The 107,347-nt window shown below is 36.7% G+C and overlaps 2 protein-coding genes and 1 non-coding gene across 7 annotated transcripts; 1 reads left to right on the top strand and 2 right to left on the bottom strand.

Annotated features, from left to right (window-relative positions):
- Positions 1 to 261: 261 nt before the first annotated feature.
- TOGARAM1 (TOG array regulator of axonemal microtubules 1) lies at positions 262 to 76,113 on the bottom strand. 4 transcript variants are annotated; one of them, XM_047767241.1, is made up of 21 exons: positions 73,877 to 76,113; positions 62,272 to 62,428; positions 59,099 to 59,233; positions 53,032 to 53,325; positions 51,369 to 51,631; positions 48,440 to 48,672; positions 45,063 to 45,163; positions 40,479 to 40,631; positions 30,870 to 30,968; positions 29,335 to 29,507; positions 28,436 to 28,589; positions 22,631 to 22,784; positions 16,986 to 17,091; positions 16,459 to 16,694; positions 15,899 to 16,057; positions 12,559 to 12,685; positions 9,951 to 10,069; positions 6,912 to 7,101; positions 4,737 to 4,956; positions 2,002 to 2,088; positions 262 to 1,374 (listed from the first exon to the last, which is right to left on the bottom strand). In XM_047767241.1, exons 1-21 carry the CDS (start codon positions 75,917 to 75,919, stop codon positions 1,121 to 1,123), a joined length of 5,457 nt encoding a protein of 1,818 aa, XP_047623197.1. In that variant the 5' UTR covers positions 75,920 to 76,113; the 3' UTR covers positions 262 to 1,120. The 4 variants fall into 4 exon arrangements, 3 of the variants coding, with proteins under 3 accessions (XP_047623197.1, XP_047623198.1, XP_047623199.1); XM_047767242.1 differs by lacking the exon at positions 40,479 to 40,631 and having other exon boundaries at positions 73,877 to 76,107; XR_007133168.1 differs by lacking the exons at positions 262 to 1,374; positions 2,002 to 2,088; positions 4,737 to 4,956; positions 12,559 to 12,685 and having other exon boundaries at positions 6,975 to 7,101; positions 73,877 to 76,107.
- A 176-nt stretch (positions 76,114 to 76,289) lies between these two features.
- Positions 76,290 to 106,154, top strand: KLHL28 (kelch like family member 28). Of its 2 annotated transcripts, XM_047767244.1 has the most exons (6): positions 76,290 to 76,515; positions 93,342 to 93,456; positions 95,130 to 96,028; positions 101,180 to 101,623; positions 103,353 to 103,561; positions 105,622 to 106,154. In XM_047767244.1, exons 2-6 carry the CDS (start codon positions 93,451 to 93,453, stop codon positions 105,783 to 105,785), a joined length of 1,722 nt encoding a protein of 573 aa, XP_047623200.1. In that variant the 5' UTR covers positions 76,290 to 76,515; positions 93,342 to 93,450; the 3' UTR covers positions 105,786 to 106,154. The 2 variants fall into 2 exon arrangements, with proteins under 2 accessions (XP_047623200.1, XP_047623201.1); XM_047767245.1 differs by lacking the exon at positions 93,342 to 93,456 and having other exon boundaries at positions 76,293 to 76,515.
- LOC125121788 (small nucleolar RNA U13) lies at positions 88,344 to 88,447 on the bottom strand. Its single transcript, XR_007133650.1, has one exon. It is a non-coding gene; the product is annotated as a small nucleolar RNA U13 (small nucleolar RNA).
- Positions 106,155 to 107,347: the final 1,193 nt, after the last annotated feature.

Here is a 107,347-nt window from a genome sequence, read left to right as displayed (position 1 = left end):
CCTCACATTTTAGAGATGACAAAACTGAAGCTTCAACCTGGTAAGTGACTTGCCCAAGATCACAGAGCTAATTTCCTATAAAGCTAGAATTATAATGTGGTTCTATTGTTAGATCAATAGAGATAGGTTAATATTGTATCAAGTAAAAAGTGAAAGTGATAGGTCAATATTATAATACATATTTTCCCAATTTTAACATATATAGAAGTTGGAAAAATAGGACACCTCTCACACATCTACAGAAATAAATCCTTTTATTTTATAACATTTCTTTTCTTTTTTAAGATGCATACAGTACTTATAGCCCAAGAATTCTGAGAAAAGCTATAGAATACCTGGCACTATATTTGAGAATTACACAACTGGGCAGCAAAATAACACCTTTATAATGTCAGGACATACAGAAATAAAATTTAGTGTTTTGCACACAAAAATAGGGAATTACATTAGACACGTTTCCTTAAACGTGCATTTAAAATGTCTAAATGTTTTCTAAAACTTTGGTCATCATGCTTTATTATAGCCTGTTAAATTTCACAATTATGTAGATGATTAAACCCAAATGGTGAGCAAATATATCACATTAACACAGCAGCAAAAGCAAGCTAATACTGCAGAATCATATTAGCAGACTGATTTCAGAAATACATGTTTTTCACAAACAGCACACAAAACTTAGTTTGTGATAACATAGTTCAATGACTCTTCTTCCACTTCATAAAATAAGGCTGAGGAATGAGACATAGCAGAACATGATTACATAATAAAAGGTATATTTTTAATTAAAAGGTCTAATTGTACATATAGGGCAACAAAATTGCAGTTACTATATAGAATAGTGCAAATGAGCAGGACTTTTCTCAAAAATATTAAAATTGGATTCACCCCATGTGCGTCAGATTTCATGAATATTAGATATCATTTTAGATTTTTGTGTGATGGGTGCAAGTGACAGGGTTGATAGTATACTTACAGGCTACAAACAAAAATAGCTATTGACTTAGTTTACTGAATGAGAAGTGCAGGCACTGAAAATCTAATTTTAAAAAAACTTGCATTTGTCATCATGTAAATGGTTTTGTTCGTTAAACCATATTTCATCAAAGACCCATAATTCATTTCAAATTGTCATATCGAGCAATTCCTCTAAACTCTTTTTTATGTGTGATGGTTGAGATGCAGCCTGATTTAACAGATTCTGACCCATCTGTGTAAAAAGCACTTTTGATAATTTAGCTGTGGCTGCTCGTATATTTCCTCCAGCTCCAGGCAGAGAGCCACTATTTGTCATGTTCCCTAAGAGATGCCATAAAACAACCAACACTTTTTGTTCTGTGGCATGGGGCTTCCTTTGATAAAGTTCTGTAACAATATCTGAAACATAAAAATATGGTAAACAGTGAGGTTTTTAAAATAATCAAGTTCTGACAATTAAAAAGCATGTAAAATAAACTAAGCTTCTTCCCTATGCTATTTGCCCTAAAATGTTAGGTATCTTCAAAAAAAGTAAGGTCAGAAACTTAGCTCCCAAAGACTTGGATCTCTGAATATTAGAATTCTACATATTACAATTAGTTCAGGAAAAAGTAATAAAGACAGAAATGAAACCAAAAATTCACCTCAGTGTTTTCCAAATGCAATTAAGTCAAAACATACATATTTTAAACTCATACAGATTTTCATTAAACACTTAATTTGAAATAGCAGTTTTCTATGAGTACCAACATTTGATTTTAATGTCTTTTTTATTTATCTTGTTTATTTCTACTAACAGGAAGACTAAACACTCACTGGGTAAAAAAGAAATAAAATTCTTTTGAAGAAAATTTTTGGGATACAGGTCTTAAAAGGTCCTTTTGTGGATTATTATACAATTTATTTCTACTTCATGGATAATGATATTGAGTTTGATAGCTATCCTAAAATTGAATTGAAATACCCATCAGTGTATCGTTGGCTAATAAAATACTTCTTTAGAAATAACAATTAAAAAATATTTACCAGCAAGCTTTTCAGTCATATCTTGTTTGGCCTTTCCATTTAAAAACTGAGCTTTTGTGCAAAATGGTTGCAGAAGTAAGTAATTATCTAAACAAAAAGAATAACATAGAGATACATGTTTAAAGAATTATAAGATCTGGAGTTCCCGTTGTGGCTCAGTAGTAACAAACCCGAACAGTATCCACGAGAATGCAGGTTTGATCCCTGGCGTCACTCAGTGTGGGTTAAAGATCTGGTGTTGCTGTTTCTCTGCAAACTTGTTAGCATTTGGTGTTGTCACTATTTTTTTTTTCCTTTGGCCACACCCACAGCATATGAAGTTCCTGGGCCAGGGATCTAATCAGAGCCACAGCTGAGGTGAACGTGGTCCTTAAGCCACTGAGGGAGGCCAGGGATCAAACCCACAACCTCATGGATACTAGTTGGGCTCATTATTGCTGAACTACAATGGGAACTTGTGTTGTCCCTATTTTTAATTTTAGCTGTTCCAATACTTGCTACAGACTGAATGTTTGTGTCCCCCACCCAAATTCATAAGCTGAAACTCAATTCCCAGTGTGATGATGTTTGAAGGTGGAGCTTTTGAGGGGTAATCAACACATGAAGGTGGACCCCTCATGAATGGGATCAGTGCTTTTGTAAAAGAGGTCTCAAAGATCTCTCTTGCCCCTTCTACCATCTGAGGACATAGTAAGAAGATGGACATTTATAAACCAGGAGGAGGGTCCTCATCTAACACTTAATCTGCTGGTGTCTTGATCTTGGACTTCCCAGGCTCCAGAACGGTGAAAAATAAATGTTCGCTGTTTCTAAGCCATCCAATCTGTGGTAGTTTGTTACAACAACCTGGACAGACTAACACACTCATGTAATGAAAATGGTCTTAAATTGTATTTGCATTTTCCTAATGACTGGTGATGTTAAACATCTTTTTATGTGTTTATTTGCCATCCCTATAAATGTTTCTTCATGTTTTTGCCCATTTTCTAGTTAGATTGTTTGCTTTTTAAAAAAACATTGAATTTTAAGAGGCCTTTGTATATTCTAGATATGAATTCTTTGTCAGCTATTTCCTCCAAGTCTGTAGTTTGTTTTGTAGATAAATTGGGATGACAACATAGAGGATGACTTCTCTAGTTAATTATAAGCTAAACTACAGAAACATGGTTATGAAAGATGGAGACCTCAGCATCCAGAACTATTGACGCAACCTAAACTTGAACTGTTTACTAAAACCCAGGACAGAGATCCCAGGATAAGCTACTTTAAAAATATGCTTATTTTATTACTCACTTATATTTATTTTTACTTTTGTAACACAAAAAAAAATATATATATATATATTTTTTGTCTTTTGTCTTTCTAGGGCCGCACCCGCAACACATGGAGGTTCCCAGGCTAGGGGTCTAATCGGAGCCAAAGCTGCCGGCCTACACCACAGCCTCAGCAACACCAGATCTGAGCCTTGTCTGGAACCTTCACCACAGCTCACGGCAACGCTGGATCCTTAGCCAATGAACAAGCCCAAGGATCAAACCTGCAACCACATGGTTCCTAGTCAGATTCGTTTCTGATGAGCCATGACCGGAACTCAGACAAAAATAAATATTTTTATCTAGAAAAAAATTAGGGTTGGACTTCCCTTATGGCACAGCAGCTTAAGGATTCAGCATTGTCACTGTAGTGGTGTGGGTAGCTGCTGTGGTGCAGGTTTGACTCCTGGCCCAGGAACTTCCACATGCAGTGGGTGTGGCCAAAACAACAACAAAAAAAAGAGTTTTGAAGAACAAATGTTTTAAATTTTGGTGAAATCCAATTTATGGACTTTTTATGGATCATAGTTTTAGCGTTATGCTAATAACTCTTCACAAGTATAGGTCCTAAGGATTTTCTTATTATAGTCTAAAAGTTTTAGTTAGCAGTTCCCATTGTGGCTCAGCAATAGCCAACCCAACTAGTACCCCTGAGGACATTGGTTTGTAATCCCTAGCTTCACTCAGTGGGTTAAGGATCTGGTGTTGCTGTGAGTTGTGGTGTATGTCGCAGATGCGGCTCAGATTTGGCATTGCTGTGGCTGTGGTGTAGGCTGGCAGCTGTAGCTCTAATTGGACCCCTAGCCAGAGAACCTCCATATGCCACAGGTATGGCCCTAAACAGCAACAACAACAACAACAAAAAAGTTATGCAGTTAAATTTTACATTTAAATATATGATCTATTTTGAGATAATTGTGTCATATGTGAAGTTGATGTAGAAAACAAGAATTAAAAAGTCAAAAAGTAAGGAGGGAGTTCCTGTTATGGCACAGCGGAAAAGAATCTGATTAGGAATGATGACTTTACAGGTTCGATACCTGGCCTCGCTCAGTGGGTTAAGGATCCGGCATTGCTGTAAGCTGTGGTGTAGGTTGCAGACGTGGCTCAGATCTGGCATTGCTGTGGTTCTGGTGTACGCTGGAAGCTATAGCTCTGATTAGACCCCTAGCCTGGGAACCTCCATATGCCCTAAAAAGACAGAAGAAAAAAAAAAAAAGGACAAAAAAATTAAGGAGAGAAAGTTAATCTAATGGGATGGTATTTAACTAAAAATAACTAAAATTACTACTGAGAAAATAAAAAAATTTTATCACAACATTAAATGACAAAAATTGAACAGCTAGGTTTTTGGCATTACAAAAAATGTGTAGAACCAGAAACTACAGCCAAAATAATGAGTGACAAAGTAAGATTTCTTACCTACATGCTGAATCAGTGCCTGAATAACATTTGTGGCAGCAGCATAGATTCCTGGATTCTTGGAATTCAGATTGTTATCTACTATTGCTGGAATTAGCATGTTGATTATAGGAGATAAGTTGTCTCTAATCAAAGGAATCATTTTATGCATTGTTTCTAGAGCCACCAGATTTACTTTACTATTGGAATCATGAAGTCGAGATTTAAAAGCATCAAAGATCTGAAAGCAAATTGGTAAATTATTTAAAGTGAAATAATATTGATATCTATTATATTTAAGCTCCTTATGACATTTCACAGTATTTATCCTTCTAAAGGAGAAATGTACTATTTTAAAACACACACACACACACACACACACACACACACACAGCTCCTGTCATGGCTCAGTGGTTAACAAATCCGACTAGGAACCATGAGGTTGCGGGTTCGATCCCTGGTCTTGCTCAGTGGGTTAAGGATCCAGCGTTGCCGTGAGCCATGGTGTAGGTCACAGATGTGGCTCGGATCCTGCGTTGCTGTGGCTCTGGTGTAGGCCGGCGGCTATAGCTCCGATTAGACCCTAGCCTAGGAATCTCCATGTGCTGTGGGAGCAGCCCTAGAAAAGGCAAAAAGACAAAAAACAAAAACAAAAAACCAACCACACACACATCTTATTTAACATGAACTTGAGATAACAGGAACCTTATAACAATTTGGATGCTAAATCTAAAGGTTAAATTTTCTTTCAGCAAAAAGAGAAGGCTTCATAAATCACCTAAAAAGACTCAATTAAGGTTGAGAAATTCTGTTCAGTACACAGATGACTAAGACTTACTGTAAATATGATAAAAATGTTCTTTTCTAAAATGTGCAGGTTAGTTTAGCTAACTTTAGGAACTTAAAAAAAATTCTATTTTTATCTCTATTTGTAACAGAAGTAAATATGCAAGTTTTACTGTAGAGATTTAACCTAGTTTCAGTTTAGAGGTTTCTCACAAGATTTGTGAAGCAATTTTTTTTTTTAGGGCCGCACCCATGGCATAGAGGCTCACAGGCTAGGGGTCTAATAGGAGCTACAGCTGCTGGCCTATGCCACAGCAATGCCAGATCCGAGCTGTGTCAGTGACCTACACCACAGCTCAAGGCAATGCCGGATCCTTAACCCACTGAGTGAGGCCAGGGATCGAACCCATAGTCACATGGTTCATAGTCGAATTTGTTTCTGCTGCATCAGGACGGGAACTCCCTGCGAAGCAATTTTAGAGTTAAGTTTGTATTATTACCTCTTAAGTACTTAAACAATTGTTCCTTGCTCTTCTAATTCTGAGCTTTCCTAAATTCAAGATATAATAAAGTGAAAGCTAAGCAATTCTTTAGTATGTCAGGTAAGGAAAGAGCTATTCTGTGAGACTGACTATTAACTAATAATTCGTGATACATACATCAGGATATAAAAATTACTCAACAGATATCAGAAAATGTAACTTTCTAGTTCCCAAGAATGACATGGTAACATGTTACTTTTCTTCTGAAAATTAAGAGATACCACCACTGGAATTAAGAGCTGTTACAGTATGTTTGCCAAATTTAATGAACCCAATACAAATTTAAAATGGAATTTAATGAATAAATTACTCTTGGAATTAACTGACCTAAACTCTGATGAAGCATAAACAATCCACTAACATTTATTATATCTCTCTTTTCACTGCTTTTTATCTTCTTATATACATTATAAAGTACAAATATATTTATAAATACAGTAGCATAATATATAAATTAGCTTTATGCAAATTTCTAGCCTACATATGAAAAATTTTATTATCTAATTCTAAGTCATATCAGGTCTCTTAAGTGCCTGATTTTTAAAATATATATAGATTCACTCAAGATATACTTATTGAATGCTAGGTTCTGAGAGCTCTGAACATATGGAGCTTTCAAGGAGTTGTCATCTAGTGGGGGGAAGTCAAACAGGTAAGATGCTATTTTCTTACTCTTTTCCTCAATTACTTTCAATTGTTCTAGAATGCTTTTAACAGAGCGGAACCTAAGCAATCTGTTATTTTCACTAAATCTATTTTAAGACATTAAAGTAATATATATTTCAAGTATTAAGATAAAGGCAATTTTTATACTACTGAACTTTGTTACCAACAATTAAAAATGAAAATTAATTTTTACAGTCCTTACCTTCACAATATTTCCAACAACAAGCTCTTGATTGTTTTCTGTATCTGATAAAAGCTGCTTAATCCCATTAATACGATCCCGAAAGTCTTTTGCATTTAATAAACCTGTTATGACTTTAATGTACTCAGCACTTTCTGAGGAATTGCGGGGAACTGATTTTCTGGTAAATTCACGAATTTCAGTTACCTCTCTAAAGTGAAAAAAAGGTAAAACACAATAAATCATTCTTATAGTGTATTTTTTTTTTCCATCTTTTTAGGGCTGTACCCATGGCATACGGAAGTTCCCAGGCTAGGGGTCGAAATAGAGCTGCAGCTGCTGGCCTACCCATAGCCACAGCAATGCCTGATCCTTAACCCACTGAGTGAGACCAGGGATTGAACTTGCGTCCTCATGGATACTAGGTGGATTCGTTACCACTGAGCTACGACAGGAACTCCATCATGTGTTCATTTTTAAAAAATTTACAAAATGACTTAACCTAGAGCCACAATAACTGTGTTTTAGGTACCTAATATTTTCCCTGGGTTTGGTGGCTTGCTAGGAGGCCTCGTAGGATTCAGCATGTAGTTTTAGTCATGGTTAAATTTTATTATAGCAAAAGGATACAAAGCAAAATCAGCCAAGAGAAAAGACACATGGGGTCAACATCTAGAGGAAACTAGACTCAAGTTTCCAAGGGTCCTTTCCTAGTGGAGTCACACAGTATAAACTTAATTCCTCCAGCAACAAACTGGGACAATGCATGTGAAATGTCGTCTACCAATGAAACTTATTTTTATGGGGAGTTAGTCATGACTGGTTTTCTGCCTTGGTCATACCAAAATTCTTAGACTTGCAGAAGGAAAGCAGGTCTTCAGCACTAACCAAATTGTTAACCCAAATAATACAGGCACAGTAAATTACTCCTATCAGTTAAAGAATGGTGGGAATCCTCCAGAAATCCTAGTCTCCAGTTGGTAGCCAAAGGCTAACCTCACAAGCTGGCCTTTACAAGGACAGCGGTCTCAGTCCTGAGATATTAACCTTTTTCTGCAAAATATTCACATAAACATGCCTGGGAAAATTATAATCTTGAGACCAGCAGGATTTACTATTTCAACGACTTAGTATTGGTAGCATAATGCTTTCCATTGCTATAAAGCAGTCACTCAATGTGACAGATATCTCTGTCAACTTTCATATATGATATACAGCAGCATTCATTACATCTCTCTGTGAACTGTACTTTAAACAGCAAGGTTCCAAAGCATATATTTTCACATGGATTTTTATTTTTTTAAATAAAATTTATTATTCAAAGGTACACAAATACAGATAATATGAAAGACACTGTGTATCTCCTCATATAACTTTTAAAATAATGTTTATTTTTATTTTTTTATTTTTTTTTTTTTTGGTCTTTTTGCTATTTCTTGGTCTTGGGCCGCTCCCGCGGCATATGGAGATTCCCAGGCTAGGGGTCCAATCGGAGCTGTAGCCACCGGCCTACACCAGAGCCACAGCAACGCGGGATCCGAGCCGTGTCTGCAACCTACACCACAGCTCACGGCAACGCCGGATTGTTAACCCACTGAGCAAGGGCAGGGACCGAACCCGCAACCTCATGGTTCCTAGTCGGATTCGTTAACCACTGCGCCACGATGGGAACTCCTAAAATAATGTTTAAATACATATGTATTTGCTTTTAGCTCCACAACTGAGACACATGGAGGTTCCCAGGCTAGGGGGCGAATCAGAGCTATAGCTGCCAGCCCACGACACAGCCACAGCAATGCCAGATCTGACCCATGTCTGTGACCTATACCAAAACTCATGGCAATGCCAGATCCCCAACCCACTGAGCAAGGCCAGGGATGGAACCCGCATGCTCATGGATACTAGTTGGATTTGTTTCCACTGAGCCACAATGGGAACTACTAAAATATATTTTAAAATATGCCAAAGAGATCCAAATACTTTTGAAAGATTTTTTTTAATTATCTAATCAATTAAAATTTGCTAAATAGTTTAAACAGGTTACACAATTGCATATATAATTATATATATATATATATATATTTTTTGTCTTTTTGCCATTTCTTGGGCCGCTCCCGCAGCATATGGAGAGTCCCAGACTAGGGATCTAATTGGAGCTGTAGCCACAGGCCTACACCAGAGCCACAACAACATGGGATCCAAGCCACGTCTGCAACCCACACCACAGCTCATGGCAACACCGGATCGTTAACCCACTGAGCAAGGCCAGGGATCAAACCCGCAACCTCATGGTTCTTAGTTGGATTCGTTAACTACTGCGCCACGACAGGAACTCCACATATATAATTATATTTATAAAATTTTTAAGAGCAGTTTTTTTTCTGGTTGGTGATATTATAGGTAATTGGTTAAATTCCTTTAATGTGTGTATATTTCGAAGTTTTTTTTCCCTCCCTAACCCTAATTATGTATAAGTAATAATCAAGGGGGAAAAGTAAAGGCTATAAAATAAAAAAAAATTGATCAGAGTTGTCCAACACAGGCCTAATATTGACAAGTTCAATAACACTAAATTTTTATTAATGTTTAGACCATGTAAAAGCAAGTTGCTGTGAATATATAATTGCCTTATTAAATGTAATCACTAGGGTTCCTGCTGCAGCTCATAGGCTGATGAACCCAACTAGTATCCAAAAGGATGCAAGTTTGATCCCCGGCCTTGCTCAAGGGGTTAAGGATCCGGCGTTACTGTGAGCTGTGGTTTAGGTTGCAGATGAAGCTCGGATCTGGTGTTGCTATGGCTGTGGAGTAGGCAGACGGCTACAGCTCCGTTACGACCCCTAGCCTGGGAACCTCCATATGATGTGGGTATGGCCCTAAAAAAAAAAAAAAAAAAAAAAAAAACTAATCACCACACATTTTCAAAGTCCTTACCAACTTCCAAAACTCCATTAAATTTCAACAAATACCCCCATGATGCTTCATGAAAACATTCAAATGAGACTCCCATCACTAGGGAGTAATTTCTCTAATAATATGGACTCTCAAAAAAGATTCTACCTTTCCGCTGAACTGAAAGCATCTCTATAAACAGTTGATGACCTGGTATTTCCAACACTGCCAGTATGAGATCTTCTTCCTTTCGCTGAAGGAGGATCTAGTGGTATCTCTCCCAAACCCTACAGGTAAATATAAAGACAGACAATGCAATTAAAAGACTTAGAGCTGATAAAGGGAAATAACTTATACATTGTAATTTCCATAGCAGTCATTGTTGATCTCTTTTATGATTGAAAGTGTATATTAATAACATGCTATACTTGTGCTTTAAAGGGTATCAGGATTTCCCACTGTGGCACAGTGGGATAAGAATCCGAATTCAGCAGCTTGGGTCACTGAGGAGGTAGAGATTCGATCCGAGGCCAGGTGCAGTGGATTAAAGGATCTAGCACTGTCACAGCTGTGGATCAGATTCAGTCCCTGGCCCGGGCATTTCCATATGCTGTGGGTGCAGCCATAAAATAAATACATACATACATAAATAAATAGTATCAAATATATAAGCTATCTTGTAACTAAAAGCAAATTGACAAAATATGTGACTAACTAATAAGAAATGATATTGGCTTGGTAAAACTGTTTAAAATTTTAAAAATTGGGAGTTCCTGTTGTGGCGCAGCAGAAACAAATCTGACTAGTATCCATGAAGATGTGGGTTTGATCCCTGGCCTCACTCAGTGGGTCGGGGATCTGGTATTACTGTGAGCTATGGTGTAGATCGCAGATGTGGCTCAGATCCCAAATTGCTGTGACTGTGGTATAGGCAGGCAGCTGCAGCTCTGATTTGACCCCTGGACTGGAAACTTCCATATGCCACAGGTGCAGACCTAAAAAAAAAAAATTACTATCTATATTTTATAACTACTCTTTCTAAATCTTAAAATCTATATAGAAAATATGAATATATATATAAATATGAACACATTACATAAACAATGAATTCTATGCAACACCAGTATAAGAATAAACACTTTGATAAGAATTATTTTAAACGTATTTCTTCCTGATACTTGTAATTGAAATGACTCACTGATATAATCCCCCTCATTATAGTAAAGATAATTTTTTGCATGGTTATTTTAATTCTCTATGAATTAAGACAACACCAATAGGCAGAAAAAAATGCTCTAAGATGTTTACTGCAATACATATTTAAAATATCCCATCATAAATGAATCCTTTGCCCGAGGTTAATAATATATAAATAGATTACTTTTTTACAAGACACTTTTCACTTTTCATTTTGCTTGTTATTCTCTCAGATACTCATTTTACAAAGATTTTTCTTTCCTTTTGCTTCTTCTTTTTTTTTTTTTTTTTGGTTGTGCTCCTTCATGTGGAAGTTAAGGCCAGGGATTGACTCTGTGCCACAGCAGTGACAATGCTAGATCCTTAAACTGCTGAGGACTCCTACAGACTTTTTTGAATCCTCATTATCTACCAAGATAAATAAGATATGAGGCTAGTTCTCAAAGATCTCTTATCAATCAATACATCACAGTGTGTCAGTAGCTGTAACAGGGGAACATACATGGTAAATAAAGCAGAGAACAAGTGTGATAAACATCACTATATTTTTATTTATTTATAAAAACTAAAAAAAATTCTGGTTTAAGAAATAAAGTAGGAGGAGTTCCTGCTATGCCACAATGGTAATGAACCTGACTATCCATGAGGAAGAGGGTTCAATCTCTGGCTCCACTCAGTGGGTTAAGGATCTGGTGTTGCCATTAGCTGTAGTGTAGGCCAGCAGTTGCAGCACCAATTTGATCTCTAGGCTGGGAACTTTCATATGCTGTGGGTGTGGCCCTAAAAAGAAAAAAAAAAAAAGCAAGCAAGCAAGCATGTGGAGAACTCCCATTGTGGCTCAGCAGGTTATGAACCTGACTAGTATCCATGAGGATCCAGGTTCAATCCCTGGCCCCGCTCAGTGGGTTAAGGATCCCATGTTGCTGTGGCTATGGTGTAGGCTGGCAGCTACAGCTCCGATTGGACCCCTAGCCTGGGAACTTCCATATGCTGCAGGTGTGGTCCTAAAAAGAAAAAAAAAAAGTGACAGGCCTAAAATTATATAGTTACTAATTCTCTAAGTTGTAATTCAAACCCAAGTATTGTAATTCCAATAAACCACACTGCAATCTACCCAACATCAAACTTCTGTTCAATAAATATTCGCTGATACTATGAATCTCTATTTAGCATTGGGATTGCTGAAATGATACTGTGGATATATTCTGAAGGGTTAACACAAGTAACCAAAGAATTATTTCTAACTTTTACCTTCCTGGGCAAATGAATGTTGCTTTTAAAGTTGTTTATGAAACAAACTTCTTGGAGTTCCTATTGTGGCTTAGTGGGATAAGAACCCAACATAGTGTCTGTGAGGATACAGGTTTGATCCCTGGCCTTGCTCAGTGGGTTAAGGATCTGGTGCTGCAACAAGCTGCAGCGTACGTCACAGATGCGGCTCAGATCTGGCGTTGCTATGGTTGTGGTGTAGATCAGCAGCTGCAGCTCTGATTCAATTCCTAGCCTGGAAACTTCCATATGCTGCAGGTGTAGCCATAAAAAGAAAAAAAAAAAAAAAGAAATAAACTCTTCTACATACCTTTTGCCGTAAACTTTTAATAGACTCCTTAATATATGGCAAATCTTTAGATGGGACATATTTTTCAAGCATTTTATCAAAGTTAGGATGACACATCATGAGGAAAAGCATCTTTCGACCATAATACCTATGGATATTTGAGAAATATGTAAATAATTCTATAAATCTTAATAAGCTCAATTGTGTCCTCAGATCCAATTTTTTTTCCAATGGAAAAAAACTACATTAAGATTGCAATCTCTATTCTAAGTAAAATAATGAGGTAGCTACACTAACTGGACTAGACAGTATAGCATTCTCTTGCCACCTACCTTGAAAAGCAACAGAGCTTCAAACCTTTTAGCTATGTGTCAGATGGAGAGCAAAAAGATTTGACTCTATTTTTCAGGTACCCTAGGGTCCGTATCAAGGATAGCATTGGGTAGAACTGTAAACTAAGAGAAGTGTGTCTTTGTCCTGGGTTCCTGGCCTGATAACCGTGTGTTACTCAGCTGATGGCCAGATGTTCTGCCTGAGTTAAACTTTCCAAAGTTCTATATTTAAGACCCTCTCTTTCTTCTTTTTTCCTGCCAAAACTTACCTGAGTTTCAATTCTTCAAAACCGTATTCTTTGCTACCTAAAATATACCCAAAGTTACTTGGTAAATCGTGGCCAACATATCAATGAATGTCTAATGTTCTCTTTTATGCTATATGAATTTTAAAATAATTCTTTTAGGATAATACCTTAAGCCAAGATAGCATTCTAGTGGTACATGATATGGTGGAAGTACATATTGGAGTTATTTTTGGTTAAGGGGGTCTTGTAGTACCTCATAATAATGCTATATTGGTATTCTTCAAGGAGGCTTGGACTTTAAATAATTAGAGTTATACTTTTACTTACAACTTGGAATATATGAAGCTAGAAGAACCAGAGGAGGCAAGGCTTTTGTGAGGGAAATATATAGGATGATCTCAGGATCATCTATATCAACCAGACTCCTTCAAATGTAATAAATTATTGAAAGGGAGGTAAATATCATTGAACAAAAATTACTTTTCTTGCTTCACAAACAGAATAAGGTCAACATCTAGATAAGTAGCTCCTAATTAGTTATAGTTTCAAAGATGACTCTTTTATCCCAGAATATTAATAACTGTAGGTCTACTACAGGCCATAATAAAATGAATGGCTAAAACAAATAAGTAAACAAACAAAAGGGACACAAAATGTAAAAAATATATAAAACTTGAAAGTTGTAATCAATTCATAAATTTAAAACATCAAATAAGAATCTAAGAAATGACAAAGTGGATTAGAAGAATTACCATGCCATTAAGGAAAGGTTAAAATGTACACAAAACATTTATTATAAATCTAAATCTTATTTTGTACCTAACTAGTCAATTGAGATCTGATCCTCCTAAACTATTTTGAACTTTACTGTGGTATGCAGAACCTCTAAAATGGTAAGCTATGAAATAATGTCATTTGCAGCAACATGGAGGGACCTAGAGCTTATCATACTAAGTGAAGTCAAAAAGAGAAAAACAAATACAAATATCATATCACTTACATGTGGAATCTAAAATATGACACAAATGAACTTTTATGAAACAGAAACAGACTCACATAGAAAACAAAGTTATGGTTACCAAAGGGGAAAAGCGATAGGAGAGGGAGAAATCAGGAGTTTGGGATTATCAGATACAAACTACTACATACAAAATAGATAAACAATAATAAGGACCTATTGTATAGCACAGGATAATATTCATTATCCTGTAATAATCCATAATGGAAAAGAATATGAAAAAGAATATGTATATATATGTATAACTGAATCACTTTGTTGTATACCAGAAACTAACATTGTAAATCAACTATACTTCATTAAAAAAAAAAAAAGAAATGGTAAGCAAAATCTGTGTTGCCTTAAATCACTATGTTTGTGGTAATGTATCACGTAGCAATAGAAAATGAATACATTTACATTCTATATTAGCTTTTCACAGAATGACTTCCGCAAGATTAATACTCTAGTTACCTAAAGTAGTGGACATCTTTGTTTTAAAATGTTAAAAATGTGATATTCTTCTTTAATCTCTATTCATATATAGCTGCCATGATTTTTAGATTTTTGTATGGGATATTATAAATCATCTAGTCCTAGTACAACCTTACTAATTTTTTTTTAAGGCCGCACCTGTGGCATATGGAGGTTCCCAGGCTAGGGGTCAAATTGGAGCTATAACCGTCGGCCTATGCCACAGCCACAGCAACGCCAGATCTGAGCCACATCTGCGACCTACACCATAGCTCACGGCAATGCTGGATCCTTAACTCTTTGAGTGAGGCCAGGGAAGGAACTTGCATCCTCATGAATATTAGCTGGGTTCACTACCACTGAGCCATGACAGGAACTCCCCAACCTTACTAATTATATAGATGAGGAAACACAGGCTTTCAGAGGCTAAATAACTTGCTAAGGGCAGACAGTGATTGGAGCTAGGAAATGAACCTAGGCTTCTGAGTATCCAAAACTGTCAGCACTACAACTGTAGTACCATCCACATCTTAAATTATTTTGTCATCTTTCTGTTTCTTAACCTTCATAAAACTGTTCTTCAAGCATAGACAGCAATCAGAAATTCATGGAATTTTCTTTTTTCTTTTTTTCAGGGCCCCACCTGTGGTATATGGAAGTTCTCAGGCTAGGGGCAGAATTAGAGCTTCAGCTGCCAGCCTACATCACAGCCATGGTAACGCCAGATCTGAGCCACATCTGCAACCTACGCCATGGCTCACAGCAATGCCAGAACCTTAACACACTGAGACAGGCCAGGGATTAAACCCGCATCCTCATGGATATTAGTCGGGTTCTTAACCTGCTGAGCCACAGTGGGAATTCCCACAGAATTTTCTAGGTACACATATCTCATGTCATCCATTTTGCTTCCTGTATTTTTCATGTGCAATTATTTCCTTGATTTTACCTGACTGCTTGGAAAATTTATCATTTCCACCTAAATGCATTACCTTACATTTGCCCACAATGAAGTTCTTCTGCCACTTTTCTGCCCACTCACACAGTCTTGTGCCGTTTTCATGAAGATCATCCCTGTGACATGGCATCTCACTACCCAGAAGTATGGAGTATCATCTGTAAATTTGGAGAATTCACTGTGCACTCCCTCAAGATCATTTACAAATTGATTAAATAAGACCATCCCCCAGCACCAATCCCTGGGGATCCCACTTTTCCATTTAGAAAAATGCTCATTCTTTTTTAACCTTCGTTACTGCATTTAAGCCCTTTAATAAGAGATTCAGCAAATAGTATTAGCAGCTATTCACCTGGTTTCTGGTGAGCTGTCCTGAGCAAATTTAGCAGCAGCTGGTAATATACGTTCAGCCATATCTTTTGTTCCAGATAAAATACGCTCCGGTTCCATAAATTCCACTACATCTGATAAGTGCTGAGCTGCACATCTTCTTACCGCAATGTGTAAATGGCTACAGGGAGACACGGCCAATTAAAATAGAGAGGATGTATAAACTATTTTCCAAAGATATACCTTAAAAGTTAAATGATTACTCCTAAGCCTCAGCATCACCTTTACAGGCTAAAATGCCAAATTATTTGCATTAGCTATCGCTCCTAAGAAATTAAAAACAAAATTCAGTCACTGACATTAATTTACCTCCAGATCTATGAATGTAAGTGACATTATTAAAATAATAATATTATTATCCCCTATATATTTAGCATCTAATACATTTATCACATAGGAATTATTTAATACTTGTTTTCTGACTGAAATAACAGTGAAATCTGCTTGTTTTTTTCTTACACCCTGGATTACAAACAACTGCATTGTTAGTTAAAGGACAGGCCAGATTATTTCGAACTTTACCTTTGTCCTCCATTGATAAGAGAAACAACTGCACGTGCAGGAGTCACACTAGTGATCATAGCTCTCAATGCTTTGTCAACATCTTCTCTTATAAATGTATTTGATTCTCCCGACTTATGCAACAAAACTTTTACTGTATTATCTAGTTCTTGATCCATGCCCTTTTTCAGGTAAGTGAAAAGATCACTTAAGCACATCACAGCAGCACGAGAAACTCCAGAGCGTAAATTTTTCACCTAAAAAAAATTTCTAAAATGTATATTTTGCTGAAATTCTGAAAGAAAATCAGTAATAATGACTTTGAAACCAAATTTACTATCAAAGTAGCATGTTTTAATATGATTTATATTATGTCCTAAAAAATCAACATTTAATAAATATTTTAAATGTTGCAAAGTAAAGCTTGAGTTACATTACATACAAGCCTGATTTCACTGAGTACAGTTTTTTTAAAGGTCAAATAAATGTGGCATATTTATACTTTGTTATTCAAACAATCTTTAACTCAGCTGAAAAAATAAGCTTACCTCTTGAACTACTGCAAAATTTGTTTCATGCAACTTTGTGTTCAATATTTCAGAATGAAAAACAGCTAAGCATCTAATAAAGTTCAATCCTTCAATTTTCTTCTCCCTATGGGAAAAACAAAGAAACAACAAAGTCACTTATTAAACAGGGGTCCACTGGAACAGAATCTCAGATGTCTTCTTTTGGGTGTATGGAATACTGCCAGTGAGGAGATTGGCTATTTTCCCTTATCAAGTAGGAAACTAAAATAAAAAATATGGAAAGTTTTGCAAGAAAACACAAAAAGACCAAAAAAAATATGGAAAGTTTTGTTCATTCCAATAGTTCTCTTTCATAATTTAAAAGATCTTTTAAGAGCCAAAACTACTACTGATAGTCAAAATAAGTTAATGCTTTGTAAATAAAAAGCAACATTTGTCCCCTAGTAAGAATTCCATATTCTAGAGAACAGAAGGGAGAGGAATGGCAAATCAAATGTGAGCGAATCAGTAAAAAAAAAAAAAAAAAAAAACCACAAGGACATTAAGCAACTTCCCATTACCTTGTTAGTAAAAATATAATCCAAGAGCAGAAAACTACTGATAGATGGTTCTGTAATTTGTACTTTTCATTATCTTATCTAATGAGATACATGAAGGGTAGGTGAATAGTAACAACGAGAGGGTGGATTCAAGTAGTATTCAGATGTAACATTTCAAACTTGATTGATGGTTTCCATCTTGTACGTTTGAAAAATGTAAGCCGAGTTTCCTTAGTTGGTAATATTGATGGTGATTTTTTTTTTTTTAAGCATTTAAATTCCCTGACCAAGTTATGGAAAATAGGGAGAAAAGTCCTAAAATTCCAAGGTGGCAAGAGTAAACCTATTTAAGATCTGTCTGGTTCAAAATTTTCATTTTTTTGGATAAGCATAAAACAGTTACTGTTACCATTAGAGGCAGAAACAACCCAACTCTACAGACAAAATAAATAATAGAAAGTAGAGTCAAAATAGAGGAAAGCAGAAAAAAATTATTGCTTAATTTCATTTATTTCTTAAATAATTCTTAATGGCTGTAATTTTTCCAAATTTGATCAAAACTATAAACTCTCAGATTCAAGAACAAATCCTAAACAGGATAATCACCATACATACACAAATCCCCACAAAATAGAACTGTGGGGATGGAAAATCATAATCAAATTGTATTAAAAGGAATATTTTTAAAAGCAGCCACAGAAAAAAGAGCTAATTATATATAGGAAAACAAAAATAACAACTACAAAAGATTTTAGGTCAGAAATATGCAAGTGAGAAACCAATTGAACAAAATTTAAGTATTAAAAGGAAACCAACAACAAAAAATAAACTTGAGGAATATGAAAATCTTATAGTTGGGGATTTCAAAAGCCTAATAATTAATAGAACAAATGTAGAGAATATCAGTAAGGATACAGAAAATTTAACACTATCAACCACTACCAACCAACCTGATCTTAACATGTAAAGAAAACTACCATCAGGAGTTCCCGTCATGGCTCAGTGGTAATGAACCTGAATAGTATCCTTGAGGATGTGGGTTTGATCCCTGGCCTCGATCAGGTGGTTAAGTAACTGGTATTGCCATGAGCTGTGGTGTAGGTCGTAGACAAGGCTTGGATCTGGCGTTGCTGTGGCTGTGGTATAGGCTAGCAGCTGTAGCTCCAATTTGACCCCTAACCTGGGAACTTCCATATGCTGCACCTGCAGCCCTAAAAAGAAAAAAATTAAAAAACAAAACAAAAAACACTACAATCAACAACAGAACACTACAATCAACAACAGAATGAACTTTTCAAGTTCATGTGAAACATTCACCTGTACAGTTTTGCTATCAGGATAATTTTGGCTTCAAAGAATGAGATGGGAAATACAGCAACCTCTTTAATGTTCTAGAAGTTTAGGTAGAAGTGACTTCTTCCTTAAATATTTGGTATAATGAACTAGCAAAACCATCCAAGCATGAAGCTTTCTTTGTGGGAAAGACTCAAATTTCCTCAATAGATATCCGGGTTATACAATTATCTAATTCTTTTTGAGTGAGTTTTGGTAGACTGTGCATTCAAGGAATCTGTCCACTTCACTAAGTTGTCCAATTTATGGGCATAAAGCTGTTTATCATATTCCTTTATTATTTAATAGCTGTATGATCAGTAGTGATGTTCCTTCTCTCATTTTTGATATGATGTTTCTTCTCTTTTTTCTTTACCAGTCTGACTAGAAGTTTACCAGTTTTGTTTATCTTCTCCAAGAGCCTGCTTTTGCTTTCATTTATATCCTCTATTGTTTGTTTTCTATTTCATTGATTTCCATTCCAATCTTTATTATTTCCTTTCTTAGCTAATTTTGGGCTTCATTTGATCTTCTGATTTAGTTTAAGGTGAAAGCTGTGGTCGCTGATACAAAACTTTTCTTCTTTTCTAATATTTAGGTGTTACAGTGCTATAAACTCCCCTCTAATTTAGCTGTATCCTACCAATTTTATGTTTCATTCTTAATTTCATTTAATTCTAAATACTTTCTAATTTCCTTTATGATTTCTTCTTAGAACCAGTGATGACTTTTAAGTATGTTATTTAGTTTCCAAATACTTAGAAATGTTCTAGGTATGTGTTTCCAATTTCTAATTTAATTCCACTTTGGTCAGAGAACAAAATATGTATAATCTTAAACTTTTTAAATTACTTGTTTCACTTTTCAGAACACAGTCTTTCTTTGTAAATGCTCCTTGTGAACTAGAAAAGGGTATGCATTCTGTTGTTTAGGTGGAATGTTCTGTAAACATCAAGCTGGACAATAATATCATTCATTAATAATTCAATTTTTCTATATCCTTACTGATTTTCTTTCTATTAGTTCTATCAATTAAGGAGAGAAGGTTGTTGGAGTCCCAATTATAATTGCAGATTTGTTTATTCCTCCTTGCAGTTCTACTGGTTTTTGCTTAATGTATTTTGAAGATCCTCTATATGGTAAATAAATGTTCAGGCCATGTCTTCTTTATTAATTAACCCTCTCATCAATATAAAATGGCCCTTTTTATTCCTGATGTGACAGAGAGAATTCTAAAATGGTAGCTTGATTCCTGCTCCCTGGTAATACATGCCCTCTTGAGGGTGAATATGGTATGATATCACTTCCTCAATCATGTTAAATTATATTGCAAAATGACTTTGCAAGTTCTACATCTCATGATTCTCTGTTCGTGTCTTTCCTCTAGCTTCTTTAACACATGGATTAAAATGATAACTATAGTTATCATGTCTTTGTCCACTAATTATGGGTTGTATTTTTCTGCTTCTTTGTATGCCTGATTTTTTTTTTTTTAATGTCTACACCCTTGGCATATGGAAGTTCCCAGGCCAGGGATTGAATCCGAGCCCCACCTGTGGAAAACAATGGATCCTTAACCCACTGAGCAGGACCAGGAATCAAACCCAACACCTCCGCTGCGTCCTGAGATGCTGCAGTTGGATTCTTAGCCCACTGCACCACAGCGGGAACCACCTGGTAATTTTTTATTGGATGCCAGGCATTGTGAATTTTTAACTTAGTTTTGTATTCCTATGAATATTTTTGAGACTTGTTATGAGATAACAATTATTTGGAAAGTCTGATCCTGTCAGACTTGTTTTTAAGCTTTGTTTGGAGGAACCAAAACTGTCTTTAGCCTAAGGCTTATTCATTCCATAGATGAAGCGAAACTCTTCTGAGTATTCTACCTAATGCTAGGTGAATTATAAGATTTTCCACTCTCCTGGTGGGAAGAGAAGGTATTCTTGGCCTTGTATGTGCTCCAGGGATTATTCTTTGTAACTTCAATGAGTGGTCCTTGCTCTGGCTTTACACGCATGCCCTGACCTGTACTCAGCTAAACATTTGAAAATAAATCCTCTCAAGGTTCCTAGAGTTAAGAAGCCACATCCTCCTCCGGCATTCTGCTCTGCAAATTCTAGCTATCTTGGCCTCCAGACTTCCAGCTCTACCTCCATCTCTGCTGCTATCTACGTGGTTTTCCCCTCCCTGAGCTGTGACTCAGAGACTTTGTAGGTATAAAGCAGGGGCAGCTGTAGGGCTCACCTTGCTTGTTTCTCAGGGATCACTGTCTTTCATTGCCTGATGAACAATATTCTGAAAACCACTGTTTCATATATTTTGTATGATTTCTTCAGTTCTTTCAGATGTGATAGCAGATCTAATGCCTGATACCCACTTTGGCAAGAAGTAGGAGTTCAAGAGTTCTATTTTAGACATGTTAAATTTAAGATGTCTATTGGCATCCAAGTGGAAGTATCGAGTACACAGTTAGATTATAGGTCTAGAGCTCAAGAAGATACCAGAGATTCAGATACACATTTATGAGAATATGGATGAAATTTAAAGCTACAGAACTGAATGATCATTTAAGAAAGGAGTTTACAATCCATGGCTCATAGACCATATCTGGCCCTACCAGAGTTTTCATTTGTAAGTAAAATTTTTATAAGTAAAGTTTATTGAAACATAGCCATGCTCATTTGTTTTCATACTAAGGCTGTTTTGTACTACAACAGCACAGTTGAGTAGCTGCAACAGAGACATGTGGATTGCAAAGCCTAAAATTTTTACTATCTGGCTCTTTTCAGGAAAGACTGCCAGCCCAGATCTATGGAATGAATGCAGATAGAGAATACCAGTGATTAAAGTCTGGAACACTCAATTTTGAAATCAAACAGAAAAGAAGGAACCATTAAGTAATGAAGCAGGAACAGAACCAAGAGTCTCTGATTTGTCTAAGGTGAAATGAAAAAAAAGGGTATCAGAGTGTCAATTGTGTCAAATGATGTCGGGAGGCTAAGTACAAGGAAGACACATAACTGACCAGTGTAGATTTAGCAAAATCTGCTAAAAGATACCCAAACTGCAAAAATGACTAGTGCAGTTTTAGTAAAGTGGCAGTCATGGTGGGGAGGATTGAAAGCCAATTAAAGAAGGCTAAGCAGAGATGTGAGGTGAAAAAGTAGACACAAAGAATTAGGCTTTTTGAGGTCTTTTGCTAAAAAGGGGAAAGAAAAGAAATGTAAAGATTGGCGGTTTAGGAAAGTTTTTAAAAAATAGGAAATACTATAGGACATTTTTATGTTGATGAATATAACCTAGTAAAGATGCAAAACTGATGGGGATGGAGAGAGAGACTGAGGAATAGGGGAGGAAATGGGACAAGGGCAGCCAATAGATGTTCCAGTTGAAGCAAGTGGAATGGCACTGTCTTTGTTTCCCTTGAGTTATTGGCTGCGCTGACAGTGTGGCTGCTGCAGCTGTGGTACCAATAGGTAAACATTTTCAGGATTGTTTTAGGATATGTTTCAGAGAAACTCTTAAGGAAACAATGAGATTTATATTTAATACCAATAGATTTGCATAATACAAAATAAAGCTAACATATATCCTTGTGGTATATAACTGGTAATATTAAGACCAGAGTTCAGCTACATTAATAAGATGAAAAGAACTCAGATTGCCTCAGAACTAAAAGAATAATTTCTAAGACTATTTTCAGAGGAAATGTTTCAAGGTTTCTAAAAATTTTTTTTCATAAAACTTTTGGAACTCAGCTTAGTTTTAAGTTAAGGATGGTGAACTCACCAATCCTCATCAGCTAAAAGCCTCAGAGCTTCTATCAGTGCTACTTCTGGTTTGGAAAACGGCCGTAGTTCTGATGAATCCATTATTTCTGGACTATGTGTGACGGATGGCATCCTTTCTTTATACTGTGGAATGGCACCAGGAGATGCTTCATCTAAAACCAAGAAACATACTAAATAAAGAATGATATAACTCTGATATGAAGGGATACAAATAATATCCGGATCACAGATTCTATGAATATTTCTCACAGAAACCATCATCTATGAGTTTAGTCTTCAAGAAAATTGTAATACCTGGATACCAAAGCTATTTAAAACTTTTTTCATATACAAAATTATTAAGTTACATTTAACATAAATAAATATATGTGGTTTTTCAGTCCATGTGTCATGGAACAAAGCCTAGCTTTTTTTTTTTTTTTTTTTTTTTTTTTTGCTTTTTAGGACTGCACCCACGGCATATGAAGGTTCCCAGGCTAGAGGTTGAATTGGAGCTATAGCTGCCGGCCTATACCACAGCCACAGCAATGCAGGATCCAAGCCACGTCTGCGACCTATACCACAGCTCATGGCAACGCTGGCTCCTTAACCCACTGAGCAAGGCCAGGAATTGAACCTCATGGATACTAGTTGGGTTCCATTACTGCTGAGCCACAATGGGAACTCCCAAGAGGTATTTTAAAAGGTAATATTAAGCAGAAGAAAATAACTATAATAAATGTATCAACTATGCTATTTGCAAGAAAACATTAGAAGAAACACAAGATACAAATATAAGAAATTTTTCACTTGATGTTGTATACTGATTACATATTTGGATGCAATTCAAATCCAAAGGCAAGAAAAGTATTAATGATATTAGTTAACATTTACTAAATATTTTGTGTCATGTGCTGTGATAATGCTTTACAAACTTCACATTTAATTCTCTCAACAAAGCTGAGATAGATAGTCTCCCTATCTTTATTTCACAGATGAGTAAATAATTGAATTTTACAAAGGCTAAGAAATGTGTTCAAGGTCTCAATGTTAATAAGCAGTAAAGGCTGGATTTACATCTAGGTCCACTATCACCCTCAATTTTATATAAAAAAATCTAAGTCAGAATTCCTGCTTTAAAGAAACTTACCATATATAATATAAGAAGAGACATGTAAAAAGAGAAATATAGTATTTTAGATTACTGTAGTGATAAATTAGAACCAGTTTTTGTTAGAGCAAATCATATTTGAAGAAAATCTCTGTGACAAAGAATATTATAGACTTCATTATTTTTCTTTTTTTGGTAATTCAGATGCATCCTCACTAGGTATCCTATGTAAGACTGATGTGTATTAAAAAAAATCCTTCAGAGTACCCATCGTGGTGCAGTGGAAACAAATCTGAACAGGAACCATGAGGTTGAGGGGCTCGGTCCCTGGCCTCGCTCAGTGGGTTACGGATCCGGTGTTGCTGTGAGCTGTGGTATAGCCAGCAGCTGTAGCTTGGACTGGACCCCTAGCCTGGGAACCTCCATATGCCTTGGGTGCAGCCCTAAAAAGCAAAAAACCAAACAAAAACAACAACAAAAAACCCTTCAGCCTTGAAATTTCACAAGCCAGAAACAACAGCAAATACAAAATAGCACTATTAACCATCATTCAATAATACTATGTGATGGTTATTATTTTCCTACATTAGAGGTGAAGAAACTGATGCTAAAGTTTTAAGGATTCCCTCTCTACATCAACTCCACCCTCATTCTCATGGGAGAATAACTCACTAGGAAGGGACACTGATAAATTTCAAATTATCAACCTTGGGATTATACCAATATTTCTACTGTTTTCACCTTAAAAAGTGTGAGAACCCCCCCCCCCAAATATTACTCTGGAGAAGGAAGTGTACAGAATATCAATTTAAAGCAGTGCTGCACGAACTAAGGTTTTTACATTAAAAAAAATTTTTTTTTTTTTTAGGACCGCACCTATGGCATGTGGGAGTTCCCAGGCTAGGGGTCAAATTGGAGCTACAGCTGCCGGCCTACACCATAGCCACAGCAACTCAGGATCCAAGCCTCGGCTTCAACCTACACCACAGTTCATGGCAATGCCAGATCCTTATTTTGAGGGAGCAGGGATCAAACCAGCATCCTAATGGTTCCTAGTTAGGTTCGTTAACCACTGAGCCACAAAGGGAACTTCTAAGGTTTTTACACTTTAAAAACATTTTTATTTTATTTTGGCCACACCTGGAGCTTGTGGAAGCTCCCCAGCCAGGGATCGAACCCAAGCCACAGCAGTGACAATGCCAGATCCTTCATATGCTGAGCCACCAGGGAACTCCATTCTTTTTTAAACTTCCACTTTTGTAGACTGATACTTTTCTAAAATACAATAAAAGTGTTGTGACAACATCAAATTGTTAAAATAGTTTCTAAAAGCTTCCTCTCACTTTTTGTATTTATCTTGCAAGCATATTTTTCTGTTTCAATAATGTAAGGGTGACTTCAAGGAAGCATTCTCCTTATATTTTGTAGAAATAAAATTTGTAAAGCCTATATTATAGGCAAAAATCACAAAATTAGTTGATGTCTAGCAAAAATGAATATAGAAAAATTTATGACTTGTTACTATTTGTATTATTTGCTACTATTTATATTGTTATTCCTACTGTTAATTACTGACTTTTGTAGGTTTTCCTCCTCCTAGATTTTATAACATTTATAACATTTTATAACATTAATAACATAATTGTTAAAATTATTTAAAAATGCTAAAAACAAGCTTAAACATCATATATATCAAAACTTAACTGATACTTAGGGATATACCAGTAATTTTACAGGCCAACATCTCTTATCAGGTAAACTCTCAACAATTATTAATAATTTTCAGGAAACAGCATTTCTTTCTTTTTTTTTAGGTCCACACCTACAGCATATGGAAATTCCCAGACTAGGGGTCCAATGAGAGCTGCAGCTGCCGGCCTGCGCCACAGCCACAGCAACGCAGAATCCAAGCCACGTCTGTGATCTACACCACAGCTCACAGCAATACCGGATCCTTAACCACTGAGCAGGGCCAGGGATTGAACGTGCATTCTCATGGATACGAGTGGGGTTTGTAACCCGCTGAGCCACAACAGGATCTCCTGAGGATTTTTAAAAAGTTTCCTATATTTCTTGCACTATAAAAGAAATACAAGCTAGGGATAACTGTCACTATTCATCTAGTTCAATTCTCTTTTATATTCATTTTTGGGAGAGGTTAAGTATGCCACCCAAGGTCACATTTACATATTTATTTTTTTTCTATACTTCATGGGTTTTTAGTCAACACCCAAACTTCAGACCGAACATAAATTTAAGAATGCTTATTATACTTCACACAGTTTAATCCTCAGAAACAATAAGTAAACAAAAGTAAGCAGGTTTCTTTTGGCCATGCCTGCAGCATATGGAAGTTTCTGGGTCAGGGATCAAACCATGGCATAGCAGTGACCTGACCCACAGCAGTGACAATGCCAGATCCTTAACCCATTGTATCACAAGGGAACTCCAGCAGTAATTTTTAATATTTATCATAGTTCACATAATTTTCTCATTTCAACCTCTGATTTTTTTCCTTGTTGCCACTATACCTAAAACCTAAGTTACTATTCTTTTTTTTTTTTGTCTTTTGTCTTTTTTGTTGTTGTTGTTGCTATTTCTTGGGCCGCTCCCGCGGCATATGGAGGTTCCCAGGCTAGGGGTTGAATCGGAGCTGTAGCCACCGGCCTACGCCAGAGCCACAGCAACGCGGGATCCGAGCCGCGTCTGCAACCTACACCACAGCTCACGGCAACGCCGGATCATTAACCCACTGAGCAAGGGCAGGGTCCGAACCCACAACCTCATGGTTCCTAGTCGGATTCGTTAACCACTGCGCCACGACGGGAACTCCCTATTCTTAACCATGGTGCAATGGGTTAAGAATCTGACTGCAGTGGCTCAGGTCACTGCAGAGGTATGCATTCAATCCGTGGCCCAGTGCAGTGGGTTATAAATGATCCAGCACTGCCACAGCGCTCAGAAGGTTGCAGCTGTGGTTCAGATTAAACTCTTGGCCTGCAAACTGTCATATGCCACTAGTATGGCCATAAAATTAAAAAAACAAACAAAAAACACAAAAAAGCCCCCTCCTAGTCAATATTTTTAAAAACAGCACAGGAGGAGTTCCCATAGTGGCTCAATGGTTAACGAATCCGACTAGGAACCATGAGGTTGTGGGTTCGATTCCTGGTCTCAATCAGTGGGTTAAGGATCTGGCGTTGCCATGAGCTGTGGTGTAGGTCACAGACGAGGCTTGGATCCAGTGTTGCTGTGGCTCTGGCACAGGCCTCAGCTACACTCTGATTAGACCCCTAGCCTGGGAACCTCCATATGCCGAAGGTATGGCCCTAGAAAAAAACAAAAAAAATCACCAAAAAAACCCAGCACAGGAGGAGTTCCTGCTGTGGCTCAGTGGTTAATGAACCTGACTAATATCCATGAGGACGCAGGTCCGATCCCTGGCCTTGCTCAGTGGGTTAAGGATCTGGCGTTGCTGTGAGCTGTGGTATAGGTCTCAGAAGAGGCTCACATCCCACATTGCTGTGGCTGTGGTGTAGGCTGGCAGCTGCAGCTCCAATTCGACCCCTAGCCTGGGAACCTCCACAAGCTGCGAGGTTCCCCTCCTCAAAATAAATAAGTAAATAAGCTAAAAAATAAAAACAGTGCAGGAAACATGGAGCTTTTTTTTTTTCTTTCTTTTTTTTCTCTTTTTTGTTTTTGGCCACCCTGCAGCATATGGAGTCCCTGGGTCAGGGATCAGATCCAAGCCACAGTAGCAACCTAGTTGCAGCTATGGCAATGCCAGGTTCTTAACCCACTATGTTGGGCTGGGGACTGAACCCACGTCCCAAGCTTCCAAGATGCCACCGATCTGGTTGTGCCTCAGTAGGAACTCCATGGAGCTTACTCTTGACCAGGTATAGAAACTATTAAGTACTCAATGACAGGCTGCCCAAATGATAATAAATGCAGTGACTTTTTAAATCTTGATCTAATAAACCACCTTCACATTTCACGCTTCAGTGAAACAGGAATATTTCCAGGAAGCAAGGATGAGATCTTTGAGCTATCTGAGCCTTTGAGAAAATTTAGATATTTATATGGCCAGAAAATAGAAAGCTGTTTTCAGGTCACAAAGCTAATTAGAAGGCAGAACTAATACTAAAGAAGCTAGGTCTGTTTACTGACTCCTGCTGGGTTAACGTTCTTTCTATCACAGATGCATTGAACCACATGTGGTCTCTTCAGCTTTAATAAGCATTTGTAACATTACTCTTTATTTTCCCACCTCATTCCCTCAAATATTTAAGTCCAGAAAGGAGAAAAACAATCAACTTCCTTTTTATGAGAAAAAATATTTGTTATAATAGATGTGGAGGGGTTCCCATCACAGCTCAGCAGTTAATGAACGTGACTAGCAACCTTGAGGATGCAGGTTCGATCCCTGACCTTCTCAGTGGGTTAAGGATGCGGCATTGCTGTGAGCTATGGTATAGGCTGGCAGCTGTAGCTCCGATTTGACCCCTAGCCTTGGAACCTCCATATGTGGCAGATGCAGCCCTAAAAAAGACACACACACACACACAAAAAAAATAGTTGCTACTGGATCTTGCAAATTCGTGTTTCAGTTCAACATATTAGTCATGTCACCCTCACTTAAACCATAGTACACTAGTTTTAAAATATCACTAGTTAAAAAAGAAAACACACTAAACATTCAATTCCACTTACTTTCAGACACTATTTTCTCAGTTCCTGTATGCTTCATTTGTTCCCAGTGATTCTGTTCCTTCTTTTCACAATCTTTAATGTCAAAAAGTTCTTTTTCCTCTTTTCTCTTTTGTCTCATCTTGTCATAAGTAGATTTTGAAATAGAAACTTTAATCTGCATGAAAAAGTTGAAATACCTGAAACTTTTCAGGGATTCTGACATTTAAAAAATACTTCATTTCAGACAACTGTAAACCATACAAAATAAACTATACACTTCTTAGTCCTTATTGCAAAAATTCTAAAACTGAGTATAATTACATAGTGCTAATCTCCAACTAAATTTGTACCTGAAGATTAACTAGTTTGTTAATCCTTGAGTATTTCCTAGAAAATTGTTGCACACACATACACACATACACACGGAGTACATGTAGAGTATAAAGTATGCTAGGAGTTCCTGTTGTGGCGCAGCGGAAACAAATCTGACTAGTAACCATGAGGTTGAGGGTTCGATCCCTGGCTTCACTCAGTGGGTTAAGGATCTGGCGTTGCTGTGAGCTGTGATGTAGGTTGCAGATGTGGCTCAGATCTGATGTTGCTGTGGCTGGCAGCTACAGCTCTGATTCGATTCCTAGCCTGGGAACCTCCATATGCCACGGGTACGGCCCTAAAAGGACGAAAGACAGATAAATAAATAAATAAATAAAGTATGCTAAATACTTTACACCAGAATAAAAACATATTTGGAGGAAAAGGTTTATAATTTATCATTTAAATGATTAAAAAATCACAAATTTCAATTACACTGAGATTTAAAAAATTTTAATCAAAACATTTTCACACCCCAAATCTGATATACACAAACAATGATGTATGATAGGCTTAAATTTAGCCTAATAATTAGCAAATAACCTTACATCTTTTTCATTCTCAACATCAACATATGATGGAATGCTCTGCTGGACTGCTCTTCCATAAATCCCTGATGGTGGTTCAATACTTTTAATTGAAAACGTATCTCTATTTTCCACAGAAGATATCACTGATTGGCTGCAGGCTGCTGGTGCTGAATTTGGACTTCCAAACACCCCTGAAAGGAACCAACCATCAAAAGAGTCATTAAGTATTTATGTGATGTCATTCAAGACAACAAAGTTTTAAGACAACTGTATTGTTTACTTCTTGACCTCAAGAAGTAAACAATACAGTTAATAAGAAAAGCATGTTAAATAATCATACAATATAAACACCCTAACAGGGTAAGAGGTATCACAAGCCATTTTATGATAATATAAAGTGAGAACCACATTAAGTTCTTTAAGGGCTGAGTTTGTAAGGTTGGTGTGATCTAGGTGTTTAAGATGGTTTCAAGGAGCAAGGATTTGAACTGGAATTGAAAGATAATGACTAGGATAGATAAATGAGGAAGGAGGGGAGGACATCCTATGAGATGGGAATGCTCATAAGCAGAGCTGAACAATTAGAAAGCATATATGTGAGTGAATAAATTAGTCTGGTTGGGCACAAGGCAAATAGAGGAATAACAAAGTAGGTGTAGGTTGGAGCCATTCTGAGTAGGGCCTGAATTAACTTAATGAAACTCTCAAGCAAAGAAGTAAGGAAAGGTTTCTAAGCATCTTATTCCATTTACCAGAAATAAGATGTATACCCTCAATGTTTAACCTCACATTCCAGTTTTTAATTAAAAAAGAAGCTGGCTGGAATGCATAATGAACTTAATAGGGGAGTCCTTTCACAATATATATGGATATCAAATCACCATGTTGTACACTTTAAATATCTTACAGATTTATTCATCAATTTACCTCAACAAAGCTGGGGAAAAAAAAACACTAGTGTTAAAGGATTTGTGCAAATAAGTTGTTCAAAGGTCTCCCAACCATCCTAAAGTATGCAAGAGATGTTAATTAAGTGTCTAGACATTGTGTGGAAGATAATACAATTACATCAATTTATATGGACTACTAAGCCATGAATAAGGACCACTATTGGAATTTAAACAATGATGAAACAGTCCATACTATCCTAAAAGTGTCTTAGAAATACCTAAACTGCAGCTGTCATACAACATCACTCTGAAAATTACTGATGTAAATTTACCTTAGTTTTGTTAGAGGATAGAAATAAGATATTAAGTATTCATTTTTAATTCTTTCTATTATACATTTTTTTTTTTTTCGGCCATGTCCATGGCATGTCAAAGTTGCCAGACCAGGAATCAAACCTGAGCCACAGCAACAACGTAAGCCACTGCAGTGAAAATGCCAAATCCTTAACCCACCGCACCACAAGGGAACTCCTCAATTTAAAAATCTTTGAAAACTAAAAGTTCTATTCAACACCTGAAACACACTCTTCTCTATTCTTTATTAATATGCTTCACTCATGTGTGAAGAACATAAAATCAAAAAGCTAAATAACTTTGAAATACCTTTTCCAACAACTACAACTGAATCTTCTGATAAGGTATTTGTAGATATGAGGTCAAAACTGGAAATTTGCTGGAAATTTGAAGATGACCCTGTAAATCCTAAAGAAACCAAAAAAACATACATTTAAAAATACTAATATAGTATTTTCGAATATTTTAACATGGTCTTTTAAAACTAAAAATTCATATAAAGAATTCACAATTTACTCAGACATGTTTACTAACTCAGTAAATATTTATAAATAAAACACTTGGTTTGTCAATTGTATACTCTTGCTTCCTTTGTCATAGATTAGTTGATTATAGTTTGTGGGTTTATTTCTGGGCTCTCTATTCTTTTCCACTGATCTAGCTATCTGTTTTTATGCTAACACCATGCTGTTTTGATTACTGTAGCTTTATAGTATTGTCTGAAGTCTAGAAGGATTATGCCTCCAGCATTGTTCTTTTTCCTCAGGATTGCTTTGGCAATTCTGGGTTTTTTGTGGTTCCATATAAATTTTAGTATTATTTGCTTTAGTTCTGGGAAAAATGTCATAGGTATTTTGATTGGGATCACATTAAATCTATGGTTTGCTTTGGGTAGTATGGCCATTTTAACAATATTAATTCTTGCAATCCAAGGTCATGGGATATTTTTCCATTTTTTAAAAAATTATCTTCAATTTCCTTTATCACTGTTTTATAGTCTTTAGCATATAGGTCTTTTACCTCTGTGGTTAAAGTTTATTTCTAGGTATTTCTTTTACTCAATTTTATTTTTTGATTTATTTTTGGCTGCACCTGTGGCATGTGGAAGTTTCTGGGCCAGGGATCAACCCCATTCCATAGCAGTGGCCCAAGTCACAGCAGTGACAATTCCAGATCCTTAACTTACTGTGCCACCAGTGAACTTCCAACATGAGTTTAAACAAGACTGTTCTTTTACTTTCTTTTTTTGGTATTATATTGTTATTGTAAGTAAATTCAATAGATTCTTGTCTATTAATTTTGTATCCTATCAACATGCGGAATTCATTTACTAGTTCTAATAGTTTTTGTGTGGAGTCTTTAGAGATCTCTATATAGAGTATCATGTCATTTACAAATAGTGACAGTTTTACCTCTTTCCTTTCAATTTGGGTTATCTTTTATTTCTTTCTCTTGTTTGAGTCCTGTGGCTAGGATTTCCAATACTATGTTGAACAGAACTGCTGAGACTGGGCATTCTTATCTTGTTCCTGAATTTGGTGGGAAAGCTTTCAGCTTTTCACTATTAAGTATTATGTTGGCTCTGGGTTTCTTGTAAATAGCTTTTGTTAATGTTGAGATATGTTCCCTCTACACTCATGTAGGTGAGTGTTTTTTATCATGGATACTGGATTTTACCAAATGCTTTTTCTGCATCTATTGACATGATCACATGGTTTTCCATCTTCTCTTTCGTTAATGTGGTTTATCACATTGGTTGATTTGTGTACGTTGAACCATACTTGAAACCCTGAAAGGAGTCTAACTTGATCAATATGATCAAGATGATGGTGTATGATCCTTTTCATGTATTGTTGGATTGTTTCATGTATTCATGGATTGTTGGATTCAGTTTGCTAATATTTTGTTGATGAATTTTGCATTTATATTAATAATATATTTGCCTGAATTTTGTTATGACATTTTTTGGTTTTGGTATCAGGGTGATGGTGGCTTCACAGTATGAATTTGGGAGTATTCCCCTCTCTTCAACCTTTCTGAAGAGTTTGAAAAGGATAGGTATAGGTTCTTCTTTGTATATTTGGTAGAATTTCCCAGTGAAGCCATCTGGTACTGGGCTTTTGTTTGCAAGGAATTATTCTTATTCTATTATCCCTTCTATTTAACATCTAGTGATCAGTCTGGTCAAATTATCTGTTTCTTCTTGACTCAATTTTGGAAGGCTATGTATTTCTAAAAACTTGACCATTTATTCTAAGTTGCCAATTTGTTTGCATATAACTGTTCATAGTATTCTCTCATGATTTTTTGGATATCTGCAATATTAACTGCTATATCTCTTTTTTTTTTTTTTTGTCCTTTTACGGATGCACACAAGGCATGTGGAGGTGCCCAGGCTAGGGATAGAATAGGAGCTGTAGCTGCAGGCCTACGGCAGAGCCACAGCAACTCCAGATTTGAGCCACTTCTGTGACCTACACCACAGCTCAAAGCAACACCGGATCCTTAACTCACAGAACAAGGCCAGGGATCAAACCCGCAACCTCATGGTTCCTAGTTGGATTTGTTTCTGCTGTGCCACGACGGGAACTCCCTCCTCTTTCATTTCTTATTTTGCTTATTTGGGTCCTCTCCTTGGTAAACTTGGCTAGAGATATGTCACTTTTGTTTATCTTTTTAAAAAAGCAGTTCTTAGTTTTATTGATCTTTTATATTGTTTCTTTGATCTCTATTTAAAATATTTCCTCTCTGGTATGTCTTTATTCCCTTTCTTCTGCTGACTTTGGATTTTGTTTGTTCTTCTTTTTCTTTCTAAGTGGTAGATTAGGTTCCTTATTTTGAGATTTTTCTTGTTTCTTAAAGAGAGTCTCTATTACTATAGACTTCCCTCTTAGAACTGCTTTTGCTGCATCCCACAGATTTTGTAAGGCTGTGTTTCTAACTGTTGTTTGTCTTAAAATAACTTCTGACTTCCTCTTTGATTTCATTGTTGACTTTTTTTTTAGTAGTATGTTGTTTAGTCCTCATGTGACCTTTCTCCCCATTTTTCTTTGTGTGGTTGATTTCTAGTATCATACCACTGTAGTCAGAAAAAATGCTTGAATTAATTTCTGTCTTTTTAAATTTGTTGAGGGTTCTTTTGTGGCCTAATATATGGTCAATCACAGAGAATGTTCCACGTGCACTTGACAAGAATGTGTATTCTGGTTTTTGTGGATATAATGTCCTGTAGATATCAATTAAGTCCAACTGGTCTACTGTGTCATTTAGGAACTCTGTTGCTTTACTGACTTTCTGTCTGTAAGATGTGTCCAATGATCTCAGTGGGGTGTAAATGTCTCTATTATTGTACTCCTGTCAATTTCTCCCTTCATGTCTGTTGTATTTGTTTTATATATTTAGGTGCTCCCACAGTGGGTGCATATAAGTCAACAAATGTAACATCCTCTTCTTGAATTGATCCCTTTATAATTATATAATATCCTTCATTGTTTTACTTTTGGACTTTTTTTTAGCCATACCCATACCACACACATACCACATGGAAGTTTCTAGGCCAAAGATCAAATATGAGCCACAGCTGCAACCTATGGAACAGGTGTGGCAACGCAGATCCTTAACCTACTGCAACAGGCTAGGGATCAAACCCACTGCCACAGAGAAAATGCTCTTTCCTTAACCCACTGTGCCACAGTGTGAACTCCTTATGTACTATGTTTTAAAGCTTATTTTGTCTTTATTGACACCCCTGCTTTCTTGTCATTTCCACTTGCATGAAGTATCTTTTTCCATTCCCTCCTTTTCTTGTCTTTTTAGGGCCACACCCACAGCATATGGATGTTCCCAACCTAGGGGAACATCCAGCTTACACCACAGTCACAGCAAGGTGGGATCCAAGCTGCATCTGCAACCTACACCACAACTACACCACAGCTCATGGCAATGCCAGATCCTTAACCCACTGAGCAAGCCTAGGATCAAACCTGAGTTCTCATAGATACTAGTCAGATTTGTTTCCAATGAGCCATGAGAGGAACTTCACCATCCTCTCATTTTCAATCTGTGTGTGTCTTTTACCCTAAGGTGCATCTCTTGCAGGCTTCTTTTTTTTTTAGGGCTGCACCCACAGCATATGGAGGTTCCCAGGCTAGGGGTCTAGTCAGAGCAGTTGCTGCCAGCCTAGGCCAGGGATACAGCAATGCCAGATCCAAGCTGCATCTGCGTCCTATACCACAGCACATGGCAACGCCAGATCCTTAACCCACTGAGCAAAGCCAGGGATTGAATCCACAACCTCATGGTTCCTAGTTGGATTTGTTTCTGCTGCACCATAATGGGAACTCCTTGCAGGCTTCTTTTTTTTAAAAATCTAATTTACCACTCTGTACCTTTTGGTTGGAACATTTAGTCCACTGATATTTAAAATAATTATTGATAGGCATGTACTTATTGCCATTTTAAGCCTTGTTTTCCAGTTGATTTTATAGTTCTTTGTTCATTTCTTTTTTCTTTTGTAGTTTGATAACTTTCTTGTGTATTATGCTTGAGTTTCTTTCTTTTTGGTTTTTGTGAATTAACTGTAAATTTTAACAGCCACAAGTGTGGCACATGGAGGTGCCCAGGATAGGAGTCGAATTGGAGATGTAGCTGCCAGCCTATGCCACAGCCACAGCAATGCCAGATATGAGCCATGTCTGTGACCTACACCACAGCTCATGGCAATGCTGGATCCTTAACCCAATGAGTGAGGCCATGGAACAAACCTGTGTCCTCATGAATGCTAGCAAGATTCATTTCTGCTGAGCCACGATGGGAACTCCAACTGTATGTCTTTTATTTGTGTAATAATCTAAATTGGGCAGAGTATCCTAGGTTGCAGGTTTTTCCCTTTCAGGGCTTTGAATATATAATGCCACTCCATTTTGGCCTTCAATGTTTCTGCAAAGAAATAAGCCAATGGCCTAATGGGGGTTCCTTGTAACTGACACTTTTGTTTTTCTCTTGCCGTCTTTAGAATCTTCTCTTTATCTTAAACTTCTGCCATTTTAAATATGATACCTCTTGGTGTGTATCTGACTGGGTTCATCTTGTCTGGGACCCTCTGTGCTTCATGAACCTGGATATCTGTTTCCTTCTTTAGGTTTGGGAAGTTTTCATTCTTTTCAGTAAATGACATTGGGAAAGCTGGACAGCTACATGTAAATCAATGAAATTAGAACACTCTCTCTATATACAAAAACTAAACTCCAGGAGTTCCCGTCGTGGCACAGTGGTTAACGAATCCGACTAGGAACCATGAGGTTGCAGGTTCGGTCCCTGCCCTTGCTCAGTGGGTTAATGATCCGGCGTTGCCGTGAGCTGTGGTGTAGGTTGCAGACGCGGCTCGGATCCCACGTTGCTGTGGCTCTGGCGTAGGCCGGTGGCTACAGCTCCGATTCAACCCCTAGCCTGGGAACCTCCATATGCCGCAGGAGCAGCCCAAGAGATAGCAAAAAGACAAAAAAAAAAACAAAAACAAAAAAAACTAAACTCCAAATAGCTTTAAGACTTAAATATAAGACATGACATTGTAAAACTCCTAGATGAGAATACAGGCAAAATGTTTTCAGACATAAATCACAGCAATATTTTCTAGGATCAGTCTCCCAAGGCAAAAAAAGTAAAAGCAAAAATAAATAACTGGGATCTAATCAAACTTAAAAAGTTTCTGCATAGCAAAGGAAATCATCAACACAATGAAAAGGCAACCTATGGGAGAAAATATTTGTAAATGATGCAACCAACAAGAGGTTAATATCCAAAATATACAAACATTTCATACAATCCAATATCAAAAAACCCAAACCCAATCAAGATCAAGCTGAAGATTTAAGAGATTTCTCCAAAGAAGATATACAGATGGCCACTCAGCACATGAAAGATGCTCAACATCATTAATTATTAGAGAAATGCAAATCAAAATCACAACAAGGTATGGCTTCACACCAGTAGAATGGCTGTCTTCAGAGAGTCTTCAAATAATGAATACTGGAGAGGATGTGGAGAAAAGGGAACCCTCATATACCATTGGTGGGAATGAAAATTGGTGTAGCCACTATAGAAAACAGCACGGAGTTTCCTTAGAAACTAAAACTAGAATTACCATATGATTCAGCAATTCCACTCCTCAGTATATATCTAGAAAAAATCAAAACCACTAATTCAAAAAGATACATGTAACTCAATGTTCACAAAAGCATTACCTAGAATGCAAACAACCCAAGTGCCTATCAACAGCTGATTGGTTTAAGAAGATGTGGTACACACACACACACACACACACACACACACACACACACGAATATTACTCAGCCATAAAAATGAATGAAATAATGCCATTTGCAGGAACGTGGAGGGACCTAGAGAATATGATACTAAGTGAAGTTAGAGGAAGACAAATATTATATAATATCATTTATGTCTGGGGTCTATGAAATAGTACAAATGAATCTATACACTAAACAGAATCAGACTCACAGATATAGAAAACAAACTTATGGTTATCAAAAGGGCATAGAAGTAAGTCAAGGGATAAATTAGGGGTATGGAATTAACATATAAAAACTACTATATGGAAACAAGATAAACAACAAGGATTTACTATATGGCACAGGGAACCATATTCAGTATCCTATAATAACTGATAGTGGAAAATAATATGAAAAATGTATCTATATAACTGAATCTCTTTGCTGTACAACTGACAGTAACACTACTATACTTCAATTAAAAAAGCTAAAAAGAATACATAGTTTGGACTAGGCACTGGAGGGAAAGAAACCTTTCCTCTTTTAAGAAGTTTATATATGACATATATATATATGTTAAGACTAGCAAAGATACATAAGAAAATAATCACAGTATGATAATTGAGGGTAACCATGAAAGAAAGTTAACTCATGAAAACAGATCAAGTCGATTTTACTTTCCTAAGTTAACTTCTACCTCAGTGTATGACTATTTATTTAATTATTCTCTCTCCTATGAGACTGTAAACTTTATATGGATAGGACCTAAGTTTAGTTTTGATTATCATTCTTTTCAAGACACTATGAGTACAGTGCTTGACACGGAGTAGGTGTTCTACATAAATTTTAGATGAGGAGTTCCTGTTGTGGCACAATGGGATTAGCAGTATCTCTGCAGTGCCAGGATACAGCTTCAACCCCTGGCCCAGCACAGTAAGTTAAAGGATCCAGTGTTGCTATAGCTGCAGCATAGGTCTCAAGTGTGGCTTGAAGTTGATTCCTGGCCCATGAACTCCACATGCCACAAGGTGCCAAAAAATAAAATAAAGTTAGCTGAATGTTATAAGGCAGAAAAAATGAAAAGCAAAATATAATTACAGAAACATCGGGTAGCCACAAAAAGTGTTCAGTGACTAAGAGAAACAAATCTCAGTAAACAGAGCAATTTGTTCCACAATAGTTCACAAACATAAAATCTATGCATAAATTATTAAGAGATGATTGATAATTAGATAAATCTCATGAGGAACCTATTATCTTTATATAATTTCATTTCATTTATCAGAGAGGCTGTCATAAATAATCATTTTTAATGTTACTTTTACTATTTTTTTTCTTTGGGGCTGCGCTGTGGCATATGGAAGTTGCTGACCCAGAGATCAAATTCAAGCCACAGCTGTGGCAATGGCAGATCCTTTACCTAATGCACTAGGCTGGGAATCGAACCCATGCCTCTGCAGTAACCTGAGTTTCTGCAGTTGGATTATTTACCTATTGCACCATAGCAGTAACTCCAAGATGACAGTATCTTAAAGTATCTTATGCTACCCCAGACCAGAAAAATGAGGAAAGATTTCTAAAAAAAAATGGCTTTCAGTCAGTATTTAAAAGTAGACATGATCTGGACATATTAAAATTAGGAAAGGGCATCCAGGCAGATTGTACAAACAAAGAAAACTTCTAGTATTACAAATGCTAGAGCATAAGGTATGAAAAGAGGAATAATAAGTGGCAATGCAAGAAAGGTAAGCTGAGACAATATTATTAGAGTCTTAAAAACTATGCTATAGAGTAGGAAATGTATTCTGTGAAATTCATTCAAGGTTTTGAGTATGGGAGAGAAGATAACTGTACCTTAGAAGATAATTCTGGAAGAGTGTGCAGCCTAGATTAAAAAGAAATGAAAATTAAGAGGCAAAATGTCTTGTCAGAAGGCTACTATAATTAACCAGGGAAGAAATAATGAAGACCCAAAGTAAATCAAGAAGGATAGTTTACTGCCTGAACTTGAAGAGTAAGGAGAAGTAGAGAAGATGACTCTAAAGTTTTAAGTCTCCAAAACTAGGAAAATGATAATGCTACTGATAAAAATAGGTAACAAAGCAGTTCTGAAAAATAAATTTGGTTTTGAACATTTTTATTCTTATTCACCAGACAGTTCTAGTAGATGTTAGGTTTAGAGTTGGAAGAGTGAATGTGAAGTAATTTTCTTGAGTAGAATTAACTGTTGATCCAAGATAAAAGATTTTTATGATTTGACTGTCCAAAAAATAAGAAAATGTCACTAGCAGTAAGTGAATACGTTCAGCAATTATTTGAAAATAATTTAAAACAAATTATATTACCTTTTGGAAGAAAAGTATTTCTGTATTTGGTTTTTTTTTTAACTTAAGAAAAATATGGAGTTCCTGTCGAGGCGCAGCAGAAACGAATCCGACTAGGAACCATGAGGTTGTGGATTCGATCTCTGGCCCTGCTCAGTGGGTCTAGGATCCAGCATTGCCGTGAGCTATGGTGTAGGTCACAGATGCGGCTAAGATCTAGTGTTGCTGCGGCTGTGGCGCAGGTGTACATTTGCAGCTCCAATCGGATCCCTAGCCTGGGAACCTCCATATGCAGTGGTGGGTGTGGCCCTAAAAAGACAAAAGACAAAATAAAATAAAATAAAATACGTAAGTAAACATGAAAAAAACCTGTCATTCTCTTTTGTAAAAACAATGGACAACTGACCTCTTCCAAAAAGAACAGATACTGAAGTACATCATGAATTAAATTTTAAGAAATTTACAAAAAAATTATAAGAAACAGTTTCTAATCATATTCTCTCCCATTCATTTGCATTTTCATTAAAAAAATACATCTTAAAATGCCTGACTGCCTGCACATATGTGACTGAAGATGATCAGGAACAATAAAGTTGTCCTTATTACAATCAAGGTTGCCAAACACAAAAAATGATAGCTCCTTACATTTACTGGTAGATTATAATGCTTAAATACATGTGACTTTTAATTACTCTATTTTAATATTTCTACCTTCAAGATCACTTCTTTACCCTAAGGGAAACATTTTTAAATGCAGCTGTAGTACGATTGCTGAATAAACAGAAAAGTCACAGAAGTGCTGCTTTGAACTCGGTTAAAAAAAAGGAACTTAAATTGTTAACAGTTAGTGATAACAAAGAAACTGCCCAGGCTCCACCACAGAGAAATTACATCCCTGCTTCCAGTTTTACTCCTTGGTTACAACCTAAACATGCACCTGGAAGTCATTTACTCACATGACTTCACCTCATTTTAATGGTAAAATGTCTTATTAAAAAAATTAGTGTGTGTGTATGTATGTGTGTGTGTATCCTGGAGGTAGGGGTCAGCAGGGATTCCCTAGTTTTAACCTTTTGGGCAACAGCTTTCCTGCACTGGTTCCTCAGACAAACCCATAAACCAATACAGGAACTTTGGTGTTCTCCTACTGGGCAAAATTATTTAAACAACACATCAGCAGAAGGGTAAGAAGAAAAGTCTCAAAGCTGAGAAGTCTCAATTAATTTCTCTTTATTGGCATGCTTATGGAAGAGTCTAATTCAGAGACGCTCAACCTTAAAAGCGAACTTGTTATGAAATTTACTAACCTTTTGTATGCTTATAATGTCTTGGGTGTTCCTTATTTTGTATTTTTAAAACACTAGGTGAAATGTCATGTGACCTATCATCTTCAAAATCACCACATCCAAACCCATAGTTCATACGTTGACCAATTACGCTTACACTGGATATTGTAATCCCTATAAAATAAAATACATAAAAATATTTATTTGAATGATGCAGGTAATATCATAGTTAGGTACTTATCTCCCCTCTAAATCTATCTTGGTTTCTAACCTTTTTAAAAGGTGTGAATAACATAATGTTAGAAATTATAACATAACAGTATTTTTTTAAAGTTTTATCTCATTTAAATTTTGTAGTATTTTTTTACTTTACTAGCAGATAAGAACACATAGCTATACTACAACATTTTATAAAACAGGCTTTACAATTATAATTAAATACAAAATTTAATATTTGAAAGAGATAAACACAAATTTTTAAAATGAGAGGCATTTAATGTTTAAATGAAATCTTACACTTTATAGCAAAACAAATATATTTTAAATCTAGAATTTTACAACTGTTTCCTGAGAAATACCTATATTTTCCATTTCTTTTTTTTCTCCCATTCTCATGGTCTTGCTGGTGAGGCAGTAAACTACACTGCAAGGGAGTTTAGAATGTGAAATCATGCTTCCTGGCTTTAAATTATGGGACAGCTACTTAAACTGGTGACAGAAATTGGTCAAGATAGTTAACCTTACTTGTAAAATGGAGATAATAGTAATACCTCTTACAGAACTATTATGAGAATTAAATGAAGAAAATGTAAAGGGCTTAGCACACCACATAAACATGTAAAGTGACGAGCATACCATGAATATCTAAAAATTGCGTTCCTATTTTAAAGTAAAACAAATCAAACTCTAAATTAGGCTTCCTTTTAATTAATACAAACATTTTAATCTACACTGGGAAGTTAAAATTGAACACCCTATATTAATAATACTTATCAGCTATTAAAACCACAAAACTACTAAACAGAAAACCCTAGCCAATATATATTTGAGTCACCATCCATTTTTACATATAGCTGCTATGTAAACCATTAAGCAATAACAATAGGTTTTTAATACTGTTGAGGGTATTTTAATAAAAACAGGATAGTGAGAAGAGCAGGTGGCTGCTGGCAGCTGGGCTAGAAGAGTACTGCAGAGTAAATGGCACTAAGAGTTCATTGAGAACTACTTAAAAAAATCTGATATTGAATGATAGAGATCTTCTGGGAGTAACATGGATATCTGTTTAAATTCTTCTTAGTTTTGATAGTTAATTCATAAAATAAGCTTCATAAGTTCTTCTTGTACTTTAAGTACTGCTTTCTATTAATAGCTAATACTGATCTAAAGCTACAGGAAAAAAGTTAACTATAACATCATCCAGGAAATTTAGCACAATGTGCTATAACAGGTAGTGGTGAGATCTATGAGGAAATCTTTAATGGAAATGCTATTGTAAAGACAAGGTGCATTTATAATTTTTATATAATTATTTTTACTTTTATCTTCAGAGTCTTTATTTTAAGCATTATCATTTTTGTGTTTTACCAATTAAACAATAAACTGAAGAACTCGCTTGCTTACTGAAAACAAAACAAACCCTATCCTACATCAAGAAAAAAATATAAATCCAAATTTATAAAATCCTAAACAATCAAGCAACTTAACATTTTGGAAGCATATTAAATCTAACCAAGAATATCTTACAGTAAATTTAATAATAGTATTTCTAAAACTTGATCTTATAAATACCTAAGTTACTTGTGAAAAATAGAGATTTCTAACTCTAAAGATTCATTCAGTAGGCATAAGGTGAAGCCCCAGAATCTATGTTATAGGCAACCCTGGTGATTCCTAGGATTAGGCAAACTTGCAAAACACTGTATATTAGACAAGTTTGGGAAACACTGAATATTGTACACAGACGCATGTATTATAAGAACTATCACTCCACTAAAACTTAAACGACTTAAGTTTGACCTTAAACATAAGGTCATACAACTAGAGTCAGAGTCTAGAGTCAGAATCTCAAATCTCAATTTTCCAAATTTATTCTTTTCTAATTCCAAGGATATTCTTCCAAAAGAAGGTTCCATTTTTAACTAGATACAACCTGCCAATAACATGTCTCTTCAAAATTATATATTTATTTATAAAGTAATAAATAATTAGGATGATCAGTCTTAAAAAGAATTAAAGAATCAGTTTACGTATTACATTTCTTTGCATCCTCCCCTTTAGGAAAACAGATACTTACCAAGTTCCCACTAGGTGCTTTATGTATGTCACATACTTAGATCTTCACTACCCTTTTCAAGGTTTATGTTACTAGATGAGGGAAATGAGTTTCAAAGCAATTAAGTAACATGCATGGAGATATTATTATTTATGTTAATAAATATCAAACTAGGATTCCAGCTGGTGTCTTTCAGACTCCAAAGCACATATACAGCAGCTTCCTGTGCGTAGTAGAACTACTATCCCTTAGTGGAACGCATAAGCTTTTGGAAGCCAATGTATCAGGCAAAATTATGTCAGGCATTTGGTGGTAATCAAGGGTAAATAATCTCTGCCTCAATCAAGAAACTGAGAGCCCAAAAAAGTAAAATAATTACAATACCACTATAAAAATTTCAGTGCAAAATATAATGCTATTACAAAAGAGGTGATAATCAACTTTATTTATGAATTGGGAAGGCTTCTCAGAGGAAGCAACTGAGTTTTTTTTACAGCTGAATGGGGTGTGGTATGGATTCCAGATTTCATACAGAATAAATAGTATGTGTAACTGCAGAGAGATAAGAACTGGTAGTGAAGGTGGTCTGATTTCACTGGATCACTAGATATAAAGAAGGAAGTGAAAATGAGACTGGAGAGGTTGACAGGGGCCATATCATGGAAGAATGTCCTGAGTAAATTTAGGCTGGGCAATATAGTCAGGCTTGCATTATGGGGAATACATTGTGAGTGAATGTGACTGAAGATGGAGAGAAATGTTAGATAGCTAGGTAAAAAATGAGTAAGAGTGACAATGGGAATTAAAAAGAGATGAAATTCAAAAGAGAAAGAGAGATGAAGTTAAGACTCATTTAGGAGAAAGAAATTTAAAAATAGCAAACAGATAAACACAGAGCTTTTCAGGAAGGTAATTATGGTGTAAGGTAAAGTAGCCTTAAGGTTGTAAGGATTCTTTCTTATGGCCGTGCCTGTAGCATGTGAATGTTCCCGGGTCAGGGATCAAACTCCTGCCACAGTAGTGACCCAAGCTGCTGCAGTGACAACACCAGATCTTTAATCTGCTGTTGCACAAGGAAACTCTGTAAGGGCTTTTTACATGGGGATCATGTGAAAACAAATATCATAATCCAAGTTGTTACAATTACTTCATAATTCAATATAGGTTTACTAATCATAAAGAACACATGTAATTCCTTTCCTAAATTGATCAGAATCCAAATATTTTTCTAATCTATTATTAATTACTAAATCTATTTTCTGAGAGCTAATATTATAAATTAATGACTTGCAGGTTAGTTTGCAAAATTCTTTTTTTATTCTTTTCTTTTTACGGCTGCACCTATAGCATACAGAAATTCCAGGGCCAGGAGTCGAATTGGAGCTGCAGCTGGTGCCTGTGCCACAGCCATGTCAACACCGGATCCAAGCAGCATCTGCAACTTACACCACAGCTTAACGCGACATCGGATCCTTAACCCATTGTGACAGGCCAGGGGTCAAACCCACATCCTCACATAGACAATGTCAGGTCTTTAACCTACTGAGCCACAACAGGAACTTCGAGTTTGCAAAATTCTTACACAAGAAACACTAGTTAAATATTATTATTAAAAGAAATTGTCTTTTGTGGTAGTTCCTAAAGTATGTTACACATTAGAATCACCTAGATTCATCAAAAACTCTGATGGCCAGGTTACATTCTATTATCTATTAAATCAAAATGTCTTGGTGTGGGAGCCAGGCATGGGTAACCTATGGACTTAAAGAAGGAATCCATTATTCAGTTAAGTATTTCTTCTTCCAAGAATACTACAATATTTATTCTTGTCAAAATAGCCTTTTAAGGAGTAAAAAGATGATTCCTCTTAGTTGGTAATTACAAAAATTCTAAATCTGAGATGCATTTGCTATCTTTTTTGTGGTAATGCCCATGGCATGTGGAGGTTCCCAGGCTAGGGATCGACCCTGTGCCACAGCTGTAACCAGAGCCACAGAAGTGACAATGCCAGATACTTAACCCACTGAGCCATGAGGGGAACTCTTTACCATTTTTATATCATTTAAAAATCATACTTTTGGAGTTCCCATTGCGGTGCAGTGGGTTAATGATCTGGCTTGTCTGTGGAGGCAATGGTTTGACTCCCAGCCTGATGCAGTGGCCTAAGGATCCAGCATTGCTGCATCTGTGGCATAGGTCACAGCAGTGGCTCAGATCAGATCCCTGGCCTGGGAACTTCCATATGCTGTGGGTGAGGCCAAAAAAGAAAAACAAACAAACAAATAAATATACTCTCTATAAAACATATATATAAAACGGTCATAAATTACCTGCACCAGGGCTTTGTTCAGCTATCTGAGAGTTCTTATTCTTTGCAGAAGAAAGTCTTGTTGGACAAGGTTTTGATCCGAATGTTGGAAATACGTCTGACCTAAAATGAAATAAAGTAATTTTGATAAACATTTAAGATCTAGAGTTATTCAACATTTTCATATCATATAATTTTATTAACTCACAAACTTAATAAGGCAGCAATAATTCTTATGGCTAAGAATATTTCTAATTGACATTCCTAGTCAATTTTTGAACTTTGAACCTTTTCAACATATGGTCAATCCTTAATTATTCATGAAAGGATTACTAAAGGAAATGAAAATTGTGCCATATAATCCTTCTTTGGGTAAAACCAACAACAATAACACTGATCCAGAGATAGTCCACTACAAAATAAAGCTAAATGATTCTAATTACCTAGTATACCACCTATCTTCATAAATAAAAATAGAAACTTAACTGTATTATTAAAGACATCAGCAATAAGTGAGTTTAGCAAATGCTGCTTTCTTTTTGGACTATTTTTTGTTGTACTTTCCTGACTTTATTATAAAGACCTATAGGTCTTATTTCACAAAGAAAGCAAACTGAAGAACATTAAGTCTGTATGTAAGGGAAATGTTTTAAATCCGTAAGTGCTAGAATGCCAGTAAGTCAGTGATGGATATTATAAAGAATTGAGATTTTACAAAGGAGTACAATTCTCAGTAGTTGGGTAAGCATACTTGTTAACTGGCCTAGTAAGAAATTAATGTTAAATATTTTAAGAGTAATTTATCTAAAATAGATGAGTATTAATTTACACTTATACTAAGTGCATTTGACTTGGATGAAAGAAAATTCTTCAGCTGCTAGAAAAATGGTTCTCAGTAATTTTTCCTTCCCAATCACATAATAATGAAAGCCCTGAATGAAGAGGTAGCAACTTTTTTTGGCCATGATTCTTAAGGCAGAATGCAAGCTGGTTGAGAATCATTGCTCCTAAGCTAATAAAACTAAATGTGGAAATATTAAATTCATTAAAGACAATTCAGTCCATATATGAGAGTATGCTGAACTCTCTTCTCACGGAGTTCAATATTCGAAGAGAGTAACTTTATGGGTCAGTATCAGAAGAGAATAACTTTATGAGTCAGTATCAGAATTTTTTTTTTGTCTTTTTAGGGCCACACCCGTGGCATATGAAGGTTCTCAGGCTAGGGGTCAAACTGGAGCTGTAGCTGCTGGCCTATACCACAGCCATAGCAACCCAGAATCCGAGCTGCATCTGCCACCTACACCACAGCTCATGGCAATGCCGTATCCTTAACCCGCTGAGCGAGGCCAGGGATGGAACCTGCGTCCTCATGGATGCTAGTTAACCACTGAGCCATGACAGGAACCCCCAGAAATAGTGAATTCTAAGTGTCATAAGGATTTCTTCCCAATTATGTTTCAAAGCACTTACAGAATCTTGAAACTACAAGAGTATATAGCATAAAATTGTACATTCATGGAAAATAAAGAAAAACTTTTAGGTCTAAGAGATAAATATATAAATTTTTAGGAGCCCTCTTGTGGTACAGTGGGTTAGGGATCTGGATCTGGCTGTCACTGTAGTGGCTTGGGTTGCTGCTGTGGCACAGGTTTCATCCCTGGCCCAGGAACTTATACATGCCCTAGATGCAGCTAAAAAAAAAAAAGATAAAAAAAATATATTTAAAAATGTCTGGTAACTTAATATAAACATAATCACTTCATCGGCCCAGGTAGACATTCCAAAGTCATTTTGTAACTATGCTGCATTATTCCACCTAGGTAATTACAACGAAGGAATTTCCAGTTAGAAAAAATTTGCAACTGCAAAATAAGCTACTATTTGTGAGATGAGACAAACCTCTCACAATGTGACACAAAAATTCAGTTTAATTCTAAGAACTGTGGAAATAAAATACCCTTTTCTGTTAATGTTAATAGAACATCATCTCTCCTTGGATTATGTAATCTCTACCTACATTCTAGCTTACTTAAATGAAAATAATTTTTTTTTTTCTGATTGCATTTGTGGCACATGGAAGCTCCTGGGCCAGGGACTGAATCTATGCCACAGCAGTGACCCAAGATGGTGAAGCAACAATGGCGGATCCTTATCCCGCCACACCACAAGACAACTCTGAAAATAATTTAAAAGTATGTATTTACTTCTAATAGCTATATATGGTAACAATACAATCGAAGAAAAATGAAATTAAAAAGACTGGCAGCACTGTATGTTAATAAGGATGTGAAACAGCTGGAACTCTCATACATTGCTGGTGGGATGGTAAAACTGCACAAATATCTTAGAATTATTGTTCAGGAGTTATTTAAAAAGTTAAATATCCATTTATCCAATACTGAGCAATTCTACTCTTATGTTTTCATCTAAAATAAAGAGGAAAAGTATTTCCCAAAATTCTAGAATAAGGTCACAGAGGTTTTTCAGAAATCAAGGTAGGATCACTGTTTTAAGATCTAGAGGTTATTTAGGCAATATGGGAAAGTGCTATGCTGAAGGAGTTCCCGTCATAGCTCAGCGGTAATGAACCCGACCAGTAATCATGAGGATGTGGGTTTGATCCCTGGACTTGCTCTGTGGCTAAGAATCCAGCATTGCCGTGAGCTGTGGCATAGGCTGCAGATTCGGCTTGGATCTGACATTGCTGTTGCTGTGGCATAATCTGGCAGCTGCAGCTCTGATTCAACCCCTAGCCTGAGGAACCTCCATATGTCATGCGTGCAGCTCTAAAAAAAAAAAAAATTGCTATGCTGGAAAATAATTCTGTCAGTGTAGGAGGTGACCAGACTCTAATTCTAGCACTACTGCAGTAAGGAAACTACTGGGAGGGCTGCAAAAGTTATGCATGAAGTCCTAAGCTCCCATGAGATAATGAAATAACAAAATATAAAACAGGTGGATTTTGTCCATAAATTAAGGGAAAGTGGTGCTGAGTTTTAAACAAAAGCAGTATTATCAACCGAAGGTCAGTATTACCAGCAGGTCAGTATTATCAGCTGTAGTTCAACTGCCAAAGAGTCAATGATCCAGAAAAGAGCTAACAGACAAGAAATACTAGGATAAACCTTAGATAGGCAGAAGGATAGGTGGGGCTTTGGGACTGGGGTTTATATTAATTTAGATGCTTGAGGTTACAGTTGGGGCTGTGTTCTCTTCATTCCCACTCCAAAATCAAGCAAAGTAGTATCTGTAAACTTGTGTGTTGTCTCTTAAATGTATTTCAACATTTTAAAAGCTAGACAATAAATGGCTTTAAAATTTTTTAAAAAATACATTAGAGCTTCAGACTACAAATTATAGATAAGCATTCATTTAACATGTCAAAAAATAAAATACATTATTCTCTTCCCCTGGGGAGTTGTCGACAGAGATGAAGTCAATGATTCCTGGCTGTAAACTCCACTTTCACTGTACGAGCTGATGTTTGGAGAGGAAGATCGAGATGGGGAGTCCACAGTCAGGTCGAGTTTAATTGCAGAATCAGGGCTTTCGAGATCAGAAGTACTGCCACTCAGTTTTGCTCTTTTCTTAGCTGCACTGTTACGAACGGACCTAAGAGAGCTCTGCATCTTAAAAAACAAAAACAAAAACAATTAGGATCCGATCCCTGGCCTCGCTCAATGGGTTAAGGATCTGGCATTGCCATGAGCTGTGGTGTAGGTCACAGATGAGGCTCAGATACCAAGCTGCTGTGGCTCTGGCGTAGGCCAGTGGCTACAGCTCCTATTCAATCCCTAGCCTGGGAACCTCCATATGCCACCGGTGCGGCCCTACAAGACAAAAAAACGAAAAATAAATAAATAAAATTAAGAAAAAAAGAAAAAAAATCAACAAAAGACTTCATAATACATAACCATTCTGTAAAATTCAAATTTAAGTGTCCATAAAGATAGTTTTATCAGAATACTGCCACACTCATTTGAATACAGTGTTCTGCTTACATTTTGATGACAACAATTATAATGGTTGATTCAATACTGTGGCTACTTTCCTAGTAAATCCATGGAAGGCTGAATATCCCAAAATAGTAGTATCCTCCTATATTTACAACAATTATATAATTAATCTTAATTATATATTAATTATATTTCAATTACCTACTAAAAGAAAAAGCTATTTTTAAATGATCATAAAAAACAATACAAAAACATGTAGGATCATGTCAAATTTATGAGTTATGTAAGAAAATGCCTCTTTTATAAATTTCTTTCCTGTAGCTAAATTTCCTTCTTAGTATCATTATAATACAATTGGAAAAACAAATGAAAAACAAAAAAGGAAAGATTTAGTAAGCAGTTAGAAACTGGAATGATTAATTAATTAAGTACCAATTTCAGTACTTTATGAGTTAGTCGTACATATGCTTAATATTAAAGAAATACTTTTAAAATGAATATGCATTAATATTAACTATTTTTTTTATTACTATCAATACATGATGCCTTATATCTTAAAGATAGGCTAAAATAAGACTACAAAATATCATTAGGTGTTTCAGTTTACATATTTAATGTAAAACACTTTTTACTATTATTTTTATTTTTATTTTTTTTGCTTTTTTTTAGGACCGCACCTGTGGCATATATAGGTTCCCAGGCTAGGAGTCAAATCGGAGCTAAAGCTGACAGCCTACACCACAGCCACAGTCACACAGCATCCTGGCTGCATCTGGGACCTACACCACAGCTCACAGCAACACCAAATCCTTAACCCACTGAGCAAGGCCAGGGATCGAACCTGCGTCCTCAAGGATGCTAGTCAGATTCGTTAACCACTGAGCTAGGACAGGAACTCCTGAAACTTTTTAAACCTGACATCAGCAAAACTTTCAGTTTTTATCAGATACTACCTGATAAAAAGGTAGTATCTGTGGAAATAGTGCTTTGAATCCAAATATAGCAGCCACATTCCTTCTCTGGCATAATTAATATGTAGAGTTACCATATTGGCAATAAACATTTTTAAGGTGTAAATGGAATGATTTGGTATTCAGATATATGATCTCAATTTCATAGAGGTAAACTTGTACATATATAAGGGACATGCTCAAGAATGTTTACTGAAGCATCGTTTGCAATAGCAAAAGACTAGAAATAAGCCAAAATCAATTAAATAAACATATTATTCATAAAAACATCAAAATGATACTATATCAATATAAAAAGCTCAAAAATGATAAGACACAAATTAATGGTGATAGCAATTACCTTTGGTGAAGGAGAAAAAGGAAATGGATTGGGGAGGGAACTATGCTATGTTTCATTTATTAAAAAAGTAGGAAACAGGACTTGACTAGTATCCATGAGGATGAGGGTTCAATCCCTGACCTCGCTCAGTGGGTTAAGGATCCGGTATTGCCCTGAGTTGTGTTATAGGTTGCAGGCTCAGATCTGGTGTTGCTGTGGCCATGGTGTAGGCCAGCGGCTATAGCTCCAATTCGACTCCTAGCCTGGGAAACTCCATGTGCTGTGGGTGCGGCCCTAAAAAGACAAAAAAAATAAAAAGTAGGAAATAAATATGACAAACTGTATTTATTTGGGAGGAGTTAGTACATAGGTATATTATATGCACTCAATTTAAAAAGGAAGAATGTATATATATGTATGACTGGGTCACTTTGCTATACAGCAGAAATTGATACAATACTGTAAGTCAGCTATACTCTAATGCAAAAATTTTTAAAAAAGGAACAATATGTGCACAGAGGAAATCTGGAAGGAATGACATTCAAGTGTTAATGATAAATTATTCTGGGTAGTGGCATTTAGTGTGATGAATTTTCTTTTTTTTTTTGTCTTTTTGTCTTTTTTGTTGTTGTTGCTATTTCTTGGGCCGCTCCTGCGGCATATGGAGGTTCCCAGGCTAGGGGTTGAATTGGAGCTGTAGCCACCGGCCTACGCCAGAGCCACAGCAACGAGGGATCTGAGCCGCGTCTGCAACCTACACCACAGCTCACAGCAACGCCGGATCGCCAACCCACTGAGGAAGGGCAGGGACCGAACCCGCAACCTCATGGTTCCTAGTCGGATTCGTTAACCACTGCACCACGACGGGAACTCCTGAATTTTCTTACTAATACTTCACTACAGTTTCCACATTTTCTATAATGAACATAAAATATTTTTATAAATAAGACAACTTTTTATTCCAGGAAAACGTGAAGTTTTTCTGGAATAAAAAGTACTTGATTATTACTTAGATAAAAACTATGATATTATAGACAATTACAAGCATTTAAAAATTATTAAAAATATTTGGTTCTAACCTCTTCTTGATCCAAATCTTTATCTCTGACATTTAATTCTGAAAGATCAATTGTAAGACTATCTTTTTCACTCCTCCAAATATCATCAGGCTCTTTCTTTTTAGGTCCCACTGTAATTAAATCAGCTTTATCAGGCAAAAGGCTGATTCCCCGTGGTATGGGAGGGACAGGCTTGGTCCCATTCAAGCCTCGTCGAGAAGATGGTGATCTCACCAAGGCAGGTGTAAGTTGAACTGGAGATGGTTTTTCTTGAGAGTTTTCTCCTGCATGAAAAAGACATATTTTACCTCTTTTCAACTTCAGAGAAGTTATAGTTAAAATTACAACTATTTTCAATTAGTTGTTTTTAAAAAGCACATTATATTTTATTAGAAATAAGGATTATTACTCAAAATGAGATAAAAAGTATCAGTGCCCCATAACAAATATGACAAAAATGAACCATCAAAAATCCTTCTATATTAAATAAAAATTGTATATACTGAATGAAATTTCTATCTTCATACATGTCATCATGACTAATGTTTGTATAGTCAAGTCCTTCATAAGCAGAAGGGCAACTTTTCCGGCTTGATTTAATTATGTAAGCAACATCTGAATGACTACTAGGTGCAAAGAAGCAATTCTGGGTACTAGGGAGGACAAACTGAGTAATTTCTCATGTTTCAATACAATATCTGATTGTGGAGGAAAGACAAATATAGAAATAAATTAATAAAAGGTAATGAAGGCTCAGTGTTAAGAGAAAGTGATAAAATTGACTGACTATGCGATAAATTTACTTTATGGTTATAATCTAGAATGTTCATGCTAAGGGGTGAAACATCTGATTTCAGAGACAGGATAGGAAAGCATTCAGGACATATTTTGCCTTTAATAGACTTTTTGTTTTGAGGCTGAATCTGTCTTGAATAAACTTACATGTTAATTTGATGATTCTGGAGTGGGCTATCATTAAGTATAGTTTAGCTAATAACAAATAGTAGAAAACCCATCAAAATAATTTTAATACACAGTATACAATCAATAAATATTTAATAAATACTAGACATTAATTACAGTAAAAACAGAAAAGATATTTTACATTTGTAAAGCTAAAACTTGTAGTAGGCTCTCAGGCTGTTCATGCTCATGTCCATTATAAAGCATTATTATTTGTTTACTTCCAAAAAAGGATTTTGGAGTGGCAATAAAAGAAAACATAAAGAAATACTTTCAAAATTTATACATATTTGATCTGTTAAATATTTCCCTAAATGTTTACTAATTCAGAAAAATAAAATGCAATCTATCAGCTTTTAAAGATTTATGGAGTTCGTGTTGTGGCTCAATGGTTAACGAAACTAACCAGTATCCATGAGGGCTCGGTTCGATCCCTGGCCTTGCTCAGTGGGTTAAGGATCTGGCATTGCTGTGAGCTGTGGTACAGGTCGCAGATGCAGCTCAGATCTGGCGAGGCTGTTGCTGTGGTTGTGGTCGGCAACTATAGCTCTGATTCAACCCCTAGCCTGGGAACCTCCATATGCTGCAAGTGCGGCCCTTAGAAGACTGGGGCAGGGGGTGGTGGTGGTGAACCTATAACAAACCTAACTTCAAAGTAATAACTCAAACACACAAATAAATTTGAACAAAGTATTCAAAGTATTTTTAACATCATATGTACCTGTAGGGTCAGATGATTTTTGGCTGACAAGCTTTTTCTGTGGACTTGGCTTTGAAAGTCCTTCAAAACTTTTAAGAGGCCATGAATTTGAGAAATTAACGGAATTATCTTGAGACTTCTTTGGAGACACAGTAAGAGATGTGTGCTTTGGACTAGTTCGAGGTGATGAGAGAGGATATGATGGAAGAATGAAGGCTCCTGGATTTGGATTTGGACCAGAGTATGATGAAGTACGTTCTGTTTGACTACCAAATGTTTGCTGTGTCTTACTGACAAAATTTAGGCTGGCATAAACTGTTAAAACAAAAGAGGATGTTATTTATTTATACATATCTTCTAAGAGTTTTAAGTTTTGCTTTTCACATTTAGGTATTTAATGCCAACTCACACACTGATATTTTTGTACAGTGTGAGGAAAACACCTAACTTAACTTTGTTCTATATAGATAGATATTACAGTTTTCCTAGCGTCACTTTTTTTTTTTTGGCTTTTTAGGGCCGTACCCATGGCATATGTAGATTCCCAGGCTAGGAGTTGAACTGGAGCTACGGCTGCTGGCCTATGCCACAGCCACAGCAATATTACATCAGAGTTGCGTCTGCAACCTACAACAGCTCATGGCAACACTGGATCCTTAACTGAGGCCAGGGATCAAACCTGAAACCTCATGGTTCCTGGTCAGACTCATTTCCACTGTGCCAGGATGGGAACTTCCCTAATGTCACTTTTTGAACCATTCATTCTTTCCCTTTCATCTATAAACCACCCATATGTATATCTGGGTCTATTCTTAGGTGCTTCTTATTGGTTCCACTAGTCTATATGTCTGTTCCTACACTAGTACCACAATGCTTTATTTATCACCATGCTGAGGATAGGACTCCTTCCATTTTTTTTTTCCAGTTTTATTGAGAGATAGTTGAGGAAGTTCCCACTGTAGCTCAGTGGGTTAAGAATCTGACATAGGGTCTGTGAGGATGTGGGTTTGATCTCTCACCTTGGTCAGCAGGTTAAGGATCTGGTGTTGCTACGGAGCCATGGCGTAGGTTGTAGATGTAGGTTGTAGATGTGGCTCGGATACAGTGTTGCTATGGCTGTGGCTGTGGCTATGGCATAGGCCTGCAGCTACAGCTCCAATTTGACCACTAGCCCTGGAACATCCATATGCCACAGTTAGAGCCATTAAAAAAAAGAGAGAGATACAGTTGACATATTATACTAGTTTAAGGAATAATGCATGATGGTTTGATTTACATATATTGTGAAATGATTACCAAAATAAGTTTAGCTAACATCCATCTTCTCAAATAGAATAAAAAAGAAAAGAAAAAAAGAAAAAAATTTTCCTCTTTGTGATAAGAACTCAGGATTTATGTTTTTAATGCTTTCCTATATGTCACACAGCAGTGTTGACTATAGTCATCATGTTGTCTCCTTTCATTTTGATCTTTTTATTTTTTATTTTTATTTATTTTTTGGGGGGGCAACACCTGGGGCATATGAAGTTCCCAGGCTAGGGGCTGAATCTGAGCCTATACCAGGGCCATAGCCACACAGGATCCGAGCCACATCTGTGACCTACACCACAGCTCACAGCAATACCAGATCCCCAATCCATTGAGCAAGGCCAGGGATCGAACCTGGAGCCTCATGAATACTAATCAGATTTGTTTCCTCTGCACCACAACGGGAACTCCAATTTTGATCTTCTTTAGAATGATCCGGGCCTTTCTTGGCCCTTCATTCTTTCATATGAATTTCAGGATTAGCCTGTTAGGTTACAGAAAAGATCTTGTTGAGATTTTGATCAAAACCTTTTACTGGGAATAACACCACACGCACACCCACACCCACACACAACCTTTGTAGAGGGACTTATTCTCATCCTCCTTAAACTTCTCCAAAAGGCTGAAGAAGGAACACTCCCAAAGATATTCTGTGACTCCACCATCATCCTAATACCAAAACCAAAGACACTACCAAAAAAGAAAACTATAGGCCAATATCATTGATGAATATAGATACAAATATTCTCAACAAAATTTTAGCCAACTGAATCCAACAACATATAAAAAAGATCATACACCATGACCAATGGGATTCATCTCAGGTACTCAAGAATGGTTCAATATAATGCAAATTAATCAACGTCATACACCACATTAACCAAAGAAAAGTCAAAAACCATATGTAGATGTAGAAAAAGCATTTGAGAAAGTCCAACATCCACACATGATAAAAACTCTTATCAAAGTGGGTATAGAGGGAACATACCTTACCATCTAAAAAGCCATTTATGACAAATCCACAGCAATTATAACGCTCAATGGAGAAAAGCTGAAAGTCTTCCTGTTAAAATCTGGAACAAGACAAGGATGCCCACTCTCACCACTGTTATTTAACATAGTACTGGAAGTCCTAGCTACAGCAATCAGACAAACGAAAGAAATAAAAGGCACCCAAACAGGAGGAGAAGAGGTAAAACTGTCACTGCATGCAGACGACATATGATACTATACATAGAAAACCCTAAAGACTCAACACCAAAACTACTTGAACTGATCAACAAATTCAGCAATGTAGCAGGATACAAGATTAACATTCAGAAATCAGCTGCATTTTTGTATACTAACAGTGAAATACTAGAAAAGGAATGGAAAAATACAATATCTTTTAAAATTGCACCCCATGCTGGGAAAACTAGACAGCCACATGGAAAAGAATGAAATGAGAACACTCCCTAACACCATACACAAATATAAACTCAAAATGGATTAAAGACCTAGATATAAGACCAGACACTATAAAACTCCTAGAGGAAAACATAGGCCAAACACTCTCCGACATAAACGACAGCAACATCTTCTCAGATCCACCTCTTATTAGAGTATTGACAATAAAAACAAAAATAAACAAATGGGACCTAATCAAATTAAAAGTTTCTGCACAGCAAAGGAAACCCTAAACACAAAAAGACAACCCACAGAATGGGAGAAAATCTTTGCAAGTGAATCAACTGACAAGGGATTCATCTCCAAAATTTATAAACACCTTCTGCAGCTCCATACCAAAAAAACAAACAACCCCATCAAAAAATGGACAGAAGATCTAAACAGACAATTCTCCAAAGAAGACATAAGGATGGCCAAAAAACACATGAAAAGATGTTCAACATCACTCATTCTTGGAGAAATGCAAATCAAAACCACTATGAGGTACTACCACCTTACACCAGTCAGAATGGCCATCACCAAAAAGTCTACAAACAATAAGTGCTGGAGAGGGTGGGGAGAAAAAGGAACACTAGTACACTATTGGTGGGATTGTAAATTGGGGCAACCACTGTGGAAAACAGGATGGAGATTCCTCAGAAAACTAAAAATAGAACTACCATTTGATCCCGCAATCCCACTCCTGGGCATCTATCCAGAGAAATCCATGACTCGCAAAGACCCCGGTACTCCAATGTTCATTGCACCACTATTTGCAATAGCCAAGACATGGAAGCAACCTAAATGTCCATCGACAGAGGAGTGGATCAAGAAGATGTGGTACATATACACAATGGAATATTACTCAGCCATTAAAAGGAACGAAATACCAGTTTTTTTAGCAACATGGATGGACCTAGAAATTATCATGCTAAGTGAAGTCAGCCATACAATGAGACACCAACATCAAATGCTTTCACTGACATGTGGAATCTGAAAAAAGGACAGACTTAAGCTCTTTGCAGAACAGATGCTGACTCACAGACATTGAAAAACTTATGGTCTCCAGAGGAGACAGTTTGGGGGGTGGGGAGATGTGCTTGGGTTTTGGGATGGAAATCCTGTGAAATTATACAACTACAGATGTGATAAATTCACTTGAGTAATAAAATAAATAAATAATAAAAAAATAAAAAATAAAATAAAATAAAATAAAATTGCACCCCAAAAAATCAAATACCTGGGAATAAACCTGATCAAGGAGGTGAAAAACTTACATGCTGAGAACTATAAAACATTAATCAAGGAAATTAAAGAGGATTCAAAGAAATGGAAAGATATTCCATGCTCCTTGGATGGAAAAATTAATATTGTAAAAATGGCCATACTACCCAAAGCAATCTACAGGTTCAATGCAATCCTATCAAATTACCCATGACATTTTTCACAGAACTACAATAAACAATTCAAAAATTTATATGGAACCACATTTCCCAAGTAATCCTGAGGAACAAAAACCAAGCAGGAGGCATAACTCTACGAGACTTTAGGCAATCTTATAAAGCCACAGTAATCAAGACTAATTTGGTACTGGTTCCAAAACAGACAAACCAATCAATGGAACAGAATAAAGACCCCAGAAATAAGCCCAGACACCTATGGTCAACTAATCTTCAACAAAGGAGGCAAGAATATAAAATGGGAAAAAATCAGTCTTTTCAGCAAGCGGTACTGGGAAAACTGGACAGCTGCAACTAAATCAATGAAACAGGAACACACTCTCACACCCTGCACAAAAATAAACTCAAAATGGCTTAAAGACTTAAACATAAGTCAAGAAACCATCAAACTCCTAGAAGAGAACACAGGCAAAACATTCTCTGACATCAACCTTACAAATGTTTTTTCAGGTCTGTTTCCCAGGGCAACAGAAATAAAAGTAAAAATAAACCAATGGAACCTAATCGAACTGAAAGCTTTTGCATAGCAAAGGAAACCGTAAAACAAAATCCAAAAAGACAACTTACAGAATGGGAGAAAACAGTTTCAAATGATGCAACTGACAAGGGCCTAATCTCTAAAATATACAAACAACTGATACAACTCAACAGCAAAAAAACCAACAACCCAATTGATAAATGGGCACAAGACCTGAATAGACATTTTCTAAAAAAGATATACGGATGGCCAAAAAACACACAAAAAAATGCTAAACATCACTAATTATTAGAGAAATGCAAATCAAAACTACTATAAAGGAGTGGGATGGATTGGGAAATTGGGGTTAATAGATGCAAACTATTGCCTTTGGAGTGGACAAGCAATGAGATCCTACTGTATAGCATTGGGAACTATATCTAGTCACTTATGATGGAGCATGATAATGTGAGAGAAAGGAGTATGTGTATGCGTGTGTGACTGGGTCATCTTGCTGTACAGTAGAAAACTGACAGAACACTGTAAACCTGCTATAATGGAAAAAAAATAAAAATCATTAAAAAACAAAAAACAAAAAACCTTTGTAGAGTCATGTGGCCCTTTGGAAGAAAGAGTCACTAAAGTGTAAGCACTATATTACCTAAATCTTCTTTACTAATTTCAAATGAACATTACCTTTTCATCAACAAAGACAGAAGTATATTCCTATCACTCAAAACAATTTTAGCAAAGAATATACAGAAAAACACCAAAATATCTTGCAGTTCCCTGGTGGCCTGGCAGGTTAAGGGTCGTGTTGTCACTGCTGTGGCTTGGGTCGCTGTTATGGCATGGGTTCAATCCCTGGCCCAGAAACTTCTGGGTGCCATAGGCATGGCCAAAAAATTCTCTAGAAATACTGGATTTGATCCTATCGCTAAACAGTAATTGAGATAGCTATCAATTAGCACAGAAATTTAAGAAACGCTTAAAATACAAAATTCCTATAACTAACATCCAACCTCAAACCCTTGCTTTTGTTCTATATCTTATAAATAGTAAGATATCTGAAATAATAGCTAGTCAGGAAGTTATGGTTCAAAACAGGAGACATAATAAATTCTAAATAACTAAAATTTAAAACTGTTATGGAAAATTACAATCTTCTGCTAACACAATATCCTTTAATGAATAATTTTATTTTCAATTACTTGGTATCAAAATGCTCATCTCTACCATGAGTTCCTAAACTCTCTAAATTTTAATCAGTCATATTTATATTAGGATTACTAAATTTAACATTTTAGGATAACAGTTATAAAAATATGATTAAAATTATTATTAAAAATATCCTTTTCTTTTTCTAGTGAGTATGATTATACAAAACAACATATAAGGTAGATTATCATTTTTATCTAAATGAAGTTGGAATTTAAACCTTTGTCTTGATGACTATTAGTTGTTCCTAGGTACTGTAGGTCAGAATCCATGCTGCCAGTTTTCCCACATATCTGTGAAAATCCAAGTTGTCCACATTTCCCAGAAAGATCTGTCTGATGAGTCCCAGTAGTGCCTTTGGAAAGAAGAAGGAAAAAACATAAAATCAAAAGTTACCTTTATTTCATGAATACATCTAATTTCACAAATGTTGGTATTATCTGTGTAGGAATAAATACAGGAGTATATGAACAATGAGCCAAACAGGCAAGAAAGGGATAAAGCTTTTGCTATTAGCAGAGTGATTAGTAGCAGGGGTTAAGAGACAGAAGTAGACTGGTAAATCATAGAGAAAAGAAAAATATATACAAAGGAAGTTTCTTCCTACATATTCCCTTCTTTCACCATGAAAGAGTTCTCCAGACTTGGCTTTTCCTTCTTCCCAGTATTTGTAGCAAATATATATTCTATCCAAAGAGGTCTAGTGTAGGACTCTGCTACTTTGTTTTCAAACATGTAACATAGCATTCACATAGTTCTCAAGTTTATCCAGGCATACTTCCAGATTCGTTTCCCCCTCCTATGGCTGGTTAACATTACTACTGGGCACAGGAATAAGTCTGAAGAAAAGAAGGTGATAATAACCGCTCTAGTGTTTAGCTTATTCATCTATAAAATCCTTTCTGCACAGTTATAAAATTCTTATTTTTAAAATTCTCTCCCTGTAATTTCAAGCCCTTTTATCCCTCCTGTACTGGACATCTTCCAAGTTAATTCTTTTCTCCATGCATTGGTTATACTGCCTTCCTATCTGTTGCCTCACTACCAAACACGACCCCGACCCTTCATCCAGCTCAAGTCCAACCTCTTTCCAGAGGTTTTTGTAAACCATTTCAATACCTATGATCTTTCCTTTCTTGAATCAGTATAGTACTTATAATTCATATCATCCAATCTAGCATTCAGTTATATGTTGTCTTATTCTCTAACTATTTAAAATCTGTACAATCAAGTAAGAACTTCAGATGGTACAGAAACCACCAGCCTTAAAAAATCCAAACTAATGATACGGGCATAACTGAAGATATTCTTGTATTTCTTTTTCTAGTAAACAAACATTAAACTAATTATAAGACTTCATTTCTGTATGAAAATATTATGGAATTTCACTGCATAAAGGTCTATAAATTCCCCTTGGTAACAATGTTTTCCAAATATTGTGTCTGAACTCATAGACAAAAAATTTCAATAACTGATATCGTTTGGATCTTAAATAAAACACAAGCTCAATCTTTATCTTATACTCCATTTTCTCTTCCTAACTGATTTCATTTTGTCAACACATTACCATTGTTCTAATTACTTGGGTGCTAGGAGTTCCCATTATGTTTCAGCGGGTTACGAACCTGACTAGTTGCCGTAAGGATGTGAACCTGACTAGTAGCCATGAGATGTGGGTTCACTCCTTGGCCTCACTCAGTGGCTTAAGGATCTGGCATTGCTGTGGCTGTAGTGTAGGCTGGCAGATTTGATTCCTAGCCTGGGAACTTCCATATGACATGGGTGTGGCCCTGGGGGAAAAAAAAGATCTTGGGTGCTAAGTCTTACAACTGAAACTTTCTATAGAAAAGAAACAAACTCATGTACTTGGAGAATACACTTATGGTTGCAGAGGGGGAGGGGCGGGAGTGGGATGGACTGGGAGTTTGAGGTTAGTAAATGCAAACTATTGCATTTGAAGTGGATAAGGAATAAGATCCTGCACAGGGCACTGTATCTAGTCACTTATGATGGAACATGACAGAGGATAATGTAAGAAAAAGAATGTGTGTGTATATATACATACATATATATATGTGCATATATATGTATGTATACATATGTATGGCTAGGTCACTTTGTTGTACAGCAGAAACTGACAGAACAATTTAAATAAACTATAACAGAAAAAAATTAAAACCTAAAAAAAATAAATAAAATCAATCTTGCCTTTAACACAGCTCCCAGAACATCTCAAGCTCATTGGAAAGCCTTTGCTCTCCTGATACCTCCACCCTCCTACATCAAGATCATGTATATCACATATATCCCCAAAGATGCCATTCAAGTACTATCTCCTCTTTATTGTCTTTTCTATCTGATACGGCCCGTGACACTGACCATGTCATGTATCTGAAATACATGATATTTACTTTCTTCAATACTTGTGCAATTAAACATCTTGTGCCAAAACACCTTAGAGCATTCCTGACTTCTCTTTCATAATCTATCAGCAAATTATATCAACTGTATCTTTAATATATACTCAGAATTCAATCATTTTTCACAACATTCACTACTACACTGGTCAAAGCCTACTTCAACTCTAGCCTGGATTGCTATGATAGACTCCCTGTTTCCTCCCTTGCCTCCTTTACCCTATTTTAAACATAACATAAGGAGAACATAAGGCAACTGAGGTTACTTCTTTCCTCAAAATGTTCCTCACTCAGAGTAAAACCAATGTTCATTAAACAGCCCATTAGGCCTTAAAATAAGAACCTTTATTATCTCTCTTCATTTTTTACTTCTATTCCCCTTACTCATTCTATTCCAGACTTATTAGCTTATTTGACCCTTCTCAAACATGTCCTATACTCTGCACTGTTTCCCTCTTCTTGGAATTATCTGCCGTTCTCTCTAGATATCTACTGATATCTATGTGGTTTGCTTCAAATATTCTCTTCTGAAAATGGCCTTTTTTTAACACATTATTTAAAACAGCCCTTCCTCCTTATTTTTTCTTCTATAGTATTTATCACCATCTAACCTATTCTGTTTTGCATTTAATTAATGTTTGCTTTGGCCCAATTAGAATGTAAGATCTACTAGGCAGAAAGTTTTCCTTCTTTTGTTGACCACTATATCCCCAGTACTTAGATATACTCAGTAAATATAAGTTGTTGATTATGCAAATATTGCCTTACAATAGTATTTAAAGGATTTCAGTGGGAAACCAAGAGTCTTATAAGACAATTATGTCAAAGTGTCCATTCTTATCAGATCTTTACCAAATATTTATTGAATCTGAATTGTCTACTAGATTATAAGTTCTATGAGCTCTTGAATGAACTATGAAGTTTAGAGAAATCTTTAAAATTTAATTCTACATGTCCATTATCTGCAATTACTTACCAGCAGCACATATAGGAAGAGAATCTGGGTTAAATTCCCGACTATTCTGAAATAAGTTTCTAGACACTCTTTTTCTGCTAAAACATACATCATCACTGACTGGCATTCCTTGAGAGGGCTTTAATTTTGGAGATGGAATGAAATCACATGCTGAAAACTGTAAGAACAGAATAGTAAATTAGCAAATGTGTGTTAGGTCAACTAGTAATAAATATGACAGAATAATTTAGATCCAATTATGAAATTCAGATTAAAACAAAAAAATTAAATTTACCCAGTGCACAATGATACAAATAAACATCCATGTATAGTATAACACATTAGCATTATTTTCTCAAGCTATGATAAAAAATTCTTGTTTTGTTCCTCTTTCTTATACCTCACTCCAAACCTTTTCTATACCTTACCTTCCTAGAGTACACATCTGGCAGCCCAGAAGGAAAGAATGCAAATAACAAAAAGAATAAAATGACAACTTGAACAGAGAAAAGAACATTTTTGACTCAGTAGCACAGCCTGTCACACTATACCATCTTTATCTGAGTATTGGACAATAAATACCAACTGAAGGTCACTGAACTAGCAAACAGCCATTCTACTATTCTTACTGAGCCAAATTTACCATCCATAATCTGTACCTCAAGTGGAAAATGTAACCTATGTCATGGTTCCCTTGTGACATTTTTGTATGATAGGTCTTTCAGTTAAAACCAAGTACATAATACTTTTTTTTTTTTTTTGGCTTTTGTCTTTTTAGGGTTGAACCCGAAGCATATGGAAGTTCCCAGGCTAGGAGGTCAAATCAGAGCTACAGTTGCTGGCCTAGTCGGGTTTGTTAATCACTGAGCCACAACAGGAACTCTCCAAGTACATTTATAAATGTCCCTTACTTTATAGTTTTCAATTCCTTTCCCACCTACTTCCTTTGATCTTTTAAGATACAAAAGTGCCAGGATAGAACTTTGAAGTTCTACATAATTATAGTTAAAGAACTAAATGAAAGCATGATTAAAATGTTCCGAATTCTTCACCAATGCCAGCCTCAGTTTTTCTGGATCATTTCACATTGATCATGGCTATAGAACATTTTAAAAATGACTGAACAGATGAGAAATTATACATATGGAGTTCCCGTCGTGGCACAGGGGTTAACGAATCCCACTAGGAACCATGAGGTTGCGGGTTCGGTCCCTGCCCTTGCTCAGTGGGTTAATGATCCGGCGTTGCCGTGAGCTGTGGTGTAGGTTGCAGATGTGGCTCAGATCCCGCGTTGCTGTGGCTCTGGCGTAGGCCAGTGGCTACAGCTCCGATTCGACCCCTAGCCTGGGAACCTCCATATGCTGCGGGAGCAGCCCAAAGAAATAGCAAAAAGACAAAAAAAAAAAAAAAAGAAAAAAGAAATTATACATACAATCTATAAATTTATTTGGAGCTTATAGACACAATCAAATCTTAGATGTGATGAACTATAAGTCTTCTGAGATAGGCGTCTTTACAAACTTTTCCAAGTATCAAACAGCACTGAAATACAATAAAATCAAAGACACTTCTATTTGAAAACTTCTTAGCTACTTGACTATTCCGAGACTTCAACTAGGAACTACCAAATATATTTCAAATAACTTGTTATTCCTCATCAAATTTTGAGAAAAAACCTGTTAACTCCTTCAAAAATTAAACCCCCAAATACCAAAGAGAAATAAAGTATGTCTCAGCAAAAACAGGCCCAACTTTACTTGCTCAAAATTTAGCATTACAATTTCTATGACTAACTACACAGCAGTCCATTTGAAAATGACACAATGGAATAAAAATGAAACCAATTACAATCAACATTTGATTAAGGATATTAAAAGTAGACATACTAACCCATTTAAAATTGTAACTCAGAAATAATTCTCCAGTATGGCATACATTTTTTTATTTACTGTATAATTATATTTTGCTTAGAGAACAGAAAAATTAGTATATATGCCAGTACATACTAACAACTACTGGTAGTGGTGGTGGGAGTGGGGATAATGCGGGAGGTGGGAGCAGTGAAGAATGTGGGTGTGAGTGTGGCATTTTCAAGAATCTAGGAGAAGTCAGTCAGGAGTTACATTTTGGTGTAGAAAAATCTGCAAATATTTGAAAGCAGACTATAGGACACACCAATTATGAACATGAGGGGCCCTTTATGGTCTTTCTTAGAAGTTGTCAAATGATTTTCATCAGGATAAGCACTGATGGGACTAAACAATAAATAGAGGGAAAGGGAAATGAGTTCACATAAAAGAAAATAGATATGTTTTGAAAGAGTTGTAAGCTAAATTTATAAAATAAAAAGCAGTCTGTTTAGAGCACTTTATGACTCTTAGGAAGATGCATTGAGTTTTGGTCTTTCAAATTAATATCTAAACATTTAATTTACTTAACTCCTTATAGTAAATGAAACTGTTAAAAAGGTAAGTTTCCCATTTAATATTAACAATGATTTGAAATTCACACAATCTTACTATTTTAATCTTGTTGTTTATTATCTCTTAACGTTTGCACCTGATTCCTTATATATTTTTTCATAAAAACATTTCTTTAACCTAACACACCTTAGTTCAGCTTTAGGCAAGGAGTGCTAAGAATATTACAAAAATGGTTTTAATTCTATTTGGGTATAGTTAGTAGCAAATTATCAGGAAAAAACTTTTAATAGCTAATTCTCTCAGAAACTACCTACACTTCTGCCTTTATTGAACTCCACCAAATTTATCTTGACCTTTAGCCTCCACTTTTTCTTCTGCTACCAGTTCTTTCTGATTTTGCCTGGACTCCAACCTTGCCCTTTAATGGAGGCCATTTAAAAAGTTTATTTCGGAATTCCCATCATGGTGCAGCAGAAACGAAACCGACTAGGAACCATGAGGTTGCGGGTTCGATCCCTGGCCTTGCTCAGCAAGTTAAGGATCTGGCATTGTAGGTCGAAGAAGAGGATCAGATATGATTGCTGTTGTGGCTGTGGCATATGCCGGCAGCTGTAGTTCTGATTGGACCCCTAGCCTGGGGCCCTCCATATACCGTGGGTGCGGCCCTAAAAAGCAAAAAATAAAAATAAAAAGTTTATTCCAATTACCTCCAAAGTCACATTCTGAAACATCTTTTTGTATGTTTTTTCAAATCATTTTCTATGCTAACTTTAAAAAAACATAATTGTGATACCATGTATAGTTTTATATCCCACTTTTGCTCTTAATGTTATAATGAAATATAAACAATTTATTTTACTTCCTATGTTGTTAAAACCTCTAATAAGTCCTGTAAACTTTCACTATAAAAGTAGTATCTGCTTATTTTTAAAAATGTAAACAATATAGAAGTAAATAAGATATAAAGTAAAATTCTCTGGTCCCCCTTTCACTAGAATCCTATTGATAAACTCTGTTAACAGGTCTTTCTCAAGAGACATAATTTTTCAATAAGTAATTTAAAAAACAAAAATAGATCATATAATACTCTGGCACATAGTACTTTGTATATTGTAGACATCCTTCCATGTTAATCCATACATATCTGCTTGTTCTTTTTAATGGTTACGCAGTACTCTACATTATGGTTGGGCCCACAGTTCCCAACTGATGGACATTTTCCTTGTCACAACTTACTGTTGCAATCTTGTAGTAAACATTGTTAGGCACATATCCTTATGTAATACATGTTCTACAGAAATATAAAATATGTATAGAGAAATATATAGTCCTACAGAAATACTAAAAATGGAATTCTTATATCTAAGGATATAAACTATTTTTAAAGGCATATTATTCCACCGACCAGTTATGCCAATCTCCTATAATGGAACTTCTGAGTTGCTTTCAAAAAGAATTTTTGTACAAGATATGGATACAGAAAAAAAATGTCTTGCTGAATTTCTGGGAATGGTAACTCTCAATCTAACAGTTATCTATTGTTGTGTAATGAGTTAATCCAAAATATAATAGCTTAAAACAATAAACATTTCTTCTCTTTCTGTGGATCAAGAATTTGGAAGCAACTTAACTGGATGGTTTTAGATCTCTCTGAGGCTGCAGTCAAGATGTTGGCTAGGCTGCTGTGAACTAAAGGCTTGACTGAGACTGGATGATCACTGAGGTTCACTTAGGTGGCTACCTTTGGAGGCCTCAGGTCTCTTGTTTTTTGGGCGTCTCCAGTGGGCTGCTCAGCACAGGGCAGCTGAGTTCCTCCAGATCAAGTAATTACAGAAAAAGAGCAACCATGATGGAAGCTACAGTGCCTTTCTATGACCTAGTTTCTGAAGTCATACACCATTAGTTCTACTTTATTTGTTAGACATAAGTCCAGACATATTCAAGGAGAGGGGAATTTGGTGCCAACTCTTCAGAAGAAGAATCTCAAAGAACTTGTGGAAATATTTTTAAAACCAACATAGTCAACAATGATACTTCCTTGATGAACTTAATGGTGCTTAGTTATGTTTTTGTTTCTTAAGCTGTTCAATATTCTTAATAAACTGCCACCTGCTTCTACCATAAATTCTACTGCTTTCATGATTAGATCCTCTAGATTATGCAGAGGGTAATAATTTTCCATTTTATGAAAATGAAATGCTTTCTGAGCAAACACATTGGTGTATCTTTTCTCTCTACAGACAATCAGGATAAAAGCAACTGGAACAAACTTACAATTGGCTTATAAAAATCATCATTATTACCCAGGTTAGGTGCTATAATTATCACATTAAACTAAGTAAAACTCAAAATAAGGATCTAATATTTCTTTTACTTCTTATGACTTAAATGTACTTTCTCTTGAGGGAAAAAAATAGCCTTGCCAAAAGCTATACATTCAAGGGAAAACAGACTAACTGTAAGTTTAATTAATATCCTTGATCACTGGTTAAAGAACAAGGAAAAATAATTGTTCTTAAAAGGTTTAATATGTGATACACACTTGCATGGGAAAAGTTCACATAAAAATTCTATTTAAGATGTCTTTTTGGACAAATCAGAAAACAGCTGTCTTCTCCCAGATTTTGTTACCATGTAAAATTAATACAAGTATGATATAACTGTGTAAACTTGAATTATCTTCCCAGGAAATGCCTAATTGACTTAAATTTCTTAAAGTTCTTTTACTGGTTTCATTGGTTGGATACATTAACATCACTCTTTTTCAAACAGAAAATTGTTAAATCATGTATTCAATTAAATTTTATAATAGATATCTTTATTAAAAGGGAACAATTCTTCTTTCAGGGTCTTTTCCTCCATATGTATGTACTCTTGTTATTCTTTTTTTTTTTTAATTTTTTTGTCTTTTTCTAGGGCGCACCCGTTGACACATGGAGGTTCCCAGGCTAGGGGTCTAATCAGAGCTGTAGCCACTGACCTACGCCATAGCCACAGCAACGCAGGATCTGCGCCACGTCTGCGACCTATACCACAGCTCACAGCAATGCAGGATCCTTAACCCATTAAGCAAGGCCAGGGATCAAACCTACAACCTCATGGTTCTTAGTTGGATTTGTTAACTACTGAGCCACGACGGGAACTCCTAAAAGGGAACAACTCTTATGATGCCACAAATTTTACAATGCTTAATATATTAGCTAATGTTTTAATTTCTAGTCTCTTAGTTAACTTTTAAGATTTGAGACTAATATAAAATTGAGTTAATCAAAAATCTTTAGAACCTAATTTCTATTTTGCTTTTTAGGGCCATACTTGCAGCATATGGAAGTTCCCTAGCTAGGGGTTGAATCGGACTACAGCTGCCAGCCTATGCCACAGCCACAGCAATAAAGGATCCTTAACCCACGGAACGAGGCCAGGGATCAAACCCGCATCCTCATGGATACTACTTGGATTCATTTCCACTGAATCATGACGGAGACTCCCAGAACCTAATTTCTAATTGAAATAAAAAGGCAAATCACCAGAGTTCCGCTGTAGTGCAGCAGGTTAAGGATTCAACCTTGGCTCAGGTCGCTGCTGGGGTGTGGATTCAGTCCTTGCCTGGTGCAGTAGGTAAAGGATCCCATGTTGCCATAGCTGTGGCTCGGATTCAATACCTGGCCCGTGAACTTCCATATGCCACAGGTGCAGCCAAAAAAAAAAAAAAAGCAAATAACTATCACGAAATACATTTTTAATATACCCTCGTCTGTTATACATTATAGAGTAACCATCAAATTAATAGCTTAAGGGCTGCCCTTGGGTGATGATAAATGCATGTTTATTTTTAATCACTTAAATCATAAAAAAGATATATGCACTTATGGGAGAGAATGAAAGATAGTTCTTTGTTACTTAACTTTCAATTTTTTCTTTTTGAGGAAACAAAAGTTGGTGTCTGTGGGTGAGGTTGTATGTAATATAACGTAGCTGACACTGTCCTAGGTAAAAAAGTAACAGGGAAATAAAAATATGTATATAAAAATGGATATGTTTTGTTTATCAAGGGAATTGCTGTAGCTTTTTTTAGATGGTAAAATCAATACAATAATATATACTGTCTTGCTTTCTAAGGCTGCACTTACGGCATATGGCAGTTCCCAGGCTAGGGGTCAAATCAGAGCTACTACAGCTGCCAGCCTCCACCGCAGCCACAGAAACATCAGATCTGAGTCACGTCTGCAACCTATACCAGAGCTCATGGCAACACCAGATCCTTAACCCACTGAGCGAGGCCAGGGATTGAACCCACGTCCTCATGGATGCTGGTCGGATTCGTTTCTGCTGTGCGACAGTGGGAACTCTCTAAAATGCTTTTTAAGGTTTATTTTTAAGATATTTTAAGCTTATTTTTACATTTATAATAGTTCATTTACACTGAGAAGAGATAACGTTTTGGGTTACCCATGATTTTGACAGGCATTAAAAACAAAAGTTTTTCAAATACTTCAGACATCTCAATAATATTTTAAAAAGAAATTTAAGGACCATTTATTGGAAACAATCCAATATCTATACTAATTTAGATATACTTTCAGATTTACACGCTTCAAAACTAAGGGTTTTACACATTCAGATATTCCAATCATATTTTTAAGAGAAAATTAAAGACTACTTATTGGAAGCAATGCAATATTCAAGGAAAATTTCAATTTGAGGATTAAGTTCACACCAAATACATTAGTGCAGCTTAATAATTTGAGGTTTTCTATTACCTTTAAATGTGCCACATAAAGTATTCTAAGTCTTTCTCACATTCTTCAAATTTCTGATTCTCTATTTTCCATTCTCAGCTTGCCTCTTAGTTTACCAAAATATATAGAAGCCTAGTATTAGAGCTTGCCTTCAAAATATGGTTCACAAATCAGCAGCATCAGCAATACCCAGGAGTTTATTAGACATGTAGTCTCAGACTTCCTTCCAGACAAACTGAAGCAGAATTTCCATTTTAATAAGATCCTGAGGTAATTCATATGCATATTAAAATTTGATAAGCACTATTCCAGAGCTCATATCTTCCTTTATTTTGACTTAAAAAAAAAAGTCCTCTCTCAAAATTTTTCTGAATCCGAAGTCTTCTTCCTTGTACTTTTCCTTCAGATCCAGAGAAAAAGATATCTGCCTCTGTTCTAAAGCTAAACTCTCTATATACCTGTGTTCTTGATTCAGTCTTTACTTAGAGACATTAATTCCTTGCTTTCCTCTCAAATTTGACTCTTAAATATGATTACAGGAATTGAATCATATATTTCTTGCAAATCTAAGATCTATCACAGTACCAGACACAGACTAGGCCTATTTAATTCACTGGTGGCTCCTTTCTCTGCCTCTTTCAAATCAAGTGTTTCCTATTTAAAAATAAAACTCAGCACTAACTCATCCCACTATATTCTGCTGTCTTGCTTGGTCTTTTCTTTCACCATCAAACTCTTAGTTTCTATATTCTCACTTAACAGATATCTGCTGATACTGATTGTAGATACAGCACTATGTTAGTGGGAGACTTTCATTATGGAAAAAAGAATCATACTCGTGATTCTTCATACAAAAACTGAAATGATACTTGAAGAACAGGCAACAAAATATTCACTGAAGGCCTCAGTAGTGAGACTGCTAAAAAATTTAAATTTCTTTGTGCCTTTTCCAAATTTTCTATAGTAAGCACATGTAACTATTTTTTACAATCAGGATTATTAAAAAGAAATTAGGAAAGATAAAATGAAAAGTACCATCAAAATTATTTTACAAGTAGCAGGTTGAATATGTAAGAACAAATCATGCTTTTTCAGTTTTCATTCTCCTCAATCTCTTCTGCATTTAACAGTACTGATGTACTTCCTAAAACTCTCTTCACTTCTAAAACTTTTGTTTGTTCTTGGCTTTCTTCCAACTCTTAGGCACTCTTTCTCTTTGCCTTCTTTGGCTCTATCTCCTACTGCTACTCCCTAAATGGGGCTGTATGCTAAGACTGAGTCTTAAGCACTCTGCTCTTTCTCTAAATGCCTTTCATTGGAGAGCCCCTCCACTCTCAGAGTTTTAACAATTACATCTCAATATGTGACTTCCAAGATCTACACCTCAGCTTCTTTCTTTGTCTCTTGAATAGTGGTCTTCAACAAACTCAGCAGAGTGTTCTATTGTCTTCTACCTAAAATTCATTTTCCAGCAAATTAACTTCCCTTTTTTCCCCTTCCCTTTGTATTCACAGATTATCATGCATTTTGTCATCTCATTCAAATTTGAGTTACCACTCTTTATCGCCTTCTCCTTCAACACTTAGCCACTAAATCCTCTGAAATATCTTTTACATCTATCACTATCTCCGGTTTTATCCTGATACTGTGCTAATTCTCATGAAATTCAACAAGGTATACCTAAAGTAGTCTAACAGATGTAAGTCTAATTGATTAAGTCTCCAGTCTCCAGCTTCTTAAAAAAAAGAGAAAGAAAAACTCACACAATTTACACAATGCTGCTCTTGTAATTAAATCTTCCTTAAATACTGCTTAAAAAACAAAAACAAAAAAACAAAAGAAACAGGAGTTCTCATTGTGGCTCAGTGGTAACGAATCCAACTAGTATCATGAGGATGTGGGTTCAATTCCTAGCCCCTGTTCAGTGGGTTAAGCATCCAGCGTTGCCGCAAGCTGCAGTATAGGTCAAAGAGGTGGCTAGGATCCCGAGATGCTGTGGCTGTGGTGTGGGCCAGCAGCTACAGCTCTGATTCAACCCCTTGCCTGGGAACTTCCATAAGCCGCAGGTATGGCCCTAAAAAGGCCAAAAAAAAAAAAAGGAGTTTGAACATGTGACCATAGGATAATTCTAAGCAGAAAAAGAATGGCAAAGAAATCTTGAACTTTATTAATAGGTAGTTAATTGTCATGTTATTGCTGTAGTAATTTTTTTTTTATGGATTGCAGGATATAGCATATCTATAAGTAAGTGATGTTAGGAACCAGGGTTATATTGTGGGAGAAGGGAGTTACAAATGTGGACTAAAGGAAGATGAGGAAGAATCCCATAGTGTTGGATTTGAACTGGAAGTATAAATTTGTTAAATAAATAAAGGTATTCCCTGGTTCTACACATTCCAAGTGCCAATCCACGGTGGTAAGCAATAGCAGTGAGCACATCTATACCCTGATTTTGATTTTCAATTTCCTGTTCACTAAAAAAGCAGTTCTTGGGCTTTAGAAAAAAATGGCAGATTCCAGGTCTGGAGCAAGAAAAATACAAGGCAAGGCTGGGCATCATATATGCTAAGGAAGTGTTCAAAGACTAGAATCATGTGAAAGGACTTAGGAGCAAGCCACTGGGCAAATTAAATTTTAGACAATTTTAGCATCAAAAGGATTACTGACATATTTAATTATTACATATAGAAAAAAAAAGAATGCCAAGTAACAAATACAGAAGAAATGTCAGAATTTTCAAAAATTTACCCTTTTTTTGTGGTCTCCAATCTAACAAATGATACAGGGAAGGATCATTAGTGGATCCTGTAAGAACAGGGTGAAAAGTTGCTAAGGGAGTCACAGGGCCTCAAAGCATCATCCTACAGATCATGTGCTAATTACAAAGAGGAAAACAAACCTTTACAATGGAGTGATATGGCTATCACCATCTCAACCAAGTGATAAAATTTATTTAGCATCACCAATAGGGGGACACCTGACATATATCTTATGAGGTGATGTAAAGTGAAGTTCACAATATCTGCTGTGTAGTATTTTGCTAAAACTGTTTATCCTGAATATAATCATAAGGAAACAATCACATAAATTAAGACTCTTCAAAAAAAAAAAGCCATTATCATGAAAAAATAAACAAACAGGTGGGTTTATTATCCCTGATAAAAGAGATGTATTAGAGTTCCCACTGTGGCTGGTGCAGTGGCTGAAGAATCTGACTGTAGCGGCTCTGTCACTGTGAAGGCATGGGTTCAATCCCCAGCCTGGAAACATTCATATGCCTCAGGTGTGGCCATAATAAAAAAAAGAGATACATAACCACATGACTCTTGATTAGACCCTGGATGATAAAAGTAAAATAAATAAAACACAGTTTGGGGACAACTGGAGAAATAGAAATACAAGCTATTTATTAGATATTATTGAATATTATTCTGTAGTGTGATAACGGTGTATGATGGTCTTAAGTGAAAATCTCATTCTTAGGAGATACTGCAAAAGTATTTAAGAGTGAAATGTCAAGATACATGTACTAAGTTTCAAACTTTTCAGCAAATGTGAAGCACCCATGGGAACATGGCAACAACTGGTAGATACAGATGAAGTATATTAATATTCACCATACTATTCTTTAAGTAACCTACAGATTTGGAATTTTCAAAATAAAAACTTTGGGGGAGGGAGTTCCCATCCTGGCTCAGTGGTTAACGAATCTGACTAGCATCCATGAGGTCGAAAATTCAATCCCTGGTCTCGCTCAGTGGGTTAAGGATTCGGCGTTGCTGTGAGCAGTAGTGTTGGTTGAAGATGCGGCTCGGATCCCTCGTTGCTGTGGCTGTGGTAGAGGCTGGCAGCTACAGCTCCAATTAGACCCCTAGCCTGGGGACCTCCATATGCCGCGGGTGCGGCCCTAAAAAGCAAAAACAAAAACAAAAAACAAAGAACATCAAAACTTTGCGGGGAAAAAAAAATCTCAGTTCAAATGTTGTATCTTCTTAGAAGATCTTTTTTTTACTTTTCTAGTGGAACCATTTTTTCTATTTTCAGTATTTCCACAAGACTTTATATTTCTATCTTGGCTCTTAGCAAATTTGAGATTGCTCATGTACAGTCTGATCTTTCCCCTAAACTCTGTGGATCCGGTCTCATCTTTATTCTCAAACTTTAGCTCTTTACTTGGCACCTACTAGGTATTTATTGTTTGTTGTATGAATGAGATAGCTTAAAATGCCAAAGTGACAGGCCAAAACTGAAATCCAAGTATTGTCTACAGCAAATTGTGCCTCAAATTTGATCAAACCCATCAAGCAGGAAACATACTAAAGCTTCCTATGTGTTATGTCCCATTATAATAGAAAATCACAAAGCATAATAACCCTCAGGGAGTCTCATTCTTACATTACAGATATACTTTCGTTTTAAGCATTTTCATAGTTTCAATTCCAGGAAATTAGAAAAAATGCATACCTGGTCTATATCCTTAGAGTTGGAGGTCTGGTTTTCTCCTGTGACTCCAGGCTGCTCATTTTCCCATGGTAATTTATTTTTTCCTTTTCCTGCACTTAGTACCCTTCGGGTACAGATAGTTGGACTGTATGATCCATAAATTTGCATGCTATCCCTGGTGTGGTCACCACAGTGACAGTGTGCACTCTGTGTTCTGTTACCAGCCAAAAGCCAGTCTGTATCTGCTCCATGTGCCAAATGGTTTGATCTACCCTGGGCAGATGACGGCATGAGTATTGCATATTCCACAAACCCCTGTTCTGTTAATCTTGGGAGAGTTTTCCTAGCCAATCTGGCCTGTACAGCATTCATCACTCCATCTCCATTATCTTGCAGCTCAACAGTATCCACAGCTTTGAAAAGGATGCTGGTTTTACCTGAGCCCATTGATGATGCCAACACAGCAAAGGCTTCAAGGGCTGCTTGGCGTACCCTGCGTTTGCTATCTACAAGAGCTGGGGCAAGATCAAAAGACAGTTTAGATAAGTCAAAATCCTCACTGGGATAAGTTAGGAGGGAGCAGATGCAAATGTTCACCACCTCCTCTCTCACTCTAGAATGCTTGTGTTTGAGATGTTCCAGGAGTAAGCAAAGCACCTGTTGAGGACCTACTTCCTTCATCAGCTTGAGGAAGATTTTCATGTACTCCTGTTTGATCACCAACTTGTTGTCAGCCAGCACTTTGACAGAAGCTGCTATAACTGGTCCCAAGAACTGTTGTACCTGCTCTCCAAGGCGAATAACCAGTAAATGCAGGACTTGAAGTGTGCCATGAACCACTTTGAAGTTAGAATCGTCTAACAAATTATATAGCAAACTAATGAAACCGACAAGACTAGAATAAGGGGTGGAACTAGGGTTAAAGCGTCCCATCACCTGTTTTAGTTCCTCGACGGCCTGAGTCCGGTTCTTATAGTCTTCCTGATCTAACAATCTTGAATGCAGCTCCTGAGGAATAATCCCAAATTTAAGGTTACTGTTGGAAATAGTCACTGCACAGGGAAGGGGATCTTCAGGCAATCCAGAAGCTTCAAGTTCCAGATAATAAGGAACCTGACTTCCGAACTGTGTCTCCAGGCGGCGATTGTAGTGTCTCCTCAGGGCAGAAGGCAGGCGAGAGATATAGGATTGAAACCTCTCTTGGCCAAGACGCTCCCCAATTTGTTGAAGCGCAGAGAAAGCTGTCTCAGATTCTTCTTCTATTTCCTGACTGCCAAGCTTTCGTGCTAAGGATATTATCACCTCCGTAAGATCTAGGCCGAGCAACAAATCCTCAGGTGTAAGCAAGATAGGGAATATTAGCGCTGTGGAAGCTCTAAGCCGGGAGTCGGTACTTTCCAGTCCTTGCTGTATCAGCGTTCTCAGCACCTGTCCGGAACTACGTTTCAGACATATGTGTAGGATCTGGAGCGCATCTTTCCGCAAGGCCGGATTCTCTTCTCGTAAGGAAACAACCAGTTGAGGCAGAAGTGCTAAGCTAAAGGCCTCTTCCAGCTGGCCTGCCTCCCCCTGACCCCGAAGAATGTCCAAGAGGAATTGCAAGCAGAGTCGCTTCTCATCACTACCTCCTTCCACCAGCACTCGGCCCAGGGCCCGATACAATGCTTCCTTCCGTCGGGGGAAGCCAAGTCGACAGCCTCGCCGAGGCAAAGCAGCCTGCAAAGCCTGGAAGGCCTCGGAAGGGTCCGGCGCGGTTCGGAGGAGTTGAAGAAGCCGAGTCTCCTCTTCGTCTCCCCCTGACAAACCACCTCCAGACCCAGACCAACTACTTGAGACTGCCTCCGCCGGCATCAAGAGGGCCGAGGCCAGAGGCGAAGGTGTCGGGGGGCAGGAGCCGTGGTCTCCGGCAGCTCCTCGGCAGTAGTTTTTCTCGCCTCTCATGGCGCCCCCACGTAGACTATCATCAGTCTCTGAGGCGGAAGGACGACTGCGGCTCTGAAGGCGAGAGGCACCGAGGGCTGGAAGGGGAGGCAGAGGGTGCAGCGCGGAGGGCGCAGCCGCCATGGAGGGTCGTCAAGTGGAGGCTGGAGGAAACCATCGTCTCCGAAGGGCTCGATGGAGCCCAGCCTTCTTGTTCCTCTCCAAGCCTCAAGCTGCAGAAGAGGAAAAGGAACAGCTTGACCAGCTGCCAGGCCCCCTTCGACTCTGAGGCTGCCTTCAGCAAAATGGCCCCCGCCGGAGCGCCAGACCCCACAGCTGCCACCGGGCGTAACCAGGGGCACCACGTGACCAAACCGATCGCTTCCATGGTGATGTACCCAGAGCGGACGTCTTAACCCGGAAATTAACCTGCAGTGATGAATGCTGGGTTATGTAGTCTACGTCAGAAATTCGGATTAGGCTGATGTCTTCTGGAAAAGGAAGTGAGAGTGTTGCGAACGTAGCGAACGTAGTGAACGTAGTGAACGTCTCTGTAGCAAGGAAGGCAAGGAAAGGAGACGGCAGTAAGCGGAAGTGACGCTCTCCTCGCTCCGGGCGGAAGTTCCCCGCCCCACCCGTAGGAATTGAGATTTGACTAGAGGCAAGTGAGGATCTTGCCCGGGCTCCAGTCGTCCACGGCTCCTCCTCCTGTCGCTGCGGGAGTGATTCCTGGGACTCAGGTATTTTCTTTTTGCTGTGCTTCTGCGGTGCACAGTTTTGCTTGAGTGCTGCTGGTGATGGAGTAAGATAGAAGGAAATGAACGGTAGCAAGCAGGGAGAGAGACGACATCTTCCTGTGCAGGGCTAGTTACCGTTGTAGACGTGTTGCAGTCTACAGCCGTATGTGCGATCCTTTCCTCCTGCCGTCTACTTACCGGGACAGGAGATCTAAATCCGGGCCAAGTTCCGAGCTTACGTACTTTTTTTTCAAAACCTGGTGTTTTGGGCCCTTACTTTCCCTGCGCGCCCCCCTCCCGATTCCTACTTCGCTTACGCTCTGGTCGTGAAGGGTTAATGTTTTGGGTTTTTTTTTTTGTCATTTTTCCTTATGCTCATAACTATAAGTTCTCTATTTCATAACCTACTTAGAGCTGAAGATAAATCTATTTTTTTCCTGTAGCTAACCTTGTCTCCTTTATACGTTCTCAAAGTCTAATGCAGTTCCTCTGTGGGGCTCACCCCTTCCCCCTCCCGCTCCCTCCGGCGCTTCAACCTCCCTGCGGGATCCTCCCGCGTCTCTGCAGCCTTTCAGTCTCCTGGAAACGGAGATTGCAAAGACAGTTTCAGTTGCGGTTGAAGTTCTTGGCATCATGGTCCTAAGAGAATTCTGCCCTGTAGATTTAGAGCTGATAATAGACATTTCTTTGTTTTAGGCAAACAGTGAATTTGGTGAGCATTTTTTCCTTTTAAATAAAACTTAAGCGGACACCGTTGAGTTAGAGTGCCTGATTTGAGGCTGAATTCTTTGTAGTGTGGTAGAATTTTTGGTTTTTGTTTTAGGGAATAATACAGTTGCTTTTGAATGACCCAATGAAAGAAGTCTGTTATTTAAAGTCTTAAATTTATGCTTTTAAAATGCAAGTGTTCCTACCCTGTTCTGTAACACACGGGATGTCTCTTAAATACTTTATTCTTAGCGTGCCAAACTACTTTATATATTATGTTGCTGGATAATGAAAGTTCAAAAATAATTTCTGAGTGTTGTTTTAAAGCCAATTTGATTATTATGTTTTGTTTTTTTTCTTTTGTGGGTAAATGTAAATGAGACTTATGCAAACATGCGTCCTTATGTTTTGGTTTAAATTCTTGGTTGTTACTTTAATTTTAGTCATTTTGATATTTAAATAAATTGCCTAAATTTGGTTTGACTAGATATTTCATTAGACCACAAAATAAAACCAAATTTTTTCTTTTTTTTTTTGTAAAGGGCAGGGCAGGGGCTGGGGAATGAAACCCGAGAGATGATTTTAGCAGTTGTCAATGAGAAGGAATGTCTAGTTATCATATTTCCAATGTAAGAAGTTCAAATTTATATTTTTATTCATGTATGCTCAGACTTCAGGAACTCAATTCAAACTAAAGTAAAAGAATGATGTGCACATCAGAATGTACACATTAGAATGTCAGTTTATGTTGGAATAGAAGATAACTCTTTCCGGTGATCAGAATTTTCAGGTTGAAAACCCAGTGCACTCTTTCCTGTATCCATGAACTTGGGAAGTTGTGTGGTAATCAAAGAACAAGGAAAAGGAACTTGGAAAGCCCTGAATGATGTTTCATCATCAAAATTATGGTAGAAGCTTAAGAATTATCACTTCTCTCTGTAAATAATACTTTTCAAGGGGCTTGGATACTTAAATCAACTAGTTATATACTTTTCCTTGGAACAAAACAAGTTGAGTCTTAATTTTGACACTTTTTCTTGGAGCCCTGTAGATCACTATGTTATAGATTGCAATTTATTTTTGTATTTGTTACCTTTCATTTCCTTGATGAAGATTTGGAAGACCCATTAGTCTTCTTGGTGGATATTTAGGAAGTGGGATCTGATAGCATCTCATATCTTACTAATTGTCTTTTAGAGTTATTTTGTGGAAAATAAATCCCATCCATTTAATGTATGTTCTATTAAGATGATGCAGACTTTTATTATTATGCAGACTTTTTGTGTTTTTTTTTGTCTTTTTAGGGCCTCACCTGCTACATTTGGAGGTTTCCAGGCTAGGGGTCAAATTGGGGCTGTAGCTGCTGGCCTACGTCATAGCCACAGCATCGTGGGATCTGAGCCGAATCTGCGACCTACACCACAGCTCACAGCAATGGGCAATGCTGGATCCTTAACCCACTGAGTGAGGCCAGGGATTGAACCCGCATCCTCACGGATACTAATCGGATTCGTTTTCGCTGAGGCGTGATGGGACCTCCATGCACAGTGCAGATTTTAAAAAAATCCTATTCTTTTTTTTTTATCTTTTTGCCTTTTCTAGGGCCGCTCCCGAGGCATATGGAGGTTCCCAGGCTAGGAGTCTAATTGGAGCTGTAACTGCTGGCCTCCGCCAACCATGGCCACACCAACTTGGGATCTGAGCCATGTCTGCGACCTATACCACAACTCAGGGCAACACCAGATCCTTAACCCACTGAGCAAGGCCAGGGATCGAACCCCCAACCTCATGGTTCCTAGTCGGATTCGTTAACCACTGCGCCACGACGGGAACTCCAAAAAATCTTATTCTTCAATTGTACGAACCTAAGGAATTCTAGGAATTTTGTATTGACTAGAAAAGTCTTTTACATCTAACCATATATAGAGATAAGAAAAATCAAATTATACTGTTAGGTGTGTTAATAGTACACCTCTGAAAGTTGAAAGGGAGTGATTAAGGATACATTGAAAATAGCAAATTCAAATGAAACAAGCTAAAATAATCATTTCAAGATAATTTCAAGAAAGCTTAGTTAAATTTACAGGAATGTTTGTGATATAAACCTTAATTTTTGAGCTGAAGTTAAGGTAAATACAGTTACTTAAGACACATCCTGGGCGTTCCCATCGTGGCCCAATGGTTAACGAATCCGACTAGGAACCATGAGGTTGCGGGTTCGGTCCCTGCCCTTACTCAGTGGGCTGGGGATCCGGCGTTGCCGTGAGCTGTGGTGTAGGTTGCAGACGCGGCTCGGATCCCAAGTTGCTGTGGCTCTGGTGTAGGCCTGTGGCTACAGCTCCAATTAGACCCCTAGCCTGGGAACCTCCATATGCCGCAGGAGCGGCCCTAGAAATGGCAAAAAGACAAAAAAAAAAAAGACACATCCTTTATTTCTGCAGTCAGAATAAGATATTAATTGGTTGGTTGAACTGCTATAGTGTTTCCTTGTTCTTACTTAGAGTTTACAGCCATCCTGGAATATTGATAATCAGTGTGAACTGTTAAGAATTTTGCATAGTTTAAGAAGTTATTGTGAAGAAATGCTATGTAAATGAAAGGTGCTATTAAAATTAACAAGTAATTATAATTATACTATTATTTTTTGAGTGTTTGCTATGTGCCATATACTCTGCTGGGTAGTTAATGCATATTAACTTATTTAATCCTCACAATAATTTTTTGAGGTTACATCATCTACATTTGTAGTATGGCACATTTTGTGGATGTTTCCATTATATATATATATGAAATATATATACATATATAACTATACATAATTATACATAATAATTATACATATATAAATATACATGTATAATTATATGTATGTAATTGGTATTATACATATATAATTTGATAATATGTTTTAATTTTCTTTGGATTTCTGTTCTGAAGCTTTTTAATTTCTTGCTTGAGTCAAAGTTTAATATGATTAAAAGTTATGAGCTTATTTTTATACATGTAGGGTTAAACGGGTTTTCTTGATGTGTATTGGTTATATATTTCTTTTACTTTGGTTTTTTATGTTCTAAATCCATTTCTGAGTCAAAACTATACCTTTAAACAAAAATCTAATTTTTGTTTCATTTTAAGCCCTAATCTATATATTTTTTTTATAACTAGTTTTTTAGTAGACAGGTTAATAGAGTTTTTACTGGCCGTAGTAATGGCTTTGGGGACTTGCTTTCTTCTGTGTTATTTCTGAATCCATGAAATAATTATTCTTATTATATCAGGCCTCTGATTTTACTTTTGTTTCTCCAGATATAATGAAAATCAGTCTCCGAGCAAAGGAAAATAGGCTAACTTGTTCCATAGGCTCACTGAAAAAATTATGTGCCATTATTTTTTGAATTCATCTGTGAGGAGAATTGAACTGTGGAAAAGACATTTGAACAGTTCTTATTTCTCTTCACCAATTATTTGCTCTCATTAGCAGATAATTGCCTCCCAGCTGATTTCAGCATCACTGTTCTGTAGCCTAGGTGTCAGTTAAGTATAATAACTCACAACCTGACCTTTATTAGCTTGGTTTCAGAATCTAAAATTGTGAAGGTGGAACTGTGGAAAGTTTGATTTTATTTTAATAGCATCTAAGGTTATCTTCATATTGTGGATATTTATGTATCAAGAGGATAGTTAGAAGTCAAGTACAATACTATACCTTTTAAAAACTTTTCAAATGGATACCGTTTATTTATTATTGACTAATTCAGTTATCTGGATTTAGAGTACTACTAAGTATTTTTTTATGGTACCAAAATTAAAAACAAAAAAGTATGGCAGGGATGTGGGAGAAGAAAAACCAATCCTACTATTATATAAATAATGGAATGGATGAGTTCCTGCTGTGGCACAGTGAGTTAAGAATCCTGATGGAGTATATTAGGTCACTGTGGAGATGGGGGTTTGATTCCAGGCCCTGTACAGTGGGTTAATGATCCTGCGTTGTTACAGGTGTGGCTTTATTTCAGTCCCTGGCCTAGGAATTTTCATATGCTGCAGGTGTGGCCATAATAAACAAACAAAAAAGATGGAAGTGCTTCATAATTCCCTCTTTATTTTATCTTAAAGCCTTACTATACTCTTGTATCTGTTCTACATAGTGTGTATATATATATATATATTATGTGATCTATCCTTTTTGAGTTTAAGGTGTGGCTGTAAAAAGAAATATAAATAAGAAATTATGAGTTTTTAAGTGAGGCAGTATGACATAGTATTTAAGGACTCTGAAGACAGAGTGCCAAGGTTTTTTATCTTGCCTTGCGCTTAATTTCTCTGTGCCTCAGATTTCTTCATCTGTAATATAGTAATAATAATAATAGCGTACCTAGCTCATGATGTTACTCCAAGGATGAATGGAATTACTATATGTAAAAAGCTTAGAGCAGTAATTGGTACAGTATGCCAATCAAAGATATTCTAAATGCTCTTTATGGAATAATTTTGTCTTATCAGAAGTAGCAACAATTATAAGCTGGTCTAGTAAATATTTAAGTAGGTCAACACTTAAACATTGTGATTTTCTTTTTTTAATGTGTAGTGTATAGAGAACCTTGTTCTAAAGTTAAGAAAACATTGTAGTCCCAGTAATGTCTTACTAATTGTGTGATCTTAATTCATTTAAACTCTTTGGACTGCACATTCTTCATCTGTAAGACTTATACAAAGTTTACTGCCATGTTTTTTTTTTCTTTTCTTTTTTTTCCTGTAAAAGACTCAAAAACATGCAAACATAGAATAATATCATGAACCTTCATGTACCTGTCAACTTGTGACATCATCTCCATCACCATCCATTCACACATTCTGTATTAGTTTATAGCCAATCCCTGACATATTTTTTTATCTACTAATATTTCAGTATGTATTTGTAAAAGATAAAAACTCTGAGAAACAAAACTACCGAATCTGGAGTTCCCATTGTGGTGCAGGGGAAACGAATCTGATTAGGAACCATGTGGTTGCAGGTTCAATCCCTGGCCTCACTCAGTGGGTTAAGGATCCGGCATTGCCGTGAACTGTGGTGTAGCTCGCAGACGCTGCTCTGCTCAGATCCCACGTTGCCATGGCTGTGGCGTAGGCCGGCAGCTACAGCTTCAATTAGACCCCTAGTCTGGGAACCTCCATATGCCACAGGTGTGACCCTAAAAAAAGGACAAAAAAAAGGGAAAAAAGAAAACAAAATTACCGTATCACTGTTCAACAACAAAGAATAACGGTGTTTAGGTAATATAATCAATAATACCGTCAATGTACAGATTTCTAGTAGTCTCCTAAATGTCAAGTGTGTGTATGTGTATGTATACATTTGTGCCCACGTACCTGTTATGATTCACAGGTTGTGTTTGGGTGATATTTTTTTTAAGTTTGTAGTAATCTATAGGTTCATTCTCTTCCTATTTCTTTCAGTTTATTTGTTGTCACATCTAGATTATTTATTCCAAAAAAGTCACAGTCAGGATGTTTTTGCTGATTGCATCCTTCTGTTATAGTTTAACATCCTTTTTCTGTTCTCTTTATTTCTCATAAATTATTAGTTGGAGCTAGACTGTTGACTACTTGTTTGATTTTGGTGTGTGGGGTTGTAGGTGTGTGCAAAAATATTTATAAATGATATTACGATCTTCCATCAGAAGGTCCTGATGTCTGGTTGTCTCTGTTTTTTTGTGATATTAGCAACCTTCATAATCAATGCATACCTCTATTAATTTCTTAAGATTGCAAAACAGTGATATTCTATCACCTCTTCTTTAATAACTGGAGTGCTTTTATAAAGAGAAATTTCCGCGCATCTATTTGGTAACCCAGTGGTATAATTAGTATTAGAAAAGCATAATAAATGTTTGATTCTTTCCCTTTATTTGCTAGGTCTCAAATAATGAGTTGGTTCATTAGCATCCTCCAGTGATGATCAATTTAAAAAATTATCGTAATTTTGTTATCACTGTGAACTTGTGGATCTGTATTAGTTATGTAATGTTATGTTTCTATTTATTCTGATATTTTAAATTAAAAAGTCAAATTGCACAATTTATGTTTAATGTCTCAGTCTTACATCTTCATTTTGTCCTATACTGAGAACCCCAATCACAAATGACTAGGGGCAGAGCCTCCTTGCCTGCCCGCTTACGTCCCTCACAAACATCCTATCCTAATAATCGATTTCCTGCTTCAAAAAAAATGACTCTAGGGATGATAGAAATGTCATATAATTATACATTGTGGCAATGCACGACTAACAGTTTCAGAATACAAATAATACCTTCACCAACAATGTGATTACTGAAAGTGGTATGAGATTTTTTTAGGGCATATGCCACTATGAATAGACTATCAGATTACTGTTGTAAAGTTATTTGGAATGGCATGGTTAAACTACTAACTATATGAACATATATGAACATTGAGTTCCTTCACTTCCTTTTATTTTCAAATTTCTGATGGATTGTGTTCTTAAGATTTAATGTTGTCTTGTAATTATGTAAAATACTAATTCCACAGTCAAATCTATAGAATGAGATATATTCAAAGACGTCTAGCTTCTGTCTCTACCCCCTCCACTCTGTTTTCTCCCTCCTCTGGTAGGTAGTCTTTTTAAAAATACATAATTTGTTATTTCCTTTTTAAAAATATATATAAATGATTGTATGTATATATGTAACCTCCCCTTTCTTATATAGTGATATACTATGCACACATTTCTCTTCTTGCTTGGGTCAGGGAGATCTCTGCAGAGTAGTATATACAGAGTCCTCATTCCTGTTCACAGCTGCATAGTACTCCATTGTGCAGATGTGCCATAGCTTTTTTCAACTGTTCTTTTTTTTTTTTTCCTTCTATTTCTTTGGGCCGCTCCCGCGGCATATGGAGGTTCCCAGGCTAGGGGTCTAATCGGAGCTGTAGCCACCAGCCTACACCAGAGCCACAGCAACTTGGGATCCGAGCCGCATCTGCAACCTACACCACAGCTCACGGCAACGCCAGATCGTTAACCCACTGAGCAAGGGCAGGGACAGAACCCGCAACCTCTTGGTTCCTAGTCGGATTCATTAACCCCTGTGCCACGACGGGAACTCCTCAACTGTTCTTTTGTTAATGGGCACTAGAGTTGTTTTAAAATTTTTGGTCAGCCGCCTCTTGGCCTCTCAAATATGAAAGTAAAAAAATAAGCTCTTGTTCTTTTATGAATAGACCTACAATTATTAGCCTCATAAATATCTTTATATATTTTTTTGCCAGTGTGTTTTTTGGATAAATTCTTAGAAGTGAGACTGGTCACAGGGTGAATGCAAATGTAATTCTTCTAAATTTTCCAGACTTAGTCTTAAATCATTGAGCATTCCCACAGGGATATGTAAGTGTGCCTGTTTTTCACAGCCTCGTCAAGAGCATATTGTCAAGAGAGAATTGTTAACTCCATATAGTTTTAACTCATTTGATTAGAAGTGATGCTGAGCAGTTTTTTATGTGCTTAAGAGTCATTTGTATTTTTTTAACCATCTGTTCATTTCTCTAGCCAATTTTTTTCTGTAGGGCTAGTGTATTTTAGAAATTCTTTTTGTTTTTTGTTTTTGTTTTTTTGGGCCACGTCCACAGCATATGGCAGTTCCCAGGCCAGGGATCAAACCCATGCCTCAGTAGCAACACAAGCTGCTGCAAAGACTACACCAGATCCTTAACCTGCTGAACGACAGCAGGAATTCCTAGAAATGTTTTATATATTGTAGATACATCTTTTACCTATATTGTGAATGGTTTTCTCAACCTTATTTATATTTTTCCTTTGCTTATGATTTCTTTAGCTAGTCAAGTTTCTTATGTAATCAGTTTGATCTTTTTTTTACTTATTGCTTCTGGGTTTTGTACCATAGTTAGGAAACTGTTCTCTAATCTTAAGTCATGGAGGAATTTGCTCTTTTTATTCGAATACTTGTATGGTTTCATTTTTTATGTTTATACCCCTGATCCATTAGGAATTTGTCCTTGTATAGATAAGTGGAAGGGATCTAATTTTATCTATTTTCATGTGACTGTTTTATCTCAATATGTGTTTTTGTTTTCATTTTTGTTTTCTTTTTTGGCTACTCCACAGCATATAGAGTTCCTGGGCCAGGAATCAGATTCAAGCCACACTTGCCACCCAGGCTGCAGCTGTGGCAACACTGGATCTTTAACCCACTGTGCCTGGCTGGGGATTCAGCCTGCGTCCCAGTACTCCCAAGACAACATCAATCCCATTGTGCCACATTGGGAGCTCCTCAACATGTTTATTTTTAAATCCTTATTTTCTTCACTGATTTTGAGATGCTGTCTTTATCATAAACTAAGTTTACATGTGTTAAATTATGTTTTCCAGTCTTTTCCCTTGATTTGTTTTCCCCAACCAGCATTATATTTACTCTACAAATTTTGCAAATGAGAAATATCAAGTTTAGAATAAGTAATTTGCCCAAAGTCTACAGCTATTAAGTAGTCAAATGTAGACTTGAACCCATTCATCTTTCTGGCCCTGCAATTCACATTTTAACTCACTGTTCTTTCCTATTTTCTATGATACTTGCTCTTTATTCTGCACAAAGTTGTTATTGAGATAAATGAAACTGTCATTGTAAAACTGTCAAAGCTTACATTTTAAACATTAGAATTTATTGCTCCTTTGAGTTATTTTTAGCGATTTATGAGGGAATAACTGAGAACCAAATACAGTCACAGTTGTAATTCATAATTTTAAAGTAGTTATAGTTTGGAATAATTTTAAGTGGTTAACATGCTGAAAATATTTTAATGCTAGTGTTTTTGTTTTTGTTTTATTTTAACAGCCACACCTATAGCACATGAAAGTTCCTAGGCTAGGGGAACAAAGAAAATCTGCAGCTAGCAAATCTGAGCTGCAGCTGAGGCTTATGCCACAGCAATACCGGATTCATGCGGCATCTGCAACCTATACTTGCAGCTTATAGCAATGCTAGATCCTTAATCCAATGAGCAAGGCCAGGTATTGAACCTGATTCCATATGGACAATATGTTGGGTTCTTAACCCATCAAGCCACAACGGGAACTCTGCTAATGTATTCTTTTTTTTAAATACCTGTGCTTTATTTATTTATTTATTTATTTATTTTGCTCTTTATTATTATTTTTTTATTTTATTTTTTCCCGATGTACAGCATGGGGGTCAAGTTATTCTTACATGTATACATGTTTTTCCCCCACCCTTTGTTCTGTTGCAACATGAGTATCTAGACATAGTTCTCAATGCTACTCAGCAGAATCTCCTTGTAAATCTATTCTAAGTTGTATCTGATGACCCAATGCTCCCGATCCCTCCCACTCCCTCCCTCTCCCGTTGGGCAGCCACAAGTCTATTCTCCAAGTCCATGATTTTCTTTTCTGTGGAGATGTTCGTTTGTGCTGGATATTAGATTCCAGTTGTAAGTGATATCATATGGTATTTGTCTTTGTCCTTCTGGCTCATCTCACTCAGTATGAGACTCTCTATTTCCATCCATGATGCTGCAAATGGCATTATGTCGTTCTTTTTTATGGCTGAGTAGTATTCCATTATGTATATATACCACATCTTCCGAATCCAATCCTCTGTCGATGGACATTTGGGTTGTTTCCATGTCCTGGCTATTGTGAATAGTGCTGCAATGAACATGTGGGTGCATGTGTCTCTTTTAAGTAGAGTTTTGTCCGGATAGATGCCCAAGAGTGGGATTGTGGGGTCATATGGAAGTTCTATGTATAGATTTCTAAGATATCTCCAAACTGTTCTCCCTAGTGGCTGTACCAGTTTACATTCCCAGCAACAGTGCAGGAAGTTTCCCTTTTCTCCACAACCCCCTCCAGCACTTGTTATTTGTGGACTTCTTAATGATGGCCATTCTGACTGGTGTGAGGTGATATCTCATGGTAGTTTTAATTTGCATTTCTCTTATGATCAGCGATGCTGAGCATTTTTCTCATTTGTTTGCTGACCATCTGGATATCTTCCTTGGAGAACAGTCTATTCAGGTCTTTTGCCCATTTTTCCATTGATTGATTGGCTTTTTTGCTGTTGAGTTGTGTAAGTTGCTTATATATTCTAGAGATTAAGCCCTTGTACTTTGCATCCTTTGAAACTATTTTCTCCCATTCTGAAAGTTGTCTTTTTGTTTTCTTTTGGGTTTCCTTTGCTGTGCAAAAGCTTTTCAGTTTGATGAGGTCCCATTGGTTTATTTTTGCTCTGGAACAACAAAAGACCCAGAATTGCCAAAGCAATCCTGAGAAACAAAAACCAAGCAGGAGGCGTAACTCTCCCAGACTTCAAGAAATATTACAAAGCCACAGTCATCAAAACAGTGTGGTACTGGTATCAAAACAGACAGACAGGCCAATGGAACAGAATAGAGAACCCAGACATAAACCCTGACACCTATGGTCAATTAATCTTTGACAAGGGAGGCAAGAACATAAAAATGGGAAAAAGAAAGTCTATTCAGCAAGCATTGCTGGGAAACCTGGACAGCTGCATGCAAAGCAATGAAACAAGAACACACCCTCACACCATGCACAAAAATAAACTCAAATTGGCTGAAAGACTTAAATATACAACAGGACACCATCAAACTCCTAGAAGAGAACATAGGCAAAACACTCTCTGACATCAACCTCGTGAATATTTTCTCAGATCAGTCTCCCAAAGCAATAGAAATAAATGCTAATGTATTCTTAAAACACAGATTGCTGCCCCTTTTTCTCTATATAGTTTCTAATACTCTAGATGTATGGTTGGGCTCAACTGTATTTCTAGCAGGTCTTAGGTGATGCTGATACTGTTGGTGTAAGGGTGATATTTTGGAAACTATTTTGTTTTGTTTTTTGTCTTTTTGTCTTTTCAGGGCCGCACCTGTGCCATATGGAGGTTCCCAGGCTAGGGTTCTAATTGGAGCTACAGCTGCTGGCCAAAGCCACAGCCACAGCAAACCAGATCCTACACCATAGCTCATGGCAACTCGGAATCCTTAACCCAGTGAGCAAAGGCCAGGGATCGAACCCGCAACCTCATGGTTTCTTTCTTTTTTTTTTTCCACGTCAGATGGGTAATGTGCCAATGTTGTAACAAGGTTTGAGGGAGGCACACATCACGCAGGCGCGTGAACATCTGATCATCATGCTTATGAACTACAGAAGGATCAACCTCATAGTTTCTAGTCAGATTCATTTCCACTGTGCCATGACGGGAGCTCCGGGAACTATTGTTTTAAAGCTCTCTTTTTAAAATTAAAGTTGTGTGAATTTCTCTAAAGTCAGATTTCTTAAGAGAGGAAAGGAGACAAATTTAAAATTTTCAACATGTAAGGATAACCTGACCCCCTTGCTGTACAGTGGGAAAATAAAAAAAATTATTAAAAAAAATAATAAAATAAAATTTTCAGAGTGGTGTTATGGCAAACCTCCAATGTAGTTTATTTTAAATTTCCTATTTTTACCTTACCCTTTTAAAGTTCTTAGTTCACATTGTTTTGGTTACACATTAAGAATAAAATCACTGCAATGGGTTAATGATCTGGCTTGCCTCTGTGGAGCCACCAGTTTGATCCCCAGCCTGGCACAGAGGATTAAGAACCTGGGCGTTCCCTTGTGGCTCAGCAGTAATGAATCCAACTAGTATCCATGAGGATGCGAGTTCCATCCCTGGCTTCGCTCAGTGGGTTAAAGATCCTGCGTGATGTAGGTGAGCTGTGGTGTAGGTTGCAGACCCAGCTTAGTCCCCGGTTGCTGTGGCATAGGCCAGCAGCTGTAGCTCCAGTTCAACCTCTGGCCTGGAAACCTTCACTGTATCTTTGCTGGTCAATTTAGGCTTTGGCCTTGTCCTGTTTATATTTGTTCATTTGACAGTAAGTCAGCTTTGTTTCTTTTTTGGTAAGTATGGAATGGAATCACATGGGTGCAGTTGGCAAAAACAAGGTTGTTTGTTTTTGTTTGTTTGTTTTGGGCTATCCCCGTGGTGTGAAATTCTGGTGCTAGGGATCAAACCACCACCAAAGCAGCAACCCAAACCACAGCATTGATAATCCCTGATCCTTAACCTGCTCTGCCACCAGGGAATTCTAAGACCTTTTTTTTTTTGCTTTTCAGGGCTACACCTACAGTATACGGAGGCTCCCAGGCTAGGGATTGAATCAGAGCTGCAGCTGCTGGCCTATGCCACAGCCATGGCGATACCAGCTACTTAAACTCACTGAGCAAGGCCAGGGATCAAACTCAAATCCTCATGGATACTTGTTGGGTTCGTTACCAGTGAGCAACAGTGGAAACTCCCAACCAAGTCTTTTTGAGGATGATAATGATAATAGTAAATAGCACCCAAAATGTACTGGGTGCTTTTGTGTACCATTTTGTCTGTGTTTTACAGATGAGAAAACTGAGACTTTAAGGTCACTTTCCCATGATCACATAGCTATTAAATAATATAGACAATATTTTAACCCTAGGAGACTGAGTCTTTTCAAATTATACCATCCTGCATCTCTGGATATATGTCATATATATACACAACGCATGTGTGTGTTTATGTGTTGCATGTGTACATATATATGTGTTTACATGTATATTTACAAATCAATATTATGCTTTCATTATCATGTTAATGGTAATTTACCAGTCTTGAATTAGATATACAGGAATTATTTTAATATAAGGATCTATTACTATATGATTTGTATTTATACTAAAAATGATCCTAATCAATAACTCATTAACTTGACTTGAGAATCAACAATTCTTTAATACTTGTGTCATACAAAGATGTCAGTGGTGCACAGTGGATTTCTTACCCATTAGTGAGAGATGGTACAACATAGAAAGCAGGATACCTCTTAAGCAAGACAACTTTAAAAATCGCTAGGCTTTCCCAGTGCAGTTCAGCAGATTAAGGACCAGACATCTCTCTGTGAGGATGTGGGTTCAATCCCTGGCTTCGCTCACTGGTTTAAGGATATGGCGTTGCCTCAGGCTGTAGGCGTAGGTTGCAGATGTAGCTCAGATCCTGTGTTGCTGTGGCTGTGGCATAAGCCCCAGCTGCAGCTCCGATTTGCCCCCTGGCCTGGGAACCTTCGTATGCCCAGGTGAAGCCATTTTTTAAAAAATCACTAGTAATAACTTATTAATAAATAAGATAATATTTATCACACTTACTAAGTGATAGGCATTATTCTAAACACTTCATGTAAACTAATTTAATCCTGAAAACAATCCTGTATTATTGTATTGTTTTGAGTATCTTTCACCCTTTGGTTTTTCACATAACCTTCAGACTTCCTTTATTGCCGCCCCCCTCGACTCCTCAGCACATATAAGATATGATTTGAATTTCTTTTCTTCATTAGGTGTTATATTTTGGTTAGATCCCTTTTAAAGAATAATAATCCAAATCTGTATTCCATATGTGATGTGACATTTGCAGAGCCAAGTGGAATGTCTCCTTTCTAGTTCTGTATGTTACAGTTCTATTAATGCACCTTAAACCTCTGTAAGATTAGTGTGCTAATGTAGTGCTAAAAGTAAAATCCCTAAGCCTACAAATGAGTTTTTCTCTCTTATTCTGTAATTGTATAGCAGTTTGTTTTTTGGGGGGTCTTTTGGGGTTTTTTTCCCCTTTTTCTTTTTTGGCTGCCCTGTGTCATAAGGAGTTCCCAGGCAAGGGATCTGATCTAAGCCACAGTTGCAGCCTACACTGAAGCTTCACCAACACCAGATCCTTAACCCACTGTGCCAGGACAAGGATCTGACCTGTATCCTAGTCCTCCAGAAACACCACTGATCCTGTTGCCCACAGTGAAAACTCCATATAGGTGTTTTGGAATCCACCATAGATTCTTAACAGTTATCCCTCTTAAATTCTTGTTAGATGTCAGGTCTTTTTGGATCCATGTTTTGTTAGCTTATGTTTTTGCTGTTCTCTGCAGCTTCATATCATCTGCAAAGCTGAAGGGGCTGCCCTGGTATCTTCATCTTGGCCTTATATCATACCTTCCTCCATGTAGACCTCATTCCATTGGTGGTATACTCTGGTGTGGCTGTCCAACCAGTTACTAATTTAGCTAACTGAACTACCTTTTATTTTTGGTTTTGTTCTCAAAATCATGAAAGTATATGTTAAAATGTTTTTCAAACATCTAGTTAAACATCATTAATTTTCATGATCTGCAACCCTTCTAAATACATCAAAAAAAAAATTAGTCTGTGATGTGTCTTCTTGTTAGCTTGTACATCCTACTCTTAGAGATCACTACATCCCCTTCTAAGTATTCACAAATCAAACCTTTAATGATCTGTTTTAGAATGTTATCTAAAATCAACATTAATCTTACCAGAATGTTGATAGAAATTATTGTCTTATTTTGAAAACAGTCTCCAGTCTTGTAGCACTGGCAATGATTCAGGGAGCTCATTTGCATGTACTTTTAAGTGTCTTGGAACATAGTTGTTTGGTTTGGGAGAGATATGAACTTCTGTTAGATTTATGTCTAAGTATTTCACTTTTTGGGTGTTAATGGTAATAAGTTTTTAGTTTCAAAATCCTTGTTTATTGCTTGTATATGGGAAAGTGACTTTTGTGTATTAAACCTGTGTCTTTCAAACTTTTGATAATTGCATATTAGTCCCAGTATTTGGGGGGGGTGATTATTTTGGATTTTCTATACAGAAAATCATGTCATCTGCCAAGAAAAACAGTCGTTTCTTTCTTTCCAATTACTATGCCTTTTATTTCTCTTTCTTGTATCATTGTATTAGCTAGGTGCCTGTTTTCAGTTCCTTCTCTTATTTTCTATATTGTTTACCTTTCTTGTTTGTTCACTTTTAAGTTTGAATAACATTCTCCTTATCAAATAAGACAAATGAGAGTCGAGAGGGCTATGTCACATGAAACCACACATATAATTAAGTTAATTGCAAAGGAATTGAATACTTAAATGTTTGTGGACTCTTAAAGGAAATTAATTTTGACCCAGCCTTTTGAGAATTTGAATTGGATGAAAGAAAGATGAGAGAGGAGAAAGGTTATAGACAAAATCCAGCATATGGTAAGAAAATATTTATATAGAGCTATAGTAATTACATGAGCTTTATTGGAGTGAAAGGTCATGGGAAGAATGGAAATTAGTGAAAGTGGAGATCTTGAGAAGAGAATGAGACTTAAGGGCTATATTCCTAGCACTTCAAGTTAGGTGGAACTTTACAAAGCATTTTCATGTAACCTTCTGAGATAGGTGGTATAAACAGTACTTTGCGGATGAAAAAAATTGATGCTTAGATTAAGAAATGTACCAATTCTGGGAGTTGCCATTGTGGCGCAGAGGTTATGAAGCTGACTATTATCGATGAGTATGTGGGTTCAATCCCTGGCCTTGCTGAGTGAATTAAGTGTCCAGTGTTGCTGTGAGCTGTGGTGTAGGTCACAAATACATCTCAGATCTGGCATTGCCATGGCTGTGGTATAGGCCAGCAGCTGCCGCTCTGATTCGACCCCTAGCCTGGGAACTTACATGTGCCACAGGTGCAGCCCTAAAAAGCTTAAAAAAAAAAAAAAAAGTACCAATTCTGTATAACAGTATGTAGCTCAGGACCAAAACTCATTATCTTACATTCCCAAAGTCTGTGTTCTTCTCTGATACTGCTCATTTCTGTTGCTTCACCATAAAACCCTATGCTAATAACGCTTGTAATTTGTCCAGTTTTCATGCACATTATCTAATTTGATCTTCAAAAATCTTGTGAGATTTATATAGTTCAGGTATTATTAGGATTTCACTTTATAGATAAAGAGAATAAAGATGAGAGAGAAGGCAAAGTTAATGTAAAATAGCTAGGACTACATTCTTAATCCTGTCATTTATTTTCTGTATCTACTTGCCTTTCCTGTTGTTCATTTTTCTCTTTTCAACCTAGATACTAACTTTTTTCCATTAAACTGAGGCTAAAAGAAGTTAAACAGGTTTAAAAGGACAACACTATAGTAAGTAAAAAGAACAGATCCAAACTTATGCCTTCTGGTTGCTGTTTTCTTACCATTATTCTCTTCCAGAATAAAGTACCTACTGGAAGACCCACAAGTTTCTGGGGACTTGTCCATACTTGTCCTGATTGAGAATTATTCTAATAGATGTGTGCAGGATTATTTGAAGAGATCAAAAATGGAGGTTGGTGACACCAGCTGTACTGTCATGTTAACGTAATTTTTAATAGACAAAACTCAAATGAAACAAGTGTGAAATGGTGATCTTGATGAAGATAAAAGTTTTAATATTTGGATATTTCTGCTTAAAAATGCACAGGAATAGGAGTTCTCTTGTGCTGCAGTAGGTTAAGGATCTAGTGTTGCTGCAGCAGCTCGAGTCAATGCTGTGGTGTGGGTTTGAGACCTGGCCCAGGAACTTTCGCAGGCCTCAGGCACAGACAACAACAACAGAAATGTATAGGAAAGAAGTGCTGTACTCTCCCAGTCTTACCAATATTTATATTATTTAATCATGTTCAGAATGTTTTAATTTACTCCATAATACTTTTAAAATAGGAACCAAATCTGCTTTTTTAAAATTACCCTTTCATCTTTTTTTTTATTGTTAACTTTCATCTATTCTAAACAGTTGCTGTGAGCCATTCTGAAGTATCCATGTATTAATTTCTTAGGACTGCCATAACAAATTACCACAAATGCAGTTACTTAAAATAGCAGAACTTTATTTTCCCACAGTTATGGAGGCCAGAAGTGTTACTGGGTCGAAATTAGGTGGTGGCAGGGCTGTGCTCCCTCTGAAAGTTCTAGGGGAGAATATGTTCCTAGCTTCCTCCTAGCTTTCTCATGCCTGCCAGTGTTAAGTTGTTTGTGGCTGTGTCATTCCAATCTCTGCCTCTGTGGTCAGATTACCTTCTCTTCTGTCTGTGTCAAATCTCTGGCCTTCTTGTAAGTTACTTGTGATTGTGCTTAGAGCCCACCTAGATAATCCAGGACAATCTCTCCATTTCGAAATCCTTAGTCATATCTGCACAGTCTTTTCTTTTTTTTTTCTTTTTCCATATAAAGTATTCAAAGTTCCCAGGTATTAGGATGTAGATGTCTTTTGGGGGAACAGTTATTCAGTCTATCACAGTCCTTATTGCTTCTCATTTTTTTCTTTTTTCTTTCTCATCTCTTTTCTTCTATTGTTATTCTTTTTCATATTACAAAAGCAGAGTGTCAGGTAGATTGAGTGGGTATGATCTAAACTCATTAAGAGTTAAGTAGTAGGTAGGGTCTAGATCAATAAATGAGCCTTAACTGCCTTCACTGTAGAACATCAGTTCATGTTCACATTACTTTTTTGTTGTCATTAGATTAGTTGAGAGAAATAGTATCTGTTATTTTCAGTACCCTTTATCAAAATAATTATTGCATCTTTGGGTAAAGTATCCTTTACAATTGAAGTATCTGTGGATTAGATTGGCAGGCATTAATACCATTTATTGAAAAAATAGCCAAATAGCTTCTGACATTGCTTCAGAACTGATTTTTCTTTCAGTGATTTTTTTTTTCTTTTTCTTACTTATATTTTGTTTCTGTCATAGCTCAGACTTGAATTTAATGAAGGGAAACAGAAGAGTTGGCAGAGTTCTGATCTAAAAGTCCATTGTTAAGAGACTTTTATGAAAGGAATTGAATGATTGTTGTCATCCCTTCTAAGTCTAAAAGCTTTTGTCTCGTATTTAGTATGAAGTATTTAAAAACCAACAAATGGACAGATAACCAACATCATATTAATTTTATACTATTTAAAGAAGGAATCATTTGCAAATTGTTTTAAAATAACTATTTGTACTTTTTATTCTTCTGTAGATGGACCACACATCTCCGACCTACATGCTTGCTAACCTAACCCACTTACATTCTGAACAACTTCTGCAGGGCTTGAATCTTCTTCGTCAACATCACGAACTCTGTGACATCATTCTTCGAGTAGGCGATGTTAAAATCCATGCTCACAAAGTGGTACTTGCCAGCATCAGCCCATATTTCAAAGCTATGTTCACTGGAAATCTTTCTGAAAAAGAGAACAGTGAGGTCGAGTTTCAGTGCATTGATGAAACTGCTCTCCAAGCCATTGTGGAGTATGCCTATACAGGGACTGTTTTTATTTCACAGGACACAGTTGAATCTCTCCTTCCAGCAGCAAACCTACTCCAGATAAAACTTGTCCTAAAAGAATGTTGTGCATTTCTTGAAAGCCAGCTTGATCCTGGTAATTGTATTGGAATTTCTCGTTTTGCAGAGACATATGGTTGTCATGACCTTTATTTGGCAGCCACTAAATACATATGCCAGAATTTTGAAGCCGTTTGCCAGACTGAAGAGTTTTTTGAACTTACGTATGCTGACTTGGATGAAATTGTTTCCAATGACTGTTTGAATGTAGCTACTGAAGAGACTGTTTTTTATGCACTTGAGTCTTGGATTAAGTATGATGTCCAAGAACGCCAGAAATATTTAGCACAGCTACTTAATAGTGTGCGATTACCACTGCTGAGTGTTAAGTTTCTCACTAGATTATATGAAGCAAATCATCTTATTCGTGATGATCGTACTTGTAAACATCTTTTGAATGAAGCCCTGAAGTACCACTTTATGCCTGAACACAGACTCTCTCATCAGACAGTCTTGATGACCCGACCTCGCTGTGCTCCCAAAGTACTTTGTGCAGTGGGAGGAAAATCTGGACTGTTTGCCTGTTTGGATAGGTAAATAGAAGGCTCTCAGAGGATTGATGCTAATGGAGTTTATACCTTTTAAATTTTCTATTTTTTATATTTTTAAAATAGTTTGATTTCCCTGTTTATTTGTTTTTTTCTCTTCTAAAACACTTACCTCATTGTTTTAATCACATTGTTATCCATTCTCTACAACACTCTCAATTAACACCCCTTTTCCCTGCCAGTGTGCAATTTTTATCCATCCTGGTTATGCATGAACTTTTCTTTCATTTTATACCTTTTTTTTTCCTTTGTCAAATCATTCACATCTTAATTTGAGTCAGACCAGGTCAGAGGGGATTTGTTATTGTTACCTATATTAGAAGATGCTAAGGAAGAGAACTAAGGATCTGTGATAAGGGCAGACTGGGACAAGAGTGTGTTTAAATGAATACAGTTAATCAGAGTAACCAAGGAAATTAAAAAAATGGGATGCTGATACAAGTCATAGACTTTACGTGCAGTTTTTCTTCACTGTAAATATTTTCTTTTACAACAGTGGTAAAAAGTGCTTTATTTTCTAATAACTTAGAGTAGTTGTCAGCCGTTTTCTATAAAGAGCCAAATAATAAATATTTTGAACTTTATGGCCATATGGTCTCTGTTGTAACTACTTATCTCTATCAGAACAGTCATAGACAGTACAAAAAAATGAATGAGCATGGCTAGGTTCTAGTAAAACTTTTTTACAAAAGTAGCTGGTAGGCTGAATTAAGCACATAGCCATAGTTGATTTAGAGCATTCTATAAGTAGTTCTTACTACTATGAAAATATAGCTGAGTGTTCCCTTTGCTTTTCCCTTGAATGGAATTGCTTCATAAAAACATTATTTTTAATATATTTGTTTAATACTGTGGATTTCTTTCTGGCCATTTCTAAACATTTGGTAAATTGTGTTTCCCCCCTCCAATAGGAGGAAACTTTTGATATTTTGTCAGTGTCAACTGATATTTTAAAAAGTCTCAGTGTACATTTTAATTGTGGTCTAAACTATTATTGTTGAGATTAGGCTACAGGTACTTATGGTGACTACACGAATTGATTGTTTAATCTTATTCTTAAAGATATTGATTATTGGCATGAAGTAAATCATATTAGTCAAGTATCATGACAAAAAAAATCCAAACATGAATTTACCCTCTAAAAATTATTGAGGGGTTCCCATTGTGGCTCAGGGGTTAACGAATCTCACTAGGAACCATGAGGTTGAGAGTTCGATCCCTGGCCTCGCTCAGTGGGTTAAGGATCCGGCATTGCTGTGAACTGTGGTGTAGGTCGCAGATGTGGCTTAGATCCCACATTGCTGTGGCTGTGGTGTAGGCTGGCGGCTACAGCTCTGATTAGACCCCTAGCCTGGGAACCTCCATATGTTGCGGGAGCGGCCCTAGAAAGATAGAGAGACAAAAAAAAAAAAAAAAAATTTGAGCAGTTGCCTCTTGGCCTCTCAAATATTAAAATTAACAAACATAAATTATTGATGAGTCATAAAAACTGTTCATATCTTTAAGCCCTGTAATTTTTCATCTTAGAATCTATCATAAAAAATGTAAATGTCATTTGCAAAAGCAGTTTATTGCAGTATTATTTGAAACTATGGGAAAATTGGAATCAACTTGAATAATAATTCAATTTAATTCTATAAAAATATTCTGTGGAAGTATTAAGGAGAAACATTTATCCCATTTGGAGGAATTTAAGGAAGATATTGTGGAAAAAATTAAGGTCCAAGCTCAATGTCAAAAGCTGAGCAAAGAGCCAAGTGAAAAATGGTGTGAATGTCACAGAAAGGACACAAAGACGTAATGGTAAAAACTCTTTGGTTTTCCAAAGTATGAAGTTCCAACCAGCAGGTGACATGCAGTGATTATTGTGGCCAAGTCAAAGAAGGTATCTCATGATGAAGAGAGGATTTTTATTATGTGGGTTGAAAAAAATTTTTTAAGGGGAGTAGTGAAATTATCAGATTTGTATATTAGGTCATCCTTGGCTGCATTGTGGAGAAGGCTAGGGGAGCAAGGGTTAGTATCAGAGGAATTAAGAAAGAGGTTATTGTAGAAGTATAGGCAAGAGATTTATAAGGTCCTAAATTAGAGTAGAAGTAGTAAAGATAGAGAATGGGGCATTAATTTCAGAAATGTTTTAAGAGAGTAAATTGACAGGATTTGGTTAGATGAATATGGGGTAAGTGAGAGGGAAGAATTAAAGATGAGTGGGCTTTCTTGGTTAGATATTTGATGAATGGTCACGTACCAAGAGAGGAAAGGGGAGCCCATTTTATTTTATTTTTTTTATTTTTTTTATTTTTTAATTTTTTTTCTCTTTTTGTCTTTGTTGTTGTTGTTGTTGTTGCTATTTCTTGGGCCGCTCCCGCGGCATATGGAGGTTCCCAGGCTAGGGGTTGAATTGGAGCTGTAGCCACCGGCCTACACCAGAGCCACAGCAACGCGGGATCCGAGCCGCGTCTGCAGCCTACACCACAGCTCACGGCAACGCCGGATCGTTAACCCACTGAGCAAAGGCAGGGACCGAACCCGCAACCTCATGGTTCCTAGTCGGATTCGTTAACCACTGCGCCATGACGGGAACTCCCAGGGGAGCCCATTTTAAAGGGGAAAACGATGTATTTAGTTTTGGACATAATTATTTTATTTATTTATTTATTTTTGGGCCATGACATTCAGCAACTTGATATGAGATTTCAGGTTTCAGACCAGGGATCAAACCTGGGCCGCAGTGGTTAAAGTGCCAGATACTCACCAGTAGACCCCCAGAGAACTATGTAGACATATTGAATTTAAAGTCTTTGTAAAATATCCACGTGAAGGATGTTCTTCTGCTATCTGGATATGATTGCAAAGCTTAAGAGATCGGGTTGGAAATTTGGAACTTATCAGCATATAGTATAATTGAGAAGTATACATTCAAACTACATCATCTTCTGGACCTCTTGACTGGTTTAATTGTCCCTCCTTTCTGCCCAATGAGAAAGGAAGAAGGATTGATTTATAAATGAACCTCTGGGGAACATTAATATTCAAGATGATAGCAGTAGGAACAATTAGCAGTAGGAACAATCTTAGAGATAGGAGAATCAAGAGAGAATTGTGTAATGAAAGCCAAGGAATTTAAATATGTAAAGAGAGAAGTAGTGTGATTAACAATGTAAAATGCAGTGGAAAGGCCCAGATAGTAATGATGGAAAGAAAGGTGGCTGCTAGGCTTGGCAGTAATGGGGATCATCAGTGACTTTTGGATGACTAATTTCAGCAGAGTTATAGTAATGATGTAGATAGATTACAGTGGGTTGAGCAGTGTGTAAAAAGGTAAGGAAATAGATTGTGAAGACTTTTCTTTTTTCTTTTTTCTTTTTTTTTTAGGGCTGTATCCGCAGGATATGGAAGTTCCCAGGCTAGGAGTTGAATCAGAGCTACAGCTGCCAGCCTATGCCACAGCCACAGCCACATTAGATCCAAGCCACATCTGCAATGTACACCACAGCTCATGACAACACTGTATCCTTAACCCACTGAGCGAGGCCAGGGATCAAACCCGCAACTTCATGGTTCCTAGTCAGATTCGTTTCCACTGTGCCACAACGGGAACTCCTATGAAGGCTATTCTCATAAGAAACTTGGTGGAGATAAGAAGGAGAGAGATAGGGTAGAAACTGATAATGTCAGGGGAAGTTTTTGTTTTGTTTTTATTTTGTTTTTGGAGAGGCTTGAATATATTTATTTATTGTCTGATGCCAGTAAAGACAGGTAGGGTGAAGATGTAGACAGAGGACTGGTCATTGATGGAGCAAGGTTTTAGAGGAAATAGAAAAAGGATGATATCAAAAGCAAGGGAGAAGGTTTTGAATAGGAGGAAGGACTCTTCATGCCCCAGGACTGGAGTATGTGTCTAGATTTGCTGAAGGAGGAAGGAGAGGAGCAGAAGTTTAAGACAGATCCCATCCTTGGAGTTCCCTTCGTAGCTCAGTGGTTAAGGAACCCAGTTAGGATCCATGAGAATGCTAGTTCCATCCCCGGCCTCACTTAGTGGGTTAAGGATCCGGCATTGCTGTGCGCTGTGGTGTTAAGTCGCAGACACAGCTTGGTTCCTGAATTGCTATGGCTGTGGCTGTGGCCAGCAGCTGTAGCTCTGATTTGATCCCTAGCCTGGGAACTTCCATATGCTGTGGGTGCAAACTCCCTGTGTGTATCATTTTCTTTTTTGGATTCCTCACATCTCTTTGCCATGTCTTCTAGACTCACATTCTATCATAAGAAAAATTCCCTTTATCCTCAACTTCTTGTTCTAATGAAGTATAGCTGATGCTTGAGGATACTGTTTTGCTAAAGCCCTCTCAAAACTGTTTTGTTTTTTCCCATACCTTATATATTACAGGTCCTAAAGGTTGGGTTAAGTGCTTTTCTTGCTCCTCATAGCCACTTGCAAATTTTTTTCATCCCAAGTGTACAGCTCAATGTATTATTACAAAGTAAACATTGTAAACCATTTCAAAAAAAGAACATGACCAGAAACCACCCTTGAGGTCCCTTCCCTGTCCTCCCCAAAGGTAACCACTACCCTTATTTCTTACTAGAAAGTAAGAAATGTTTTTGAACTTGATGCAAATGAGGCTGTATAGAACATATTCCTTTGAATTGGCTTCTTTCCCTCAATGTTTTATGTGTAAATTCATTCCTATTTCCTGTAGTTTGTTTTACTCTCATTGCTGTATAGCATTTTCTTACACAATATACACAGTTTATTTATCTATTTTATGGTTGATAAAAGTTTTAGATTGTTCCCAGTTTTGACTATTACAAATAATGCTACTACGAATATTGTTGTACATATACATATGTGTACCTTTCTCTTGGGTGCATATCTAGGAATGGAATTCCTTAGTTATAGAGTAATAGTCCATATCTTGCTTATCCATTCTCCTTTTGATAGATAATTGTATTATGCTGCTGTGAACATTTCTGTATTTGTGTCCTTTTGCAAAACTGGCTGTAATAGGCATTCAGTGGAGTGAATACACAGGAATGAAATTGCTGAGCCAGCATATGTGACTCTTCAGTTTTACCAGATACTGTTTATGGGCCATATTGATTTTTCAAATTTAATTTTTTCTGCTTATTCTTTAGTGTGGAGATGTACTTTCCTCAGAATGACTCTTGGATTGGTTTGGCACCCCTAAACATTCCTCGCTATGAATTTGGAATATGTGTTTTAGACCAAAAAGTGTATGTTATAGGTGGTATTGAAACTAACGTGCGTCCTGGCATCACTATCAGAAAACATGAAAATTCAGTAGAATGCTGGAATCCTGATACAAATACCTGGACTTCCCTGGAGAGAATGAGTGAGAGCCGAAGTACCCTTGGAGTAGTAGTACTTGCAGGAGAACTTTATGCATTAGGTGGTTATGATGGACAGTCTTATTTACAATCTGTAGAGAAATATATTCCCAAAATAAGAAAATGGCAACCAGTAGCACCAATGACTACAACAAGAAGTTGTTTTGCCGCAGCTGTGTTGGATGGAATGATATATGCCATTGGTGGGTATGGTCCTGCCCACATGAACAGGTATTTAACTTAAGCTGTATATGGTTGCAGATTTTTAAAAGTATCATTAACATTGATTTCTGGATTTTAAACAATTTGTGCATATGACTAACCTTCCCTTTTTAAAGTAATATTGATAGTCATTTGGGAAACTTTATCTGTTCTACTGGTATAATTGTAATTGTTTTACATGGGGATTTAATATAAACCTAAAAATCAAATCCTTCTTATTAAATTTTGCATTCATTCATTCAGTATAAATGCTTTAGATTTTAAAATTCAGAAATCTGAAAATAAGATAAAGTTAGACAACTTTAGATTTTGGGTGGTTATGTGTCTGTCTGTGTGTGAGTGTGTGTGAATGATCTATTATTGTATTGCTTAGAGTAAAAAGTGAAAAATGTAATTTATATGCTTACACAATATGCATCATAAACTTTAATCCTTACTTAAATATTCCATCCTGGATTCTTATTCTATGATACATGTATCACTTATCTGAGCTATGCTGGAGTTTAAAATTGAGATTTCTGTATTTTGTCATATCCTCTGAATAAAGGAGAAATATAAATGAGAAAAACAAAAGCATAAAGTGACTGCTTTTATGGAAAATTAATCATAATTCTGAACCTTTGTTGAAAGTTGATGTTCCAAAGATTTTTATCTCTAATAGTGATATGTATTTTATTGATTGTATTTTAACGAAAGAGTATAAGGTGGGTTTGTTAACAGACTGAGAAAGTAATGACACAACAGCATTTTGTCTATAAATTTTTATTTCTGTGTAGGCTGAAGTATTTCCCCTTTTTATTGCTTCTTTAGTTGAAGGAAAAGCATTTTAGGGGGCCAAGACATGCATTTTTATTTTTTGAAAAGCTGTTAGCAGAAATGAATAAGATAAAAGGTTAAATAAGTTTTAATTTTGAAGTAATGCTTTTGAAGTTTAAGTTTGCTACAGTTTATCACTGGACTCTTGTCAGGGCAAAGCATAGGTTTAAAGGCCTGGGATTTTCCAGGGAGGCTTTTTGGAAATTCTGATTTGATTTGGATTTCTGCAGTGCAGCTTGGAAAAGCCAAAGGTGCTCTGGAATACTGACTGGACTTAAATCTTTGAATTCTCCTAAATCACTCAGATTATTATGATTAGCCAGTTTGTGTCATGAAATCTGTAGTGTTTGTTTTGCACCATGAGTTCACCTGTAGGAAAAAAATTCCTTTTCTTTCTTTCTCTTCATCTTCCCTTTTCCTTAGCCGTGTGGAAGATCCTTAGTATCTTTAGGAAACATTTATATTCAGTTTGTTATTTTCAGAGTCCTTTCACTTGCATATTCATTTGACTTTATTCTTAAATGAATCATTGCATTATCCCTGTGTTTGCAGGTGAGAGGAAATGACTTATCCAGGAGTACACAGATCCAAAGTGGTAGGGCTAGGGTTTATTTAGCTCTAGGTATGCATTGTTAATATACCTGAACTCAGATTTTCTGACTCTAGATGCCCTATGCCCATAATACACTTTGCTGCTTGTACAGCATAATGGAGTAGGATATAGCTATTATTGCACCAGTCTACCAAGTAAGCTTTTATCCTTGCAATTCTATCAGTAAAACCTAAACATTTGGGACAAATTACTCTTGTTTTATATCTGTCCATTTGCGCTTTTAAAACTCTGGTGGGTTTTAGTTATATTAGTAGGAAGAGTGGTACAAAGGATATGTGAATTAATTCTTTGTTTTGTGAATATTTGCAGTGTGGAGCGTTATGATCCAAGTAAGGACTCCTGGGAGATGGTTGCATCTATGGCAGATAAAAGGATTCACTTTGGTGTGGGTGTCATGCTAGGCTTTATTTTTGTGGTGGGTGGCCATAATGGTGTTTCACATTTGTCAAGCATTGAAAGATATGACCCTCATCAAAATCAGTGGACTGTGTGTAGACCAATGAAAGAACCCAGAACAGGTAATAATATAATAATCTCTAAACACCTAGGACAAAATTTTGTATAGTGATGTACTTGAAATAGTAGTTTCTTGGAATGTAAGAGTTTTACCAGTCTAGAAAATTCTTTTTGTGACATACAACTAGATTAGACAAATCTATGTAGATTTCTTAATGTGATTTCAGTATGCCAATGTGCATACTATTGTTTTCTAAACTTGGAGAACACATTTTAAGAATGCTGATAGGGGAGTTCCCGTCGTGGCGCAGTGGTTAACGACTCCAACTAGGAACCATGAGGTTGCAGGTTCGATTCCTGGCCTTGCTCAGTGGGTTAAGGATCCAGTGTTGCCGTGAGCTGTGGTGTAAGTTGCAGACATGGCTCAGATCCCGCGTTGCTGTGGCTCTGGCATAGGCCAGCAGCAAAAGCTCTCATTAGACCCCTAGCCTGGGAACTTCCATATGCCACAGGATCGGCCCTAGAAAAGGCAAAAAGACAAAAAAGAAAAAAAAAGAATGCTGGTAGGAATTCCTGTTGTGGCTCAGCAGTAACAAACCTGGCTAGGATCCATGAGGACGTGGGATCCTGGCCCTGTTCAGTGGGTTAAGGATCCAGTGTTGCTGTGAGCTGTGGTGTAGGTATGGGGCTCAGATTTAGCGTTGCTGTGGCTGTGGCGTGGGATGGCACTACAGCTCCTGTTTGACCCCTGGCCTGGGAACTTGCATATGCTGAAGGTGAGGCCCTGGAAAAAAAAAAAGAAATAAAAAGAAATGGTCATAATAAAATGTATCACATAGAAACTTTTTGTCCATGTAACAAAAGTCATCGTTTTATGTGTTACACACACACACATCCACGCACACACACAGGATCCTTAGGTGGTTCTGTTTTGTTTATTATACATCAGTAGTCTGTGTGTTCACTTTCACATGCTCTTCTTAAGAGATGTTGTTGATCTAGAAAGGGTTGGATTTCTAGTTTCATAGAAAAAAAAATACATCTTCGAGAAAAAGAAGAAATCCTTGAACCCAAACTTAAATTACATTATTTTAAGAAGAAGGTTTTAAGTTACTGATGGAAATGCTTTAGGAGTATTCCTTGCATTTATGATTAAAGAAACTTATGAAAAATAAACATACAAAGGAAACTAGAAGGACAAATGGATTGGACTGTTTTAGTTGTTTAGTATAATTAGTTTCTCTGGTACCCATGAGAGGGAAGGCCATAAAACAATGGGAATGTAAAAATTTTGTCCAGCCTTGTTCATGTTAGAACTATATATATAATAATATATAAAGTAGAACTTTTAAAGCATAAATTATATAGTTCAGTATACATATAAAATTTCAGTGTATTTGAGAACATGATAAAAATGATTTTTTTTTTTTTTTTTGGCCACACCTGCAGCATGCAAAAGTTCCCAGGCCAGAGATCAAACCCCTGCACCACAGCAGTGGCAGCCTTAACCCACTAAGTCATCAGGGAATTTCCGTGAATTATTTCTTGAAAAATGTAAATAAATTGAGAAGCATATGGAAAGATATATACTACATTCTTTTTTTTTTTTTTGTCTTTTGTTGTTATTGTTGTTGCTATTTCTTGGGCCGCTCCTGTGGCATATGGAGGTTCCCAGGCTAGGGGTCCAATCGGAGCTGCAGCCACCGGCCTACGCCAGAGCCACAGCAACGTGGGATCCGAGCCGCGTCTGCAACCTACACCACAGCTCACGGCAACGCCAGGTCGTTAACCCACTGAGCAAGGGCAGGGACCGAACCCGCAACCTCATGGTTCCTAGTCGGATTCGTTAACCACTGCGCCACGAAGGGAACTCCCTATACTACATTCTTAATAAAATTTAACTTTGGTGGAGAGTAGGGTTGGGAAAAAAAGATGAAGACTTTAGCTCTTTTATACTAAGGAACTTTTTTTTCCAGTAAGCACATACTACTGTATTGCTTGGACAATAATAATAGATTGTTGAAATGTATTTTAAGGAAACATTAAAATACAAATGTACCTTTAGTATAAAGTCTGCTTCATGGTTAACATTTTTTCCCCTATTTTTACCCACCTTTTCTAGGAGTTGGTGCTGCAGTAATTGATAACTACCTTTATGTAGTTGGTGGTCACTCAGGGTCTTCCTATCTGAATACCGTGCAGAAATACGACCCTATCTCAGATACATGGCTGGATTCAGCTGGCATGATATACTGTCGCTGCAATTTTGGATTAACTGCACTTTGACAAGTGTGGACTTGTGGAAATAGTGTAGTGATGAACTTTGTGTCGCATGAAAGGATACCCAATTCTCTGAAGCCCAATAGCTACATTGCTTTCTCTTTAACTTGAAATGGCATGAAGACTCAAAGATTTGCTGGTTACTTTGAACTGACAAGTAGCTTTGGTTGCTCTTGATGACACAGTATAATAGTCAAAAAAAAAAAAAAAGAACTTGCCAATTGAATTGTGCACTTTTTTTTTCTAATACTGGGATAGAATAGTTTTATGTTTATGTGTGTACATGTGGAGAAAACCTTGCTGCTTAAAAAAAAAAAATAACTCTCTTCCTTTTCCTTGTCATACACCATGATTTACCAGGATGAGAAATGCTTAGATGCTGGAGTTATACTGAGTGACTGGACAGAATGCTGATAAGGTCTGTTAGATGTAAATTCATATGCTTACATTTTAAACAAAGGGCTGCTCCCCCCCCCCACCAGCAGGTACTTTTAAGAGTTGTAAATTACACACCATAGTAAGGCACCTGGATATTTTCCCTGCTAAATGGCTTTAGGGCTGAGGGTGTAATAAGTTTGCAAGACAAATGCATTTATTATCATGCTATTTGGGGTCCTATTTTAAGAAATCAGATATTTACTGTGTATGCCTTTTTCATATGGGCAGGTTAATGCTGGATGAATTTAGTTAACCCATCTATGCTATGCTAAGCATGGGATAGAAAGAGTTAAACATATCAGTTTCAGGGTTTTTAGTAGTACAGCAAGCTTTGCAGTGTTGATGTAAATATTTGACAGATGTTTAATACTACCCTTAGTGCACGTTTATTTTTTTCATGTATCCTTATAGTTTAGTTTTCTAAGACTTCTGTTTGCGCTCTCAAAGTGTTCAGATATAAAAATGGTGCTACCTGTAGGATCTCTAACAAGGCTCTAACAATGTTCTTTGGATGTTAAGATATGCATGACATGTTTTGATAGTATTTTTTATTTTTACTGGCTTGATTAATTTGTGCTTATTAAAAATGTTAGTGATTATACTAATATTAACATCCAAAAATCATTCAAATGGCCTATGTTATGGATTTCATGGTTCCTGAAAAGTGATTTAAAGGAAGATACATTTTTTTAATCTTTTTTCTTCTTGTGCTAGATGTTATATGCCCTTCTTAAAGAAATATATGCATTAAATATAAAGCACTAGGCAGTTATGCATTACTTTGTACATTTCTTAGGTAACTGAATATTTTAAAGTTATTGAGGAAAACTGGAACTCGATGCTTACTTGAGTAACGGTTCTAAATTCAGTTTTACTTTGACTAAAGAAATGATCTTTTAAAGCAAAATTGTTTGCTGTAGTCAAATGATAGCTTATTTAAAAGAACTGGTTAACCTATTTTGTTTTAGCATGTTTTAGTAAATGTCTGTTAGTTTTGAATACATTACTTTGCATTTTCTAGGATAGCGGTACTTGTATTTTTGGTACTGAAGTCATTTTGTTTTTCTTTCCTTCATTTTTTCTTTCTTTTTTTTTTTAAACTGCCCATTCTTTATAGTCTCTGCAAAACT

The sequence above is a fragment of the Phacochoerus africanus genome, chromosome 2, assembly GCF_016906955.1.
Source record: "Phacochoerus africanus isolate WHEZ1 chromosome 2, ROS_Pafr_v1, whole genome shotgun sequence".
NCBI lineage: Eukaryota > Metazoa > Chordata > Mammalia > Artiodactyla > Suidae > Phacochoerus > Phacochoerus africanus.
Note: the sequence above shows the minus strand (reverse complement) of the source record. Positions and strands in the feature narration are given on the sequence as shown.

Bases quoted from the DNA above. Each gene is read 5' to 3' on its own strand.
- TOGARAM1 (XM_047767241.1), bottom strand. From the start codon at position 75,919: ATGGCGGCTGCGCCCTCCGCGCTGCACCCTCTGCCTCCCCTTCCAGCC. The intron at 62,429-73,876 runs GTATGCATTTTT...CTGTTCTTACAG, and splicing joins ACTCTAAGGATATAGACCAG to TTTTCAGCATGTGATTTCAT. The intron at 7,102-9,950 runs GTAGAATCTTTT...TTTTCACTTTAG, and splicing joins GCTTTCAGTTCAGCGGAAAG to AGAGGTAACTGAAATTCGTG.
- KLHL28 (XM_047767244.1), top strand. The intron at 96,029-101,179 runs GTAAATAGAAGG...CTTATTCTTTAG, and splicing joins CTGTTTGCCTGTTTGGATAG to TGTGGAGATGTACTTTCCTC. The intron at 103,562-105,621 runs GTAATAATATAA...CACCTTTTCTAG, and splicing joins AATGAAAGAACCCAGAACAG to GAGTTGGTGCTGCAGTAATT.